The sequence below is a fragment of the Mchenga conophoros genome, linkage group LG8, assembly GCF_057382185.1.
Source record: "Mchenga conophoros isolate Kocher_MC1m ecotype Shallow Benthic linkage group LG8, M_conophoros_male_GT1.1, whole genome shotgun sequence".
Classification (NCBI taxonomy): Eukaryota; Metazoa; Chordata; class Actinopteri; order Cichliformes; family Cichlidae; genus Mchenga; species Mchenga conophoros.
In genome coordinates, this window is record NC_140533.1 from 24824880 (window position 1) to 24967864 (window position 142985).

Here is a 142985-nt window from a genome sequence, read left to right on the forward strand (position 1 = left end):
TTTCTATCTGTGGTCACCAGGGGGCGTTGTGTGCTAAGAGACTGGAGTTTAGTTAACTTCAGATAATTGTTGAGCAGCAAATATCAGCCGTCCTATTTCCAAATGGCAGTGATCACTGACTACAGACATATGTGTTCGTTTAGTTTCGTCTCTCGGCTACAGCAGCGACTGCCTTAACAACTTGCTAACGATTTGTTCCATATGTCTGATTTATAAATGACTACAAGCGTGACAAAGCTCAGTTATGCACGTTAGGAAAAATGTAGTTTAATTCTGCACTCTTTGGTTAAGCAGCAAGCTGTGTACCCCTCTTTCCTTGCTGTTTGACTGAGTTTCAGAGTTTGTTTGTTCCCTTTTATCCTCCTGTGAGCCTGCCTTTTGAATAATGATAATTAAGTTCAAATACCACGTATGGAAGAGAAGACTACTAAAGGTTTTAGCACACTTGCCTGTTAATTACCCTTCATTGTCCAACCATGGCCTTCTCCAATGTCACACCACACAATGCATTATTTAGAGTGGGTGACTTTAAATAAATGCAAAGTGTTTTTAAAACATCTTCCTATGAATATTTCATGGGTAAAGTCAACTACCCTGCCTCGGTTGCACTGGTGTGGGGTTACGAGTAGAATCAGCAGCTCTCAGAAGTGAAGAAAGTCTGCATTGCGCTGTGTCGTGGGCTGCTGCAGGACGTATTGATGGCTGAAGTGTCGCACTTTATCACAGTCACTGCAAACCCATATAAATTTCAGGTTTATGATTTAAAGGGTTAGTGGTTCAATGTGGGAATATGAAAGTGCCTGTGTGTTTTATACCAGGGCCTTTGGTGATTTGCAACCTTGAAATATACACTGAATAAATCAAGTGTCACTGTGGGAATGACACAAGTGTAAAATCAAGGACCAAAGGTGCCAAAATGGAAAAAAAACTAACTACTGAATAATTAAAAAATCCAATTTAATGCACTAGATACATAGATACAAGTTATAGAATATTTTCTTTTCTGTTATTTCGTATTTCTGTATTTTCTTTTACAGTTCCTTTATGTTTCAATATAAAACGAGCTGGCCAATACCAAAGGCAAACACGGTCCTGTGAAAACATTTTTTCACTGGACTATTATTGCAACACCTTGATTAATCTATTCAGCTGTAGATTTCCTTACATCCTTTGAGTTTGTTCCATGGCCCAATTTGGGCCAAGCTTTGGTCTCACAGATGGCCTCACATTTGATTCTAGAATACTTATAGAGGAATTCATAGTCCACTCAGTGACTACAAAGTGCCCTGTAGCTGCAAAACAAGCCTGAATCATCAACCCTCCTTTGCTGTGCTTTGACAGTTGAGCTGTTTGTGCTGATAATGCTGTGCATTGTGGCCAACATCTCCACTTTGGTCTCATCTGTCCACGGGACATTGTTCCAGAGGTCCTGTGGATTATACAGATGCAGGTTTGCACACAAAAACCAGCCATGAGAGAAGCGGCTTCTTCTCGGTGACACTTCCAAACATGTCGTGCTGTTCAGTCTTTTTCTAATTGTGCAGTCATGAACTTTAACGTTTAGCATGCTAACTGAGATCTATAGAGTCGGTGGTGTAACTCTTGTACTTTGTCTTTGTGTTAGACTGTTTGAAGCTGGAGTGAATTTGCTGGAAAGTCCACTCCTCAGGTGATTGTGGCATAAACTTGACTGATTGACTGACTGCTTTGGTCCTCCATATGTAACACCTTAGGATTATGGGAATGTTGAGGCAGCCTTTGCACTCCAGATGCATAGCTTTGCTATGACTTATGAAATATCAATCTAACCTGAATGTCATACATATGTATAACAACATGCCTACTTTGTCTTCAAAATCTTTCAAACCAAGTGCCTGAATTACTCAAAATGCAACTCAGCTGTTGAGAGTTTCCTTTTTTCTTACTAAAGTTATTTATTCCTTTAAAACCTGTACAAACTCTGGAGCAGGAAAAGGGTTTTGTACAGCTTTTTACTTTTAGTAAAAATGAGTGAAGTTGCTCTTTAGTACTTTTGTCCTGTTGTTTGCCTCGGTGTGGACTTCGCAGACACTGGGGCCTCTCTGTCTGCCTCTGATTTCTTTGCTGGCTCCATCTTTGACAGACCAGTCCAAGGGAAGCTCCTGGCACCAGACTCATCTTACACGAGGTATGTGCAGCCTCGAGCTTCTCGGATAGTTGAAACTGTAAAATATTGTTGTAAGCTGTAGGAATAATTCCTGTGTGTGTTTGATGAACCTAAATCACTGCGTATGAGACAGCAGGAGGGAGACAGGTCTTTGTATAGAAGCTCCATCATTTTGTTCTCATTTCTGCTTTTCTGACCCTTCTGTTAATGCTGAATATTTTCTGTGAATGTTTTACTGCTGTGTAAGTACACACTGCTCGCCATAATAACTCCAGGCTGTGTGCTGGATGGGTCCGTGTGTCCTTTTGACTGTGTGGGTGTGGGATATGGCCCGAGAGATCTCTGAATGGGGCTCTTTGTGTTTTAAGACATTACTGCAGCCAGATGATGGTGGCTGTGTCGCCCGCCAGCTCCTTAAAAATCACAAAAATGCACAAAAAAATACAATTGAGCTAAATGAATGCAGACACATGAATGTACAGTCATAAGCTATAGGATTACTGATCCTCTTCCAAGTAAGCTTTTAAAAATATCTAGAGTTTCATTGTTCTTTTTTCCTCTTGTAAACAGGTGGTGAAAATCCAAATTAAATACAAGAATCCCTTTGTGCAGCAGCACAGCACTCTATGTCTGATTGTTCTCTTTTGTTGTGAATGGCCTGTGCTGATCAGAGCTTTGCATGCCTATTCAAATAGTTGCCATCTGGAGAGGGGAGGAGATGAAACAACTCCAGTTATGAGGCTTTTAATCATGAAGGCAACAAACAGTGCAGGGACCAAAAGGATGTGAATTAAATGAGGCCGAGAAAAGATGTTTCAGCTGCTGATAAACCCTCTTCCTATCTTTCTAATAAAAACATCATCAGGTGTCAGAATTAAAAATGCCAGCCCACACCACAAAAACGGAACAAGAAGCTTTACATCAGTCAGGGAGAAATAAACTTGCATGCTGCTCCCTGCATGATCCGATGAATGCATGACATGCAGGCATAGCTCTCCGCCCCATTAGCTGCCCTTCATTAAACCTCAACTATTTCGACCGAGTCTGGAGGTAATTTCAGGACCTTCAATCAGAGTTAATCAGCTGGGGGCTTTGGTCCTGCGGTGAACTTGGGATCATATTCTTGAGGCTTTTCTGCTGATGTTGGCCTCCATGACAGGACTTTCACTGCAGGAAAGTCAGCCTAGAACACAATAGAGTTTGGAGGTATTTTTAGATAAATTAGGCAACAGTGCAACCACAAAAACATGTTCCTGGTTAGGTTTAAAGTATTAGTTTCATAGAGTCATGTTCCTTGTATTATCTTTGGTTCCTATTATTGTCCTCAATTTTCCTTTTTCGTGTCTCCTGTGTTCCCCTCTGTCTGTCCCCCACAGTTTGGTCTTGCTCCTTTTTTCAGTTTACTTTCTGTTTTATTTTGAAGGTCCGCATGTGGTTTTTTGTGCTTTTTCTTCTCTCTGATCTTTTTTGAGCCATCAGTGACTGATTGAGTTCACCTATCCTTGTTCTGTAATTAGTCTGTGTCTGTTACATAGGTCTTTGTCAGTTTATCATCTCTACACATTATTTTTACAGAATCTTCCCTGGTAATGGATTTTGTTGTTTTTATATCACTTAACCTGAATCATGCAGCTCGTTTTGTTTACTTTTTGTTTTACAAAAATCCGATGAATGCATTGGCGAGAACACTTGAGTCCGTATCTTGCCCAGGGATACTTTGCCACACAGACTGGAGCAGCCAGAGATCAACCCACCAACCTTCCATTTAGTCACCCCCAATCCATCTGATGGTCTCCTACTCCACTTTTCTCTCACTCATGAGGAAGATTCAACGATACATAACAATATCGCAAATAATTTACATTTAAGAGATAGACATCATCATACAGACTCTGTATCTAGAACCTAGTTATTCTTTCACTACTGTGTCCAGGGTAAAACAAACAAAAACACAACAGCTAAGCTCTTAGTTCTTAAGCCAATGTGAACGAGAAGTCCTTTTTGTAATCATAAAGACTTGAACATTTAGATTTTTATTACATCTGAGGAAACAATACAATACAATGCAATCAAAAGTTCCCAAACAAAAGCTCGGTGCAGGATTAATTTTGCATCCTTACCAGCTACCATTCACTTATACTTTACTCTATGCACTTTTAAAACATATCAAAACATTTCCTTATGCCATTTTAGTCCATAAACCCCATTAGAACCAATCGCAGGAAATATTATTTGAGCCAGACTCACAGTAGAATAGAAAGTGTAACAGAACATGCTGAGAGAACACCAAGTGCTAGAAGGGGCACACTGAGTATGTAGAGCAAGTTCAACAGTACACTGAGTCTGTGACATTACAAAGATCTGTTTTTAAAACAGTAACTTTCTCCATCCATTCAAGTGCAAAAGTGGAGGGCAGACCAGAATCACCACATTCCTGTCCTTGCATTAGAGGCACTGGCTATAAATCTTAAATGTTCATAAACAGAAACCATTCCCATTATAGCGCCATAAAGTGCATGCCTCATTTCTCTGTGGTTTTGCAGTTAGAGCGTGTTCAGGACTCATGTAGCATGCGGATGGACCAGAGGCCATTTCAGACTCACAGCTGATTCAAGATGCCCCACCACCCCCGGGTGGTGTCAGGACATGAGGGAGGTGGGGTTTACTCTGCCTCACTCACGTGCACTCAGCACGTTTGACCCACATTAGCCAACACTATGCCTGCTGTTGCTGCTGTGTATATTAATAACCAAGCTCACATTCTCCTCTCTGTACTCTCACATCATGAAGGAGCACAGTTTTCAGCCCATTATTTGAAACTTAAAATATATTTTGTATCTTTTTTATTACCAATAAAGAAGTTAATTGAATGATGAATTCATCCAGTTACAAAGGATATTCTTAGGAAGTATTTCTCTGTGAAATAAAGCTACTGAATGACAATTTTCTACATGACTATTTTGGTGTTAGTATTGTTTAATACTTAATGCACCTTTGCACATGCGTGACGTAAAGGAAATGTGGAGATTTTGAAGGTTGCAGACCTTTGTGAGGTGGAGGAAAATGCTGTCGAAGGTGAACTGGACCCTTTGGAGAATGCCTGCAGTGCTTTGCTTCTCTGTGTGTGGCAGTCAGAGCAGTTCACCTACAAAAATCTAAAGGTCAATGAGCATGTATGGCTTTTGGGTAAGTATGTCTCACATCAGGTCCTGCATTCATGCAGTTGCTATTATTAAATATTTATATTTCTTATTGATCTTGGTTCTGTATCAATTTCTCTATTCCTATTTACATTGCCTTGTGATTTTAAGTATTATTTATCAGTTTTATCCTCATTAATAGCTTAGCTATTTGTCTTCATTCTATAGCAACGTCCAAGTCATTTTTATTTATTTATTTTCCAGACCTACTTTGAATGAAAGTGTTTTGCACAATGGGGCAAAAATGAATACAGAGAAATTAACAGGGTGACAAACACAGAGAGAAAACGATACAGAAATCAATACGTCTTAAAATGAATGAATCAATACAATTTTAATTCATTCATTGATTATATTGATTCATAACATTAGTCATGCTTACTGTTATAAAGGTAAATAAACACAAAAGAAAATTATTGCATTGAGTGAATTAGTTAGGAAGCAATTTTAACACACCCTGCAGCTATGTGAAACATTACCCTCAAAAATACTACTTACTTACTGCATACTCTCATTTGCATCTCTTTTATAATACTCCATGGATAACTGCTTTATTATTTTTTTGTGTGAAATCTAGTTTAAAATGTAACCATTTAGAATATGCTCTGTTAAAAAAAGGCAGGTGTTATAAGATAAAGCTTCAGCCGACAATTTTCAGTCAAAAATTCGCTTTATTTCCTGTTATTTATTTTCTTTTATAGGCATTGTTTTGTTGTTATTTTGTTTTTGTTTTTAAAAAATAAAATTTTTTAAATATTCTTTTTAATATTTTTCAATAATGGTTTTATTAAACAATTTCTTAATTTATTTAATATTGTTTTTCTTTCTTTCTTTTTTCTTTTTCTTTCTTTCTTTTTCTTTCTTTTTTTTAAAATTTTGATGTCTGATATGCTTAACTGTCATGTAGAATTAGTCACAGACATTTAGCTGACCACCCACTTCCAGTGACAGAGCTGTACTGTAAACACCTGCCGTCTCACTGTGCTCGACTGGCTTTTAAACATGAGAGGAAAACCTTTTGAGAGTCACCAGCATGCCCTGTTCTTATGTAACACCCAGATCTGGCCAAAGAGAGTGCTGAGGGGCTTAATCTGCCCTGGCACCAAGGGTGTGGAGGCTATTCAAGAGCCCCGAGGGGATTGGGGAGGGTGCACAATCTTAGGTGGCAGTTTGGGCTCTTGTATTTGCTATAAAACTCAAAAAGGTTAAATGAGAGGGTAGGTGGGGTGACAGTAAGAGCATAATAGCAGTAATAAGAGAGGAGGTGCTGTGGTTGTGGTCAGGAATGTGGCGTCTGTGGCTAAGCGAATGGATGACGAAACTGTTAAATGGCGCTTTGAAAGGCAAGCATCTCTGATTTTAATGAGAGAAGGGCCTCATTCCTCTTCAGCAAGTGGTCAGAATTAGTGTCCTACTTCGGAGACAAGTGAGGCTCCTGGCAGAGCCCCTGCACCTCACACCAAACTTTCTTTTAATTTAGCCTGAGAGAGAGAAAGACAGAGAGAGAGAGAGAGAGAGAGAGAGAGCAAGATGGGGACAGCTCTGCTGAACAGCCAACTGGGCATACTCCACAGCCAGGCCAAAGAAAATGTCCATTCACTCTCAAATTAGCCGTCTGCATGGCCACCTTGAAAGGAGGCCCCTCTCTACCTAATCTTCTCAGACTGTGTGCACACACTGGCTGTCTGCTTCATGAGCGCCTGAGCACTGAAACCACAGCAGTTAATTGAAGCATTATCAGCATAAGCATGGTCAGTTAAGCTGATTATCTAACTGTGGACTATCCTCCTTAAAGACACATAAAAAAAACAGGGGACACATATGAATCCTGCATGTTGTCTTTAAAGGCCATCAGTTTGGCACTGTGCAGGAAAATATAGAGCAGCAACTGTGGATTGATGGATGGATAGAGAAGATTGTTTTTCATCTCTACTGAATATTCCCCCCATGCTCTCCATCAAATTATTGTACATTTTAATTAAGCTCCTCAATTACAAAAGGACAACGTTTGATAATGAGGATCAAAGTGAGTGCACTATTCAGTAAATGACAAAGCAGCTCCCTTGGCACACAGATGCTGAGATTAGTTGGCTGAGGGAGTCTGGCACCTCACAGCTCCAGCCAACAATGACAAAGGAAGCTGAATTCCTGGAGAAAATAATAATGCAAAGCTTCTATGGAACAATGCCAGAAACATTAATAATGCTATCAGGCGATGTCCTCTGACTATGCATTCGATGCTTCAGAAATACTTCACACATTGCTCGTGCATAGCATCTGTTTCTTGAAGATTAGTAAAGACAAGGAGGGACACATGCAGACTGGTTGCTTTGCTATTACAGCACATGTGGAAATATTCATAATCGACTTGTCCTTGGTTAGGACAAGCATAAGAAACATGCGCTCAACATCAACCATATGCGGGTGACTGATAAGAACAACGACAGCTTCTGTTGACATATGGTCCACTGCTTGACCTCATCTTCTGTCCATCACAATTTTCATTACATCACCTTTCTCACTCTCGGCAGTATTTTGAGAGTATAGTACTGTATTTTGGATATATTTTCTTTTTTTCCTTTTACTTAAAGACATTTGCAGTGCAGGCTTTTGTTTTTTTAGCTGTTGAAACCCATTTTAATACACTTGACATCATTTTAAGTGTAATATTTTTTTATTAATGTAGTTATTAAACAGTTATAACCTGTTACTGTAATGTAACAAAATCAATTTAGTTTTACTCTATGTCCATTTGATGCAATATTATCAAGACAACAAACATATTGAGGCCTTAATTGTGTTAAAATCACAAGTTCAAAACCCTTTGTGGCTTCACTACACCAGCTTACATTATATCCTGTTACCTGTCTGGTTGCAGTGTACATAGCTCTACCCCTTTGGCCTGGTAGGCCTTTTACTTCCTTACCACCAGACTGAGAACAAAGAACCTGTAAGTTAAGAAGACTCTGCTTAGCCTTTTAACAGATTATCATGCAATGGAACGAGATCTTTCCTCCCTTGATGTTTGGTTATGTTACACTAGATCCCTGTATTGTTAACTTTAAAGAAATGGAAATGCTAAGATGGTGGATGCATTAGTGACATAAGCCTATGTTATCCTAATTTATAGGATCATTTCAACAGCATGACAGCAGTGTGATTTGGGTTGATCCTTGATTGTATTTTTTTCTCATTTAAATGCAAAGGAAAAAAAATCATTAATTCAGTCAAGTCGTCCATTAATTTATCCATATACCCTCCATCTGTTAAATCTACCTTCCACACAGCTGTCAGGAGAAACTTAGATCTGCTGAAGTTAAACTGTCTGGTGAAACCACCACCCAGACCTTAACAGACTGATAATCTCTCTACACCTGCAATTCTCATACTGTGGTCCGACTCGTGGAGCATGGACTCAAAGGGAAAAAAAATTAAGTGTTCAGGAAACTCTTAACTATGGCTCTAATATTGTGTAACTTGAGTAATTATCACTCTTATTAGCTCTGTACACTTTTTGTGATGTCTAGTGGGTAAATAAGCCAAATAAATTCAATGTCCATAGTGTGACTCATAGTTTAGATGTCATACATCACCCTGTGCCCCTACTTTTAGTCTTTTCTTAGGTCAGTTCCTTAGTGTCTAGCCTAATTTAGCATACCAAATTTGCCTTCATTACTATTATGGTTCATGACTTCTGGTTAATCACACCAAAAGTTATTAAGGTTTTTGAAAGCTCATATAGAGGTTAAAAGTAAAATTATTTATTATCTCAAAGGTATATAGTACTCTGGGTAGCATGGTGACAGAGTGGTTAGCAGGAGGGTCCCGGATTCAAGGGGCCCCCGTTGTGAAGTTGTCCTCATGGGAAAATATGCTCAAATTTTAGAAGCCTACACATCAGTTTACATGTCAGTTTACACAGTTTACGTGCCAACCTCCAAAATTTGGCCTACCAGTGTCTGTGTATCACGTGAAGTTTGAAGTTACGATTTGGTTTAAATTAAGTAATAATTTGGCCAAGCTGCTGTTTGTTACCACCAACCCCCAAAGTGTAATGAACAAGAATACCAAGAAGCATAATTTTCCCTTAATCTGGTCAACTAAATAGCATAAATTGCTGTCAGTTGTATTACTCAGTGACATAAAAATGTCTGTTTCACATTATTCAATTTTGATTTAGCTCATTTTGCTTACAGCTTGGGGCCTTCATCTGTTGGTGTTTATATTAACAATCTTTCAGTTTACTGTTGAATCATAGGGCTGGTAAGCAGGACAAAGAGTACAAACACATGACATGTGGTTTACTTCCCCCCTCTCTACATGATATGATCGTAGCAGATGAAGATAAAACACGCACTGTGTTTAGGTTTATGCGTCAGCAGGTCATTCCCATTGCTTGTCCTACTTGTCATTCATGCATTTTGCTTTGACTAACCTATTTTCCTTATGATGAGTGCTTACAGTATTTTGGTTAGTTCATTATTTTCCTTCCTGCTGGAGATTTAGAAATGAGAGTGTTTATTTGTTTTACTGGCAGTTTACATTCTTCTATCTTTCAGTTAATCAGACTTGTTTATGTGTGCAAACACGAGCTAAAACTGACGTCAACGTAGAATAATAGCAGAGATCTTGCTGTGTATTTTGCTGCAAATACCGTACACCATGTAAGTCAAATGCAAAGTGCACAAACAGGGATATCACGCAAGTACACGAATGCTTTTATACTGCACCTGGGAAAACCTTAAAATGTTTTTCCTGGCTTTTTTGCTCATGCTTAATGTATCATAATGGAAAGCACTGCAGTTTCACATTCAGGAAATGGACTCTCAAATAGCGGAGATATAGGGGCCATTTTTGAGTGAAATGAGTTGCAGCGTCACTGACCACTTACTCTTCACCAATTACCTCCATCCGGCATGTTCATGAATAAAATGAGCTCACAGTGGGATGTGGAGGGTTCATTATCAGCCAACACAGCATAATTTGCTGATCTGAGCAATGATAGGCATCTTGGACATGCGTGCAGGAGCTGAGAGCAATGTGAACACAATGTCCTCATGCTCGAGTGGCGAAGAGCGCACTGATTTCGGGGAGTCATTATCAACAGGCATGCAGCATTCAACCCACACACAATTATCAATTACTGTAACAACTCTTCTCAGATTCTCTAGAGACCAGATAAGTGCAGGGCAGTTTCTTTTCCTCCAGTCCTATTATGTCTGATTGCTGTAGCCCCACCAGTCGAAGTCAAAAAGCTGAGTAAATGTACAATCCTGCAAAATGGAGTACAGTGGTTTAAATTTAAAGATTTGTTCTTCATATAAAAAAAGTAAATAAACCTTTCTGTGCAAACCCACAAGACATCCACATCCACAAGTGTGCATGTTTTGCAGCTGCATTTTAAAACAGTGGGACAACTCTGGAGGCTGTACTAGTGATTAGTTGGTCATAGTTAGCCCATACCATAAACTGTATTCAGGAGCTGGACATAGCTAGTTACCATCTTAAGGTTTATGCTACCATCATTACCATCTTAGTTTTATGAGGTAAGGAACTATCACAGACCTGACTCTAAAACTGAGGGACACTACACCTCCATAGAGTAGAAACTTGTCAGTCACAAACTAGACTTGCCCTAAAGTATACCCTGCTTCATTGTTCTTTTAGACAATAATGAGGACCAAACTTTGCAACATGACCATCGTGCTATATTTGATAAGTGGGAAACTAGTGATTCAGTCCATTAATCTATAAGGAAAGGTTCTACTGAAGCCACAAATCAAGGAAACTAAGTGCTCTGTTCCCATACGATTGAATTTTCTCATATGACGTCATGCACACTTTACCCAAAGTTGTCCAGCAAACTGGATGCAATACTGTTATGGGGAAAAAAATCCCCCACCTGGTTGGCAGTGCTTCCTGGAGGTTGCTCCCACTCTCTGGATGAAGTGAAGGTGCTGCACTAAAAACCTTGCTGGCAGATTGCCACAGTTGCCTGTAGTTTTTCATGTTTGTCTGCAAACCTTTGTTTGTGACAGTAAAACCTGAAAAAGTGTGATCAAAACCAGAAAAAATAAGTAAAAGTTGTACTATAGCACTGCAGTCAAGATGTTTCCAAAGATGTTTCCTTCCCACTATTTCACACTCGGCTGCGAACCGCTCCAGTGCGAGCTGGAGGCCACCACCTGATGAAGCCAACATAACCACATCATCTACAAAAAGCTGAGACAGTTTTCTGAGACCATCCAGTTGGAAGCCTTCCACCACTGGACTGTACCTAGAAATTCTGTCCATAAAAATTATGAACAGAATCGGTGATAAAGGGCAGCCCTGGCGGAGTTCAACTCCCACTGGGAATGAATCGGACTTATTGCCAGCTATGCGGACCAAGCTCCTGCAACGGTTGTATAAGGATCAAATTGTATAGCAACGTGCCAGACACCCCATAGTCCTGAGGCACCTCCCACAGTCGAATGCCTTCGAGTCCACAGAACACATGTAGACTGGTTGGTCAAACTCCTTTGCCCCCTCATGTATCCTTGAAAAGGTAAAGAGCTGGTCCAGAGTTCCACGACCTGGGACAAAACCGCATTGTTCCTCCTTTATCTGAGGTTCAACTAACGGATGGACTCTCCTTTCCAGCACACTGACATAGACTTTTCCAGCGAGGCTGAGGAGTGTGATCCCCCTATAGTTGGAACATACCCTCCGGTCCCCCTTCCTGAAGATGTGAACCACCATACCGGTCTGCCAATCCAGAGGTACCCCACCTGATCTCCACGCAAAATTGTAGAGGTGTATCAACTAAGACAACCCTACAGGATCCAGAGCCTTCAGGAACTCAGGGTGAACCTTGTCTGCCCCAGGGCTTAGAAGTTGTTTAAATGTGATTTCAAGGCATCCTTGTCTGTTACTTTCATTCAAACTACGACCACAGCACAACACACCACACAGACCAGTGACCGACAATCATTTTCACAATGACTGCCATCAAACTCCAGGAAGTACTCCCAACTGGTTGGGAAACTGATTTTTTTCTTCTTCTTTCTTTTTCAGACAGAGACCATGCCAGATGGTCTCTGGCTGGTCGCTAAACCTGTGACTGGAGTTTTATCCCTTGATCCTACATTGTCACCATGATTGTCACACATGGTTAATGGTCACATCAGAGGAGTTGGTCCCTTGTGGTCAGTGGAAAGAACACAGGTTTAATGTACATTTGCCTTGGCTTCTATTTTTAGAACTGGAAGCTATGTGCGTCTTGGTTTGAATTGCCATAAAATTGTGTACAGACAGAACTAAGATGGCTCAAAAATGTATTATTTCAAGTTATATTATAACAGTAAAACACAACAGGTTATTCCAACCATGCATTCAGACAGGACGATTTGATTATTTACAGTTTTTCTGTTCATATTTTGTGTTATTATGAGACTATCTATATGTCTATATATCACTCTCTCTGTGTGGACTTATATTTAACTTTGGACTGACATATCAGTCAACGTTCAGCTCTAAAAATAACCAAAAGAACGAGAGTTTTGATGCTGTTTTTGATCTGAACCCTCTGTGCGACTGTGCATATATAGCCTGTGCATATATGCTCCTCTGGAGCATAAAAGCTTGTCTGAGAGGGTTGAGGTTCGTTAGGTGTGACCTCGTTCTACATATTTAGAATACAGAGCAAAGAACTGGTTGTGCTGGAGCAGGCTTTGAATCTAGGGTACGTTATCTTCATCACAAAACTGTACTGTGGGACTATGATCCCTTTACAACCCAATCAGAGCGGTACCATCTGCCGATTGATAGGCTATAATTAAACAGTGTGGTGTTTTAATGTGGTAAACATGCACTGTTAAATATTTCAGACTGCTGCAAATAGCTTTTAGAGACATATTTTTCTGTATTTAGGGGCATCTGAAAGTCACACTGGGCTTGCTGGATAAAAGTGTGTGTCCGTGTACAGGTGTTGTGCAAACATACTTGTGTTTATATTACATTGTGTGGAATTACCTGGCTTATGGGGTCAATTGGGGGTCAATCTCCCATGACATAAATCGTTACTTTTTGTTGTAAAGACTTTGTTTAAGGTTTTATCAAGCTAAGCTTTGAGTAATTGTTAAGGGCTTAGTTTATCGCAGTTCATGTACCGAAAGCACCTCACAGCGGGAAGCTATCAAGTGGGCTTCAAAGTAAAAGCATGTTGTTTCTGTTATTTTGCCCCCTCTGATCATATAACATGCCTTAGTGTTTGTTTGATGTACGAAAGAAACTGTAAGCTAAGAGTGTGCGCGTTTTGGTCCTGCTATGACTTCTAAAATTAACATCCTGCTGCCACTTTATGTTTGCTTTTACAATTTCTGTGCAATATGCAGAATACTGGAGAAACCTCTTGCCCTAATGACAAACTTTTACAGATTAATGGCAAAATGATGTAGGTTATTATGATCATTATTACTATTGTTTAACCACTGTCCTCTATAAATTCTTTCCAAGAAACTTATAAAATAAGTATTTTTTAACTTACTGCTATTTTATTAAAACCACAACGGTAGGTGAATCTCGGATAACCAACTTCACTCATGCTTTTTTTTGTAATATATAAAGATAGAATTTAAATATAAACATATAATTTAAATTAGCATTAAATTAAGAAGAAAATGTAAAAAAAAAGAAATCTACTAGACCCCAAGCAATTTCTACTTAGGTTCAATGCACAAAATGATAATTTGAAATGAAAAAAAGAATAATCAGTCTCTATATTTTAAAACCTCAAGAGCTAATAGTATTGTTGCGGATCAAATATAAATAATTAAATAAATAAATAACCCCTCAAATCAAATAAACACCTCCCAGGACTATTGAAGGACTCTTTTTGAACCTTTTTGAATTAATGAAGATATATTCTTTTAATATAGTTGCACTTTGTTGTTTGTTCGCTTTTATTTATTTATTTTTTCAGTTTTATTTTAAAAATTTCTTTGCCTGAAAATGTTTGAATGAAAATCTTATGACATTTATTCCTTGTAAACAGTGTTATTTTGAAACATATTACCGGATGTAACGTCAGTTTTTCTCACCAGCTTTCCGCCTCTCTAATGAAATACGAGCAGCTCCCGTTCAGCTCCTCGCAAAGCAACAAACGCGCTTTCAGCGACAGGAAGAGTAACGAGACAGCTTGAGCAAGACTTGAACATGCAGTTTTGTCAGCTCAGCCGTGGCTAAAGTTACGAGTTTGTGGATAAGACAATTTAAAAAGAAGAAAAAAAACATTCCCGAGGCATCCTGATTTTCCTCCTCAGATTTTTCCACAACATAGCAGAGCAACTGTCCCGGACTGTCCACAGCACTCTGTATACGGTAGGCTCTAACTAACCTAACAATCAATGAAAACATGATACAATTAGTGTGCGTGGCTTTATGTCGGGGTTGAGTTGTGCCAAAGCATGTGTGTCTTATTGTTTACTTTGAACGCACAGATATCCAACTTTGTCACACCTTCTCCACACAGGTGTATGATTGGGAAATAAAGAGTAGGTTCTTTTTCTTTTGCACTTTAAAAAGTCTCACTTCCCTTTTTTTTTTTTTTTTATCGATGTGTGCATCGCTCATGACAGGTTGGGTGGGTTTAGACACAACAAAGTGCCTCCTGTAGTGTATCCAGACTCATTTCCTGTCCAGACTTCAGCTTCAGTGTAGATTATAAATCAACAATTTCATTATCGTGGACTTCCAGCATGTCCTCCTCATCGGTCTCTTCAAGACTAATCTGGTTTCTTTCTATCTTATCTGTTTAGAAATGGAGAGCTGGCTAATTGCTGTGCATTATTTTAGTCTTAGGGACATGATTGCTTTTCTACGAACTACTTAAAGTTGTCATTTCTATGAAGAATCAGTGGGTGTCTTTCACACGATCTCCTCAAAATTTGTATGTACAATAACCTAAGCATGTTGAGTGCTAAAAGTGGGCCCTCATGGCAATAAGAGCCTTTAAATTTGACCCAAAATACACCTTAGTTTTTTTGTCCCCCTAGCGAACTATAAGAAACCAATAAAACATTCACATTGGCAGCAATTCTTTCTGTTAGTCTATGTAGTATATTAAATTTGTGAGTTTTGGTTGGTTGTTACACTTTGTGTGGATGTATATTTGCTTTAGCCCTTAAATTGTAATGTGGACATCAGTAGGCTAAAGTTATATTAGTTATTAGTCAGTTATTAAGTTATTAAAGTGATTATTATAAGGAATAAAACCTTGTTATTTGTTTCCACCCACACTTTGGGTCTACATGATGTGGAATGTGTTTTTCCTTTGTGGCTTTCTGGTCTTTTCTAAAGCTAGAAATGACCAAACGTGCAGCATCACAGGAGACCTGAAAATCTAGGCCTGCTCCACAGGCGGTGAGTTTGTTTTAGGATTGGTTTGCTGCTGTCAACCAGAATGAATAACACCAGCAGGAGCTCAGAAAAAGTTTTACTTAACAACAAGCAAACATGAAGTCTTTGGGGGCAGTGGCAGATTTTATGACCCAATGACAACAGAAAGTAGGAGAGAGCAGTTAACATTCACTCAAGTACTGCCTGACCTGCCCCTGGGACAGAGCAGCAACATATGTGAATTCTTAAAATGAATGGCATTCCCCCCGTGACGCTGTCTGCAGTGGAAATTGGCTCGACTCAGACGCACATTTACAGTACTGTTGCCCGGTGTGCTGTGAGGCCACACTTTGATTAAAATTAAAATCTGTGAAACACAAAAAAGTTTACATCTATAATAAGAAGGATTTATGCTGCCGAAAAACCCTAAGTGCACTTATTTTAATAATGAGGTAAAAAACAACAACATTCCCTCTATTTTAGGTTCGCAGCTCAGTCATCTGTAAACAAAAGGCCAAATGCTTGGAACAAGATAACATAGTAAAGAGCAAACAAAGTGAACAGTAGGGCAAGCTCCGGCCTTCAAACCCCCACAACTCTGCAGGATGCTGTATTGAAATTTCTTCTGCTTAAACATACAAAGCAAGGTCAAACCCGCACCTGAGCAGCTTTGTCAGTGAGAGGCTAGACAGCCTATTTGCATTGATAATTTGTCAAGTGATTTTTCTAAGCACACGGCAAGCTTCCCTAATTTCTAGAGGAGTGCTTTGTCAGCATAAAAGAGCACTCCTGACACTAAGACATATCCCGCATTGTGTTTTTATTTTCTTCTCTTTTTGCATGACGGGTGAATCATGACTCTCGATGTTTAGGGTTGGGGTGTGATGACCAGTATTTTGCTTGGTTAACAAATCTGTGTTTGTTTTGTTTTTTTCTGTCCTGTATTGTATATGTTGAAACCTTTAAATAAAAGTGTCAGTAGGGTGCTTGAACCATCAGTCACACAGGCCTAGAGACCAGTTGGCGACCACCCCTGGGAAAATGTTACCTGACCCCGTGGTTGACGAGTGGTTGCTGGCTGTCCCTGCCAGAGAGGGTGTTACAATGAACCCTCTTTTGGTCATTTGCAGATTGCCACAGTTGCCTGTAGTTTGCATGTTGTTGAGTTTATTCATCCTAGTTAAAGGCTGCATGTGGGAAAACACCTGTTACACCTACAAAACTCCCAAAATCCAAGACTAGTCAAGCTGCAGAAAAGGTTTTGCTAATTCAGGCTTGCAAATACTTATGTGCTCATTTAATGTAATCACATTTTTCAGCTTTTTATGTGATTATTATGAAACAAACTGTGTGCATGAGACACTGGCGGCCTTGAGGCACCGTATGTGCTGCCAGTTAAAATCACCCCATGTGCTGCCAGTTAAAATCACCCCAAGCACTAGAAGAGAAAGCACTGTTTTGATAGGGAGGTTTACTTTAGTGCAGTGCGCATTTGGTCATGTAATGTGTCTTCTCGCGGCACCACACCTTGTTTGTTTCTAGTCAGACTTGTTTTAATCAGGAAGGCTGAGCTGGAGGTATGAGTGTATATTAGTATTAAAAGGCCATATTGTTTTTGTTTTCTCTGATACTTCTCAGTTGTGCTGCTGTGAACGTTGCCCTTGAGCTCTTTAAACTAAAGGTCGTGGCCCTCTATTGTTTGTTTTATGCTGCACAAACTGTCTCCTTGAAGGAATAATAATATGAGAGAAACTTTAAAAGACAAGGGAACAATGGCAAGATAGCGGGAGCTGTCAGGAACGTAAAAACATGTGTTGTATTTAGTCTTCGTGAGGGCCCATCACGCCACATGAAGTGCAGATTTAGTAATTACTGGGTTTCTTTGTTTATGCAGCGCCTCATTGTGTTGAATTTGTTCTCCTCTCAATGATTGCTTACTGTAATTAGTGTTGTTGCAAACTTTCCCACACAACAGTGTTTTAAAACTGTCTGAAATTATGATGCTGGGACTTAGTGAGGCTTTTAACACAAATAGCTGGAGAAGAAGATTGGATACAAGCTTTTATTAGTATCAACATTACAGAAGAAGGAATAGAGCTCTACTTGAAGATCAATAATTCGCTGGGAATTATGTCTTAAAGGAAGACTTGCTGTGGGCTGATATAAAATCCATGCTTTTTCGACTGTGTACAGATGAGCTGAATGGGGGTTTCAGGTAGCTGAAAGACTGCAGGTTGTTGAAGATGTTGACTAAACTAAGTGAGCTGTGACCAGGCGGCTTTAACTGTGTGCCCTCCGTTTTCCCACTGTTAGAGTTACTGATTTCAAATAGCTTATAGTGAAATTCCAAATCTCTTTTTGTTGTGATATGATTAGATAGGCAGTGTTTCCTCCTCTGACCTACAGTGCATTTATAATTACTTTCTGCTTTTGTAAACAGTCCTTGAGCCTGTGTTGCTGGGCACACGTCTGTAAATGACAAGAAAGGGCAATTCTTTGTACTCTTGTCAGTTCCTGTATTTTTATATATTAATACAATAGGATGTGATAATAGGAATTTTTTATGGAAACCAGAACACCTTGGCAGGCTAAGTACGAGGACATCAACTCTAATCCAGGGCTTTTCTTGTCTAAGAACTAGCTTTTGAGGAAAAAGTCATACTTTCTCTGATGCAATACCTTGACTTCAGTTCTCTTCTAATACTGTAAACGAAGGATGAAGCCGCGAATGATTATTTTAGCTGATGGAAAATTACTTTCAGGGGGTTCCGACAGCACGATTTGTTTAAAAAGCCTGTATTCCTGTCTTTTTTTCTTTTAAGCTTCAGTAAACAAAGGTTCTCTTACATAAAACTGATGAAAGGTTAAAGGATAAAACCTCTTTGTTGGAGGGTAAACTTCTCAATATGCAGGAAAACTTTGGTAAAGTAACACCAAGCCTGGCTTAAACATGGTTTTCCTGACTCTGTAAAATGAAAGTAATACATCTAAGCATACAAATATGCTAAATTGGTATTTATGAGTAAAAGTATACATGACAACCAAACCAAAGTAAGGACCAAAGTAGCCATAATTACTTTTTATGCCTCATTTATTTGCACTACTCTTATTTCAGCTCAGTGTCAGAGTAATTAGGTTACTGGATTAAGTTGTCATTTACACTAGTTGCTCTTCTTCCTGCTGTCACTATGAGTACTCCTCCTCACACATATCGGCATATTTTTATGCCTTTAACTTGTCAGTGTGGTTCTTCATGAAGATGGGGATATGTTACATGAGTTGACGGGGAAGGCTTTGCCTGGCTTCTTCTTCTTCTTCTTTTTTTTTTAAACCACAGTTTACAGTTGTGAATGAAACTATTATAGATACAGATATTACAGAAGCTATAGATGTAGCAGTCAAATAGTCTGACTCAAGTGTCAAGGAAGCAGACTCAGCAGACATTTCGGGTTCCCAGAGATGAGCGATATATTTACAGTGACCACCATTATATGTGAAACTGAACAAATCTCCCCAAATTAACTTAATTAACAAAAACCAAAAAGCAGATGAACTTGGTAACACAACACACCTCTATGTCAGAATCACATAAAGCTACTTTTCTGATGGCTCTGTATGGAAGGAAAATATTCAAGAAATCACTTTGTGTCCTGAAAAACAAAAGGAAACATTCCTATGAAAAAAAAACAAAAAACAGTCAGTCATGACATCATCAGTACTTTAAAAATCAGGATATGTGGAGCGGGCCTTTCCCACACCTGACATACAAGAAGACTAAGAATGAAGAACTAGTGTCAGTATGCACAAATGAGTCAATCTGCAACATAATAAACTATAAAGCAACATGGGACCAAGTATTTGCTTTAATCTGCTGAATGTTTGATTTTGACGTCAACATAATGCTTACACAAACAAACCTGGGATACTAAGTGCAGCAGTGTTACTTTGACAATAGCAAATCATAGCCAATAAACACATGTAGAGAATAATGTGCTTAATGTGCAAAAAGTCAATACTTCTGAGATGAATGGAGTATTTCAACTACTCATCCACTTTGTCACACCTCTAAACTGCTGACCCTTTGCTTTTAGCTTCCTCTACTTTTAGCTCTCCTATGAAGTGTAACGACTAAGAACCAGCATAGAATTCTGCCTAATAGATCAACCCATGTCACTTTCGGAGTCTGTGCTATAGCAAGGAGTTGTCCTCATATACTAAACTGAATCTTTTAGCTTATTGATAGTAATTTTAAGCAGTTTCCTGTTATTTCTAACTGTTGGATAAATGGTCATGTCTATTCTGCTTCAGTAACAGCAACCCAATCTAATAAAATAAAAACAGCTGGTTTTAAAAAATGACATTTGTATTGTAAAAATAGAATTGGAAAGGGTTTTTTCCCCCTTTGGGAATGGACCTAGGACCTATTTTTGGGGGCACCAGCATGGCTACATTTTGGTTCAAAATCCATGAAAAGCCTGAGAACTCTGCTTGGAAAAGGTGTTATGAATAACAGAGCCCCTATTTTGGTAGATATCCTAGATTTATTATATGAAAGATACGTGACGGGGGCCATTATGGCCATACAAATAAAAAATAATGGAGAATCTTTATATTTTTTTAAAAAATGCACCCCACAATTAAAATAACTTGCAGGTTTAATTTACTGCTGAGCATTGTGACCTGAGCTCCTGTCGAGGATTTGGTTTGGTACTCCTAGCCAGCTCTGAGCTCTTTGCACAGCTGGACTGAACAGCTGTTTGAGGGCACTGAGAGGCAGGGGCTGAGGTTTTAGAGACCTCAGATGCCTGAGCTTGGGAACCAGATAGGACATTTTGTGGCCTTCTTTTCTGCCTAATCTGTCCTGACGCGACCAGGTTGTGTCTGTGATCATTAAATTTTGAAGAATACAGATTAAGATGGGGAGTATTTGGAGGATTTAACAGCAGATGAATGTTACACTCAGGCCTCCCAGTTTCTCTCCTTTGTTAAATCTCATGTGATTTTTTTTTTTTTTTTTTTTTTGCTTTGTCCCAATTTTCAAGTGCAGCAGCCATTTATCTGTGGACATCTTTTACCTTCTAAATTGCCATTTTTTGTCCTCCTTGTCTCCTTTCCCGGTGCTTTGACTAATGGCCCCATTTCAATGCAAATGGACCATGGTGCCAAAGCACCCTCCATCCATATTTTAAAACTTTTGACTTCCAAAACTTTGGCCAAAAGTTTTTGTTTCTAGAAGATTTCCCAGGACTTTTTTATACCTCTACAAAAACCCATAGAACCACATGTAGTACAATAACTTCAATATGTTATATGTCAACATGATCAACTTATGTTTGTGTATTATACAAAGGGTGTGCAACTAGGAAATGACTTTAATGTTAACCTGTTGATTTTCTGTCTAAAAGAATTCATAGCTTGAACTTATAAAGGTGAAATTGCTTGATTTATAAAATATTCAGCAATGAAGCATTGGTGTGCATGTGACAGAAGATGGGGAACGAGAGAAGGCATCGTAAAGAGAAGACAAAAGAAAGCCACTAAAGCAAAGACAGAAGATTTTAGAGCAAATGTTGAAGATGAAGGAGAAAAATGTAACACATGTAGTTAGGCCCACAAGTGGTGTCCTTACCACAGTGTGTAAAACAAGTATAAACAGATGTTTAAGGCAGGAATTCCCACTGATTTTGAAATAAGAATCTCAAACCCTTGACTCATGCTGGTGTCATGACACTGACGTCATTGTTTTGCCAGTATGCAGCTGTCAGAAAAACATTGTCAGTCAGTTGATGAGCTTCAGGGCACGTGATTCAGAGAGACTGGAGAAGGTTCCCTTTTGTAACTGTTTTCTTGATTGATTGTTTTGCCAATAAAATATCACAAAATGTCAAAAATAATCTTAATTTTTTAGTAAATATATTGATGGTTTTTTTCCCCCAACTAACTTTCCAAAACTCAAACAGTCATTTTACCTTATATGACAAGATTTTCTGATAATAAGAGGACTCATTTGTTGCAGTAATACTTAAATTCAGTTTCACTGTCTGGCCTGACTTTGGTTTTTTTTAAATAGACTGATCAGCCAGTGCTTTAAAAAAATAAATTCAGGGTTATTTTTTATATTCAAGTGTGACGCAAAGTGGACATGACTCTACCAGTTTTTATTCTACAGACAGAACAGAGTTCATCCCCTGAATACCGATGAATGTAGAATATAAAAGCTCTCTCCTTTCAGTAAATTTCTAATGTGCTGTTTAGAGAAGCAGGCTGAACCTCTCATATTTCTCTTTACTCAATCACTGCTCCACCGCTGTAACTGCATTCGTTCTCTTAATCATCCCCAAATGTTTTTCCCCATCCCCACAGACTTGACCTGTGCCACTGCCTCCTTTCCTGCACTCACTTTCTGAATGGGTCACAGTAGTGACTACATTTACAGTTTTGTAAACAGCCCTGATAAGATACCAGAACGGCTGGGCTTAGTTTCCTTCAGAGATAAGTTGCTGTCATCAACATCACTCAGGGAAAAGTGTCCTTGGTGGGTGGAAGGTAGGAGAAGACACTATTTAAGTCTGAAGTCATTGAATGAGCTACAAAGCATACTGCCAGAGTTCTAACAGTGTATTACAAGCCCAGTGGGGATAGGTTATATATTTTATAATACAAAAGCTACAACTTGGTTTAGCTATTCTGTCTTACTACCTTCTTGGAAGTGCTGCTAGATTAAGCAGAAGTCACAATCATGATTGGTCATTTTATTTTGGTAATTGTTTGATAAATGTAATTAACTTAAGTTAATAAGATGCACAATATTAACTTATTACACAGAATTTTCTTGAGCTTCAACTTATTAAAAAAGAGGTGGAGGTGGTGGGAGACCCAGGGTCTTTAAGCCCCAGCATGGACTGATTCATAGCGCTTTTCTACTCACCCGGAGTACTCAAAGCGCTGTATACAACATACCTCGTTCACCCATTCACAACCACTCATACAAGTGCAAACTAATAAACATTCACACTCCAATGAACGCATCGGAGGGCAACTTGGGGTTAGTATCTTGCCCAAGGATATTTGGCATGCAGACTGGGAAGCCAAGGATCGAACCACCAACCTTCCAATCAGTAGCTGATCTGCTCTACCACCTGAGCCACAGCCACCCCAACAAGGTTTTGTTGTGTTTTAAATCTTCTCTTCTTCTCCTCCAACTTCATCCAGGCTTATTTTTGTTTATCTAAGAAACATCTGGAAACTCAAATCTTTACTGTCAGCCAATAAAAATTTGCTCTTTACATACATTTTCAGTCGTCCTTGGTTGCTTATAGAAAAAGCTAACCCTTGCACGCCATCCTACTTGTTAATAGTTCCTTTAATTTTCTTCCACTTAAACTTAGTATTTCATGCAAAGCCTTACGTGGACAAGCTCTTGCTCATATATTGTAGCAGATCTGCTGAGACCTTATTTGAACAGTTGGCCTTTCCCATCATCTGAACAGTCGTTTAATTGTTCCACACTTAGTTTAAATTCAGAGATCACCAGATGAGATTGTGGTGCCTCAACTTTGGAACGGCCTTCCTCTATCCACGAGACAAGCTGAACCAGTGGTTTGATTTAAACATCAGCTGGAAACGAATTTTTTGTAGGTTACCTTCTCCTTAATTATTTATCCTAGTGCAGGACTCCCATGCCTCTGGAGACCTGCACAGCAGCCACAGGGAAACCCCTGGAAAGTTCACACACAACTGCCTCACAGTGTTTAATGTGGGCCAGTTGACCCTAAGCGATCCACAGACAAATGCAGTTGCTGGCGACCATGATTAAATCTGCCTCAGGTTCATCTACATCTACCTGTTGAGTTTAACTTCCTCTTGGCAGATCTTTTATGACCGAACGCTACCTTTTAGTCATCTCGCCTCAGGCTGTCTTAAAAAGTGAATGAGTTTGAGCATTTAGGGAAGAGTACAAACACACCGTTATAAAAGAAAGGGTGTGTATATATTGTTATGAGCCAAAATCACCAGCATTGAAATTGAATTTAATATGACATTGAAGACCCAAGCAGATATTATAACTACTATTTTATAGTAGAATCATAGTAGGCTAAATAATCTTTGCCACATGAAGCGAATCAGTGGTCTCCCACTAGTTATATTTGGGTATTACGACCCCAGTGCCTCTCTTTCTCATCACTCTCGTCTGTGTGAAATACAGATGCTAACAGTGCTCCTGTGTTTTCTCTGGGCTTTGCAATCACTGTTAGAAAAGATTAGTGTAGCTATATTAAATTGTTTGCCCCTGTCAGGGCCACTGGGGTTATCAACTTCCCTGGTGGAAACCCTGTATATAGAGCCTTTATCTTTAATGTCAGAAAGACCAAAAAGTCCTGCAGCAGATTATATGGCACTGATCCCTAATCTCGATATCATTGAGTCAGTCTGAGATTACATAAAGAGCTAGAAGCACCTGAACATGCTCTGAAAATGGGGGACTACGTCTAAAAATGCTTGCAGTTTTTAAATGGTTAATGCAATACTTTTATTAAATGTTTCTGATCCCATTTGCTATGAGTCTACATACTAACCACATGAGGTTAATTTGTCCACTGTTTTGGATATGTTACAATAATGGTGACAATGTTGGATCAAGTGAAGAAGGCTCCAGTTGCAGGAAAAACCATTGTTAAAACCCAATTATTCAGGCCTACAGACCAGTCAGTGAGCCCCTGGCAACCACCTGTCACTAGGGAAAAATTATATTCCTCAACTGGAAAAAATGTCTGGTGACTACTTTGGTTGCTAGCCTATATGCTGCTGTTGTGGTTTCTTCTTGGTTTCCAGATTGGGTTGCACTCTTTCAAATTTTATTTCCACTTTGTTAGTAGTCAAAGAATATTTGTAGAAAAACGTGGAAACATTACGGGCAACTGTGACAATCTGCTATCAGCCAAAGCAATCAGCCTCTGATAGCCAGCAACCACTGCCAACGAGCCAGCAGTAACCTGATGCTAGCTTGTACATTGCACTTGTTCTAAACATGCATTGCATAACAGCATGTAGTCACTGTGAGCATGTTAACATGAGTGTTTAGCTCAAAGCACTGCTCTGCCTGAATTAATCTGCACAGAATTACAAAGATTCCTGTAAAATATTCTTCTGCTTAATCATAGGAGGGCATCTCTGCATTGTAGCTGAGCACAATTTTGTCACATGTTGTCTGTAGCCTGAATTAAAGTTTATCCCAAAATGGCCTATAAGGAGAACAGAGCATGTACACATTGTGTGTTGCATCATCTGTGGATGATTACGCAGTCTGAAAAGAGAAAAAAAAAACCTTTAAAAACAACATGCCATATTCCCGTGAGCAGATGTGATTGGCGGCGGTAGTTAGTGTGATCATGACATTCACAGCTGCTGCAGGGAGGCCCATATGTGCTGATGTACAGTAAAGCCCTGCAGCATCTCTGACTCCTGCTTCTCTTCTCATTTTTTTTCTCCTTCCCTTCCTGCTCTCACACTGTTTTTCTCCTCTTTCGCTACCCCTCATTTTGCCACTCACTTACTCCTCAGTTGTGTCAGCTGGCTGTTGTCCTTCTGTCATCCATCTTACAGCCTCTGACTGAGGTGCAGCCCACAGGCTTTCTCGACGACTGGCCAGCAACATGAGAAAACAGGAAAAAATAAATAAACAGTGCAGCAACTTAAGAAACGAATTAACGTCATTTCTGTGATCCTGAATTTTCATCAGACTGGATTCATATGTTCTTATTCAGAGCCATGTACACAAAGTGAATATTTTCCACTTTTAAGGGGCAGTTAGTCTAAACCCTACTGTTTATGGTTAGGCAATAAAAATTACTCTGCAAGGTTTAAAAAAAGATATGGTTTTTGGTTAAAATACAACAATTGCCACATTTTTGCTCATACAGTCCAAGGTCAGTCTGTCCTCGATTCACAAAAAACACATGGCACATGATCATCTAATGGGTCTTCACCAAAATTCTGGAATAACTGAATTGGTATCATGAGTTCTGAGCTAGTGAATCACTGAGTTTGATATATTTTTGGTTGATAACGTGACATGTCTCCACTGAACATACAAAATACACGCTACTGATCTCAGGTATTCTCATGATAAGGTGGGGCCAGGTTTCACAATGAACTCACCCGAAACTCTGGCTGATTGGGACCCACACCCAGTTTCACAGGCGATTAGAGGATCATCAGGGGGTCCTTTTGTCCCTCTGTGGGGGGTTACTCCCACTAGGTTTATATCTGGGACTCTCCACCATTTGACCTTAGAACTGAAGAAGCTTCTCGGATGAGAGGTGAAACGTCTTCAAGTAACTTAAAGAAGTCCAGACGCTTTTCTTTGCAAGCTCCTTTGACTACGATGACCTGGATGATTGAGAACCTTCACAGACACACGCTACAGATCTAGAGTCATGCGAAAAAGAAAGTTTTCATTGAGCTCCAAGTAGACCTGTGGAAAAATAAGTGCATCGTTGGTGCTGTTAAATACTGATCACTATAAAGTGTGACCACTTCTATAAAAGCAGATGTTTTAGGAGTTTGCTGGTCTGCTGCGTTCAGATGTGTGTTAAGACTTTGCCACAATCTTTCCTGGAGTGGATGTTCCAGCAAGTTGGACAATACAAAGATCAGAGGAAAAACTCCAAAAACTCAACCGGTCGCCCCTCCCTGAGCCTGGTTCTGCCGGAGGTTTCTTCCTGTTAAAAGGGAGTTTTTCCTTCCCACTGTCGCCAAAGTGCTTGCTCATAGGGGGTCATATGATTGTTGGGTTTTTCTCTGTATCTATGAAGCGCCTTGAGGCGACTTTTGTTGTGATTTGGCGCTATATAAATAAAATTGAATTGAATTGAATTGAATCGTAACTGACATCTCAGACTGTGCAGGCCTCAGTTACCATTTAAATATTAAAGTTCACAAAGTTACACTTACAAAAAGACTTAAAAATATTGCTTTTTTTGTAAGGGTTGCCAGGACAAAGCCTGTTCTTTCTAAAATGGACAGACCAGCAAAGCTTAGGTCTGCAAAGCTGCATCTGGCCAAACCAAAAGGCTTCTGGAACAACTTTCTTTAGTCAGATGAGACCAAAGTGGAGCTGCAATCGGAGAAAACCAAAACGAGGTATATTAGCACAAACACCTCATAACATCTGTTGAACACTGTGCCTGAGGGGTGATGATTTGGACTTGTTTTGTAGCCATAGGACCCTGGGAACCTTGCAGTCATTGGCTCAACCATGAACTCCTCTGTACACCAAAGTATTCTACAGTCAGGGGCAGCATGATCCTCAGCACAGCAGTAAATCTACAACTGAATACAGTTGTAGAAAATGCAATCAAAATCCAGACTTGAACCCAACTGAAATACTGTGGGTGGGACCTTAAAAGAGCTGTGTAGAAATAAATGCCTCCAAACCTCAATGAACTGTAGTAACGTAATAACATTGGGCCAGAATTCCTTCATAACCATATGGGAGACAAAAAAATGAGTACTTTAAGTTATTGTTACAAACTATTGAGTCATGGTGTGTAGATTTACAGAAGACTGCAAAGCCTTGTGAAAACTCTTTTATCCCCATGTGACTTTACTTCCTATTGAAACACATCAGTTTCAAAGTCATGCTGACTGTCAGGAAAAAACAGGACAATTAGTGTCCTTCAACATGAGCGAGTAGGTTGTTTTATCTTGGCTCTTTCATGCTTTTCCATGTGACTGGGAAGAATTGGGTACACCCAGCTAGAAGGAGACGTCACAGCAGACCTAGAACTCAGTGGTGGGATTCTGTGTGTCAACTATATATCTATACTGATAGATTTGATTGAATAACCTTTTTAAAATTATTTTGTTTGTTGGAGTTTGCCCTGTTTACGTCTTTAATCTTCAGCTATTACAAATCTCTGGAAATGAGAAGCAAGTTACATAAACTGGAAATATTCTTTACCTAAAAATATTGGCCAGCAGCCCACTTTTGCTTTCTTAATCTTCAGACTTAAGTTCTCCCTCAGTTTTGTTGTCATTTGCTTCATCCGCCCTCACTCAAGGTCACGCAAATCAGGCTTTTATAAATAATCAAACATAAAACTTGACTGTTTCTCTTGAGTTTGAAGAGAAACTCATAACTCAGTGTAATATTTCATCCTTTGTCTTTTGTTGTTTCTGTCAGTCTCAAGTGAGTCCTGAATGGCAGAATTGTTGCAGACATTTATCTTGGCTCTCTTGAAGCCTCCACCTTTTCCTTTTTACATCTTCATTTAGTTTCCTCACAGTAAGAGGTACTGTGTGTAACTGACTTATGTAAGTGGGACGACCCCCTCCCTGAGGTTGGTTGTTTGGATATTTTTAAATACATTTCTCCTTGCTCTCTGTGTGATTTCTGGCCTGATTATTCTCCAGCTTGGAGGCCACGAGATGGACGACACATAAATGTACTCTTTTTAAAACAGACATGCTTATGACTTATAAAAATATATCTCAAAGAGAAATCATATGCCTATGAAAGAGTCAAAAGAGGTGAAGGTTTTTGAATGGGGGGGGGGGGGCTGTGCGGTAGATGTCTGAGTGACTGAGAGGTGATGGGAATGAATGAGGGTGCAGATCAGAAGCTACGTGGGAGGTGGGATGCACGGTCAAGCAGGACCTGCGTCACAGTGTTGCATAATAGCTTATTCAGACAGAAGGGAAGTGGATCTGAAGTGAAGAACATGTGCACACTGTTTGAATACGCTCTCATCCTGTCATCGCACTGCCAGACTATCCTCGCCTAACAAAAAACTTTTCCCAGTTAATCCTTTTCCTTTCAACCCCCTTTTACACAACCCACAGTTAAATAAGACAACATATTTTGGGGTTTTTTCCACAGTGCTGTGCAGCTATGCTTATGTATCTACAGATGCAAAAAACTTTGCAACTGATTATTCTTTGGTTTTCTTACTTTTGTTGACATTTTGTACAAGAATCTCTAAACCATTGTAGAAAAGAGTCGGCACATCTTATTGGTATTGAAAATAAAGCCATTGTGTAGTTATTGTAGCTTTTGTTTTGCATTAAAACGATCTGATCATAATAATGGAACAGATGTAATGTTTTACACTTAAACATTTATTTGCATTTTTTTCATTCCAACATAAATGGCTGAGTGTTTTTATTTTGAAAGGCATTTAATGGAGAGGCAGCTGTCTGTGACCCTGATATAAACACAAAGTATATGTTTTCGCTAATTCTGAAAGACTTAATGACATAAAATTGCTTTCAACTGTATTTAAACAGATGCACAGCAATGAAAAGCAACTACTTGTCCCTGCAGTCTTAATTTTCATTTAAAGAAGGCAATAAAATATGATGCACATCCTCATTTCATTGTAACCTCATTCTCAGTCTCCACTACTCATTGCGTGGAAGAAGTAGCTAGATTTTTCTCCCAGGAGGTTTTTAAAATGCACGAGTATGTCTGAGGTTTGGCCTGGGTGAGGATCCTAAATGAGGATGTCTGAGAAAAACTCTGAGATTCTGCTGATCCACCTTCTTACTGTCCAAACAAGGCAGACATGCCATTTTTCCTCCTTGGATTCACTTCCCCCTCACTGCCTATTTTATCCACTTTAAACAAACATCTGTATGATTTCAGAATTCTGAACACAATGTTTCCAGTCTCCATTCGATGTTTCCCCCCTACATTTATACTGTTAGATAACCACACATTTACAATTTACAACAGAGGTCAAGTGAAAATCAATTACATGCTTTCAAGTTTATTATTACAGGATACTGTCAATATGACTGTTTGCATGGTGCTCCTTTATGCTACACCACTTCCCTGTTTTTTGAATGGCCTTTTGTTGAGTGTGTAAAAGTCCAACTGCCTCTAACCGAGTTTGTTAACCCGCCTGCAACCTTTGGTACATGGCTGAGCATTAGGTTTATTATTCTAAGTGCTATGGGATGGCAGTGTTTGGACAAGGAAGAAGTGGGACGCCACCCTATTTCTTAATAGGGTGTCCACTGGGCCCTGTGTTTTTTGTGTTTGCATGTGTGTGTTCACATGCTTTTGTGTGCGCATGCCTGAAAGCCTGGGAAATGCAGAACCTCATTTATCTTCATTACTTATACTCTATTACACTGTCCTTCCCAATAGGTGGCTAAATTTATTTCCTGCACCTCATCCCATTTAATCCTGACTGCTGCACAGTGTAGCTGTGAACTTACTGAATCCTGTTATTGCCAGACATGCACATATGTTCATAGTAATCCTGCATCTTTATGCATGTAATCAGGATATTAATCCCTAACTGTCAACTCTGGTTGTCTGCATTGATTATTTAAAATTAACTTGATGTACAGACAGATACCTGCTAATTAATCCTCAGTGTAGGCTAATAAAATACTAGGATTTCATTTAGTCAATGCAATTGAAGCACAAACTTTTTGGCTGGGTTTCACCACATAGCAGGACATATTATTTGTAAGATGATTTAATTAAAAACTCTCCAAAAGGCACCAGTAGCAAGAGCATGGCTCGCAGGTCCACTTCAGTGACTCAGGATTGACTTGTTTTTTGAAGCCTCAAGTGGTCACTAGAGGAACTGCAGCTTTTGATACTTCAGCACTGGCTTAGATTTTCAGCCCTTGATTTGCAGCTTCCTTTGAAACGTATGTTTGTTTGTTTGTTTGTTTTTGTTTTTTAGGGCTTGTTGGGTATATTGGTGTCTAAAATTGTATGTGTGAGTGTTTGTCTCTGGAAAGACAGGCTGTCTACATAATAGCCTTGTTTTTACTCTATGACAGTTGTGATTGGCTACAGTTCACTTTAAATTGATAAATTTTAATGATTAAAAAAAATAATGATTGTCACAGTTTATTTATATTTAGCTTTCATAAACAAATATCAAAATATCTAAACTACATTTTGCAATTTCTTTTGGGATTTTAACTTTTTTCCAGGGTATAGTGAAACTCTAATTTGAGATGGAGAGTAGATGACCTGCTCTGACTCCCAGAGTTGTGATTTTTCTTTCTTTATGTGGATGGTTGTTGGCACTCTGGCCTACAGGTTAAACCCTAATCTATCATCTGCAATCTCTTTGTTACTAGTGTGAGCTTTTTTTTTTTTTTTTCTTTTTTTTGCTGAAATACTTTAAATGTGCTCTGAATAACTTCTGCTTCAAATGCAGGTATATGGTAATAACTAAATTATTTTTTCTTGGTGTGTAAATCTACTTTCCAACGATCCCTGTTGAACAAAAAATTTTTTCTTTTCTTTACCTTACCATCTTCAAACTAAAATTAATCAATTATGTTGGAAAAATTTGTTTCAGTCATTTCTTTCCCCCAAATAACAAAAGCTACCCTTTTGGTGGAGATGAAGTAGGGCGCCCTACTGATAGCTGAGATTTATAAACACATTTTTGTTTTGTTTCCTACTATTACAATTTACTTTTTGCGCCTTTTAGCCATATTTTTGAGTTTCGTTTTCCTCAATCAAGGATAATAAGGACAAAACAAGGATGGGATCAATGATAGAACAATGCCCTCAGTCTGATTTTGAAAGTTCTGTTGCTGAAAACAGGTAACCTCAATCCTTGCCATCTCATGTTCCTACACCAGTAAACTGCTGGTGAGAGGATTCCTTGTTCTGCACCAATCCCTTGAGAGCAGATGACACTTTTAACCAGAACCTGCAGCAGGTGGAGAACTGGTTCTGTTACTGAGCTCACTGAGGCTGCAGAGCAGGACAAGAACTACACCATTGTGGTGTTTGATGTCATTCATAGGCATGTCAATGGTGCCAGCCCTGCTGCAGCTTTTATGGATTTTTGGAGGGTTGTCTAGTTTTCCTTTTAGGAAAATTGGGGTCTAGATCAGACTGCATTTTGTGTGACATAATAAGTGGTTATCAAAATACTGCCCTCTGCTTTCTTTTTATTCAGTGCAAGGATCCAAGTCCTGCGTCCTTCTTTGCACTGTTTGCTCTGTTAAGTAAACACCTGCTTATGTTCTGTAGGTCATTTGTCAGCCTTTAAAACAAACAAGCGTTAAGGCATTTCTTTGCTGGCCTTCAATTATTCTAAATGGCTTGGCCCTATCGCTGTACAGCATTTAAGAAGCTGCATTTAAGCCATCTGGATTGAGCTACATTACATGTGGGAAGCCACAGTCTCCTCAGCACTTCCATCTGTCTGTAACTTACTAATACAGTGTGTTAGGCACAGATGGAAGAGCTGATGGCTTGGCTAGTATTAAATAAAGCCCTTACAGTTGCAGTAACCCTGCAGGCAGTTTGGTAACATTAGTTTTAGCAAACACCACAAATCTTATCATCCTGCTGATGAAAGGAGATTCACATGAACCAGTTAGCTACTGCTCCTCTCTCACGGTTTCTCAGCTGAGACCACCAGTCTATTTTTAGACTTGCAGAACATATAAAGGGTTTACAGACATCTTTGTGTGTGAGTGTTTTAATAACAAATATAAACCCTAATTTCAGTTAATATAGGGTTACATTTTTTTTGGTAGTTCGAACTGTGGAGTAGACTTTCTTGTTTCAGTTTAGTCTTTGTAGTTACATTTAGTTAAATTTTAAACTCAAACAGCTAAAGGATTGAGATTGATGATCATCTATCCATCCATTCTGGATAGACGGGTGAAAGAACATATGAATGGACATATCTCTGATTCTATGGAAATTATTATTAGTTTCAAAGTGGGGGTGGAAAAGGTTGCTCTGGGTTTCTGGACTTCTACCTCCACACCTAAAATGACAACAGACCACTGCCACCATCTGGAAAGAAGTAGAGTCCATCTGCAGCTCATTAAACTGACGTATTACTAATAAAGCAATAATTTAGAGGTAAGGAGACAAGACAGCACTCATTTTGTACTAAATATTGAGCCCTGCTACTACAGTACAGTGAAATAATCCTAATTACTTGCGGCACAGTCAAGTTTCGAGAAATATTACTTCAAGTAAAATGAACTACAGAAAAAGACAAATTCTAAGTTACACTGATATAAGCCAGAAGCTTTTGCCACTAACTGCAGAAGAAAATTATAGCCGACCGGTACATGGCAAAATATTGTACATTTACAAGTTGTGCATCCCTTGTTTTGTCATTTTAGAAATATCTTATGTTTCAAGTACTGATACACATTGATGTGCTTTTCTTTGTTTAATAGTCCCAAGGCCTGCATTGTTTCTTATGTAATAATGTGGGAATGTGTAGTTTCACTCAGAGCTTTTCTTGCATACGTAGTGTTGTATTAAAAAATGTTTTTTTCTTTTAAAATTGGTGGTTAGTAAACGTTTGCATTTATCAGATAGACATAAAAGAAGAATGCAGGCATTTCTCTATAATAATACATCATAGATGTACTTTTGTTTTGTGTGGAGACCAATTGCTATTATGTGCATTGTCACACCCTCCAAAAAGGCCCATTTCGCAGTGAGAAAAACCTTTATAACTGTAATTATAGTTAATTAAATGTAAAATAAATTGTGTGATACTTGGGTTCTGTAGATATTTATAAAATTAAGAAGTGATGCATCACAACTTGAAAATTTGACCTGGAAAGAGCAAAAAATTGAAAAGTAATGTGTTTTCCTTTTTATTTTAAAAAGGGAAAATGCACATTAATTAACATGAACACTTTGTCCCATCAGTTGAATGGATAGTATTTATCCATACGGGCTAATTTTCATCGGCAGTACCTTGTAGTTTGATAGATGAAGCCTCTGGTGTATGGCATTAGATTTTGGTGCAGTTCTTTCTTTGCTACTGTCAGTATTTAATTCCCAGCACAATATTTACTGAAAACATGATTGTGCCACAATTAGGGTGATCTCACTGTAGCAGCAGGCTTGAATATTTAGTGTGAAATGAGGGCTGTCTTGTCTACTCACCTCTGGCACTTCTCACGGTCTTTTCTTGTCCTCTTCCATTACAAACTAAATTATTGCTGTACTAGCAATACATCAGTTTAATGAGCTGCAGATGGACTCTGTACTTCTTTCCAGATGGTGGCAGTGGGTTTTTGTCTTTTTAGGTGTTGAGGTAGAAGTCAATTCAGAATTTTTAGGTATAATTTCTAAACCTTGCTCAACCTTAGAAAGTGATTTCCTGTGAAAACCCGCAAACCCCACACGATTCCCTAACATGGAAAAGAATCAGCACGAGCATTTTAAAACTTGTCCCAGGGTGTAGTTGTTTTTTTTTTTGTTTTTGCTTTAAACGAGGTGCAAGTTTTTGTGTTCAGCCTTCGCTCTTGTTAACAAGGAAAAATCCCCTCACTCTCAGGCTTCTTCCACGTGAAGTCTTTTTGCCATTGTGACTCAGATTTTCCTCTTTCTTGCCGACTTCTATAAACACACTTGTCACTTTTCACGTTTTCCAGCCTCCCCACAGCAGTAGTAGTCTCGCTGCTTCTCTTCTGCTGATTCAACATTGTGCTTTTGTGTGTGTTTTATCCCCTCAGTCTGGGAGAACAGAGAGGCGACAAGAAGAATGACGAGTTCCTGAGATGCTCAACGGACTCGTACATGATTTTCTAAGGCCTCCAGAAGCTGAAGACGGGGTGTCAGTGACAGGTAAGAGGAGTTTCTTGCATGCAGTACTGCTAAAACCTCTGCATATGTTGAGGCCATTTCCTCATACCCGCATTAGGTTTTCTCTAATGGTCATTTCCTGTTTGACACTTTGACGTTGTGACTTGGCTTCAGCGTGGCCCACATGTTGCAGCGTGCATAGTGCTGGCGTGGACGTTAACACATTCTTGCTGCGTGGGAGCTTGCAACAGATCTTAATCATGGATAGGGTATTGCTGTAATTCCAGAGCGGGAGGCATAACCCTAATCTCTTTGCCACATTATACAGTAAATCAGAGTGTGGTTAAGTCGGGTCCCTGCCAGCTCAAAACAGCCCATTTGTGTGGATTTATGTATGACTGGACTTGCTCAGTAGGACTACTTATTTTAATCTACAAACGACCCTTTCTCTCACTTCTCTCTTCATACTGATGAAGCACCCTACTGCTGAAATTTTCTCAGCGGTTTTATTTGGGAGGTGTGCATGAATTGCTTTGTGCCATGGTGGATTATTTTGGAGGTAAGTGGTCCAAAGGGCTGGCTGGTCAAGGCCAGTTTTAGCTGCAGCGTCCAATGGGAGTGTGTCCCCATGCTGAGGCAGCACGGACACTGATGGATGGCCTAGCTTTCTGTTGGTTTCTGTTCCCAGACGGGAGCCGTTGTTATGAAACTATAGAAGGAAGCAGGATGACGGACCGCAGAGAGATGGCAACACAGCTTATTGTGGATGACCACCTGATGGGCATCCGCTATAGATGTAGATAAAGTAGAACTGTGGGCTCTCGGGAGCCGTTTTCAGTGTTCACTAGAAATTATGTTACTCCTGGCACTCCTAAACATTTTAAGTATCACTGTAGGATAATAAACTTTATATGACTGAGGAAGAAAAACTGGAGACCACAGACAGATGTACCCAATATTTCTGCAAAGCCACACTGGAATTATTTATTTTACTGGAATTTCCCTCTAATATTCCTCATGGTTTTAACTCTGCTGTCCTGCAGATAGAGAAGTTACAGAATTTTACTTTACTGCTGCTTCAGCCTGTAAATCAGTTCCCTCAAATAGGGGCTGAGTCATGTTGGCCATCCCATGCCAGTAAAGTGGTAGTGTTAATGGTGGCATTCACAGCGGTGATTTGCAGCCTGCGTCTTTAGTCCAGCAGTTGTGGCCTCCAGGCGGCTGATTAATGGTGTTTGCTCTCAAATGGTAGCCTCCAACAGAGAGCAGTTTCTGTTGCTTTGGCTGCAGGCTGATGAGACCTCACTTGTGGCCCATTTAGTATTCTCAAGACCTCCCATTGAGACTTGATCAAGAATGACCTTGAACTCCATCCCCAGCATCATGTCTTGTTGCCTGAAGGACAAACCTTGTGCCTACTACTGTGACCCAGTTCTATGAGCAGGGAAAGAGAGAGTTGAAAACGAAGAGGGACAAATCTGTGTTTGTATGTGTGTAAGGCGGTGGTGGCAGGGCATAGCCTACTTCTCGTACCCTACTTTAGCCCTCTCTTTATGTGGGAGCAACTGAGCTACACTGACTACACCATCTCCTGTTTCCTTTTTCCTTTTTTTCATGTTTATTGACCAGATGGTGGCTTACAGGTCAAGGCAAACGCTGAATGCTGCCAAAGCCATGTTGGAATAAACTTCAGCATGTCATATCCTCGATTAAACTGCGATTACTGTCTGATAATCCTAAATTGAAGTTCAGTTAGTAATGCTGGTGTAAGAGTAAGCCAGCATGCATGAAACTTTAATAAAATAAAATTATTACTCAACCTATACCCACACAACACGAAAAGCAGACATGCGAGATTAACAGGGCAGCATTTAGCAACTTAAGAAACAAATATTTGTCTCAAATGTTGGTGGAAACTGTATAAACCATACCTCTATTTATACAGACTATAACTATATTTGGTGATTTGTTTTAGTATTTTCTTAATTTCTGCAGTGAAGGGAATGAGGGAATTGTATAATTGATTGAATATATCAATAGAGGGCTTGCAGATGTTTGGGTTGTATTTAAGGTCTAGAACCATATATGAAACAGAGAAGATGGAGAGGGTGTACATTGTCAACATCATCTCTGCTTTTAAAATTGGGCTTCAGACTTTTGTAGTTGGGGCTAGATGAGGTGACCCCCAAGTTCTTTTTGGTTTTGCTGGAATAGGCTCAGCCTGCTGAGGAATTTCCTATGATACACTTGGCATTCATCACCACCTGTCTACTTCCCTCTTTTAATTCCTGATGCATTTATATGCTTGTCTGTAACTTTTATCTATTCTCTCCTATAGTTAATGTTTTGTCTCATTTGTTATTCGTGGTCTCTTCTGTCCTCTCACCCCAGAGTTGGTTGCACTAGATACCCGCACCTACCTGAACCTGGTTTCTTCCTCTTAAAAGGGAGTTCTCTCTTCCCACCATTGCCAAGTGCTTGCTCATATAGAATTTTATGATTGCTGGGGTTCTCTCAATAGAAAACACCTTGAGGTGACTATTGTTGTGAATTGGTGCTATATAAATAAGACTGATTTGATTAATTTGAAAGTTCAGTTCCTGCTGCCAAGCTCGCTCTAAACACTTTGTCTAGTGGATAGTTTTGTGGCCTGGTTGCCATTGTGGCCATGTGTAGTTTCTTTTATTTCATTTAGACAGCATGGTGGCTTAATTAGTTAGCAATATTGTCTTAAAGCAGGAGAGTCCTGGTTTGAATCTAGACAGTTTGCATTTTCTCCCGGTGCTTGTGTGGGTTTTCTCCAGGAGCTTTGGTTTCTCCCACCACTGGAAAAAGATGCAAAGTTAATGCTGTCTGTCTGGACAAGGGCTGACAGTGTATATTCTAAATGAGATTATATAATCAAATATTTTTTTAAAAGGAGGGGTTTTTGAGTTCTGGTAGCACTAATCCAGACAAGAGATTCTTAATCTCCTGGTTTCTGGGTTCATTAAAGGTGAATAATAATCCAGTGAAATACCATCTTGCTGTCAGATGTACTCAATGTTTGTTCCTCCTCCTGCTCTGAAAATATGCTGTAATCTGAAGGGCCGTGTTAACCAGAACCAACAGGAGGAGAACTGATTCATGTGCCACGATGCTGAACTTTCAGAGGCCATAGAGCAGAAAAACGACTACAATCGCTAGCTGCAGTCCAAGACTGAAGAATGTTTTTGTCACAAAGCGTGTGGGTGTGTGCTGTGAATGGAGGCACCAATGCTTTCACTATAAATACTTGTGTGCACACGACACGGCAGCCCCCTTGCCCACTGAATAAATAGAACCTCAATCTTTTGAAAACACTTGTAAAGCACTTTTAAAAATGAACCCTGAACCAGACAAAAGTGCTCAAGAGTCGTTGTACTTTCTTTCTTTCTTTCTTTCTTTATCATCAAAGCATGTACACTAGATTCCTGCACCAGTTAAACCAGTTGAAATGTAAACAGCTCTTCATCACTTCTGTAAAAATTTCAACAGTCCCTTTCACAGATGCTTGGAGCAAATATGCAGCTGTTTGCAAACAGATGTTATCACTTTATGTACAACCCCCAAGACATTGAAATGCTAAAATATAATGCAGGTATAAAATATATCCATATATTATATGAAACCCTTATTGTTGTTCTGCTAGCTTAGCACCATGTATTCCTACCTGTAGCCGCTTACTGCTCACTCCCCCAAAATCATTGTGTGTGGAGTACCTTAACAATTATATTGAGAGGTGATTGTGCAGGATACTGCTTTAGTTGTAGCACTACAGCTCTTATATACTGTGCTCTCGTTTGTATTTTTCACTGGCATTTGTTTTCATGAGACTTTTTAGAGCAGAGATAAGCATTACCATGTTGTTTTTAAATGTGCCTGCATGTCATACATCCAGAATTGCTTCTTAAAATATCAAAATCCTCACTTGGGTGTTTTTCCTTTAAGGTAAACCAGTTCTAATCTTTCAGTGGCAGCTTCTTCTAATTAATCATTCGTATCATAATTACCTGTTTTAATCCTTTCTGGGAGTTAATTAAACAGGCTCCTTTATCTGTAGTTCCATAAAACTACAATTTCACTCTAAATCTTAGTGTTTACACGTCTCCTTTAAAGACTCAATTTGGACAGCTAATAATGCCATCCATTCATTTATCCACTTCAGGGTTGCAGGGGGTTCTGCACCTTTACAGAGTGAGATGCATGCAGCACCACTTTATTTTTTATTTTTTACTTTGTTTAAAATGTGTGGACAGATCAGAATGATCTTTAACTGACAGCTTTTTCCCCCTTCCCTTGCATCCTCTTCTTTTAACTGCCTGACAATGGCAGTAGAGGACCTTGCAGAGTATAGTTTCTTTAGTCAAAGGAAATGGCAGAGGAGTGGAGCACGGAGAGAGGAGGTGTGCATATGTCAGAGAGGGGCTGGGTAGTGCTGAGAGGAGGAGGAGGTGGGATGCATGAAAGAGAGTGAAAAGCAGGGAAAGGGGAGGGGACTGTGCTCTCATTCACATTGGTGGCATTTGCCTTGAGAATGAGCGGTTTCTTTTTTGGGGAAGGGGGGTTTTAGAGAAGTTTTTTCCCCCTCAGGAGGGTTGGTCAGAAACAGGAACGGAGTGAGACACGAAGGGGCAGGAGGCTGGATGATCAGAAGGAGCTGGTCAGACATCAGAGCAGCTATGCAAGGAACAAACTGGGGTAAGAGACTCGCAGGAAAAAACCGTTGGAGAAACAGGAAGTTACCTTTTAATTACCTGGCCATTGAAAGTGATGGGCGGTGTTTGACATTCACAGTGGGAGTCCCACTGTGACTGAAAATTACAGAGGATTATTGTACATTAAGGTAAAAAGAGAAGAATTTTTACATTTGTGTAAAGAAATGTAAACAATTAGTTGATGAATCTCTTAGCTTATCAGCATGCACTTACTGTTTTCCTATTCAGTATGCCATCTCAATTTTTATAATCTCCTTAAAATAAGAATTAAATATCTTTAGGTTTAGACTCCCAATCAGTCTAAATAAGCAGAAATTGTTAAACATCAGTATTGTTTTTAATAACTGTAAGATTTCATAGACCGTATAGTTAACAGTAGCTGTAGGCAAAAAAAAAAGGTGGAAAGAACTGCCGTGACCTTTCACTGATTACTCTTCTGTAGCTGCTCAGTGGTGCAAGGGTGGCAAGTAGAGGTTACTGTATAGTAAAGTTTAAGCGTAAGGGCCTCTGTTTACACATTTGCCTAACAGGTGAAAGATCCCCTGTTTGATCCCAGGAGGACACAAATGCCTTTTGGGGCTATGTCAGAAAGGACAAAACCCCCCAAAAAACGCCAAATCAAACATGCAGAACTACTTGGTGTGGAGACCCTTTGGGAATAAGTGAGCATCTGAAAGTAGCTTTTAGAGCATCATGGTCATTGGAAAGTGCATTTCTATGTTTTAAATCCAGAATCCCTCTTACTTCATAGCAAAATTGCTTTGCAAATGGATCATAAATCCTGAAAAATGCCTGTTTAGTCAAATATTTTAAATATACTGGTCACCACTTCTGTATAGTGGAACTACTTATAATGCAGTATGCATGCACTTCAAAAAGGTAATATTTATGTCAAAAAGGTTCTAGAAGGGTGGCGTTAAGTCCCGACTTACAGGAAAACCACACGGTACAAAATACCACTGTAATGGCTTGTTGGTCTTTATTGTTGTATTTTCCTGCCTCAAATGTAATGACTTGTTGTTTTTCTCTTCGTCAGGTGTAAATCATATGTTTAGCATTTGAACTGCACTCTATTTGTGATTTTTCTGTCTTTTTGTTATAAAGCCTGACATTTTTATAGACAGTCTTTCAGCATCTAAACGATGATTAGTCACTGCAGAAAAGAGAAAAAGGGCTAAATTATGGTTTTATATTTTTTTGAAGGCCAGCCCTTAATGTTTTAATGGATTTGTGTTGTTTAATGATAAATGGTTTGGGGTTTGCTTACTGAATGATTCAGAAGGTGTTTTGTGGTCTAATATTTATCACAATTATATGTGGTACATATTCATAGCACCTTTCAGCTGTTAATTACAGTTTCTAAAGGCTTTTTATTCCCTTTTTTTATTCAGTTATTCTTCTTGGGGAATCTAATATCGGTTTTATTTATTTGAGTTGTCTAAAAAGTTGCAGCTTTGCTTGGGAACATTACCTTTTGGCATGATAACCGGGGTGTTTGTTGGGGCACTGAGGTGTCTGCCTGTGGAAAGGTAGGTTGTCTACAAACCAAAATAGCTTTGTCACAGTTTTCTCTCTGTGTTCCAGTTTCCAGTATGAGGGGAAAGAATAAGGAGATTGGGGGGTGTGACAGAAAGGGAGAGTTGGATTCAGAAGTTTGATGGAGAGTGGAGGAGGGGATCTCCAGACTCATTTGTTTGTTCCCTCATGTGGACCCTCCCTGGGGAAAATTGAAGCTCTCTCTTCTTTACTTCTTTCTGCCCATGTTCTTCTTTGAGTCAGAGCTGTTGCTCCTAACACCTCTGAGTCTCGGATGAGGGCTGGGATAATACAACTTTTTGCCAGTTCCAACACTTCACCTGGTGTTGGAATATTTTTAGACTCACCTCTGTGGTTGTGGATGTGTGTTTATGGTGTGGCGCTAACAAAGGAGGACTTAGAGTAGGCTCTTTCAGTTTGTCTCAAAGCAGGTTTGTGTGACGTTGCAGTTTTAAAGGGCATGGCTAATAAACTGCATATACTGTCTCTTTATAAACGGCCTCTATAAAAAGGCTTTTATACTGTTTGCGTCTCTAATTGCCAATCTCAGATGCAGTCAGACGAAAGGTTGCCACGCATGCCAGAGAATGCTGCTGAAATTTATCTACAGTTTACTGCTGTACGTGTAATAAAATATGCCGCTGTGATTGGAGCAGCCTGCCTGAGTGGAGTTTTTCAGAGCAGACTGCAGACTTTCCTTCACATTTTATGTGCAGCATATAGTCTGATCCTGTAGACTGAATCCTCAGCATTTCTTTGTGAATGTATTGATCTCTCTTTATTGATTTTTGTCATCTCTGCTTCTTATTTCGCCACAGAAATGAAGATGTGTGAAAGTCTGAGAACTTTTTCGTTTTAAGGGCAGGTTCAAAGTTGTTAAAATGATGGGGTTTTAATAATGTCCTGTCTCTTAATAAATCTCCTTTTTGCATGAATATAAGGGACAAAGCATTTAGAAGCTATTTAATGTAGTAGCAAAACTCTAGTCTGTCTTTTGTGGCAAAAAGTTGACATTGGAGGGTCATAAGCACAGACTGTATGTAAAAGATAGACATAGCCATACCATAACTCATTTGCTTCTAGAATTTAAGGCCTCACTGTCAGTGTGTTTTGACTAATGCTATGTTTTTGGATGGGCTTTTAGAGCCAGAAGTGAGCATATTTGGATGAGATTGTGGCGTTTCAAACCAACAGCTAACACTGCCATGCTTGGTTAGCAAGCTGTGTTCATAAACTGTAGGGATGCTTATTGGTGCTAAGTAACAAACTGATTAAACAGAAAACTAGAATTTCACTCACTTGAAGTAAAGCCCAAATGTCTTGGATGGTTTGTAACGCATAGCAAGGCATAATATCAGTCAGATAATTTAACTAAAAATTATGCAAAAGGCGCCAACAGCACGGACACTGCTGAGATCCAGTTCAGTGGAATGGACTGAGGTGAAGTCAAGCAAATGGCTACACCTGTAAATCAAAGTGGCCCCTTACCCATTTGTACAGTTGTTCTGAAGTGGGAAACCAGCCATAGATGTCATTACCGGGCTATAAACATATTTTTAAAGTTGGAGGTTTTAACATGGTCATTGGAAGAACTGCAGTTTTTTTGCATTTACAGATTGGCTTCACTTCTCAGCTCCAAGGTTGCTGCTCAGTGTCAGCTACTCCATGATTTATAGTACCTGGTTAAACTCTTACTACGCATTTCAACAATGCAAACTTTGTGCTAATCTGTATACTGTGGTGTACTGACTAGCACAAGCACATGGGTGTGTTGGATATAATTACAGCATATTAATATTTTGTTTAAGAGAGTTGTTATCCTTGTGCTAATCGGTATACAGTAGCCAAATATATGTCTATAAAACAAAATGTTAATACACTCGAAATACATTTATGTAAATAAATTCCACAAGTGTAGTCATGAAGATTTTCTCATTTTTGTAGCTCTAATGGTCTGTATATACATTATATATTAAGTTATAAATTAAACTTAATGCAGATCACATGGGCCGTCCAGTCTATAAAAGCTGATTGGCCAGCTTTTATAGGCGCCTGCAACCTCCACTTACAAACTTTTACTCTGTTTGCATGTTCACACTGAGGCTCCACTCAAGGAGTGGGTTGTAAAGCACCAAAGCAGGCTTACTGACTGCACTCTTTGAAAGCAGAGCACCTGTTTTGTGTCCAGTATGGAGTGAACTCTACACACTTCTAAGTTCTATGTTGTCTCCGTAGTAGACAATATTGAACTGCTCTTTATGGCTTTTAAGTCTTCATATTTCTGGTATTATTTTCTTTTTTTCTCGTTAGAAATTATAATAACAAAAAATCTACAAAACGGAAGGAGCAAAGATGTTTAGCATTTTGCAAATGCTGGTTTTAATGCCTGAAAGAAACTGAAGTAGATTGGGAGCATTTTCCAAAGGGATGGTTATGATCCAGTCTTTCCCTGAACATAGACTTTACTTGGGAGGACAGCCCAGGTATTTTAACGGCCACCCAAGTATATTTGGGAAATCATTTTAGCGTACATATTTTTATTTTTTCATCCTTCTGATGCCATTGCTGTGTTTTACTGATGGAGAGTCCCCCCCCCCCCACATTTATTTTGAAAGTGTAGTCTCTACAAATCAGCTAGCACTGGCCCTTCCCTACCGATAACAAAAACTTGCTGATTGGAAGTTCCTGTTTCCCTCGGAGAAAGGTCACGGCACCTAAAGCTCCCTATTGTATTTGCACCTTTCCCCCTTCAGCAGCTGCATGTGTGACTCCACAGAGTTAAACTTGCCACAGATTAGAAACTACCCTCTTTTGTTTGCACCTTTAACACCTTTATTCTAAAAACTTGGTGCATTTTTTTTTTAGAATAACGTGAATTCCCATTCACTGAACCAAATTCTCAGCCCTAAGCCAGTTTATTGAATCAGTCACCCCTGACAGACTTTGCAGAGCCAATTTAACCTTCTTGCGAAACTCTAAACACATTTTCACTCACTAAAGAACAATTTTGCACAGTAATTCACTTGTAAAGCTTTATGCCAACCACTGGCAGCAGAAGGTAAACACAGCTACTGCACAGGTGTCATTTATTAAACACAACAGCTCAAAATTGTTCACACTTGTTACTAATGGTGTAATTTAACCAAAAATATCCCGGTGAGAGTGCTGTACAGCCAGCTAGGATGAGTTTGAAGGTTGATGCCAGCTGTGGATGGAAGCAATCTCAGAGGGAGAGGAGGAAGACGAGGAAGGTCGAGATCAGTAATTTCAGTTGAAATTTGAGCCACTATGATTTACTCAGAAGTGTTCACTATTGCTTTTTATTTAGCCAGTATAATATTTTCTTGACATTTGCAGTCATTTGACAAGGTGTGATGAGAAAGTGACCTCTTTCAAACGAGGTATACACTCACCAGACACTTTACTAGGTACACCTTACTGGTAGTAGTTTGGATCGCCTTTTGCTTCAGAACGGCCTTAATTCTTAATGGCACAGAGTCAGCAAGGTGCTGGAAACATTCCTCAGAGATTCTTGACCATATTGACATGATAACATTGCACAGTTGCTGCAGACTTGTAAGCTACATAACCCAGTTGCGACTCTTCTGTTCCATCATATCCCAAAGGTGCTCTATTGGAATGAAATCTGTTGACTGTGGAGGTCATCTGAGTTCAGTGAACTTATTGCCATGTTCAAGAAACCACTTTAAGATGATTTGAGCTTGATGACAAGGCGTGTCATTCTGTCATCAGAACGATGCTCAGTTAGTACAAATATCCCCCGCAACATTACTGTTTGAAAATCTGGTTTTATGTTGTTAGTTAACTTAACTTTATAGTTTTTGCTAAAACACATTTCTAAAACCAACATCTAAAATTAAGTGCCTTTAAGTAACTCTCCTGCTGAGGGTCCCTACTTCCTCTGAATGAATAAAGACCAAAGGATTATTTTAAGGTGGGTCCCAGATTATGTCATTATCATCTCTTGGTAAGGGGTATCTTTTACAATTAAGAGTATATGGTCAATGTTCCTAAAATAAGTTGATCAGATATTTCTGTTGTAGTGAAAAGTGTGTACTTTATAATGCTTTGACTTTTATTTTGTAATATTTTGATCCACATAACTTTATGCTGAATTATTACATTTTAAAAAGTGCTGCAATTGCAGATTCTCTCTATGCTGCTTCTCCGGTGCTCCATCTATACAAGTAACCCTATAAAACTGTCAGCACTGAAAGCTAGAGGATAAAATCCTGATGCCTCTGTGTGACAGCAGATTTCCTAAGACTGCTACTGTTGCCTGCCGCAATGAAAAATGTCTGATGCGGAAGAAATATTACTCTACATCTCGTCTTGCAACCTGTGGCTTTTGAGTGATGAGACATCAGAAAATGGGTGGCTGCAGACTCGACACGACCCCACACTGACCACTGCTCATGTTTGGTCTCCTCCTCAGCTGGAGTGCCACACATTCCTGCTGCTGGAGGAGTGACTGGCTGACCGAGGGGCATTAAAGCCTTCAAAGCCTTTCCCAGACAAAAACAGTCTGCTCACATTCACAATCAGCTGACACAGTGGACACTGGGGGTGGTTTTAATATTACTTGCATTCCGTGCAGTGTTTTTGTGTGTGCATGTGTGTGCGCACATGGGCCTAAGTGGATGCCTTGACTGGGTGCTGGGCCTCAACAACATTGTATTAGTGATTTCTAAACAAGAGTTGCATGCATTTAATTTGCTAATGTATCATATTAGCTTGCTATTTCAATTCAGCTGTTTTTACACGTCAGAAAATGCCTCAGTACTCTATATCATCTGATATCACATGAGATATCATGTAGTAATATAAAGGTATTTGGCACATTTAATCTACAAGGAAAATGGCAAATTCTGCCCATCCACAGAATATTTGTAAACCATAATATATTAAGTATATTATGTCCATCAGCCCCTCTTTATAGTTGTCACAAACCCTTCCACTACCATTAGCTGTTATTGTCCATTTATCTTCAATTAGGGAAGTGGGAGCATGTGGAAGATTGTAAAAGCTATAGCAGGACTGGAGGCTTTAAGATGCTAAGAAGGGGTCCTGGTCTTCCTGTCAGCCCTATGACCCCCCTCCTCCCCTTTTCTTTTCTCTTCCCCCTTCTAATGTTTGAGGCCCCCAGTCACTGTGACAACAAAAGGGAAACTAGGACTGCATGAACATGACGGGGGCTTTAAAAACACTTTGAGACCCCATGTGCTTCGCCTAGAAGAGTGCCTGCATAGTTTTAGTTATCTTGAGGGATTAGAGCTCATTCTGGGGAGACTGAGGGCAACAAATGGACTCAGTGATCAGGAATAAAGACCTGTGGAAACCAAACGTAAGGAGGAGACTGAACTAGAATGTCTTGCCTAGTTGTTGCATAAATATTCAAACTTTTTATTGCAAAAGAAGTATTAAAAAAGGTTTAGGTTTAGTATATAAACAGTTTGCAGTTGGGAGATCTCAAGTATGAGCACATCATCATCAATCTGTGGCAGTTTATGTAAAAGTACCCAAGAATGTTAAAGTAAAGCTTTCCCTTGGGTATAGGTTGGACAAACAATAGATGTTGCGCAAAAAACTGGCATTATTTCTCATGACCATCAGGGGGCGACTCCTTCAGCTGCAGAAATTTGTTAGACTGTAGAAATCTGAGGAAGAATATCAAGTTTCTCGATTAATCTGTGATTTTTAGGGTTTCAATCAGTAATTTAATGTCTCATTTAATACAACATGATGTTCACTTTTAAAAAATTATGATGCCATCTACAGAAACATAAACAAACAAATAAAGTAGGGTATGGTTTAGAGTGCTGCTACCTTGTTATCAGAGCATGATAAAGGTAAATGTTAAAGCAGCACTAGAGAGAAGTATTTCTCTGCCCTGAAAGATTAATGTATTAAATGCACATTCTTCATGACTATCTTATACAAAAAGATTTATTGAACCACAAAACACTGGCAGCCTTTTTAAGTTAACGATTTTTCTCATACAACTTATTTATTATGAAAATACTAGGTATAAGATGAACAAAGATTGCTATGAATTGTGAGTCATGTAAAGCAACGAGTCAATATGGAGCTTCAAATAATCATATGTCCCCTTTTAAAGTTTTCACAGCAAAAAAGATTTTAAATTTGTGATGCAGCCGGGTGAGTTCACTAACTGGTGCTTTTTAAATCAGCCTGGAGGAATTTTCTCATTGAAATAAGCTGTAGAGTTTGCTGGAGATAATCTTCTGGGGTTTCTTTAATCTCAGTATTAAGAAAGGCAATTTTAGGTTTGAGGCTTTCTTTTTCTAATAGCAGTTACTCAGTCATTCTCATTCCATGCTATTCACATGGGATTATTTGTAATAAATATTGTCATGGATGAATTAGTTTTATCAGTGTATAGAGAAATCACATGAGATTAATCCTCCTGGCTGTGCCTCTGGGGACCGTTAAGTCTGATCCGCAACACCACATGTTGCTCCGGCTGCTATTCATTTACTTTTCCTTCATGCTGACACTGATTGAATTTTTTTTTTTGTTTAATGGAGTTTCAATTTGAAAGTCCATTAACTGACTAACCAAAGATGATCAATGGACAGATCCCAGTTGCCCATAAGCTAATGGATTTTTGACTTTCTAATAGCAGCAGTGTGATGTAATGTAATCAATACTTTTCTTGTTAAAGCTGTACCACCTCTAAAAGTTTGCTATGTGAGAGTACCAAGACACACTAAACATATTAACAGACATTGGACTAAAATGCTCTCTCATTTCTTTGCATTTTCACTGTCTACTGAACATACTAACATACAATAGCACCAGGCTTGTCCTAGTCACTTCATAATGAGCCTAAGAAGGGATCAGCCAGGTTTCCACGGTGCTGATTAACATGTGGTAATCACAGTTGAATCACAGCAAAAGCCTTAAGAAACCTGTGAACTTGGTAGGTTGGAAAATGACTTGGCACAGCTGTTTGGCTAGAAACTCTGCAAGCCTACTTCACAATAAGTGTCAACGTTAAAGGTCAAAAGGTTGGTCGAGAGGGTTATAGTTAGTTTATGCAGCCATCCAATTATCCAAAAGGGGTCGGATACAGCAGCTTATCCCAGCTGCTATGGGCTAGTGCTTCACCCATGACGGGTCACCAGTCTTATCACGGGGCTATCACAGAGAGACAGACAACTGTTCACACTCAGCCAATTTACAATCATCAGATAACTTAACATGCATGTCTGTGGACTGTGGGAGAACCAACACAGGCAGAGAGAGAACATGCTAACGCCACACAGAAACCCTTCTTGCTGTGAAGTGATGGTGCTAACCACTACTGTACTACTGTGCATTCTGTTTTAAGTTTTTTTATTTTATTTTATTATAATTTTCTTTAGCTTTTTTAATATTTATTGCTATTTTTCGCCCAGACCAAGTACAAAAACACTGACCCTCTGATGGGGGTAACCCTAACCCTATATTGTTAACCTGGAAGAACAATTTAATAAGAACAAAAATGGTTACGATCTTAGAGAGTTCATCTTATAAGAAAAAAAAATAGAAAATGCCTTGTAATAGATTTAGAACTAGCTGATTTCCATGATCACCGCCTGGGCGGGTAATAATAATTAATCAGCTATAAAATATCAAAATATTTGAGATACAAGTAGATCAATTTGATCAAATTATAAAAAAGCAAAATACTTTTTTTTTTTTGTTTTAAAACATGGCAGGTGTCATGATGTGTGGTATGGAGAGGAGCCAGATGCAGGGCTCCTCCTTTATTTGACTTCTCTGGAAACCATCAGGAAGAGCAGAAGTTAAACTAGGAAAACATGACACGCACAAGGGAGCACATCAAGGAACAAAAACAGCACAGAGCTAGACAGACAAACACTAGGGAGGAAACAGGATATATGCTACAGACTCACAGGTGGGTTTTTTTTTTATTTTTTAAACTGGGGTTTTCTACTTTTATTTTGAAATATATATATTTCTCACGAAAATGCAAAAAACTGATGTGGAAACATTGGCTATTAATAAGCTCGCAAACAATAACACAGAACCATGTTTGTGATGTCAGAAACGGAGATAAAAGTATCCTCCTTTTCCACGTAGCTACATGCAATTCAACTTCTGAACATCTCCCTATTTGGTGTTAGCTTTAAAAAAAAAAAGAAAAAAGTTTTGAGTGACTTAAAACACCGTTTACATGTGGTCGAAAGGCCTGAGGCCTTACTAGGGATTAGAAAACAGGTGGGAAAAGAGACATGGGTGCATGTAAACAACACAGGTGGAGACAGACAGGGAGGGAGGAAACACACACACACACGCTAAACCACACACAGAAACAAAGGACACTGTGAAGGTTAGAATATAAAATCATAACAAGAGTCACAGCAATATCACAGAAAACCCCATAATGGTAAATCATTACAACACCCTTGGACCGCAACGGCTGATTACCAAAAACGTGTGAGTGACGTAGTGAAAACTGAATTCCTGTCATACTTTAAATGACTTCTCTGAAACTTAAGGCGACGACACACCCACAGGTTGGATATCCTGACAGTCTGACTCACTGTGATGATGTTTTTAGTCTACAAGAGGCTCCGTTGTTGGTTTTTGTACACCATGATCTCATCATCAGGCGTCCTGTTGTCCATTGTTCTTCACGCTCGACTGCTGGGCAGCGCCGGGAATAAACTGTTGATATCATAGTCTGTTGTGCCTGCTGTTATAATGTCAACATTTACCACCAGACGTTTGAAGGAGTGAAAAAGTAAGTCTGTCACGCTTTTTAAAAATTGTTCTCTGTGTATTATTGCCTTTACTTAGTAGCTTTAAACACCCACTGCAGAAGTACCACGCCAAGTTCAACCTGTCTCCTCTTCTCAGTGTTTTACCTTTTGTGGTATTATCCACAGTTATGAACTTTTCAGTTGTTCCTAAGGCTGATAAGATGTGTGGAGACAGTAGCCTTTGTTGCTGTCAGGGAAAAATGCCAGCATGTTACAAGGCATTTTACATCTCAAATGAAGAGAGACCCCTTCCTTGTGCTGCCCCATGCCTCAAGCCCTGTTTGTGCTGCTTGGATGGATATAATGAATGGCCTGTCCCTGGCTGTCTGTGTGTGGCCCACCATGGTCTTGTGGGATATTTGTATCCTTCAGTCTACTGTATATCATCTCTGTGTTGTCTGTGTCATAGGCACTGTGAGAAAAATTCCTTGAAAGAAACCCTGTGGGGAGATTTGAATGCTGCAATCACTTCTTGTTAGGTCTTAAAGAAAAACATGCCAGTTCAGCTCATTTCTTTAGTTGCTGAATAAGATCAGTAAATATTATAGCAACAGGTTTTGACACAGCTATTTGAAAACACTATTAACGAAGCCTTTGATAGAAAAATGCTATGATTATCATGTTTTGCTAGTTTGCACTCAGACAGTGACTGATTTTTGTCTTTAAGTACTTAAGATTCGACTTGATTTTATAAGGCTTAATATAAGACCTTGCCCTTACTATGACAGTTATCACTGAAGAGTCAGTCAGTGCTTCACACCAAATAAGATGAAATGACTTTAGAGGGGAACATGCAGTTGCAGTTTTCATCTACTTGCTCAGCCTCCTGATCCTGAGACCCTCTTTGAGCAAGGGCCTACAAGGTTTTTGAGAAACTTCTTAAAGGATATGCTGAAACTTTAACCATAACATGTGAACACTTGTGTCGTTTCTCCATTTCACAGCCTTGAGCTTCAGTTGAGAGTGTGAAAAAAATCACTATATTAAAAATTGTTTTGATATAGAAGGAATTATGGTAAGAAAGTAAGTGCGCTCCAGCTTGCTTTAACCAACCACCTATATTACATGGTGGAAACTTACCCCCCAGAAAAGTACTCTTTGAAGTTTTCTTCAGTGAATGATCAAATATACATGTCTCTATTCATCTACGTCATAGACATGAAACTGGTGCAGATATGCTGTTGGTTACATAAAAATCTCACTGAACAAAAGTCTGATTTTAGCTTCAGATTGTGACACTTGGAGTCGGTGTAAAATTGATTTGGCTGCAGATTTTAAAAGGTTAAATGTGATTATCAGCTGTGAAAATTTCAAGTGGATAATTCCTGTTTTTATTAAGTAATGAGGGCAAAAATAATGTGAATTAAGAAGTGCAAAATTTAGATCCACTCCTATGTAGTTGAGTGATTGTAAATCATTAAATATTCATAGTATAAAGGTTAAATTATGCATGGCAAAAAATTAAAGCATGAAGCATCTGATGGAAATGTTTTAAGATTTAACAGATTTTTCTATAAGGAATCACCTATGAAGGGCTTTCAGAGGACTTGAGACTTACTCTTAAGCCAAAACAATGTTTTCATGGTGCAGCAAATGGATAACTGGAGCTCCACAGGATGACAGTTGTTAATTTTGATTCATTTACATATTTTATTAACCTATTTGGCATTGGTTTGTTTTTGCCCTAGCACTCATCGTTGTTTTAGTGTGGGGGGGAAAAATATTTTCTCCAGTTTTGTACTTCAGTCTTGTTCCGTTTGGACGAACTTTGGAGTGAGATGTCAACAGATAAAGTGGCCTAGCATTGCCAGTCATGTGGACTCTGTATAGATCTGTTATGAAGTGTGAGATGAATTTGAAGGTTGATGTCCTGGTAAATCTACTGTCACCTTGAAAGACAGATTGTGGATACAAGCAACTGAAATGTCCTTCCTCTGACGGGTGACTGAGGAGTTTGGTCATTTGGGAGCGGTACAGAGTAGATGATACTGTGCATTGAAAGGAGCCAGTTTGAGTGGTTTGGCCTCCTGGACACCTCATAGTGAGCTTTTCTTGGGCGGGTCTCACTGGGAGGTGACTGAGTGGATAGATTACACCTCTTGGCTACTTGGAAGAGATGGAGGAGTTGGCGAGGGAGAGCGAGGTCTTTGACTTGCGCTCATTTCTAGCTCCTGATGATTTTATCCTGAGAACAGAGTAACGATTCTTCTCTATTTGAAATCATACAGGGATTTCTTGAACATAAAGTATGCTGATGTAGTTATTTTGAAGTTTGGGACAGATTTATTATGACTGTCCCTCTTTGAAACCGTCCCCATGACAGGGGAAAAAAGGAACGCTATCAGTCTGTCACTATTTAACACATTCACATTTGTTCTTTTTCAGCACGAGTGACCTCTCTGAGCTGCCACCATGGCCCTGGTTCAGCCTCTACCTGTATCTGCTGAGCCCCACACCCCAAGCCTGAGTGGAGGAGCTCGCAGACGACACCCTTCTGCCCCTTCCCCCCCCATCAACGCGCCACTGGCCACTCTGGATCCTATGGGTTCTGTCGGTAGCCTCATCACCACCCACCCTGGTCCCTACCAGGACCATCGCCCAATTGTTGAGCTGGGAGCCAGAGTTCGACGGCCCACACCAGGAGTTTCCCGCGTGGACTCCGAGTCGCCCCAACAGGATCTGTTACTGCAAAGCATTCCCCCAGTCAAGAAACAGAACTCCACGACGTCCAGCAGAGGGCTGGAGAAGGAGACTGGGAACGGGAACTACACATATCTGAATGAGGACTACATAGGTGACTGGAATGACAGTCATGTGACACCTGGCAGCCCAGGAAGTGAAGTAGACGAGATTAAAGAAGGATTAAATGGAAATATTGGAGGACCTCCTCCTAAACTGATCCCAGTGTCAGGAAAACTTGAGAAGGTGAGTGTGTGAGGCTCCACAGTGCATACCATATATGTGGTCCATATCATTCAGTTTTGTCCGCCCTATAAAGACTCCATTTCCCAGAAGCAGGGCCTGTGTCACATAAAACATATTTTAACTACTTATTCACAGCTTTGTTTAGGCTTAATTTTGCTTTGTAAAGCTTTAGATTATATCAAATTTACTCTTTTTACTTTTTACTAGAATATGGAGAAAACAGTGCTGCGGCCCACTGCCTTCAAACCCGTCATTCCCAAGAGCCGCTCCTCGATGCAGTATCTCTCGCCTCGCCATTGTGCCAATGCGCCAGAAAGCCAAAACAACCTGAACCTGCTCAGCCCCACCCACAGAGATGTGTCGCCCTCCTGCTCTGAGAAGCGTAGCTCCTATAGTGGTGGGCGTAACGCCGCTGGTGGTAACAGCCAGTCTTGCTCATTATCAGACTCTGGACGCAATTCCCTCTCTAGCCTGCCGCCTTACAGTGCTGCCAGCTACAACCTGCCGTCGGGGGAGGCTTCCGCTGGCCACCTAGAGCCCATGAAGAGCGCCCCGCCAGTGACTGTACATGGACACTCCAACTCAGACAGCGGGCGATCCTCCTCCAGTAAGAGCACAGGCTCTGGGTCGATAAGTGGGCGGGGGCAGCCTCTGTCTGACAGCGGGTCTGGTGGGCGTTCTCCCGGCCCTGTGGAAGGCTATGAGGGGGTGGTAAGGGATCTAGAGGACAAACTGAGGGAGAGAGAGCTGGAGCTGCAGCAACTCAGAGACAATCTGGATGAGAATGAAGCTGCAATATGTCAGGTGAGACCTCCAAACAAAATATCCAAGCAGGACATTTGCTTTATCTAAACTTACACAGATCTGAACTTTGACCTCTCTGCCACTGGTTGTTCTGCTTTACAGGTTTATGAGGAGAAGCAGAAGCGCTTTGAGCTGGAACTGGAGGAGCTGAGGCAGGGCTGTGCCACCAGGATGCAGGTTGCCTCTCAGAAAGCCCAGCGTGCACAGCAGGTGCTTCAGCTGCAGGTTAGAACCTCAGACAAGAATATTCAGTGCTGGCTTTTGAAAACAAAGCATTGTTTTAAGTGTATCGCTCTCTCTCTCTCTCTTTTTTCTTTTTATGGCTGCAGGTTTTCCAGCTCCAGCAGGAGAAGAAGAAACTTCAGGAGGACTTTGCTCAGCTTCTGAAGGAGAGGGAGCAGCTTGAGGAGCGCTGCACCTCGTATGAGCATGAGAAGATCCAGCTGGGCCCTCGACTCGAGGAGACCAAGTGGGAGGTGAGCAGATGTTCTTTAAACTCTTATATAATGTAGTAATAAGTACATGAAATACATTTGAGTTTTAAAGTGTATTATTGTGCCCTTTTAGTGATTTTTTTTTTTTTTTGTGCCACGTCTCATTCTTCATTAAACTCATCACTGCTATAAGAGCTGTGCAAATCAAATCACTAATTTAATGTCTTGCTGTAATCGTGAATGAAATGAAATTAATGTCATCCAATGAATTTTAGTGATAACAAAAAAATACTTTAAAAAAAAGGCTTCTTTTAAAGAAAAATATCCAATATTTTATAAGAAAAAGTTCAGTCAGTTCAAAACGTAAAAGTAACTATTTCATGGTTTATATTAATTATTCTGACTGATTTTGTGTAAAATACAAATCCTTTCTAAAGTTCAAAGCAGTCTCCACACCTTCTTAACGATTCTGCAACATTTTAGTGTATTATTATTCTAAAAAGCGCTATATACTTAATATTTGTACTTAATTTTGGATCTAAAATAATTACCTGCACACACAAACGTTAGCCTCTCAGACTGAAAACTGTTTGGTTGTATTTTATGACATTTTCTTCAAGAGAGAGTTTCTGAAATGAACCATTTTCACTCTTTTCTGACATTTAATTACTGATCAAATCGATTGTCTGCATAAATAAATGTCAGTTTGATTGATAATGGGAATCATTGCACTTATTTGTTTAAGTAAGATTGTTTAAGAGCTTGGGTATTGTATTAAAAATTTCCATCTGGAAAACCAACTAGTGACAAGCTGCAAACCTTTAAAGTCAAACTTTTTACCTCTATGGATGAGGTCTACCTCATTAAATCTGTAAATAAGACAGTAAATAAAAACCACCAAACAGCAGGTCAGTGACACAAATGTTATTTAGCCTTCTCTAAAATCTTTCATCTATAAAGCACAACAACTCCTTTATCCATTTTAGTAGTAGTAGTAGTACCATCTAACCTTCAAAACCAACAGAGCTCTTTGTCGACACTTCATTGACTGAATTTCCCTCCTAAATGCTTCTCTCCACTCAGGTCTGTCAGAAGTCTGGGGAAATCTCGTTGCTGAAGCAGCAGTTGAAGGAAGTGCAGAGTGAGTTAGCTCAGCGTGTGGGGGAGATCGTCTCACTGCGGGGTCAACTCAGGGAGACTCGTGGCGAGCTGACCAACACCCAGGTGCTGCTCCAGGAGGCCCACGGCACCATCCGAACTCGAACACTGGAGCTGGAGGTGTGTGAAAATGAGCTTCAGCGTCGCAAGAGCGAAGCAGAGCTACTCAGAGAAAAGGTAGGACGCCTGGAGGGGGAAATGGCTCATCTCCGAGATGCTCTGGTCAATCAAGGCCCGGGAAACAGACAGTGTCAGGTGTTTCAGGAAGCCGAGGAGCAGCTGCTCGCCTACGAGAGCGACGAAGCGAAGGCTCAGCGGCAGAGCAACACCGAGGCGCTGCAGAACATGAAGGTGCAGATGGACAGGATGAGATCCGAGTTAGCTTTTGAGCGTCAAAAAGCTGAGCAGCAACTGGGAAGCTTTGAGGAGGAGCGCAAGATATGGCAGGAGGAAAAGGACAAAGTAATTCGCTACCAGAAGCAGCTGCAGCAGAACTATGTGCAGATGTATCGCAGGAACCGAGAGCTGGAGCAGCTCCTGCAGGAGCTCAGTTTAGAACTGGAAAGCAGAGATGATGATGAGGGCAGCGGCAATGAGATCAACTTTGATGAAATTGCCGCAACAGAAATTTGACCCTCGTATCTGTCCTTTGATTGTGTTTCTTTTTTTTCTTTTTTTTTAAATTTTGCACTACTGTAAGCTAATTGTCTTTCCTCCTTCATGTTCAGACAAGCATAAAAGTACTTAAAATGTAAAAAAAAAGTGGTGTTTCACACCTGCACCGCTTGATTTCTGCTTCATTGGTCTGGTCTACAAGTCTCACTTTAAAGCCACTGACCTTTAATTAGTTGTTAGCCCTCCACCTCAATCCTTTGCCCTTCTATTAATGTCTGTTAGTATTAACACCGACCAGATATAAGCATACGAGCCCTGGTCCTCTCACGCTTTTCAAAGTTCGTGGGAGATTTTGTTTGTGGGTGACTCACTTCTCTCATTCTCTCAACCTTTCGCTATCCTCCCCCTGTGTTGGTTATGACTCCACCTTCCCTGCTGGCTTTAGCACTCCCACTCTGTGTTAGTAGTCAGCTCTCATTAGTGCAGTTCATTTAGACGGAGCCCACGCTGTCGTCAGTGATTGTGGGATACCACACAATCAGGATGTCATGATAAGAGTGAGTGAATCAGAGCCTGGTGCTAATCGCTGACAGGTCTATCTTGTTGTTTTCCTCAGAACTAGTCAAGCTTTTATGCTAACTGTTCATGACCAACAAGTAAACTGTTGATCGTTCTCTACTTATTTTCACTGTAGCAACAAAAAACAAAACCCTAGTTTTTTTGTTGCCCAAATATGTTGTTTCTGGACATGTAATGATCTTGGAAAACAAACTTAAGGCTTCTTAAAAATGCACTCTGATAGTTTGGAAATACAAAGTGGACTATTAGTCTTTATTTATTTTATTTTATTTTTTCACATTTATACTATTACAAGGTGGATGCTCATATTAAAAATGGCCAATTAAAAAAAATCTAAAAAAAAAATTAGGTCAGCATTTGAGCAAGTAATCCCTGTGAGCCAAAAGCTCTGGCTTTTTAAAGTGCATGTCCTTAATATAGTCATATCTGGCACACATCAGCCCCAGCCACCTACTGTTCACACCTTCTGTTAGCGGTGGGCAGCCAATCAAAAGATCGCTTAGAGCTGCCTTAAGGCCCAGTATGAGATATTTGACAAGTATAACCCCAGGATTAACACTCGGTACAGCTGGAGCTGATTGCATCCACTTAAGGCAATGCTTGTAGTTTCACCATGCTGCGTTCTGGTGTGATTTGAAGGTTCGCAAGGAATGGCAAAAAATTGTCAGAATTGACAGAGACATTCAACCAGTGTACTCCCCAGAGCTCGTAATGTGCACAATAGGTTCCCCTTATCCCTAAATTAATGGAGAGGGTGGAAGCCGTGTCATCAACATCTGCCTAGTCTTAATTCACAGTATTTAACAATGCCTGGAACAAATATTACTTTAACACCACTACACATATCAGCTTTAAGCTCGCACAGACACAAACATCTGTGCCACAGTTATCTCAAGATTGGATTAAATAACTCTCCCGGAGAGTAGCAGCAGAACATGAGGATAAAATCTTCCAAAACCTTAACAGGACAGTAACTTCATGATATCATTGCTTTAAAGATGATATTTACCAAAAAACATTAATGTCCCAAATCACTTCCTGTTTACTGTTCGATTTATAGTTTTTCTGCACCATACAGTGGCTTTAATTTCCAGATACGGAACAAAAACGATCTCCATGTCATGTTTACCTCTTTCTGTTACCAGTGCTGTAGTACAGTCAGTCACATCTTATTCAAATCTACGCTAAAAAGTGTGCTCACTCTTAGTAAAATGCTGAGCATGTGTTTTACGGGTGAGAAATAGCCCAGGACTCTGAAACTGAAGCAGCAAAATGGAGATTAGCCATGATTTATTTACTTATGTACACCTGTGCATAATCGTCTTGCTGTTTTTGCAAAAGCTAGACTGTCTTCATTTTGTTAGTGTTTGGTGGAAACACCGTTAACTTCTCCCTTAAGTTTAGGATCAAACTATTTTGGCTTTAAAGAAATATGACATCAGGACAATATGGATGATAATTTTGTCTGGTAATAAATCAAGCGCACCCCTGTCCTTTACAGCAGTGCAACTTCACTTCTATCCTAAAACCGAAAACAAATTCACCATTCAGTTCAGCTTGAACTAAATGGAGAGAGACAAACAAGAGTCTTTGGTCAGCAAGCTCTAACTCCAGAACATGTTTGAAGTGAAAGGATCATCAGTGTTTGCCTGCAAACAGGATCTCTGAGGGTTTCTCATCTGGTCCTCTTTCAGTGATGGTTAACCGGATGTTTGCTGGTTATCTGCTACTGCTCTCCCTCTGGTCCAAAGAGGAGCAGCAGTTTTTGTAAGTTTAACTTAAAATGCACCAACTAGCCTGAAGGTCAAGGAAATCCCATGTGAAAAGCCCCCTTTTTTTTTTAGGTTTAGCAAATTCACGGTTTTAAATCATCAATAATCATGTTAAATAATCAGGATTGCAAGATTTTGTCCAAAATTATCATGATTGTGGCTTTTGCCTAAATCGAGCAGCCTTATTTTGTGGTTGTGGACCTGCTGCTGAGCATGCAGAAGTAAATAAGGGAGAGGTTGTCAGTGTTGGGAATTAGATGCAGTGTTTTGGATCTCCTCAAACATCCAGATATTAAAGGGAAATCATAATGCCTAATTTCTTATATCACACAGTATATTGTGACTGTTTTTCCCCTTTATCATTGTTTTGTTTTTTAATCATAATTGGAGAAACTACTCTCAAAGAGGTCGTCGTTTTTCTGTGTGGATAAAGTGTTATGAACGTTTCCGTATTACTCATCGCTGAAATGGCGAGCTCTTGTACCAAGTGACGTTTTCGTTTAAAGTCAAACTAATTTTCCACCGACTGCTTGAATCTGTTTATTTACGCCCCTGTACCACAGGAGGAGACGCGTCCTGTTCCTCTCTCACTGCTGAGTGAATCATTATTATCCTCCATTATTATGTAAATAAACCTCACTTGTCCATAACATGATAAAGTTTTCTTCCAGAGATGTGTTCATCTCACAATAAAAGCATAGCCACTGTGAATAGACCAAAGCAATGTCCCACGTTCTATATTTTGCTCCTACAGATATGATGCCTGTATATTACTGTTTGTGTAGATGTTTGTTTTGGTTCCTCAGTATAATTTTATAATCCACAATATTTGTATGAAAACATTAAATGTATATTTTCATGCTGTACATTTCTTGAACAAACCCACTCTGGTTTTAATAATAAAAAAAGAGACAAAAGTTTAACAGCTGTGTCAGTTTGTATTTATTACACCAGGTCTTTCCTCCATGTACAGATGTATTTTCTCCCATTTTAAATTCTTTGTTTACATTTAGTATTTTCTGGTGTAACTTTTCAGAAATCCTTCTTGCTAGCTGCTGTCCACAGGAATATTGTGAATGGTCCGTGTCTGCCCTCTTCAGGTAGAAAATTGAATTTAAAGCCACCTTAACGTGGATTCTTATTAATATTCAGTCCACTGGGGCTTTCAAAGGCACTCAAAAGTTGAAGTTTGCCATCCTGCACAGTTTAAAATTCAGGAGCATAACCTACAGTTCTCCATCTGTTATGCACTAATGGATATTGGTCAAACAAGTTAAAAATGTTCTGGACGGGCACTGGCCCCAGGGTTGTGAAAAAGTGAGAGATTTCATTTGTACACAAACACAACTTTTTGGTTTGTTCATTTTCTCTTAAATATTATCTGCAGCTTTGCTTCAGTTCAGAAAGTTTCTGTGTCCTTGTTCCCAAATTTAACTTGAATGGCAAAAAATGCATACCAGTCCTCAGCAGTGTGTGTGCTGGTAAAAGTTTACCTGTGTCCAAGTTAAATTCCGGCGGCTGCTTATCACTGGATATTTTTTCTAAATCCACAAAAGCATCTCAGTCCTTTCAAAGATCTTTGGGGACTTTGACAACAAACTCCATGGGGTCTTTGGCCTTATTGCTGAAGGCTTTTCGGATTATGTCAACGGCATGCTGATGGGTGACCCCTTGCAGTGAAACAGCATCCACAGACACCAACTCAAATCCAGCCTGGGAAACAGAGGGAGATCCAGTCAGACACTGACAGAATAAATGCACTGAACTATATACACTCATTGGCAACTTCATTAGGTACACCTATTCAATTGTTTGCTTGCAAATATCTAATCAGCTAATCACACATGGCAGCAACTCAGTGCAAACCTAGAAATGAATGGGCTTCAGCAGCAGAAACCCACACAACATGCTACTCCTGTTAGGTAAGAACAGGAAACTGAAGCTGCAATTTGCTGCAATCACTAAAATTGGACAATAGAAGATTTCTGCCTGGTCTGATAAGTCTTCTTTCTATAAGATTTCTGCTTGGTACTGTCATGTTACCTTGAGAACTTCACAGGTGGAGGCAGCTCCTCCAGGAAAGATCTTCTCAATCTTCACCACCGGCTGAACCTTTGACTCCATCCCACCAGATATACTGATACCTGCAGCATCACAGCAGCACAAGTCAGAGGCGTACTTGGAGGCATACATAAACAATGTCATATTTAATCTAAATATAGGAAGTAAATACAAAAATGTATGTCATACAGTTAGTATTTTCCAGTGTTTTCCACAGGATCAATCAATTCCATGCATACTGTTGCAACACAATGCGTTCTTGCAGCTCGGCATTATGTTTTGAGAGCCAGGGTATCGAGGGGCAGGCTACCACATGAAAATCAAGCATGTCAGCTTGTTTCCAGCCTCAGATTTTTTTAGAAACACATTTCACTGGATTATTTTTCTGATATGTGATAAACATTTGCAATTGAAATGATTTTTAATTTTCACTTTGATATGTGAGAGCAGACTGCACACATTGTTTTTCCAATTGTTTTTAAATGGCTGAAGGAGAAGGCTGTATACCAAGCATCTCTTGCTCAGAAGCATTACTAAAAATTACTTCCATTATTCTGTAATTAGTCGCATGAAAGTTTATAATGCCTCAGTTTAACTTGGTTTGGGAAACTAGGTACAAAGTTATTCTGAATGTGAGAGTGGCATCAAATAAAGTTACTTACCCAGAGACTGTTTGGTCTTGGAGATGCTGACAGTTCGGAGCTCATACTCCTGTTTGGAGTCGCTGCCATTGATCCTGTCCTCAGAAGAAGCCTGATGACCGTTCACCTGTTCACTCCCCAGTTTCTGATTTGAACCAAACACCTGCGACAATAAAGGCCGACTCCTGCGAGCAGCGCTCTGCAGCGTAAACACGGCTTCTTTACTCCTGTCCCCACTTTTCTCCTTTTTGCCTTTAGAGCGACTGTTTCTTAACGGCGGCCGTCCCTGTTCTAAGTTCGTATCTCCCTTATCTGAAGTAGAGTGCAGCGACACCTCATCAAAATGGATGGAGCGAATCGTGCCGATCTCTGTCTGGAGAGGCGGCCTGGAGTCGGTGCTGCGGGCCAGCAGCCAGTTGGGGAGCACTGGACTGGCAGCTGGAGGTCTGAGGTCTCTGGACTCTGTGTTGTATCCATCCACCGGTATGTCCAGCAGAGGTGTGAAGGACCTGGAGGTGTGGAGCCTGTCTTTGGACACACGGGGCCCAGTCAAGCTGAGCTTCTCCAGCTCCTCCAGCAGGTGGCCCTCCTTCTCCACCTCCTCAGCACTGTGGAGCTCAAAGCCTCCCCGGTAATCTAGAAGGAGAACAAATGTTGTTACAGGAACTATTTTCAAGTTCAATACACTTTCACTTCAGGCTGAGGTTTGAAAATGTTTCACAGTTGAATGGAAAGTATGGAAGCCCATTTAACCCCCCCAAAGATCTCAAACCTTTTCAATCAAACATAAATAACAATAAAAGAGGTTAAACAATAGTGCCAATAAACACTGTTTTACTTTTCCAATATAAAAATCACATTCATCAACATAGTTTTACTTCATTGGTCCTTTCATCCCTCCTTGAGTGGATTTATGTCTCACCAATATGCTTAAAGAAAAAAAAAGAATTTCATCCTTAGAAAAGCTAGACCGAGAAAAGGTCTAGCAGTGGAGGTGCTGACCTGGGATGGGAGTGATGAGGCGCCGTTTTGGTGTTCGACCAGAAATGGGAGAGCGAAGAGGAGGAGTCCGGACTACAATGGAAAGATAAGACAAATGCAACTTTACAGAAAGGTGGTAAATGGTGATAAGACAAAGAGTAAAATAATCATATTTTACAGGACAGAGAATTTCTGGGCCTACTGAGGTCCTACTAAACTGTGTTAAGTTAATGCTAATTTTTGGGCTAACTGAAAAGATACGGTTTGTAATATCAGAAAACAACTCTGACTCTGATGGTGCTCGAATATCATGATCAGATAATTCTCATACACACCTGAGCGATACTTGAGGATATCGTAGGCCTCGGCTTCAATGGCAGTCACCATGTTATTGAATACACTCAGATCAGAAGGAGGAAGCAGCATTCTGAGACACGTGGATGAACAAAAAATACGCTGAGTCATTGTTCTTACATCTTTAATTAGTCTTCAGCTCCTCAATGAGCAACATTTGGATTTCAGTTTGAGATGGTTATCCTGAAAAATCCTTCAGCCTCTCTGGAAACATTTCCAACGCCATTGTTTCCCTGTCCTTACCTCACTTCTCTAAGCAGCAGCAGCTTTTCAGGTCGGTCCAGCACAACCAGCAGTTGACGTATCAGATTTTCCACTGAACAATCTGCTACGTACTGAGAGAGTAAATACATTTAGTAAGCATTTAGCAGCTTTTATTACTTCCTTACATTTACAAGTGGACACTGAAACAAACTGTCCAAATGGGCCATTCTCACACCCAGGGCGTCAAAGCTGCTGGCTTGGGAAGGTGTCCTTTAGCATCTTTGCCCTGACACACCAACTTATGACATCAGTGAGACAGTACTTCACAGTTATCCTGTGATTTTACACCATGCATGGTTAATGTTGCAAACTGGCCTGTTTTCATGCCAATGAAAAATCCCTAAACAATAAAATGTTCTTTTCTCCTGCCTGCTAAACCTAAGACTACTGCTACAGCTACGCTAACACATCGCAAGTCTCTAAAACAGGACTGTTACCTCTCATCAATCAAAGCATAAATGCACCTTGGCTTCACTTACTAATCACTGTGTAGAAATGTTCCAATATCACAAACACAAAGTAATTGTACATACAAATTTACCACTGGATTAAAGACACCTGCACACCAGCCTATTTTGTTCTTACCAACATGCGTATGTCAGTGAATCAGAAACACAGTAAATATATGGAAAAATTAACTGAAACTATCATGTCTGAGGAGGACTGTGAAGAAGATCCAGTTTTCCTAAGTGTTTCTGTGGAATGGATGGCAGTAAAACACAGCCTGACTTTCATCATATGTGCACTCATGATCTAAGGTAGTTTGAAATTTAGTTGGAGAAAACAAACAAATTCAGCTAAGAAAATATTAATGAATCCTGGGTTTTGTTTTGTTTTTTGTTAAAACATTGTTACACATTTTTAGCGGCATCTGACAAAAAGGCATTTATTACTCCCTTGGATGAGGACACTACAGAGGTCAACACACAAACACTCAGTATGCCTACAGATTTTAACTCAGCGTCCTACCCTTCTGCACGTCTTCATTACAGCAGCCACTTCCTCCTCAGTCAGCAGCCTGCGGGCCATGTCCTCCACCACTCCAAGCATCTCTGAATTTGGCATCTCACCAGCCCGTCCTCCATCTAAAAACATTGCAGAGTGGAATCAATATTGAGTATGTGTGTCTAAATCAGGCAACCACCAAAGACTTCAATCCGGCCCACTGGATGGTACCGGGAAATGTAAAGAGGGGATTAAACTTAGTACTTCTTAACTGTATTTTCATAAGTTTTATTGCTTTTCTTGCTGATAAAGACCTCCCCCATGACAATTCACCATACACCAAAGTAATTAGCTAATAAATAAACAATTAGATGCCTGAAAAGTTCCTGTTTTTTCCACTGCCCAGTGATTGTTTCAGTTTGTCTGTTTGCTAGCAGGATTACTCAAAAAGAATAAAGTGAGGTGTGTGTGGAAATTATACTAGAGGTGGTGCTTGATCCAACAAAGTGATCTAGGAAAAAACGATTCTTTCTGTGACAAATTGGAACATATTTCACATAATTTCTTCAAAAATAAACTTAAAATAAAATAAGAAAAATTGGAAGATATCTTGATATAAAGGAAACATCACAAACAAAAAATTTGAATCTATGGACTCAAATCACATGCGATATGAAGACATTTTCAGCCTTGACAGGTATCTGCTGTCTATTTGCTTCATGTTATTTCTCGTTTGCTGTTTTAATTGCAGAAGATATTTCAGCATCTTCGCTGGCCGCACATCTCATTTTCAGTTTGATATAATGTGAATGTCACTGTAGCAATGAAAAGCAAGGCAGTTACCTTTCCCAGCCTTGTCTTTGGATGGGGACTTTGAACGCCCCCTTGAAGTGTCTCTCTTCCGTCCACCCTTGAAAAGCAAGTTAACGAAGGTCTTCGAGCGCTGCAGGGTGCTCTTCTCCTCGGGGTCCTTTCCTTTCTGCTTCTTCTCTTTTTTCTGCTTTATCTCTATGGTGGGGTAGTAACAGAAGGTTATTTACTGTACCGTTTAACCATTTCATTTTGATATATTTCACTCTGCTTCACTTTCACCTGACACAGTCACTTGGCTCTGTGACCTGGTGATGGGTCGGCTTGGCCTGCTAAGAGCCAGCAGCACGGCTGTTTTGGGAGACAATTTCTTCCCTTTGCTCTCCTCTCCACGAATCACCGTGTCTTTGAGCAGAGTGGTCCGTCCCAGGCTGCGAGTGGTGTCTGTCCCAGATCTCAGAGGTAGATCTGTCTGAATGGCAGTCTCTGTCTGCTCTGACTCAGACCTGAACATAAGAACTATCAGCATCACATGTGGTGTGGTCTGCAGAAGAACTTTAGCTTGAGTGCTTCTAAAGGGGAAACAAACCAGACACAGACCTCTGGTCCTCGGTGGAGATGCACACGTCCACCATGTCAGAACCAAATGGCAGGCTAGGCGGGAACATGACCTGCGACAGGCCGCTCAGAGAGCTCACCGGAGTCCCAGATGACAGAGAAGAGGCTGAAGAGGATTCTGAGCCCTGGGAGGAAGACTTCTGAGTACCATTGGCCACTAATAAAGAAAGATTAAAAGATTTAAAAGGATAAATTCACTCTGATATAAACAGAACAGAAGAAAACTTTAGAAGAAAAAAAAACATACATACATTTATTAAGCCATCTGTATTCTGCCACCATCTCCTTATAAGCAGGGTACCGTCCTGCTTCCTGTGAAGATAGGGTCACAGATATGCAAATAGATACAGTAGAAACAGTTAAACTTTTATGGGATCACTATATTTGACAAAGTGTAACCGGAGAACCACACGCCCAAAAACCTACATGACGAACACGTTTCCTTTCCAGACTTTCTAGTAATCTTTGATAGTTGGGATGGTTTCTAACTGTAGGATCTGTTTCAGTTACCAAAGTAAAAGATCTCCCAAACAAAAAAGTTGCACAATACACCGGCTCTATGCTTTGATCAGCACCTGATCCCAGCTGCCTGGTGAATAATGCACATGGCCTGGCTATTTTTCACAGTGCGAAACCCAAGCTCCGACAAGTTAAGTGAGTGAGGAATATTATGACTGCATGCCAGCTGTCGGCTCTGCCACACTAACTGCTGCTATATCGACCACGTAGCCATGCGACTGGAGTAGTTTGTGTTTGTGAGAGAATTCAAGATGAAAGTCAGGTAAGAGGTTAGAAAGGTGATACATGTCGGATCACCTGAAAGAGGCTTTAATGAAAGGGCTGGCATGCTTCCCATAAAAAAGACCGACTGCAGAACACAACGAGGCATCTTTAAGTTGTTAAGATTTTATTTAGCAGCAAACATCCAACTGAGACAGCTTTACTTCTACTAACACAATGTCAGGGCTGTGGATACAGCTAGGCATATGGTTTATTGACATCTTTTAATCAAAAGTATATATCTCAAACAGACCATAACATAACTTTATAGCTACTTTAAGCCTGGGCTCAAAGCAATACACTGTGCTGTAGGCACCTCTTTTCAGGTCAGCAACTTTCTGAAGCCTCAGTTTCCCAAATTAAGCCACTATGAAGCAAGATTTTCATCTTATCCTGGTAACTTCAGGGTTCACCCTGGGTTATCAGTGTCAATTTAAGACTTAGAATCACTGGCTTTGGTGTGACAGTTAGTATAATTTTATAATTATATAAAATTAGAACTATATAATTATATTAACTATAATTATGTAGTTAATCTAATTATATATTTTTAGAATTATATTAACTGTTTGTGTACCAGATTAAAAACCGAAACATTTTCTAGAGGCTATGACATTCTTTGCATTTAACAAGCAATGTATTCTGCAATTTATGTCATACATCACCACCCTCACCTTGATGGTCAGCATAACATGTGTGTGACTCTTCAGGACCTCAACAGCACTGCTGTGGCTGATGTCCTCAAAGCTCACTCCATTGGCAGCCAGAATCTGGTCCCCCATCTTAATTCCGTTTTGCTCAGCCAGACCACCAGGATCCAATCTGGGACAATGAGACAAACAAGGGCTTAAATGATGAACTGTGTCAGTATTTTGAAGCTCAAATACCAAATGCGTATCAGCTGCTGTTTGGATTTGGAGCTGTTGGTTTAACAAAAAGCAAGACTCTGAAACATTCTGAGTAGTTCTACGTCATTACTTGTACATTTTAGAAGAAAATGATCCTCAGATGAGTCAACAATAAAAACTTATTGTTTATTGCAGCGATATATTAGTGGCAGAGATTTTTTTTATTGACTAAATAAACAGAAAGAAAAACATACAAAAAAATTACGCTATGAGAGGAGTGCATGTCAAAAGTTGGGCATTCAGGCATGTTTCAAACTTCCTTCTTCCCTTTTTAATTCCATTTAAATTTTATGAACATGCTTCTTTCTTTCTTTCTCTAGCAGGTGTACGTACTTGGAGACATAGATGCCCAGACCAAACTCCTGTCCCCCACGGATGTTGAAACCCAGGCAGTAGTCATCAGAGGTGGTGTAAAGGTGGACAATCCTTTGCAGGGCGCTGCCTGAGCTGGCCTCAGAAGGCGTCCGTCCACTCTCCTCCACCACCATACGCCTGTGAATCAGGTCCACCCTAAAAAAGTAACAGCACACCTCACTGCTGATCACTACAGGGAAAAAAATCTGACAGATTTTTTAAAAATAATTTTTGGGGAATAAACATGAATAGGAATACTGCTTTATTACCAGGTAGTTTTCTCCTTGGAGTAGCGGATACCAGGGACTTTGCCAACACGTCTCACCACCATCCTTAGCCTGTTGTTGCCCGTCAGCACCTTCACAGCACTGCTCATGGTGATGCTCTCCAGGCTGATGCCATTCACCTCCACCAGTTTGTCACCTACGAGCAGGCCTGCTGCCTCTGAAAACAAGCACACAAATAAAATACTGTGAGTAACAAACACAGCAAATGTTTATTCTGTGCACTCTCACATCTCTGGCTACATCTATTTATTTCCACAGAGACTAAATTAATCTTACCTGCTGCACTGTTGTCCTCTACCTTACTGACAAAGATGCTGAGACCATGTTCTGAGCCTCCACGCACACTGAATCCAAGCTTGCCGTCCACACACTTATCCACTGTGATTGTGTGGAGGTCCTCGCTATCATCACCACCTAAAGTGTTTAAAGTCAAAAGTTGTTGGTGATTGTGGTGAATATTTCAACGGGGTCAAGTATCTACGGAGTTTGTAATTAAAAACATTTTTGGCCAGTTTTCAGAAATAAAATTTTTCATTCCAGGTCTGCTTTTATGTTTAAAAATGCTGCATTATCTCATTAAACATACTCCAATTAGCATAAATTAGCATCTTGCATTACAACATGCAGAAAAATCAAGACCTTTTTCTTTCTCTTAGTATAAAAGAAGACATGTTACAGAAGCACAATAGCCCCAAATATTAAACCTAATCTGCAGTGCCTGTGCATTTGTCCACAGAATTTAATTCTTGTGATTGTAAGCTTGAGTATAAAAGTGTTGTGGATTCATGTTGTGAGACTTATGCTTGGTTTAATGTATTGATAACAGAATGCTAAAACTATTTGTCCGCTCTCTATGACTAATAAATTAGAAGGAATCACTGTTTAGTCATCAGGAGTGTTACAAACTGCACTACACCAGCAGCCAGCTTGACTGCTCCTTACCATCCACAGGAGAGTTGATGAGGATGACCCGACCCATTGGTGAGGAGGATCGGATTCCACGCCGGCGCTGCTCCTTCTTCCGTAAGAGGTTGCGCGTAGCTGTGTGTGACCCTTGGGTCCCTGGGGTCTTCTCTCTGCGGGATGGGTCTGACGACTGAGCCATGGAGGCTGGCGGGGTCTCCTTTCACACACTCTCAGCTCCACGCAGAGGACTCTACAGGAGCACAGAGCAGACGGATTGTCTTGTATTCCCTGCATGGTGATACTGCATTATACTCACATTTAAGAGAACTTCAAATCACTCGAATGTGCAGTGGTGTAAACTGGATTTTACTCACTGAGGTTGGCTGTTTTCCCACATGATAAGTGACTCTTTTGCTTCCTGGAGTCACACTCTGGCCCATTCCTGCCCATGTTGCATTGTTCTCACCTGTCTGAGTCTCAGAACCAAATCAATATTGGATGCATGAATAAAAACTTGCACATCATATGAATACACCATAATGCATTTGGATGTAAAAGAAACAAATAAACAAAAACCTGTCGAACATATGGAGCTACCAAATTCTTTCCAAATCAGCTCAGGAAAGGTTCACTCTTAGCTATTCTTGCTGCAGAAGGTGAGGTAAGAAATAGGATTTAACTGGTTTGTTTAAGTCCTGTCTGACCCACTTAAGAGTCACGAAGTCACATGGTGCTGATGCCATGGTTACATGTCACTAAGAGTTACCATCTTGGGGTTCCCCCTGAGCGCCTCACTGAGCTTCAGGACCAAGGACAGCGACGCTAAATAACGTCAAAAGTTACGTCAAACGGCCAAATTTAAGTTTAGCATATAAATATTCAAATGAGAAAACGTGTAATAAACGTGCTCTGCGTCTTAATTTAATCCAGCTTCTATAGTATCTAAAACGTCAGTGCTAAATTTGGATATTTTTTGCAATATGGTGTCTGAGAAAATAAAGACGCGTAAATAAATACCTACCACTCATTTCGTGCTCTGAACACCGCTGACTTCTTCTAACGTTTTCTGCTTAAGTACAACCAGGCACTACGAAGCTTCCACTCTATCCTTTCTATTCACCCCATATTCTTTAAATTAAAACAACCAACTCTGCTGTTTCGTATACCTGAGTCTATGTTTGTGGGAAATGACTCAACGCACCTGGCCTGGACATTTCTGGCGTCAACAAAGCCCCGCCCCCACAATCCGTCCATTGGCTGGATTGCGTTGAATTGAGAGTGCTTTATTGGACGCATAACACGCCAATCAAATGACATTGCATAACAGCCAAACTAGCCATACCTATCAAATAAAGGTAGTAAACTGCAAGTAAATCACACAAGTAATAGTTGGATATATTAATTAAAAGGAAATTCTAATAAACTCAATATACCTAAGCACCATTTATATTTATTCTATATTTATTATATTTATTTTACTGTAACACTGTGGTTTAAGTTGGTTTTCAGGATCAGATCAACAGTAATGCAACCAGAAAAAACGAACTAAGTATGTGTGTCAAAGCTAAATTTATATTTATTATACATATATAAATTATATATTGCTTGCTTTTAATTGAGGATTTCTCCAGTACTACTCCCTGAGTAAGAATGCAGGCATTTAGAATAGAATAGAATAGAATTCAACTTTATTGTCATTGCACATGCACAGGTACAGGGCAACGAAATGCAGTTTGCATCCATCCAGAAGTGCTTTAGTGATATAGATATATTACAATATATATTAGCAATAATATAGATATGTGAGTATATTACAGAAATGGGTCTATTATGGTATGTTATAATGTACACGGTATGAAGTATGTTGTGAATATTCTATAACTATAAGTATGTACAGGCTGTAGTGAGTACAAGCTATGTACAGGCTATGAACAGGATATAAATATGAAAAACTATACAGAATATGAAATAAATAACTTTACAGAAATCTGAGATATACAGTTATACAGAAATGGGAACTATGCAAGTTGTAAACAGTTGTAGGATTAAAGATTATCGAATGTACAGAATGATTATTTACACAGAGCTATACAGTAGTGCAGTTAAGATAAGTGAGGGTGTAGATAGTTTCTACAGAGGCTATATAAAGTGCTAGTGGTTGTGAGTGGTGGTTCAGTCCGTGTTATTATTGTGTGTTTGAGGGTACAGTTGTCCATTGTGGGTGTGTGTATGTTCAGTCCATGTTTTAACGTGGGTCAGATGTCAGGAGGCAGAGTTCAGGAGTCTGACAGCTGTGGGGAAGAAGCTGTTCCGGTACCTGGTGGTCTTAGTCCGGAGGCTCCTGTGGCGCCTCCCAGAGGGCAGGAGGGTGAAGAGTCCATGTGATGGGTGACTGGGGTCTTTGATGATTTTGATTGATTGATTGATTGGTAATTTATTTCAACATGTGAACAATATACAAGTACATTTAGAAAAGAAATAAGAGAGAAAAAAATACTATACAAATTACATACAAAAAACATTCTGATTAATTTACATGTTGAAAGGGAGTGGGAAGAAGTATACACTTATTTAATCCCACCCCTGTCCCATAAATTATCAGTGAATATTTAGTCAGCTTCCTTACTGATATAATTTGTAATAAAAATAGTGAACAGATTTCTGATATACTATATACTATAATATCACATCATGAATTTTTTGTTTGTTTGTTTTTAAATAGAGACATTCACTTAATTTAAATATTTTCCTTTTCTTTATAGATCGAGAAGATCGTATTTTTATAACTCTTTTTGAACAGTTTTATGTTTGGACATTGCTTTAATTCCATATTCAGTTTGTTCCATAGTTTCACTCCTTGAACAGAAACACAAAAGCCTTTTCTTGTAGTACGTACCTTCATTGTTTTGAAGTTACAAAAACCCCTTAAATTATAACTTCCTTCTTTCAAAAAAAACATACTCTGAATATTACCTGGCAGTTCTTTATTTTTTGCTTTGAATAGAATTTGTGCTGTTTGGAATTTCACTATATCGTCAAGTTTCAATATTTCAGTATGCAAAAATAGTGAGTTTGTATGTTCCCTATAACCTGCATTGTAGATGATTCGAATTGCTTTCTTTTGAAGAGTAAAAAGTGAATGTAATGTGGTTTTATAGTTATTGCCCCAGACCTCTGCACAATAGCTTAAGTATGGTGAAACCAGTGAACAGTAGAGAATATGAAGTGATGTTCTGTCGAATACCTGTTTTGCCTTGTTTAGTACTGCAATGCTTCGTGATACTTTGGAATGAATATATCTTACGTGAGCTCTCCAGTTAAGTTTTTCATCTATTATTACCCCCAGAAATTTATTTTCACTGACTCTTTCAATATCAACACCATTTATTTGAATCTTTGCATTTGTATTTAAACTACTATTTCCAAATAACATCAGTTTAGATTTATTCATTCATTCATTTATTTTCCCAGCCCTTTTCAGACACTGCTTCCTGTAGATGTCTTTTATGGCAGGAAGTGGTGCTCCGGCGATGCACTGGGCAGTTTTCACGACCCTCTGCAACGCCTTCCGGTCCGAGGCAGAGCAGTTCCCGTACCAGACTGTTATACAGTTGGTCAGGATGCTCTCGATGGTGCAACGATAGAAGTTCACCAGGATGTCTGAGGACAGGTGGTTCTTCCTCAGAGTCCTCAAGAAGAAGAGGCGCTGGTGAGCCTTCTTGACCAGCTTGGAGCAGTTGGTCGTCCAGGTGAGATCCTCGGAGATGTGGACTCCCAGGAACTTGAAGCTGCTCACACGCTCCACAGCCGTCCCCTTAATGTGGATGGGTGGATGTGGGTCAGCATTCCTCCTGTAGTCCACTATGAGCTCCTTGGGCTTCTCGGTGTTAAGCAGCAGGTTGTTTGTGTCGCACCACTCAGCCAGACGATCCACCTCCTCCCTTTAGGCGGCCTCATCGTTGTCACTGATGAGGCCAATCACCGTGGTGTCATCTGCAAACTTAATGATGGTGTTGGAACCATCAGCAGGTCTGCAGTCGTGGGTGAAGAGGGAGTAGAGGAAAGGGCTCATCACACAGCCTTGTGGTACACCGGTGTTCATCGTGATTGTAGATGAGCAGCGGTTATCCAGCCGGACATGTTGGGGGCGGTTGGTCAGGAAGTCCAGTAACCATTTGCAGATGAGGGAACTGATGCCCAGGTCTGTCAGTTTCCTGATGAGTTGTGAGGGGTGGATTGTATTGAATGCTGAACTGAAGTCTATAAACATTTAATTGCTTTTTAAAAATGTGAAAATACAATTTCTTATTGCCAAAACTGCAAACATTTCCATGAAATTTTAAAAGCTATGAACTAGAAATAACTTTTAATAGCTTGACATGTTATGAACAGCCTGTTTTCCTACTCCATATACAGTCAAAGGAGCTTGCAAAGAAAAGCGTCTGGACTTCTTTAAGTTACTTGAAGACGTTTCACCTCCCATCCGAGAAGCTTCTTCAGTTCTAAGGTCAAATGGTGGAGAGTCCCAGATATAAACCTAGTGGGAGTATCCCCCCACAGAGGGACAAAAGGACCCCCTGATGATCCTCTGAGCCAAGGTGTGAAACTGGGTGTGGGTCCCAATCAGCCAGAGTTTCGGGTGAGTTCATTGTGAAACCTGGCCCCACCTTATCATGAGAATACCTGAGATCAGTAGCGTGTATTTTGTATGTTCAGTGGAGACATGTCATGTCAGTTGTTGTTCTACTAGTAGAAACAACAGTGACAGTTTTTTCCTGGGCCCAGTAAATTGATGCCATTCTTGCTTGACCCATGCTGTCAAAAGGTTTGGTCTTCTCTGAACCCAGGAATTCAATATTTAGCCATTCTCTCTTATTTAGGGCATAAATACTTCTTACAGTTAGCTGTGGGGGTGCACAGGGAGAAAGCTTGAGCTCTGAAATGGCAGAATCCTTTGTTCTGTGCTCAGGTTTCTCTTGCGCCATTTCACTGCAAGAGTTCAAACCAATGGAACTGGGTCCATGACTCTCATAGATCAGTTCATCATCATCGTTGCTTCTGACATTTTTTTCTGTCTGAGCCGATGGCTGCACAGATGTATATCGTTCACGAGCTTTTTCAGCTATATATGATGCAATATGTGGAAAAATATTTTCCACAGCATATGTGGGAACCACACCAAGAATAGTGTCTATGTTTGCAGAGCAAATGGGTTTAACTAAAGCCGGTGGTTGTGCAGTGGCTGAAAGGCACTTGCTCCACTCACTGTTGGAATTTCTAGTTGGACTGCTGTGAGTTCTGATTGCAATTAAAAGTATTTTTTGTCGTCCGCTGAAAAAAACTGAAACCTTCATGTTTATGAAGTAGTTACATAAGAGAGTTTGTGTTGCCAGTATTTAGGTTTGTTTTTATTTTTTTCTTATACCAGCGATGGTCTCAAAGCTTCTGGTTCTATTGTGCCATAATGGTCACTTTGAAAGTGTGCTGTCCTTTGGATGTTTGCCTTCTCTTCACCCTTCTTTTTTTTTCTCATCCATGTGCTGTACTCATCATCTCTTCTGCTCTCTCCTCCTGTGAGGAATACAGTCAGTATGTGTCAGAAAAGCCAAATCTCTAATATCTGATGTGATTATTAGGTTATTATCTCATAGATTTTCTCTGCCTATTTTATACAGTGACCCAATCAAGAAATATCAGCTATCAGAAAAGCAACATTTGAATGGACTATTTCATGCCATAGTCCTATTTGACATTGTTTTTTTTAACTGGGATGTTTTCGTCTACATTTGATTTATTACATACAATTCATTCTCTGTAGTGTCATTAAATATATATTAATACAGCTTGAGCAATTGATCAATGTTTCAGTCATTATGCAAATGTCCTGTTTATAAGGTTGAGGAAAGCTACATTGAGAGCATCTCCCAACCTTTGTCCAGTTTAACAAGATCAACTTTTTGGGATTGCCCTACGGGATGATTGTGGTGACGGACTACTAGTCTATTGTGCGCTGCACACGTGGGTTTGAATCCCATCCTTGTTGCTGTACTTGGGTCTTCAATCTGTTGGGATGTGGTGAATTACATCCTGGGTCACTTCTGTTATACTTCAAAGATCAAACACAGGAAGATATCTGTCTCTGCTGAAGAAAAACAAACAAACATGACCTCATGCACAAATGAAATCACTGCAAATTAAATGAATGAAAGGCTTGGATGTGTTTACTAGTCTCATAATATTTATAATTATACCTTAACATTTTTTTGTATAAATAAAAAATTTTTCATGTCGGCATATACTTGAAATATTATATTAAATATTTGTATTCCTTTTCTAAATAATACTGAAGTCATTGTTTCTCTTCCATAGAAGTGAGGTGTAGATGATGCTTCAGAATAGAAGCTGTCAAAGCGGTGACTGTGGTGTGAGTGCAACTGTGGTGTTTGTGCGGGTCACATGACTGAATCTTACTGGCAAACTTCTGTGAGAAAATGAACATAAAAAATGAGTTAACACAAAAGTTAGCCCAACATCATCACTTTAACAGACTAATGAAGAAGCTTCTTGAATGTCACAGATTTCAGTGGAATAAAAACTGGTCTGCTGATCTGGTAAAGCTGGGCTAAAATTTGGGTCATGGTTATGGTTGATATTCCTAATGTCACACAGTTAGTACTGCCACTGTAACTTAGTGTTCACAAACCTAAGGTCAATGCCTCAAAGAAGCTTGGTAGAAAAAGGGGAAAAGGATAAGAAAGAAAACGCTTCATAAATTACTGGATTATTTCATCTCTGAAAAGCAAAACAATCAGAAGGAAAAAAGTTTTAAACTGTTTACCACTCAAGGCCACATTAGGGACATAACATATGACCAGAGTGAGGAAACACACTATCGCCCTGTAAGGATCACAAGTTATTAATATATAATTGGTTGTTTTGTGCCTTTTTTCTCCTACTTTAACCACATTTTGGAAGCTTTTTCATAGCATTTAATGTCATCACAGGGAAACTAGTAATGATTGTGTGGACATGTCTGTGAAGGTTCTCAGTCATCCAGGTCATCGTAGTCAAAGGAGAACTGAAGAAGCTTCTTGAATGAGAGGTGAAACGTCTTCAAGCAACTTAAAGAAGTCCAGACGCTTTTCTTTGTAAGCTCCTTTGATTGTGTGGACATGTTTTTGAGAAATCCTTAATCAATTGTCCTCAACCACTGTGAATCTCTGGTGAACAACTTTTCTTTTTCTCTTGCTTTATCAAAATGTCAAATGTAAGATAAAAATTCTACTTTTAGCAAAGCTCAGACCTGCTCTGTCATTTTTTTTAAAAATGTTTTGTCTTTGCATTCTTACAGCTGTGTTTTTATGTATCATCTTATACTGCAATGATCGTACCGTATGTATATCTGTATGTTTATTCCTGAACTCCTGCCAGACGACTGGTTCAATCTTCATGAAACTTACCCCATAAACTGGTTTCAAATTGTTAGTTAATATGTTTTCCTTCAAACTCTCAACTGTAACGGTCCAAAGTTACCAACGGTTTGGCAGAAACAGTCTGTAGGGGAAGTTTTTGTTTGATGTGTGGAATAATGTAAAGTAAGTGAAAATTGTAGAAAACTTTTACAAAACAGACAAATGATCGTTTTATATAATAAAAATCAAAAGACAAGCATATTCTCTGATGACAAGAGAGATAAAAGTCAAGTGTAAAACCAAAATCCATTACTAAACATCTGACTAGACCTAGTGATACACCCATGACTAGCCCTCCATGCAAAAACACAAATAGGCTGCTTCAGTACAATTTGGTTGTGTTGGGAGGCAAACAGTCCTGACCTTGAAATATCCAATATTAAAGGTTTTCAACACAACTCCCACAAACAATACTGAATAGATCTAAAAATGTGAATTATATCTCTAAACTGAAATGTAGTCATGTAATTTTCCTCTCTGCACAGGGCTAAACCAAGTTTCCTCGCTACCAGAGCCACAGCTCCACTCCTCAAAGCATATACAATGCATTTTATTTAGATTTTGGGTAATGTTTGGTTTTTAAATAGACAGTAGACCCCTAACTTACTTTATCTTTTTTTCCAAACATTTCTCCCCTTAAGTTCTTCAGACAAGAACAGGGGGGTGAACATCTGTGTGAATATTAGGGTAACCAGTTCCTCCAGTGAGAGGGTTCTGACTTTATCAAGAATAAGCTAAAGTTGCTACAGGTAAAGAGACACATTAAACACATCCCCTTTCAGGATTTAAGAAAGCTGAATGGGAACAGAGTCAGTCATCTCAAGATGGGTAAAAGACTTCTTTTGAGAAACAAAATACTAAAAGGCAAGCCTAATCCAACAATACAGCACATCAAAATACTAATTAAATACCAAATCCAGAATCCCTGCATAATTAAAACAGACCTAAGCAAAACTCCAGTTTCCAAAGAGCAAATTTAACATTTCATGTCTGAAGACAATATTTTTGCATTTTATTCTGGCAATGTAGCTCTCCATGGTGTTTTTCAAAAGGTACAGATGCCTACACCCAAAACTAAATTTGTAAGACTAGAACACTGTGTGGCAAGGCTTTATCTAACCAATGCTTTTCAATGTTTGAGTTTCATAAGTTTGATTTTTAAACCCCCCCCCCCAAATCTCCTGAGCTTATCCAGCAGATCAGGTTGTGTAACCTGCTTTGTAATTGGTTTCTAAAACCAACACAAGTAGATTACAAAACATGTTTTAAAAGGACCACAGCCGTCAAGTCAAGCTCATGTCCCTCTAGGCAGATGAATATCTGCAGTAAAATAGAATGCTCATATTTTATAATCTTAATGAAAATGTTAAAGGAAAAAAATAAATAGAGCAACATCCAGGAGAAAATGAAGTCTTTCTAAACACAAGACTCAAAGATGTTTTCTGAACTGTGCTTAGTACAAAGTGACTTTGATAGTTCTCATAACTTAATAAGAGCACTCACCAGACTTAACCTAGATGATGATCTTTGCTCTGAAAACTGTTCCACCCTCCACCCACCCTGGTATCAGTCCAGCTACTCAATAACTTCAATGCATAGAGAAAAAACAAAAAGAATACAAATCTGCCGAGCACCGAAATGTATTTTATTGCTCAAAAGACTAGCCTCATTACTTCCAGGACAGCATAGTGGTATCAGAGTTTTAAGAAAATGAGCATTAAGCATCAGGTCTGCTTCTTCTATAGAGTTTAAAGACAGGCCATCATTAACACACTCAGACTCTTAAAAACAGTCATACTGCAAAATGCATCCTTATCTTAAAGAGACAGGCAAACTATCAAATGTACAAATTTCCTAATTTGAAAGAAATTTTGTCTATACCATATATTTAGACAATGCTGTAGATTTTATGTTATCTGAAAGGTGTTTGTTAATTTTATGAGATGTTCAAAAACACACGAGTAATACAAAGAATTATTTCTTCTCCAAAGACTGTAGTTCCTGTGGCATTTTTCTGACAGCTTGGAGGACATCTTCAATGTTGACTTTATCTCCAAACTCAATCTCTCTGTGTTCCAAAAGTATTCCCTGCAGGACAAACAGACAAGAGATACTAAACATTTTCTAGTATGATGGCTTCACTCTTAAGAAATTTGTATTGCAATATATTAGAACCATTCCAATGACATTGGATTAATGTGAAATTTTTTACCTGCTGTCTTTGCCCAATGACAAAGACCCCACCAAGGACAAAACCCTCTCCGAGAACATTTCCCACGAACCCATTCCTGAAAGCCCTTACGCCATTCATCCACACTCCAACACGCAGGAATGCCAGGAGACCCAGCTTCCGCTCACGAGGCCCATAAAAACGTCTCTGCAAGCATATGGAATGCTTGGTTAATTCATGCAGAGCTAAAGGGATTTTTCACACACCCTAAATGGGTCCAAGTGTATTTGGAAGCAGTTCTGCTTAAAAACAGGCCAAATGTAGTTTGCAGATAACATTTGACCATGGTAGAACAGTTCATTAGAGGAAAATAATAAAGTTTACCTTTTCATCCAAGAAGACTTCCCCCTGAAAGTATGGCCTGAAGTTCTTGACCTCTGTGCCGACATCTTCCTTTACAACAGCATACAGAGGAATCCCGAGTTCATCCAGCTGAGGTTTCAGAGAGGACAGCTCTGCAGCTTCCTGCAGCCAAAGAACATTAAGAATCTTAACAGCTAGCAACTGCGGTTACAAACGGAAAGGTACAATTGAGGGGTCATGTTGTATTCATTATATGCACACTGCCCATATTTTGTGTGGTAAGCAGGGATTGTGGAACAGTACTTGATTGTATTATTACAGGAGGATGACTTTCTGTTAATTCAACAATCTAAATACTTATTTGACCACACTTAATTTTCAGGCCAATTTCATGTAATAGAGCCAAGTCCGGTGGATGCACTGCAATTATGTGCCCTCTCTGACGGGGGGGAAATAAAATATACTGAGACACTTCTGGGGGCGAGGTGAGCTACTGATTTACATACATCCTTGTGCCTTTCATAGCTTAGATTTAGAGGATTATAACCACACCAGGTTAAAATACTCCAGAACTACCTCAAATTTATGCTATGCAAACCCACACTCAAAGGTTCAAGTTACAAGAGGCAGACATAGTTGTAGAGTATGTAGGTACTTTATATGAAGAAAGACTGAACTTCACAGCATTTGAGAGCCACTTTGCACCTCCAGTGCAGACATTTTCATAGTTTGTATCATTTTAATCACCATACCTGAACTGACACCGAATGTTTGATGTTGTATAAGTTATCCATTCCCTTATTCATTCCCCTATGTTGCCTTTTGGCTACAATTGACAAGAAATGGAAAATATGTGTATGGCAAACTTTCTCTTTTGTGTAGCAGGCAAAACCAAAGGGCTTAAAGTAAGAAGCCAATAGTTTATGATAGCCAACTGTCACTGGAACAATACCTCTCTGCACAAAAATCATCCAGGACGCCGGACTGCCATGATAACTGCTCCAGACTTTTCCCACAGAGACTTGGCTTTGAACGTCTTTATTTCTAAGGAAAGAGATTAGGTGAAAGGGTAAAAGTTTAGCCACAGGCTAAATGCGTAACAAATCCCAGTTGGGAGGGGAAAACGATTTTAAAACAAACTATTTTTATAATTGCATGGTTTATTTCGGTAAACACAGATATGACTCGCCTCCCTTCGTGGTCTTGAGTTCAGCCTCCTCTAAATATTTGAGAGTTGCTTCCAGCGGCGGTGTGAGAAATCTGTCAGTGATGAAATTCATTACACCGGTAACGAGGCCACCGACCGTGGCCACAACATTGGTTACGAGTTCCATTACAGCCTCTTTTTGCAGCCCGTTCTTGATTAAAGCATCTCAGCTCCGCTGTTGTTGCGCACTCTCGACCGCACCGCGTTCAAACGCGCATTTAAATTCCAACTCCAGCTGATCTGCCAGCGTTTCCCAAACCCAGCCTCTCTTGGGTGCAGATACTGATCAGATTGAATACAGCTGTATTTCATCAGCGACGAGAAGGTGAACGCAGATGCGGAAACATTCAATACAAACCAGTCATATGCACCAAACTTTGCCCCTCCTCCAGGCTAAAGGTCACTCAACAGCCTGGAAACTGCAGCGTCATCCAGTCGAAATGCCAGCCATGACGAGAATTACTTTGCACGCTTACACAATCAAGCATTTCTATAACAGGATCAATAAAAGCTCATGCAAACTTATATTATCATTACTACTAAATAAGCTAGTTACAGTTTCAGCTATTGTCTGCTCTAATATGGGTTGAAGCAGACTATCACATTAAAGGTTTTCTTTATTCGCTTGTATGTCACTCCACATTCCGTTAGCTCTGCACAAAGTTTGAGTCAAGGCTGATTTTAAATTCACCTGCTAAAAGGGGGGACAGTTTATGTGGAATCACTTAATCTCAGTTTAACATGTGGATGTGCCATTGGGATTTCTGACACTGCAACGTGACTGGAAGCCAACTGTGCTACTTACACAAGTGTGATGTGGAAACAAGCACGTGGACTGGGTTGTTTTCATAACTTTTAAAAATGAGGGGATCTTTAACGCTATGCAAAAACAAAAAGGACAAATGAATAAACAATAATAAATTATGTTGGCTCACTATTTATTGTGTATTTTCTTATTCACATATTAGTAACCATTTATGATTTCAGCTTCGGTAAAAGCTCGGACATGTGATGTGATCAAGCTTGGTCTTCTTCCTCTTCTTGGTCCTGAAAAGCAAACAAAGCTGAGTTACAAATGAATCAGTTTTAAGAAAAAAAAAATAGATATCACACTTGTCAGAATATAGATGTAGACACTGATTCTCAAACACAGAGACACTGGAAATGGTCCCTAAATGACCAGAGAGTGGGAATGATATTCCAATGATTTAGAAAAAAATTATATGATCATGCTATATTTTATTTCACTAAAATTGAAACTGGATATTTTGTAATTGCTAAAAACCAAACATATTTGCTGGGTGCTCTCAAGAAAAAGTTTGAGAACCAATAGATGAGTAACGCATTCACTCAGGTCAACCTTCTCCTGGGAGTCTTCCTCGTTAGACGGAGACTTTTCAGGTTCCTCTTGTGAACTCTCAGGTTCCCCGCGCTGCATCATTTCTTCTGCTGTTACCTCAACCTCAGCTGGAGGTGAGGAATCAGTGCTTTTGCTCTTCGGTTCTTCATCACCTGCCTGAGGGCAGAAAAGTTCTGGTTAAGCCTTGTTTTATTATTTCCAGCTTTTGAACAGACCTTTGACTCTGAAACCCAAAAGTGCTGCTTCCCCTGGGCAATTTTTCTACTTCAATGTTTAAAAAATGAGCAAAGTATTAAAGGGAAACATTGTGGATTCAAAAGAAGGTCATGCCACCTTTTCTTGGTCCAGGAGAATTCCTGATTCCTGTGCCTCCTGTTCAGATTCAGATGTCTTCACAGGTTCAATGTTCTCACTCTGTGGAGCTGAAGCTGGCTCCACTTGGATGGCATCTTCAGGTTTGCCAGTTTCTTCTTCATGGGCCTTATGGTAAAGGAAAAGTAAAGCAGATTAGATTATGGAGAACATAATAATTCTGTGTTTCTACCTGTGCTCAGTCTGACTGTGTTGTCTCAGAAAACTCTTGCTCTTCTCATCTTTATTTGTGTTCCTTGTCTCCTCTGTCCTCCCCTGGCCTGAACTTTAACTCATCTTCAAATCTACCTCACCACTCTGCTGATCTTTCCTTCATCTTTTCTTGTACTTGAGCCTGCACCTCTTGCCTCTTCGATCTGAATAAGTGCCAAACTGAATCCTCAACGCGCAGTCTGCATTTCACCCGCTTCACCTTTTCTGTGTTGTGAGAGTCAAGGTCAGGAGGACTTTGCTTGCTGTATTGATCTTCTGTTTCATTTGATTTTGAATCACTGCCATCTTGTGTGAGAGTTGACTGTAGTGGGCCAGTCTTCTCAGCTTCAGCAGTTTCAGAGTGATCAACCTCCTGCAAAGCAGATAAGAGCCACAATTACTAACTAAACTATTTTAGCACCACAAACAAAATCAAGTTGTGCCATTTCTTTCTTGACAGTGTTTGACCCCTGTTTAATGATATTTCTTACATTATCCAGGCAAATACGATAAAATTTCTCCTGACCTTATCCTCATCTTGGTCACCTTCCTTCTGTTCCTTTTGGCTGGTAAATCCTTCCTCCTCCTCCTCGATAGTTTTTTTCTTAACACTATTCGTACTTGGCTCTATTTCTGTTTTTTCTTCTATTTGCTCCATCCTTGTCTCCACTTCAGTTTTTTCATCAGGCTTCTCTTCAAACTCCTCTTTGACCTCTGTGCCCTGCCCCTCAGATAGGTAAGAATGACCGGCCTCTGCAGGTTTTCCTTCAGGTGGCTCTGGACTGGTTGCTGCTTTATCTGTGATGTCCACCTGGCAGATCTCAAACCATTTATAGTCAGTGATTTGTAGTTTCTTTCAAAAACCATACGATGCAAGTCATGCAGTTTAGAGTGAGCTTGGTAGACTGACCCATCACCAAAGAAAAAAAACCCCAGAAGCACTAAAGGCTCAAAACCAAAAACCACAGAAATGAAAGGGACAATCAGAAAATATCACAGAGATTGCCACCACCTCCAGAGGCACTCATAAATTCTTATCACCTCCTTTTCAGTGACATTTTCCTGCACTTCAGTTTGGCGATCTTCTGCGCCTTTCTGGTTTTCCAGATTGGGTGTGTTTAATTTCTCATCTTGTATGGGTTTGCTGTCCTCCACTTCTCCTGTTGTGGCTGCGGTGGGTGCTTCAGAATCTGTGGGCTTGTTCTCAGAGAGCTGTCGATGTGTTTATGTTATATGTTTTTAAACGATTTGCTTAAAAGTATTTTGGAGTAATTGGAAGCAAGTGGAGAGGATTGAAATGAAAATAAGCAACTGGTCATTTTAAAGGATAACAGGAGAAATAAGAAAACATCTCAATACATACTAATTTTTTAAAATTTGATGTAAGAAACACAAACAAATGTTTGGTTAGATTAAAAGTTTTGTGTTTTACAAGTAGTTTGCGACTCCTCCCAGGTCTCACTGACCTTTCGCTCCTCCTCCCTTAGCTTCGCCTGGTGTAACTCCTCCTCTCTGGCTTTTGCCTGCTCTTTCTCCAGGAGTGCCAGTTTGGCCTTTTTCTACAAATGAAATTGTGGTTACAACAAAGATCCTTCTAACTATGCTTACATAGCTTACAAAAGCTTACACCTAGACCTTTTAATCCTTGTAATCCTAAAGTGGCTGTAGATCTCTATAGGCATGCAGGGATCTGTTGATACTTTCTGAGTCAAGGTAAAAAGGTGACTGGGTTTTTGTTACCTTGGCTTTTAATTTTTCAGCCTGATAAGCTTAGACTGTCTAAGCCTCTTTTATCCTTTATATCAGCCCTTAAAACCTATGTAAGGACAGAGGCTTTAAGGCACTAGTAGTGTGAGCAGAAATAGTTTCACTGCTCACACTTTAACAGCCAGTGGAAGCTTCCAAGAGCTAATCATCTGTTTCACTGTCAGCTGTTGTTTACTACAGCACTTTTGTAGTTATTATGGTGCTAATTTAACTATTTGGATTCTGTTTAATACTGTATACTGTCACATAAGGCTGATGAATGCTAATAGTGCGACACTGTAAAATACTCCAAGTGTTTACTCCACTGAAAATAATTTAGATTTAAGCACTTGTAGCTTCTTAAACCAATGACACGAATGCTTATTTATGTTAGTTACATAACACAAAGACATATTTGGCTTTAAATTGTGACACCTGGAGTGGGAATAAAATTGACTCAAAATACTTTGAGGGCTTCAAAGTTGGACAGTTTTCAGATTATAAAGGTCAAATTTAAGTTACAAAGTACAAAAAAAGAGAAAAGAACCCCCACCCCAGTTTTAAATTTCTAGTTTTAAAAATTGTGGAGATGTCACCAAGCCAAACATCCATATCAAAACAGACAGCAGAACTGCATTAACTCAGTACTTTTATTTCAAAATAGTATTGCTTCTGATGATCACACCAAGCATTATATTTTGTAAGTTAATGGTGTTGCACCTGTTATTATGCAGCACATGGCTAGTCTCCTAAACACGATATGGACAGAACCACAGCAGCTCAGCCACAGAGCAAGAGTCACCAACACTATGGGTTAGTAACTGCAGAGGTCTACGCTAGACCTTTGGCGTTAACAACACTAAAACTACAATTTAATTCCCAAACTTACAAGGTTGTCATTTACGTTCGCTGCACTGTGACAAAGGCTGCGCCTCATATTAGACAATAAGTTGTGCATGCTACCCCCTACTGACAGGACAACAAAACAGCGACTATTATCAGGGAATTTTTTTTCTTCCACGATGCCGATTCTCAATTTTTTTAATTGTTTCTTAGTGGCATTGACAATAATCTTGAGTCTCCAACACTTATAAAAAATAACCAGAAATATATGCAAAAATTAGATCTGTCTGGCTCCCCCCCCTATTAATGCCCCGATTTACTAATCTTTTGATTCAGGTATTTTTTCTGACTGTGTTGTCATAAAATAGCATGACTTGTAAACTGTAACAGGTGCAGTAATGAATAAAAGAAGAGCTCGCCTCTGTTTGGTATTCACGGTTTGAGCTGTACTTGTAAAGCCAGTGAGCCAGATACAGGATCGGGTTCACAGGTCGCTGCTCGGCCACTTCAGCCAGCCCGTCCGCCAGGCACTGACCCAGGTTTCTTTTTAAATACTCCGAGTCCATCCGTATGTTTTCCTGTCTGAATAGCGAAAAACATCATTATATTAACAACTAAAGTGAAAAACGCATGTATCACTTTTAATAAACAGCAAGTAGCGTCGGAACAGGAAGTTTCCCAGCAAATAAAACATTTCGGTCGTTTTTGTTTTTGTTTTTTTCTGTTAGCGGTTAGACTAAGCGTTTTTCTCTTCTGTTTTATAAATGTTAGTTTCACACAGTAACTAAAAAACGACAGGAAGACAAACAAACCTGCTTCTTCCTGAAAGTCCGTGTGTAGTGGTTAGGGCTCCATGGTAACGGTGTCACATTATTAATCTCCCCCTCAGTGTTTTGAATTAGCCAACTTCTGACTGCTACTGCTCTATACACCACAAGTGTATTCTCCCAGTACCTATAACTGCAGCTTATGCAGTGGAGAACGGTGTGTTATGATTTATGAGTTAATCATCATTTGAACATTTAACACATTTTAACAGCCGCTAAATGACTGTGATTTTTTACTTAATAATAAATAGTTTACACAACAAACCACGTCACGAAACGTGTATCTGGAATTGTAGGAAATCTGTAAATGTACCTGTCTCTAAGGTACCACGAGCCAACTTCTGTAGTTTAAATGTGTTATAGGCTATAAATAAAAATATGTATGTGACAGTCAACACAAAATGCTTTAGACATTTTTCATAGTGCTTGTTTGAGGTGTTTTTTTTTCTTTTCTTTTTAATTTTCTAAAAATAATTTATTTAATACAGTGGGCTGACCTCAGAAACTGAGTATCGATCTTACACGAGTATGGATCTGATAACAATACCAGAACTGGCATCAATATAATCGATATCAATACTCTGTTTCTTTCATCGTTTCTTTTATTTGCTGTAAAAGAATTAAGTAAATATCTGCAGCTACAGTTTTACTTCATAAAGAAAATGTATAATACATAAGGATAGGTACAAAAATAGAGAAACATAGAGTTGTGTGAAAAAGTATTTGCCTGCCTTCTTTTCTTTTCTTGTACATTTGCCACATTTACATGTTTCAGATCCTTAAATGATTAAACGAAAATATATTGAAGAGTTATGACTTTCCTGTCACTGTTCACTGTAATCCTGTAATTTGCAATTAGAAAACACTTTGGTGACTAAACTCAATTATTCATAAATAACAATTCAAAAGAAAAAAAATTAAATATCAAGATGAAGCCATATACATCAAGAAACATGAAATGTCCTGAAAACATTATATATAACTGTGACATTAACGAGCATTTAATAAGTACATTATATTTCTGATAATGTGCAGCAAACTAAAACTTAGCTACTTAGATGTATATCTGCACATTTCAGACATTGAAATTTGAGCTGCAGTTGCAGTTGCAATGCATAGATAAATGCAATTGCATTTATCTATGCATTTCACTCAGACAAAATACAGACAAACATTTTGAATTCTGTATGGTGATCTAAGAATGTGACTCAGGTACCTTTATGATAATTCAAATGGCTTCTCAGACCAGTAACATGAAGTAACATTGCAAGAAGAGAGAAGTCAGACCTCTCTCTCTTGGCTGAAGAGCTCCCTCTGAACACCAGACCCAGTGCAGAGGACTGAACATGAGAGGCTTTTTTTTTAAACATATAATGCTATATATGTAAAGGTTTCCAGGAGTTTAATTTAGTGAATGCTTTATTTAAAAGCATTCTTGTTTTAGTGACTCTGATCATAATGTTTCATGGAATAACCCTGCTGGTTCCTATTTTGGTACAAACAGCTTTGCCTTTAATAATTATTTAAATAAAGACACTTCCCATTTTGCAACCATAATAAAACGCTTTTGTCTGCAACGCACAGCTGTGCAAGGCAGCAAAGCCACTTTGTGAGTTTCGAGAAATGAAATCTGCAGAGAAATGAAACTATAGCTGTTGTGGTATGTGGGCTTTGTTTTTTTTTTTGGTTTTTTTTGCTTCCTTAGTTTATAGAGTTTAGGTTTATCCTAAAAGAATAATGGTTGTGTTTTTGTGATTTTTTTGTTTTTTTTGTTTCTGCATTACTTTTCTTATTGCTCCTGTTATTGCTGATTTGGTCACTTCCAAACTAAACAAAATTAAAATACTAAATTTCAGGGTTCTAAGTAAAGTGTTTGTAAAGTAACACACAGGGGCAGTGTTACCTCACAGCAGAAAGGTTGGATCTGTATGTGAACTGAATGGTTGCAGCGATAGAAATCATGTTCAGTTATGCTTCTCAGTCAAACGGCCATGGTTTTAATTTGTATAGAATATAAAGGATTTCTGTCCTTTAAATTTCCCTTCTGTTTGTTTTAGTTTTATTTTGCAAAATGGGTTTGTGTATTTCAGTTTCATTGTTAAAAATGTTAGCTTTTCTTATAGGAAACCCACTATAGTGGGTTTTTGGTACCATGCAGTGGTTGTCAGGAGGAAAGTATTAAGAAAATCAAAGGAGATATTATAAATCCAAACCACCACAATTTGAAGTTCACTGTTGCTCAGTGTTTGAGAAAGTTCAGTTCACTCTAAGTTTTAGGATCTTTTATTGCATGGGGGGAAATAGATGGTAATTTTGCAGCACACACAGGGGGTGCAATGCTGCCTGAAGATGACTCCATCATTAACTGGATCTACCAATCTCATACCCAAGGTGTCAATTAATACTAAGTTATGTTTAGTATGTAACCCAGACAAAACCGTTTTATCATCTAAACTTAGCCAGGTAATTGTTATAGACTAAACCTTACTAGTGAGTGGAAGTAAAACTTAAATGGAAAGGGGAAAAAATGAGTACAAAACATAAAACTCCCAACAGGACATGACGCAGGGCCACCTAGCTGTTCACTCTGGAAAGTGTCCCCTTTAGACTCAGTTTTAATGAACATGCCATAAAATTGCTGGACTGTCTCCATTCAACCTCAAGTCCAAGTCATGCTGGCCAGACATGAGATATGAGATGTTTTGTCACATTTGGAATATGAGGTGTTGTTATCTGGGTCATAAAGTATCCTGCTCATTTCACCACAAACCAAAAATAATACTGTGAAATATTCATGGTAATTATTCTTTTTTAAAATGTGTACTTCTTCATTTTTTCATTTATTAGTAGTCAAGGATTCAAGGCCTTAAGTTGTATAATTGACAAACAAAATACTACCTGAATCACTGATCAAACTTTTAAGCCAGATCTATTTAATCATTTAGGATTATTTTATTTTATATGCTGCTCACTGTGTTCTGAAACTGAGACAGTAAGCTGGCCTGAGGGAGAGGAGAAGGTGGGAAATTTGTAGCAGGCTCCATTTCCAAGAAACCAATGACACCCAGTTAACATTTGTAATCGCAGGTATCATTTTCCTTGTATAATCATACTACACACCTTTCAGCCAAATATAGCCTTCACATCGACATGAGGGACTTTCACAATCAGGCCCTCTGACTGCATATGCGGATGATTTTTAAACCAAGTGTGTTGTTTGTATAATGTGACCCTCCATAAATTTGATAAGAGGTGACATCCTCGTATTAATATTATTGTCATTAAACTGCAGATGCAGGTTTAATTTGAGTCATAGATGTGGGGGAAGCACATTTAGTAAACATTTGATACTTTTCATACATAAATTTTTAACATCAGCATAATACACATTTTAATTTTTTTTAAAAAGAAAAACACTAAAATCGGTGGTAGTCCGTAGTAAGTCTTTTACTTCTTTCCTGTCTTTTATTGGGGTGCAAAGACATGTGTTTTAGATACTTAGGTGGGAACCTTAAATCTATAAGTATGTTTTATTCGTTCAAATATTCTTTCAAACATTAAATTGGGGCCATCGAGTGGGTCCATTCACTGAATGTCTTTAAAAAGTGTGTTTTGGAGAGAAGTTGGACATACAGAATGGTAAACCAAACTGCCAATTTACTCAGAGCAGCAGTTTGATTTATAACCCTCGTGCTTCTTTGTAATGGCAGTAAATTATCAAAAGTGGTCAAAACTGATGCACATTGTTAAATACCGAACTGTTGACATCAGAATGGCCTGATAACAAGGGGAAGGTGTCCCACTATGAGTTCACACAGGAGTTTCATCCATTATCCTCACATCCCACTTATTGATGCAATATATTTCTATTGGCTCCAGTCTGTAAGGATGGTATCAGCCACACAGCTGACATAATAGCTCACAGTGGAAACAGTTATTGTAAGAGAAAGTTTTAATATAGATGTTTATTATTTAGGCTCATAAACATCTGGAAAAAAAAATTAATCCAGATTTTCAAACTGTACATTTGTTTTTCTCGTGTACGAACCTGCAAAGTATGCTCAAGTTTATTTCTGAAATCAGATAAATGGATTACAAACACACAAGAATACTGAAATACAATAAGTTTAACACCTCTGATTTAAATATTTTATTGGTGAACAGAGCTGAGATTTTAAGGTTTTTTTTTCTTTTCTTTTCTTTTCTTTTCATTAAATTCAACCAAACACCTGCAGTCCTGTTTTCAGGCTATGTTTAACTCCTCTGTGTTTATATCAGCACTCTCTGAAGTGCTGATGCAAACGTATTATGTCACCAGAAGGTCTTAATGTGCAGATTTTTCACATTCTGGCAAAACCCAAAACTACTTCAGCTCTCAGTTCCTTATTTTTATAATGCTCAACAGATTATGCTCCAAAACTTTTAAGTGAGAGGAATCATGCGCTCATGGGTCCGTGCTGGGGAGAAGAAACCGTCGTGCGCTCCGTTCATCAGCGCTGCCGCGGTTCTTTTCTTCTCTCTGCCACAAAATAATAGTAATCGAGTCTCACTCTGGGAAATGCGCTCAGGAGCGACCAGCGGTGTGGGAACGGGACGTGAATCCGGTACCTAAGTGTCAAAGGTCTGATTTTACCTGCAGCGACTCCTCCGGTTTCACTGCAGGACGCCACACTGCGCCAGCAACAGCCGCCTTGCAGCCCCGCGCTGGAAGGAGAAGAATTGCGTTCTCAGTGTAAGACTTGAAAGAAGACACTGTTTTATTTTTCTATTTTCTTGGATTCTGTGGAAATATTTCTGTTCCCGTGCAAGGTAACGCACCACCTGTATTCTGTTGCCTTCCATGAGCCTGGAGGTGGCTCCTGCATTAAGTTAAGACTCGGAAAAAGTTGCCTGTCTGGCTGCAGTTTCGGGAGGGGTTTGATGATTATTTGGCGCTGTTTGGTGTCTTCATTGGTTGTGAGTTTGCTATATTTGCTCCCTTACTTGAAATTAAACGGACAAGTTTGGTATCTTCCAGATTTTAAGATGAGGGCAGTTAAGCTATTCTTTAGAATCACTTGATTTTATGCTCTTCTTATTTGGACTGGGGTGAAACCTTCACAGTTTTCTGTGGCTGGGTACTGCGTACTTCCGCGCCAATCAAAAAAATAAATAAATGAAAAGCTTTTTGATAAGAGAGGCTTTGGATTTGTTCCAGAAATACACTGTAATTGAGCCAGACAGATTTATGGCTTCACAAAAGCTTATTAAATATGTTTATGAGGAAGCATGTGGTTGTTTGTGTGCATACATAAGCTGTGACAAATTATTTCATTGCAAATGTTATGCAATAGTAACGCAGGGAAAGCGTATGTGAACATCACAACAGGGCCGTTTCTACACCTGCGAGGTGAAACTCCCATGTGGCACGTAGCTGTAATGTCCAGTGTGGACACTGCAACCTTCTCAAAACCCCCACTACGCTTCCTCTTGCAGAGACAGAGTTGTATTTTTAGCTCATGTCTTCATAGCAGATGGGCAAGATCCTGTGATGCTGTGGATGCTCCTACCCAGCCGTTTCCATTAATCCATGCTGCCAAAATCAGAGGTCCAGGACTATGCATACAGCCTGGCTCCATGCAGGCAAAGCGGCGTCAAAAACCCGGAGGCTGGTGTTCCTGTTAGAGGCTGCCAACAATGCACCTGCAGATCTTATGTAACAGCTGGACTTACACAGTGGAGGCCAAGCAGTAGGATCAGTGCAACTTCCAACATGGGTTGGGACCTCAGGGGGCATTTTTAAACATTTTTAAATTTTATTTTCACAATTTTAGTTCATATTTAAATTTAAAAATACAAAGTTGTAGTTTCTGTTCTGCATTCTTCCCTAACCTTCTTACTTGTGACCTGACATATCTGGTGTAAATACATATGTGTGTTTTTTCATATGCACAAAATGGAAATTTTATGGAGAGATCTGTTGGCTTCTTCTCCAGGAGTGTGTTTGTGTGTCTTGTATCAGATGTTCTTGGATGCAGAAGGTGTCGGTTTTGAGTTACTTTCACCAAGTAAGACCATGTGACTGCCTGGCCGGGGCTCTGTATTTTCCACAGTATTCAAAAGGTGAAATAAGGTTAAAGATAAGTAAAGATTTTTTCTAAAAAACATGATCTAATTTATTCAGCTACCTGATGCAGTGTATTTGTCTTTAAAATATTGTTTGTCTTTGAAATATTATTTAGTGAGATGGTTCAAACATTGGCAGCCCCTCATATAGATGTCTGTTTTTTAAGGTCTCTGTTGGTGTTATGGTTATGATAATAGCTCCCCCTGGTCCCACACAAGCTGGATGGAATATTCTCCATATCACTTCCACATGTAATCTACTCAGATTTCCGCTCACTGAGTGCAAAGGCCAAATGGGTCAGTTTGAGACCACAGAAATCTGTTTAGAAAGTTGTATCAGACCAGAGGACAATTTTACAGGAAGAGAGCTTTCATACCACCACCAATGCTGAGAATTCCCTCTTCACAATGCATGAATTGCGCCTCTATCTCTGGATTTTTTGTGATATTTCCTTTGTGGCGTCAAAATGATGTCTCACAGTTTTTCTTATTTCATTTTCATGTGTTGCTGTAAGGTGAGGTGATATGAAATGTCTAAATTTGCCTTATCACCTTATGATAAAAAAAAAAAATCCATCAGAAAGTTTCTATATCCACAATCAGATAGAATCATGCAGTGCCATCAATAAGATTTTGAGTAATCCTGCGTGACAAAAATAAATAAATTAATACATACAAAAATAAAATACACAAACGAATCATCCGTAATGATGGAAATAACTGTAACTCTTTTTAAAACAAGCTTGCTTCAGTGGTGATCTCCTGCTGTCACAGCTGCGATGGCAGGCTGTGTGGAGTGTGGAAATTAGGACCCAAGATGCAGGCACAGCCTCTGATGTGAGTGAGCATTATTTTGACAGTGACGGTACAAATAGCAGTGATGATGGCAAGTGCAGAACCTAAACTGGAAAAAACTAACAAAAGCAAACTTGAACCCTTTAAATGGCAACACATGGAGACAGGGCAAAACACAAACAAACCAGCAAAAAGCAGGTAAAAACACAGGGCTTATATACACACAGAAACAATCAGGGAATGAGAAAAAGGAGGGAGAAACAGCTGGGGTAATTAGACAAGAGCACAGAGAACACTAGACACTGGGAATAATCACAAACAACCCAAAATAAACAAAACCACAGAATATTAATCAACTTAAAACATAAACACGGAATCCACAGACTCCAGACCGTGACATCTGCGTTAGCTCTAAGGCTGACTTTCCCCACTTGAAATCTCATATTCTATTAGTATCATGATGTTTTGAAGTCGTCACCCTCCAGGAGCTCAAACATTTATGTAAGCAGTCGCTGTAGTCAGCCAGAAGCACATTATTAGGCAGTTTTCTTTAATGAAAGTCTGGATTAAAAATCTATAGCTATTCAAGATCTCTGTCTAAATAAATAAATGAATCTGGGTAAATTCCCAGATGATTAAATATGCAACTATTTTGCTGGTAATAACTGAAATGAGTAAAGAAAATGAACAGCCTATTTATGCAAAATAATTCATAACTTTATTGGGGGGTTATATTGGTTGGGTCTGATTATTTTTTTTTTGGGGGGGGGGGGGTGTCCATAACCCCCCTACACCCCCTGGAAATTACGCCCCTGCTATGATTTGTCTGTTGGTATCCATGCACTTTGGTTTGGTTTGAGCATTGCGAGAGCCACTTTAGATGTGGTATTTGGGCCAATTTGCACTTGTTTCTGCCTTTTCTACATCAACTTGTATTGGAAATAACTTCTTGTAAAGGAAAAGTAAAAATCTTGGTACCGGTTGATGATTACAAATATAAACTTATTTAATGCTACAGTCACACAAGGGAAAATAGACTGTAGACCTTAGCATGGCTAAAAGTACTGTGACCATGTGCATTGAACTTGTGATCTAATTTCATCTGAAAGAGTTACTTTGTAGACAGGGACCAGATTTGATACCACTCTCGTCTATGTAGCCAGTGCATTAACCAGGTGGCAATCAGTTAAGTCTACCATTGCAAAGAGATGCAGTGCAGACAAGTTGTGCTCATTGGCACAGACTGACTAAGATTCATTGAGCTATATGTTGGCAAGCTGTCTTTACAAATTAGATGGCAGTTATTTACCAATCTGCCCAGAGTGATTGCATTTAGTCCAAGTCGGGTTGTGATTGTTTGGAAACAGGCTGGCTTCCAGTAAGCAACCTGTGATTGAAAGAAGTCACCTAGAGGTTGAGGGTGTAGCATGCTTAGACCCATTACTGAAGAATAAAGACTGAACAATATAGGAGGCATTTATCTCTGAGTAATGCTGTTGCACTTTTCCCCCTTTGTAGTGCTTCTTAAACATTTCTATACCTTGCATCCCCCCTGAAATCTATGCCTATGGTAGTAGCATACAGTAACACCACAGGGAGAAGCAACAGGTGCAGTTTCTGTTAGTGTGGCTTCCTGTGAGAGTATGAAATATATGGGTAATTGGTGGATGACAATGTGAGAGCAAACTACAGTGTTGTAAGTTGACCCCGTGAGAAAAAAGGGAACAGGAGGATGGCAAATGCCAAAGGATGTGTGAATAAAGGTCCTTGTTTGCTCTGTGGTGCTGTCATTTATAATTACACAGCACTCAATTATGTGCATTGAAGGGACTGAGATGTCTGCTGTGTGACCACAAGATTTGTCTTTGAACTCCAAGCTGCTGTCATGCTTGTTTGATGTGACATTTTTTTCCCCTCAAGATCTCATTGCTCTTCTGATTATGTTAGCAACTTGAGGATTTGGTGTTTGATTAACCCTCTCAAGGCAGGCATTGCCGATTTGGAAGTTAAAAACTAACAACCTGATTACCCCACATACATATTTTATGAGTTTTTTTTACTCAGAAGTACCACTGCAGGACTTGGTTGTGCATTAGCAACAAAAGGTTTAATTTGAGCCTGAGAGGGTTAATGGTGGTTAAATGAAATGTATTTACTGTCTCTGAGTATACAGCACACTCTGTATCACCATCTGAACTCAACCTGCCCTTGTGATAAAAGCCAAAAGCCAGCTGAGTTGGTTTCCAGAGGCGAATATTGGCAATTGCATTCCCCAGCCATATAATGTAACGAAGAGGTATCTACATTACCCCGTCTATATCCTCAGCTGGAATGTCTCAGGTCACACGGTGTCCACTGACATGCAAGGTGATATATATATTACTGTCGGGGAAGGCTTCTGAAATCCGACATTCCCTCCTCTGTTTCCAACTGTGTCTGACAGCATGGAGGCATGGCCGTGATGATGTGTCTTAAGTTTTACTCTCAAGATAAAACCAGTGGAGGAAAGGACCTTTCAAGAACTATACTTAATGAAATAATAAAGAACTTATAAAGTATGATAAATATTAATGCAACTATATTTTAAAGGCGAGATTGTACTTTATATTCTATTGGATTAATTTTATTTCTTTCTTCTTCTTCTTCCTTTTTTTTTATTTTTATTTTTTACAAATACCATACTAGGTTTTTACTCTGGTCAATTTTAATAGCTAATACTTTCAAGAATGCATTTCAATAAATCCCCTTTTACTCTCCACTCTTTTTTTTTTTTTTTTTTTTTTGCCTGTCCCGTTTGGCTCTTTTGCCATCAGAATTGTTGTCTAAAGGCAAAGAAAGATGCCCAACGGATTTACTTTACCAAATTGACCATCCCAGCCTTGCCGTAATGGTCCATTTGATTCACCTTTTATTGTTTATTTTATTTTCACTTACTGAATACGGGACAGACTTGACTGGGGGAAAGAAGGGGAGAAAGAAAGAGGGAAAGAGAAACAGCTGAGAAGAGGGACGGGGGAGAAGGGCAAAAGACAAAAACCAACAGAATGAGCAGAAAAAAAAGAAGGAGAAAAAATGCATATATCAATCACCTGGGTCACCTGCTGAGAAAGAAAAAAGAAAACAAGCAGAAGAGAACAAGAGTAATAGAATAAACAACATCACAATGATATATGGGAATATGACAGTAAATACTAAATATTAAACATTGTGCAGCACATAAGATCAACAGAACACAGTGTGCTTTGAGGTAGGAGCCAAAAAGGGTGTAGTTTGTGGGTGTGATCACCCGTGTGTACACCTGTGAGCATGGACACGCTTGTTTTTTTAAAAGGTTCCTTCATGTAATGATCTAAGATAAGATAAGATAAGATAAGATAGAACTTTATTAATCCCTCGGGTGGGTTCCTCTGGGAAATTCGACTTCCAAAAAAAGCACAGCAACGACCAAAGTTACAGTTACAGAACTGTTATATATACACACACACACACACACACACACACACACACACACACACACACACACACATATATAAATACAGAGACAAATATAAATAAAATATACAAAGGGGATAAATAGAATAAATAGGAATAAAAAATAAAAATACAAGTGAATTGCACATTTCAAGTATTGAGTCTATTGCACTGTTGACTATTTACAAAAAGTATTGCACAAGGTATTGTACAGTGAGGTGCAGAGGCACTACAGCTTAGTTGTTCCCCCCTCCTTTGTCCTCCTGTTTCCCCTCCCTCTCCCCTCCCTCTCCCCTCCTGCTAGAGGGTGTGGGGGGGCCACAGCCCCGTCCTCCAGGGCATGAAGCAGGTATGGAGGAGATCAAAACTCCAGACATCCAGAGGCCCCCAGAACACAAGAGACCAAGGAAGACCAACAGAGGGGCAGCCGCGCCACTGTCCCAGAAAGAGCTGAGGAGAGTCCCAGATGAGGGCTCACTCAGCAGCCGCGGAGCAGAAGCCAGGGGGAGTTGCAGTGACGCGCCCGTGAGCTCCGCCGGCAGCCAGCCGTGCCTGAGTGACCGAGCCCCAGGCCGAGAGGCCGGGGGCACCCCACCTCCGAAGTGGCCCGAGCGAGCCCCAGGCTCCAGGCCCCGATAAGCGGCCGTCAAGGAGTGAGCCGGTGTGTACCTGGACGCCCACCCCCAGACACAAAGAACCACCAACGCACCGATGTCTGAGGGAGTCCGCCACTGGCAGGGGAAGTGGTGGTAGGGGGAGATAGGCCTCCAAACCTTGGAGGGCCTGAGATGTCCCCAGAGAGGTGGCGCCTGACACCCAACCTGACATATAGACACAGAAATACAGGCACACACATATACAAACATCCATTCCCACCCTCATGCTCTCATATGCACTTACTCCACACTCAACCAACGTGGAGACAGACATAAAGAGACGCTGTACACATGATCACACTCCCCAAGCGTACTCTACAAACCGGGTCTAGGTACCCTTGCCCCTGGAGGGGGAACTGCACCCAGACCCAGGTGGTATTACCCTTTTCCCTGCGGTGGGGGGAGGCAGACCACCCCGACTCCGCAGCAGCAGGGAGGCCCCACACTCCAGACCGCAGTCGGACGGCCAACTCCTCCTCCTAGCCCCCCCGCTCCAGCAGGTCGCAGAGAACGGGGGTTCACGCCCATCCCGAACCCACCCAGGGGCAGCCAGGCTACCAGGTCAGTAACCCACGTCCGTCAGCACAGACCCTCCCCTAGCCCCGCTGCACGCAGCCGCGAGGAAACAGTCACCTGAGAGCCAACAGAGCCCCTAACCGGACATGACCGCTACCCGGGTCTTTTTTTTTTTTTCAATTAAACCAAAACCTCACAAAACATGTCAATAGTCCAACAACACCAGTTCCCAAAATGTAAGATAAGATAACCTTTATTAGTCCCACACGTGGGAAATTTGTTGTGTCACAGCAGGAAGTGGACAGTGCAAAAGTTATGTAGCAAAAATTAGAATATAATAAGAATAAATACAGTACATAACTGTACAGAATAAAATAAAATACTATATACAGTAGAATAAAATAGAATAAAATACACAATAGGATAAAAATAGAATACAAATTCTATATACAACTGAGTAAAAATACAACCATGTTAGAAAAGAGTATTGCACTTAGTGTTATTGCATCTGTGTGGATGTGTGTGTTTGGAGTCTTTGTTGTACAGTCTGACAGCAGTGGGGAGGAAAGACCTGCGAAATCTCTCCGTCCCACACCATGGGTGCTGCAGCCACTGAAGGAGCTGCTCAGTGCTGTCAGAGTTTCCTGCATGGGGTGGGAGATGTTGTCCAACAGGGATGACAGCTTAGCCACCATTCTCCTGTCACTCACCACCTCCACTGGGTCCAGAGGGCATCCTAGAACAGAGCTGGCCCTTCTGATCAGCCTGTTCAGTCTCTTCCTGTCCCCAGCAGAGATGCTGCCACCCCAGCAGACCAAACCGTAAAAGATAGCTGAGGCCACCACAGAGTCATAGAAGGTCTTCAGGAGTGGGCCCTCCACTCCAAACGACCTGAGTCTCCACAGCAGGTACAGCCTGCTCTGCCCTTTTCTGTAGAGGGCTTCTGAATTATGAGTCCATGTGAGGAGCCTTTGTAAAATGTAATGATTTGCAAATCTCAGGAACCAATATTCACAATAGAACATAGGATAAATGTCTCAAATGTTTATATTGAGACATTTTTCTGTTTCATGAAAACAAATTTAATGACAGCAACACATCTCAAAAAAGTTGCAATGGGGGCAACAAAAGACAGGAAAAACAAGTGGTGGTAAAAAGAAGCTGCTGGAGGAACATTTGGCAACTAATTAGGTTAACTGGCAATGGGTCAGTAACATGACTGAGTATAAAATATAGAGAGACTGTTTTTCAGAAGTGAAAATAGACGATGGTCAAGGGTTTTGACAAATCAAAACTTGAAATTCTTTTTGGAAAACATGGATACCATGTCCTCTGGACTAAAGAGCAGAGGAAACATTCGGCTTCTTATCAGCTCTGTATCCTAAAGCCTGCATCTCTGACAGTATGGGGGTGTTTGTGGAACTGGCAGCTTGCACATCTGGAAAGGCACCATCAATTCTGAAAGATATTTTAGAGCAACATACGCAGTCTTCTTCAGGGAAGGCCTTGCATATTTCAGCAAAATAATGTTAAACTCTGTACTGTACCTATTCAAACAGAACAGCTTCCTTGTAGAAAAGTCCAACTACATGTGTATTTTTTAAAGATGTCGTGTTTTCAATTTGCTACACTGAATAAAATGTGAAAAAATTACATTTTACACACTGTCCCAACCATTTCAATATTTGTTTGACTCAAAATGTCTCCAGTATTTTTCAAAACAAAAAAGAAAAAAAGTGTTTCAAATGTCTGTATGGCTTCTGTCTCTAATTAATCATCTCAAGACCTCTTTTACTTATCAGGTTGCCCTCAGAAGGTAACCAAACCTTCTATTAGTAACCACCAATTAAAACATTTGGACAGTTATCAAGACGGCTCCTCGTTCTGGGGCTTATTTTACTGCAGCAACTTTGATGTTAAAGACCTACTGAAAACTAAGTGATTTTAGATTATTACTTTTACTTAAGTACAGGACCTGATTATTTAAAACAGTGAACCAAATGCTTTCTTGGTGCTTATACTCAAAATTAGACAGGATTTTATTTACGGTTTGTAAATGGTTTATTGAGGAGTAAGATATCAAGAATCTCCTTTGGCTGACACAGAATATCGCAGGCTCTTTCAGTGCTGGCTCTTTCCTGTGGGGAAACACACACTGATATTTGCAGTTTAAAAAAATGGTGACGAAACGTATTACTTACCTAACTTATGAGGGAACAACCAACTCATGAAGACTTTTTTTTTGATACTGAAGGACCTAGCTCTTTTTTTTTTTTCTTTAAAGGACATTTGCTGGCTTCAGCAGTTATGGAGTGATGTAACGCCATCAGGAAATTTCCCCCATAAGCCACGTAGAAACACATCCAATCTCACGATGTGTATTTTAGGGTCGCGAGCAGCGAGGCCCTCGGGGTCCAAAATGGGGGTTTTGAAACGGGATGATGAGAGAGGAAACTGGCGCTAAGAAGGGGGTATGAAGGGATTACTGGGTAGGTGCAGATCTGCCCAACTGAAATAGCCTGGTTTTATAGGTGAATGGTCATAAATAAAGGACATGCAGACCAATTTATTGGTATTATTTCAGGGGACCACAGAGTTAGTCTGGTTTGTGTTTTGTTGTGATTAGGAGCAAAGATGGTGATAGGGTAATGAGTTTGATGAGTGATAGGGTAAAGATGGTAATGACTGAATGAAAGAACGAGAGTCTCAAATGCCATGTGGCGGAATAGTGGGTGGGTTTGGTAAGGGTGCAGACGTGGAAGCTTACTGTATATTTGGGGGCCTTGGGTTTAATAGAAGGTAAAGAGAAGAAGCGTGGTAAGATAAGTTGGCATGCTGTCCTGTTTATCGGAGGGATGTAAGGCACAGGGCAAAGACTCAGCCAGGAAGGAATGAGCAGAGTCATCGGGCTTCTGTAACACGACGCTCCGTCTTGATTGCCTGTAGCAGCTGGGCAGCCACCGTATCTGTGCGAGCGTGTGCGTGTCTTCACATGTGTGTGAATGCAGAATTTTATGTTCGAGTGAAGTGGTTCGAGCAAGTATAACTGCACGTTCACGTCTTTGATCAGTGCATCAGTCTGTTTATGCCATCATGTTGACTTATGTGTGTGAACTCAAGAACCTTTTTCTTTGTACAGTCTTCGTTGCCTGTTTTGGTGATTTGGTGTTATGTAATTCCTTCTTGTGCAGCCTTATTTAAGAAAATCCAAACTTTTGGTACTTGACTTGTAGACAGTGTGTTTCTTAGATTGTATTAATTATTCTTTTCAGTTTAAGGCTCCAGTTATGCTTTGTTTTCCTCCTTGAAATTAGCATATAACTGTATATTAATATTGTTGTTCTTGGGCAAATTCCTAAGGGGAAATGTTTATTTATTCTGTAGGATGCTGATGTTATTCGTCTTATTCATTAGTCATATAGAGACATATATTTGATTTAATAAATGATCATGTCCAGCACAGTGGGAGCTAACTTTAGCTCCTGCAGACAAAAGTGATCTCCTCTGGCTGCTAAACACATCAAAGGATGTAAGAAAATGCTGCTTGGACCTGATGTGAAGCGCCTGCTAAGGTAATAAGTAATCCGATGTAGACAACTAATGTCACGGTATCTTTAGAGTGGTGGGAAAGTCCAGGACCCTGTCCTAAGTCTGTCTAATCATTTTGCTACCATATGGTCACTTTTAACTGCTTGTGGTGCAGTGGTGGGCGAGGAGGGTGAGGTGAGGGGGCAGTGCTGGGCTGAAGATGTAAAGCAGAAGGTAGAAGGCAGAAATGAGAGATGGTGAGGTGTTTGGACACACATTAGAGCAACTAAGACCTATAATTAAGTCTTTGTATTTAGGACATATGTAGAGAAATGCAGGGTGTGTTTACATTTGGCTTCAGATCATCATAGGTTTATGTGCTTTTGCAAAGGTACAGCCATTTCCTATCTTTGTCAGTAAAATGTACACAGCCTAGATATACCTTTGCTAGTTCTGGGTTGAATCCTCTTTTTGCCTTCAGAACCACCTCAGTTCTTTATGCCATGGATCCAAAGGCATGCTGAAAACCTTTCTCAGTGATTGTGGTCCAAATTGAGGCAACCACATCACACAGTTGTTGCAGATTTGTTGGCTGCTCATGCATGAATGAATCTCCTGTTTCACCATATCCCAAAGGTGCTCTGTTGGATTGAGATCTAGAGACTGAGGACGCTTTTTAGAACTCATTGTCATGTTCAAGAAACTAGTTTGAAATGATTTGAGCTCTGTGACATGGCACACTCTCCTGCTGTAAGTAGGCATCAGAGGGTGGGCAAACAGCTGGGGCAACTGTGGCTAGGGCTCAGGTGGAAGAGTTGTTTATCTACCAATTAGAAGGTTGGTGGATTGATCCCCTCTGATCCCTGAGTTGCATCCATTGGCTTGTGAGTGAGTGAATGTTAGGTAAAAGTGCTTAGGTGTAGATAAAAGCACTGTGTACTAATGGGTGAATGAGGCACGTAATACAAAACTCCTTGAGGTCTTATTCTGAGAAGAAAGCTGCTATATAAGTACCAGTCCATCCATTTACTGTTGCTGTAAAAGATTGGACTTAGACAGCAACAATACTTTAAACAATGCTTTCCTGCCATTGAAGGGCCCAAAGTGGACCAAGAAAATATCCCCCACACTATTACACCACCACCACCACCACCACCAGCCTGAATCATTGATACAAGCCAGGATGGATCCATGCTTTCATGTCCATTGCAGCACAAATCAAGAATGCTTAGACCAGGCATCATATTTCCAGTCTTTTATTATGCAGTTTTTTTGTGTGTGAATTATAGCCTTAAGTTTTCTGTTCTTAGCTGACAGGAGTGCCACCACTGTAGCCCATCTGCTTGAAGGTTTGATATGCTATGTGTTTGGAGGTGGTGTTCTGCATGCCTTGGTTATAATGAGTTATTTGAGTTACATTTGGCACTGAGTGTATCAGCAAATGTACAACAACTCCTAATGTTTACTGGTGTATTTGGTCCATAATTGGTTTGTAAACCATCATTTTGAAGGTTATCGTAAAGTTGCAACAAGTGTTCATAAATCTTTTTTTTTAAGGTTATTACATTTATAACATGTATAACATGTTTGTAAAGTAGCAGGCAGAGAAGCAGTTTTATAAATCACAAGACTGTTAAACTACACACTGAGGTTTCAGTCAACCTTTAACCTTTAGTTATTGTTTACATCTGCATCACATTGTGGATCTGATGAGGCTGCTTGAGCTGATTGCAACCATTCAAAACTGCTTTTTAAGTTCCACCTGAATGAGTTTTAGAAGCATCCTTAAAGTGGCTCTCTGCTCAGTGACACTTAAAATAGCACTGCACAAGCTGCACAGAGCAGCCGAGGAGGACAAGAAGTCAGACCCAAGAACCCAAGATGCACAACAGTCAAGACAAACAAGAGTTCACCTGGGCATCTGATGCATATTGTTAGTTAGAAAAGGCAATGTTATACGGGTTATGTAAATTTGTAAAGCTCATGTTTTGATTTGCTTTGTGTTGAAGGTTTTTGTATGTCCTATCTGCATGTGACACCTGGACCTATTTAAAAATCTATGGTTGTTTTATATTCTCTCTGTTCATTCACTGTCCTCCCACCAGCTCCTTCTAGGGAAACCCCGGCAAGGCGGTATCCCTTCGCAATGCAAAGATGGTGCTGCTGCTTCCTCCCCCAGGCACCGATGCGTTTCGCCCCTTTACTCTGGAATCACTGGCGAAGATCAAGAGGCTCGAGGAGGAAAGGAAAAAGGCAGCAGAAGTAAAGGCTGATGACGAGGAACCAGCAACCCCGAATGCTGATCTGGAGGCAGGCAAGGGTCTGCCCATGATCTTTGGGGACCCTCCACCAGAGCTGCTCAACACACCCCTGGAGGACATAGACCCCTTCTATGAAACACAGAAAGTCAGTATGAGCACACATGGAAGAAAAAGCTCTGCTGAAGCACACAAACACATTGCACACTCAGGCTCTAATAAACTCGACTGTATCTTAAAATGTGTCATTGCAGCTCCATGCAGGGTCTCTTAGAGAATTAATTGAAATGTTGTTTTTTGTGCAAAAAATTACAAACTTCATAGATAATTTTGTGTTTTTCAGACATTCATTGTGATCACCAAAGGAAACACGATCTTCAGGTTCAACGCAGAACCGGCGTGCAACATTCTGAGCCCCTTTAGTTTGGTTAGGAGAGGAGCCATCAAAATTCTCATACATTCATATCCTTTTGATTTATTGAGTGTATTTTAGTTTGAATGGTGTGACAGTATTCTTGTACGCTTCCTTAATCCTGACTTAAATTATTTAGCATGTTCATCATGATTACAATTCTATCGAATTGCGTGTTCATGACAATGAGCAACCCACCAGCATGGAGTAAAACTGTTGAGTAAGTAGCTCATCACTGATTATTCACACGTCACACCTCACACAGTAGTTTGGATAATTAATTCTGATTATTTTCTTTGTAGGTATGTCTTTACTGGTATTTATACCTTTGAGGCAACAGTTAAAGTGTTGTCTCGAGGTTTCTGTGTTGGATCTTTTACATTCCTTCGAGATCCATGGAATTGGCTGGATTTCATGGTGATCAGCATGGCGTAAGTATCTGCTTGTGTGTTTATTTAAACTATGTAGATGCATTTGGTAAATAGTTGTTAGTACTTAAATGACAGTAGGAACTCCACCCTTTTTGCTGGTGCAATATAACCACTGAAGGTTATCCAACAAAGACATTTGGTTTTAGTAAAAGATTGACTAAAACCAAATGTTTTTCCATTTGCTTCATTACATCAGAACAGTGTACCTGTCTTATTAGCTGCTAGTGTGGTTCCCTTTTTACACCTTGGCTGTAAAATTCTGATGGGGTATTGTCGTCACCTTGCCGGGAGGGTGGGCAACATAGACACCCAAGTTTGTGAATGTGATAATTCAAGAAGGAAGTCACCTAGGATTTTCAAATTACCACAGGTGTATCTATTAAAAATCGGAAACACACAAACACAGAGTACCGCTGGCCGCTGCCAATGTTTTTGTTTTATTTTTATGTTTTATGATGAGGCCTCTGCTTACATCGGGTGGCACGGAAACCATTTCCTTGATATGTTTGTGCCTTTTCCCAGTTACGTCACTGAATTCGTTGACCTCGGCAATGTGTCTGCTCTGAGGACATTTCGTGTGCTTCGAGCCCTTAAAACAATTACTGTGATTCCTGGTATGCGTTCTGTTTTAATATAACACTAATAGTTTAACTCCACTCAGTACACATTATTTTTACTGGTTTTTGAGACTTCCAAATATAGACCACTCATGTATCAATTGTGTTTTGTCAGGTTTGAAAACAATTGTGGCTGCTTTGATCCAGTCAGTGAAGAAAATGGGGGACGTGATGATTCTGACAGTCTTTGCCCTTGCGGTTTTTGCACTCGTTGGTCTTCAGCTTTTTATGGGAAACCTGCGACAGAAATGTGTGCGATGGCCCATCCAAACAAATGACACCATGTTTGAAATCTTTAACGGCACCTCTTCATCCAATAACACAGTGGACTTCAACGACACCATTGGCTTAAATGATACATATACCAACAGCACCTTCAATTTCACTGAATATATTGAAAACTCAGGTATTTTTCATCTAATCTCTAAGTTTTTCATCTGTAATTTTAAATCAATATTGTCCACAGTGGTGTAAAGGTGTAGCTTTTCCAATTTCTTTTTTTGGTTGATTATAGAGAATCAATACTTTCTGGAAGGCAGCCAAGATGCTCTGATTTGTGGAAACAGCTCCGATGCTGGGTGCGTATCACCACAAAGATGCTACAGTGCTAATTTTGTCTTTTATTTGGGGTACTGGAGTTTCAGTCCAGACATGAGCCTTAACTGAAGTTTTAGAAAGGTTGCAAGTGTGATTTGGAGGCTGGGAGTCCAGATGTAGTTGGATAACTTTTCTTCTCTGCTGACAGGAAGTGCCCCGAAGGATACACATGCATGAAGGCTGGGAGGAACCCAAACTTTGGCTACACCAGCTTTGATTCTTTTGGCTGGGCCTTCCTTGCCCTCTTCAGGCTCATGACCCAGGACTACTGGGAGAACCTTTTCCAGCTGGTTGGCTCTTCTTTCATTTGCTTCATTACAGTTTATGCTTTAATTTTAAAAATGTATTGTGAAGAAATTTGTCCTTAGTCCTCGTAGCTTCTTTTCTGTTCTTAAAACAGATCATGAGGGCAGCTGGTAGGACATACATGATGTTCTTTGTAGTCGTTATCTTTCTGGGCTCCTTCTACCTCATCAATCTTATCCTGGCTGTGGTAGCCATGGCTTATGACGAACAGAATCAGGCAACTCGGCAAGAGGCCATCGAAAAAGAGGAGGAGTTCCAGCGACTACTAGAGCAAGTCAAGAATCAAGAGCAGGTAACTTGCACCGGCCTGTTACACTGAAATCAGAATTAGTTCAAAAACTGATTAAAACAAATGGCAAACAAATTTGTGTTCCATTTGCTTGATTTATTATTTTTTCCAAAAACAATCAAAAGCATTTTTGATGCAAGTTTCAAAGACTATTATTGGCAAATAAATCAAACTTATACACAGAGACAGTATTTACAGTGTTGAACCTCCTTCTTTATATGCAGTTCTTTCTGGCACCGGATGCTTTTCAAGGGATGTGATCTAGGGAGACTCTTGGTCATAGATTCAAACTATTATTTACTTTGCCTTGTGACGTGGTGCTTTTTCCTTCCTGAAAAATGCACTGATTAACACTAAATTCCTCCTGGATGACTGGAAGAGATTGGTCTTTGCCTGGATCAAATTCAAAATAAAACTGAATATGCAAAGTGTATAAGACACAAATATGTGCCACAACAACCACTTTTAACCACAACTATTTGGATTTAGTGTCCCAGCAATCCCTGACTCATTGCCAAATTTATATTACTTTACAATAACTTCTCATGCTGTCCACGTGTTCAAACGTTTAGAGTATTATTACAGGTCAAAACTAGTCTCACCTTCAAGCCTTTTAGCCAAAATCCCAGTACTGGTTTTTGCCATCCTATGGCTCATAGTAAAAACTTTGTTTTCTTCTTTTTATTCAGTATTATCCATCCATCCTTCCACCTTCTTCTGGGTTGCGGGGGCAGCAGCCTAAGCAGAGAAGCCCAGACCTCCCTCTCCCCAGCCACCTCCTCCAGCTTGTCCGGGGGAACACCAAGGCGTTCCCAGGCCAGCCGAGAGATATAATCTCTCCAGTGTTTCCTGGGTCTGCCCCAGGGCCTCCTCCCTGTGGGACATGCCTGGAACTCCTCAACCAGGAGGGCCCAGTAGGCATCCTTGTCAGATGCCCGAACCACCTCAGCTGGCTCCTTTCGATGTGGAAGAGCAGCGGCTCTACTCTGATCTCCTCCCTGAACTTCTCACCTTGAACTTCTCACCCTATTTCAAAGGGAGATGCCATCCACCCTTCGGAGGAAGCCCATTTCTGCCACCTGTATCCGCGATCTTGTTCTTTCGGTCACTACCCACAGTAGTGTAGCTTTTCCAATTTCTTTTTTTGGTTGACCATAGGTGAGAGTAGGGAATCGCTACCTTATCATGGTGTAGGGAGTTTTGTGTCCCAGGGCTCCCAGTGGCTATGTTGTCCAGGGGCTTCTGCCCCCTGGTAGGGTCTCTTATAGCAAATTGGTCCTGGGTGAGGGACCAGACAAAGAGCAATTCAGAAGACCCCTATGAGAAGAACACCTAGGGAACAGTTCACCCTGCTCAGGATAGGGTTACGAGGGCCCCACTCTAGAGCCAGGTCCGGAGAGTTTGCCCGAGGGCAAGCGTCTGGTGGCCATCTTCCTAACCCATCCTGCAGGAAGACCCATCTTTCTGCAGGACCATCTCCTGCAGGAGGCACCGTTGGGGTCGGGTGCATTGTGAGCCGGATGGTGGCCAGGAGCGGTGTCCCTGATGGACCGATCCCTGGCTACCAAGACTAGCAGATGCAGATAGGACATGGAATGTCACCTATTCAGTACTAAATTATAATAAAGTAATATTTTATACTGTAAAATTACAGCCGAGCCATCTTTTAAAGGGTTTTATAAACTGTCCAATGCAATAACAAAGACTTCTTACTGAATGACTTATCTTCTGCCAATCAGGCTAAGATGCTTGGTAGCCAAGGCACTCTAACCAGCAAGAACTCGCTCAGCCATCACACTGGGTCTGATTTGGCAGATGACGAACAGAGCCTTGACCGTGATGAAATTGTCAAAGATTGCAATGGGAGAATTATTCCACGTCTAATGATCAGAGCGCCTACCATGAACGAGGTAAGTTATAGTTAGTGCTGCCTGTATGAGTGTTTTTAAAAACCTTTGCCTTGTCCATCTGCAATTACATACCTTGACTTATGTGTTTTGAGAAATTCTCAAACTATATTTGTAGCACTTTGGTCAACATTGTTGGATATAAAGTGCGTTTAAATAAAGACTCTATGCTATGCTATGCTATTTTACAGTCTGCCATGGATTATGAATGCAGAGAGAAGTCACTGGGCTCCGTTCACAGCATGCTTCAACTGGATGAACCATGCATGGCAGAGAGAACTGCTAGTGCTCTGACTGTGCTCACTGCAGCTGCCATGGAAGGTACAGCACCAAACACACACAATATTGATATCACACTAACAAAATTAGGATATGTTGTTTAGCTTTGATTAATGTAAGCTGAGGGCACAACAACATAACCTCTATTTCGGGGTAATGTTTTTTTTTTATACTGCGTGGAGAAATCTGGCATCTGGAAGTGTCGGGTGCCACTGGGGGTGAAGAAGAAATACACAAGGCTTAGCATTAGGTGCTCTGGTGTGAGCAATAATTCCTAAGATTATCAAGCAGTTGTTAACATTGTTCATTAATTTATCCAAGGCCGATACAGTGGAGTTGTCTTGAGCTTATCATAACGAGGCTAAATATATTGTGTGTAGCAGAGATTCCTGTCAAACATGGTGTTAAGCTAGATCTATTTCAGCACAGCTATAACCTGAAGCAACAAGACTTGGACTTTAGGTTGAAAGTTTAGGTTTAAGTGAGGTTTAATATTACCTTTTGTTTTCTGCCTCTTTCTCTAGAGTTGGAGGAGACTCAGAGGCCATGCCCACCTGGCTGGTACAAATTTGCTGACCTTTTCCTGAAGTGGGACTGCTGTACCCCCTGGGTGGTCTTTAAAAAGCGAGTATACTTTGTTGTGATGGACCCTTTTGTTGACCTGGCTATCACTATCTGCATTGTGCTCAACACCCTCTTCATGGCCATGGAGCACTACCCCATGACCCCGGAGTTTGACTATATGCTGTCAGTGGGGAATCTGGTATGTGCTGCCTAACATTTTAAAATACTTTAAAGACATTGCTCAGATTTAAGGGGTGAAAAAAACATTTATCTTTTTAAAAAAGGTTTTTACAGGTATTTTCACAGCAGAAATGGTCTTCAAGCTTATTGCTATGGATCCCTACTACTACTTTCAAGTTGGCTGGAACATATTCGACAGCATCATTGTTACACTCAGTCTGGTGGAGTTGGGGCTGGCAAATGTTCAGGGTCTGTCAGTCCTCAGATCATTCCGTCTGGTGAGACACACTGATTAAATTTCTTTGCATCAGTTTAACACAGTGGAATTACCTGCTCTGCTATTACTAAATGTTTTTATTTATTTTTGTCCCATGTTTGGTGACAGCTTCGAGTTTTCAAACTGGCAAAGTCCTGGCCCACTCTCAACATGCTCATCAAGATCATCGGTAACTCAGTAGGGGCTTTAGGAAACCTGACTTTGGTGCTGGCCATCATCGTCTTCATTTTTGCCGTCGTGGGCATGCAGCTCTTTGGCAAGAACTACAACGACTGCGTGTGCAAGATCTCCTTGGACTGTGAATTGCCGCGCTGGCACATGAACGACTTCTTCCACTCATTTCTTATCGTGTTTCGCATCCTGTGTGGGGAGTGGATCGAGACTATGTGGGACTGCATGGAGGTTGCCGGAACTGGGATGTGTTTAGTTGTCTTCATGTTGGTCATGGTCATTGGAAACCTAGTGGTGAGTCCAACAACTGCATGCTATCTTCAGACTGAAGATTGAAGAAAGAAAGTCTTAGTTATTTCAGTGATCCATCTAGGAGATTGTGAAGTAAATATTTGAGTATGTTAAGGAAAAACTTGTGAAACTTTTTTTTGTTGGAGCTGGAGGAAAGAACTGTTTATGCGGATCAGCCAAAAGATTAAAACAACCTCTCTTATACCGTGCATGCCCCAGTCGTGCAGCCAAGAAAATTTTGACCCATCAGTGCAGGATCACCTGACCTCCTCACCCCTGTGGTTCGAGACTTCAGATCCTCTGTGTTCTGTGGGTTGTTGCATAGTATCCATGGATCAGGCTTGTTATGGCACCTCTCACGGGTATTTTGAGATTTTTCATGTTCCTCAAGCTGCTCCTGAGCAGTTTTTGTTGTTTGATTGGACTCATTGCCCAACTGGGGATCTAGATGAATGACATGTGTCAGAGTGACATTTATTTCCCAGGAGATTGTTTCAGTCCAACATATACAATTTAACAGAACAGCCTTTGAACTGATTGAGAGTGATGAGGCTTCAGGGTTTGTAATGCTTTCTGAAGAATTCTGAGTGTCTGTAGCATGAAAACGCTGCCCCCTGACCTTTTTATCTTGGCCTCACGAAACAAGGCCATACAGACCATCACTGTCAGACATCATTTCAGCATCATATTTAATGACTAGAGCCAAATCCATTTCCTATCAGGTTATTCATAGAAATGAAAAGGAAATGGCTCATCATCAAGGTTTGAAGTATTGTGTTAGGCACGCTGTGCCAAAATTGTTGAGGCTTCTTGGATCTTAAAGTTACTTACCCACTGTTAAACCTGAGCATGCTTACTTAACACATGAATGTACACTTTTTTCTCTAATAATGAGGCAAATAATATACTTACAAGGTTCATGGGAGGGGGTTTCTATTTAAATCTAATGACTTAAGCTACCAAACAGTGGTTTTGACCTTGAGTATGCGCTAAGATCCGGCTCAAGTAAGCATGCTGCCACTGATGGAACAAACGCGGACAGCTGAGCGAGCACAGCTCAGGTGGCAGTGCGTCTGGGTGTAAAAGAGAAGTCATTTGATAGCAGATTGAACTCTAATCGATGTAGAGGTAATCATATTGAGCCATCAACACCACAGCATATGGAGCAGAGAAGATTTAAAGGGGACTTATTATGTTTTTATTTATTTTATGTCATACATTACTGTTAGAATGGTGGATGATCATTCTGTGTGAGATGGGCAGCCAATTAGAATAAACTTGGCTCAGAGGGAGGGGCTTATTTTGAACTGAGAATCACGCAGAGTATTTTCTTTAGTTGAATGAGCATGAAATCACCACTAGCTTTTATGCATAGTTTTTATTAAACAAATGATAATATAACATCAGCTCAAGCTGCTGGCTGTGCCTTCAGATAAAACCAAAAGTAATGAGTTTTAAATGTTTAGATTTTTTTTTAAAATTTTAATCTATTTTGCAGCAAGAAATTGACTGGGTACATTTCCTATAGGCCACACTGTTCCTCTAAGACAAGGAAGAAATGTCTCACTTCATCAGGTTACCGGAACTGTACAAAGCTAATGGAATTAGCTGACAAATCACCTGAATTATATTCCAGGAGACTAGGAACATGACCCTGAAAAACACTATAACCTCTACCACAGTTATTTTTTCCACTCATCAAAGATCATCAAATCCATTTCCGATCTTTCATTGTCGCGTTTGGTTTTTGTGCAGCTCATATTGTCCATCAGCTTTATTTTCTTATTGACATCTCTGACACTGGAATAAACGAGATGAGCATTCCCACTAGTCCATGTAACCATGATCTCCTGCTAAACCTGGGAAATAGAAGCCGCGAAATCAAATAACATGTTTGAGTAACTAAAGATAGCTGCATCTGAGACAGGAGGCAGACAACATAATATTTACTGATGTGACGTCACAGGAACAATATGGTATATGATGTCTGCTTGAGCTATTCCAAACTTGTGTTTGGTTCAGCAAAGTTAGTACAGTTTTACTCACTAATCACTGGATATAAACTTGATCACTGTTTTGCAGTCGAGTAATGATTCCTAATTCTCACTTCTTTAGGCATCACTTTGACTGTCAAATATTTATTTTCACTAAACAAAATGAACAATAAGAAGCTGTTAATTACCTTCATTACTCTTTGAACTCAGGTGCTGAACCTCTTTTTGGCCTTACTGCTCAGCTCGTTCAGTGGAGACAACCTTTCTGCAGGAGAAGATGACGGAGAGATGAACAATCTCCAGATTGCCATCGGCAGGATCACACGGTTCATCGACTGGTTTAAAGCGTTCATCATTCAAACTATCTTGCGGACTCTTGGCAGAAAGCCCAAGGAGCCTGACGAGGGCCCTGCTGATGACGTCGACCCTAAAACGGAAGGAATTGAAATGAACCATTTGGACACCAGTCAGACTTTCAAACTGGCAGATGGGATATCAGATTGCCTAGTTGAAGGCCGGCCTTCTGGATTTATTGTGGATGGAGAGTTTAGTCTTAGTGTGCCAATTGCCCAGGGAGAGTCAGACTTTGAAAATCTGGGAGAGGACGATGAGGATGATGAAGATGAAACCAGTGATTCCAATGATGATAATCACTCTGAGAGTTTAGATGAGGGACATAGCCAGCAGAATACCGTAAGAAAACTTCTTATCCAAAGTCTTATACAGTTTATTTCAAATAATTGCCATCTTGTGATCTATTATTCATCTCAAAATAAGATTTTAACAGCTCTTGACCACCAACGATAAATTGTATTGGTTAATTCATTCATTCATTCATTCATTCACGAGTCCAACTTGACTTTTTTGTTTTCAAATTTGCAGCTAAAATTCAATTAATCAGGAAATATATATCCAGCATAAGTAAAATTCGACTTTGGTTAACAAACTGGCAACATAGCTTAAACATGTATTGGAACTGTGTATTAGGAAATTTACCAAACATTAAAATAAATCCTAACTATCATCAGAATATATATATTTTTGTAACTGTTGGAAATAAGGCAGCAAAGAAAATAATTATTCTCAAAATAAATAATACCGGATGTTGTTCCTGACGTAACCTCAAAGGGATTTGTCTGTGCTCCCAGGATCCCCATAATGTATTTTTGGGACAATAAACTTGTGTGCTGGATGTTTCTCAAACTCCTATGAACGCTTAATAAAGTTTGTTTTCTGTTCGTCTGCTGTTTCAGGAAAATGTGAAAGATCAAATTAGTATCCCAGGAAATATCAAAGTGAGTTAACAGTATTTTCATCTGTGTGATTGTATAAGGCATTTGCATCTGAACTTTAACTGTGATTCTTGTCTAGCTGATGGGTGCTCGGAATAGTGAAGATTCTTCAGTATGCAGCACAGCAGACTATCGACCACCTGAGCCTGAACCGGAAATAGAAGAGCCAGAGCCACTGGAGCCAGAGGCGTGCTTCACTGACAGTATGAACAACAATTTTATTAAATAAGCAAAACTAAAAAGTCACAGAAGTCTTTTTCAGTAGCCATTCTGTAATCTGACATTATGAGGTAATCGCAAACCTTTCCACTTTTCTCAGACTGTGTGAGGCGCTGGCCATGTCTGATGGTGGACATCACCCAAGACAAAGGCAAAAAATGGTGGAACCTCCGCAAGACCTGCTTTACTATTGTGGAGCATGATTGGTTTGAAACCTTCATAATCTTTATGATCCTCCTCAGCAGTGGAGCTCTTGTGAGTGTTGTCATAACGGCAACAAATTTAGAAACGATGACCTTTTTATGATAGCGTTAAGACACTGATCCTGTCATGACACATATCTAGGTAGATAATGTTTTCTTTTGGCAGGCTTTTGAAGATATATACATAGAAAAGCGCCGAACGATCAAGATAATTCTGGAGTATGCTGACAAGATTTTCACCTACATATTTGTCATCGAGATGCTCCTTAAATGGGTTGCATATGGCTTCAAGACCTATTTCACCAATGCCTGGTGTTGGCTAGACTTTTTCATTGTAGATGTAAGTTTCACTGCTTGCCTGTATGTGATAATACATCTCCTATGCCAGAAAGGTTTTGTGATAGCACTTGAATGGGAAATGTTTTGATTCTGCTACAGATTTCCCTGATTAGTTTAGTTGCCAACTGGATGGGCTACTCTGACCTTGGGCCAATCAAATCCCTCAGAACCCTCAGAGCACTAAGGCCTCTTCGCGCACTATCAAGATTTGAAGGGATGAGGGTAAGTTATTGGCTGCTAATGCTTGTTTCATATGGAATTTGTAATACTTAATGTTAACATTATAATATTTTGAATGGTTAACACTGATTTAGAAGATGCAAACCTGTCATGTTTGATGCACTCTTGTACTAATTTGCCTGGCTTTGTCCAACTGTGTTTGTTGAATGCATGCTTAAACCACAGCTGCTGTAACAGAGGTGACTGAGGTGAGTTTCCCGGAGTCAGTTGACTAACTAATCAATGCATTCACTTAAGTAAGATTATTGTTGTAGCCCTGTGCAAAAGTCTTGAACCACCACTCATTTCTTTCTTTTCTTTTTTCCTTTCCAAGGAGTCAGACATTCTTGTTATTTTAAAGTGTTTTTGAGCAAGTTTTCCTTTGTTTCTGAAGATCTTTCAAAGCTTTTCTTTGGACATTAGCTGCTTTTTCACTCATTTTCAGTCAGGTTCTTGTACCCGACCTTATCTTTCCTTTTATTTTTGTTTATTTGTTTGTTAAGTCACCTAAGATTGACCTATAAATCATTCAAGTATAAAAGATGTATCCAACTCAAAGGATCAGTATTGTGTGTCAGCAAATAACAGTTTAGCCAAGAACCAATTTGAATTGTATCTTTAAGCACTTTGTTTCTAGCAGCCTGTTGCAAAAGCACATAATGTTCTCTTTTCTTTAGCTGAGTCTATAAAACATGACATGCAGTCTGGGATCATTTTGGTAGAGAACGAAACAAAAGTCAAGAAGCCTGGAGAACTAGACCAGAGGACTCCTTTTAGGAAACAGAATAAAACTTGCCTAAGAAAGCTCAGACTACAATATAGAAAATAGGTGGCAATGCCAAATATTGACTTGAAATCTTGTTAGGGTTCTAAAAACTCTGTTTGTGACTTACATACTGTGCTCTCATGAATATTTGCACCTTTCAATAAATTGCTCCACCTATTTCCCATCTTGCTAACAAATTATAGAGAAATGTGGGGTGCTTTTGCACAGTACTTCAGGTCTTACAGCTGAATAAATTACTGAATAAATCTGAATATCTATTGCAAAGTTCTAAACAGAGTCTTGTCTTGTGGGGCAGGTGGTGGTAAACGCTCTCGTTGGAGCAATTCCCTCCATCTTCAACGTGCTACTGGTGTGTCTGATTTTTTGGCTCATCTTCAGCATCATGGGAGTTAATTTGTTTGCTGGGAAGTTCTACCGCTGCATCAACACCACATCGGAGGAGCTTTTCCCCATCACTGAAGTCAATAACCGGAGCGACTGCATGGCCATCAAAGAAGCGACACAGGAGGCCCGCTGGGTCAACATGAAAGTCAACTATGACAATGTTGGACAAGGCTACCTGTCCCTACTTCAAGTGGTGAGGTGTTTTGTTTGAGTTAAAGAAAATTAGTAGTCATATTTACTGATACATATTTTAAATAAATGTTTTCACTGACTGCAGGCAACTTTTAAAGGTTGGATGGACATCATGTATGCTGCTGTCGACTCAAGAGAGGTAATGATTTTGTGTCTTTGAAGTTCTGGTGAGCTGCATAAAGGAATCCTCATCTGGGGCAATAAATTGCGACTATGAGTCCAATTACAATTATTTCCTTAGAAGAGCATGTATGCATTGCAATCCGACATTATAAAATATCCGATGAATCAAATGAAGAAAATCTTCCAACCTGTAACTGAGCAAATGATGATGATTAGGCATTTATTCACCTGTATTTTTTCTACTTAGGTGGAAGAGCAACCATCCTACGAAATCAACCTCTACATGTACATGTACTTTGTCATATTCATTATCTTTGGCTCTTTCTTCACACTTAACCTCTTCATTGGGGTCATTATTGATAACTTTAGTCAGCAAAAGAAAAAGATAAGTATAAGACTTTGTTCATCTGAAATAGTGCCTGTGCAAAAGCATTGAGTGTTTTCTTTCCTATTTTCAAGTGTACAATTTTATAACTTTAAACCACATAGACTTGTGACATTATTTAAATTCCTATAATTACGTTTGAATTCTGCTTTTTCCGCACTTTGGAGATGAAGACATCTTTATGACTGATGAACAGAAAAAGTACTATGAAGCCATGAAGAAACTTGGTTCCAAGAAGCCACAGAAGCCAATTCCTCGTCCAACGGTAAGACATTGTGATTATTTTAGTTTTCTGTATTAGCAATGCTTTATGTTGATCAGTCCAAGACTGGAAAACTTGCATGTATGAATGACATCATCAGAAGTAATGATGCTTCACGTTGGCATGCATAACGTGGCTATGTTCACCTTTTCTGCACACTACTTGTGTTAACAGGCCAAATGACTTTCCTGGATTTGTATTTCTGTTCCTCACTGCTCTCGATTTGCTTCCTCTCCTTTACAGAACCTAATCCAGGGCATAGTGTTTGACTTCATCAGTCAGCAATTCTTTGACATCTTCATTATGGTCCTCATTTGCCTCAATATGGTGTCCATGATGGTGGAAACAGATGACCAAAGTGCAGAGAAAGAGGATTTCCTCTTTAAGTTAAACGTGGCTTTCATTGTGGTCTTCACTGGAGAGTGTGTGTTGAAGGTCTTTGCCCTGCGGCAGTACTACTTCACCAATGGATGGAACATTTTTGATTTTGTCGTGGTCATCTTGTCAATAGCTGGTGGGTAATTAATGAATTAAAAGTACAGCTGTGAATTGCTAATTTGGTCCAGCAGATATATTGATACATTGTTGCTTTTCTGTGTGTTTTCTTTCAGGTACAATGCTCTCAGACCTAATTGAGAAGTACTTTGTGTCACCAACTCTTTTCAGGGTGATCAGACTGGCCAGGATAGGCAGGATTCTACGTCTTATTAAAGGAGCTAAGGGCATTCGGACGCTTCTATTTGCCCTGATGATGTCCCTACCTGCTCTATTCAATATTGGTCTCCTGCTCTTCCTCAATATGTTCATCTTCTCTATATTTGGGATGTCAAATTTTGCCTATGTCAAAAAGGAGGCTGGGATTGATGATATATTTAATTTTGAAACATTTGGAGGAAGCATTATCTGCTTGTTCCAGATTACAACATCTGCAGGCTGGGATGGACTTCTACTTCCAATGCTGAACCGGGAGCCTCCAGACTGTGATCCAGACTTTGAGCATCCTGGCACGAATGTAAAGGGCAACTGTGGAAGCCCTGGCATGGGCATGGTGTTCTTCTGCAGTTACATCATCATCTCATTCTTGGTGGTGGTCAACATGTATATTGCGATCATCTTAGAGAACTTCAATGTGGCTCAGGAGGAAAGCAGCGATCCACTCAGTGAGGACGACTTTGAGATGTTCAATGAGACATGGGAGAAATTTGACGTTGATGGAACTCAGTTTATTGAGTATAGCCAGCTCTCAGATTTTTGTGATACCTTGCAGGAGCCACTGAAGGTTGCCAAACCCAACCTGTTCCAGCTGATCGAAATGGATCTCCCCTTGGTTGCTGGAGATAAGATCCACTACTTGGATGTGTTGATGGCTGTCACTCAGTTGATCTTGGGAAACACAGTGGAGATGGAAGCAATACGGAATAGCACTGAGGAAAAATTTAAGGATAGCAAAGACACCTTTGCACCAGTTATCACAACGGTGCGCCACAAAGAAGAGCAGAGGGCCGCTGTGGTTATTCAGAGGGCTTACCGCAGCCATCTTCTGAGGCGCTGCTTATGCCATGCAGCTTTTATGCATCGATCTAAGAAGATGGGGAGAAAGAAAGAAGGTGACGATCCACCAGAAAAAAAAGGGTTGATTGCACGAAGGTTAGGGGTTCTCTATGGGAGTAATGCAGAGCTTGCTGAGGAAATGGAGCAAGCAGCTTTAGAAACTTTGGCAAGACAACAGCCCTCTAATCCTGAGGCAATGTCACATTACAGAGAGGCACGGTGCTGTCCAGAAACCCCCGTGCAAAATATTGTCGTTGTTCCTGTAGAAGTCACTAATGAGGTTTTATTGCATTCTGCCCCCAACCAACACCTCTTGACTCTACAAGAAAACCTGACAGAGTCAGTTGTATAGTAAACTGCACAATATAATTATTTGTCTCTTCCCTCTATTCTTTTTTTTTTTTTTTTAACAGTGATGGAAACTGTTCTTGTTAATGTATAAGTGTCGCTGATATGCTTTTTAACTCTAGATACAGAAGAGTCTAACTGATGTTTCGAATGCAGTTTTTATCCCTAAATTTAAGAATCTATTCCTCTTTTTTTTCATGCTGCATTTAATTTTCTTGGGTATTGAAAGTGAAACTGAAGTGTGTACTGCCAAGCAGGTTCAAAATAACAGGGTTTTTGTGTGCAAAAGTGCGCGTTAACTGCCTTGACAAAACCTACAGGTTCAGTTTTAAGGTTCAGTTCAGTTTTAATGAGTTCAGTTGGTGGTGGTGGTTCACAAGTTAACAGAGAAAGTTGGTAACCAACTTTCTCTGTTAACCCCAGTTTTCTGTTTCAGGCTCAGGGAAATTTGATGCTTTCTTCTACACAAAATAAACAAATTGCCTTGCATCAGTAGGGAGGAAAAGGAGGCAAAATCAAACAAAAATAAAAAAAATATGATGAGAAGAACACACCAGAAAACTGCTAATGTTGTAAATCCACATGAATATATGTGTTTTACCATTCTCGTCAGTTACACATAGGAGGTCTGAAACTTCAAACTATATTTCATCATGATATTGATGAACGATAATGATGGAATAAACATGAAATCGTACATATACATTTCATGCATCATCAAATTAACGTGTGCTAATTCTCGTGGCAATGCGAAGCTTGGAGTTTGCGCTGTTGCAATTAGACTGGGGTATTACACTAATAATAGTCTGTGGCTCAGCTGGTATTAAAATAATATTCTCTCAGCTCAGAATCATATTTCATTAAAAGAACTTTTGAAAACACAACACTTACAGCTAATTATACCTAACCTATCCGGGTTAAAAGAGGTTTTAGTGACACTAAAATCTCTGGTTTAAGTCTGAACATACCTTGTCGTACACCCCTCAATGTTTCCTTCATAGAAACATAAAACTTAACAAAATTGGTCAAGGAAAATTGTGATTTAATGCACAATTCAAAAATAATGAAACAGTAAGATATAATTTCTTTCAGTTTAACAGAAATACAAGATCTAATATTTATTTTAACCTTTTTTATCCAATAAAAATATGCTAGACTTTACTGTAGGCTGAAACATTATTGTGGACTAGAATCTGTTTTATGGTAAATTTCTAGTGGGAAGAAAACAAACAAACAAACAAACAAAAAAACCAGAAAGAAAAACAAAGGCAAAACCTAAATTGAGATAAGCTAACAATAGCTGATTCACATGAACGTGAATCAGAACAGATGGATTGCAAAAACTATGATGAAAAACATGAACATAAACCAAAGCTTGAAAATAATCCTGTGACTTGAAGTCCATGATGCTAGACAAACAGATAACCCGACACTGAACAGAGAACGACAGAGGACCTAAATACACAGGATAATGATAATGAGGGAAGTGAAAACACCTGGGGATAATGAGCTGACACAATTGAATCTGAATGCAACAGGGGAAGTACAACTAAACACACTGAACATGGAACACCAGACCCTTCAAAGTAAAACAGGAAACAACAGAACGTAGACAAGACAAGACAAGCTTGACAACGTGAACACAAAGACATTACAAATGACAGACTTCACAGGGGACAGGAAAAGACTCATATCAGGAGACATAGACGAAACATAAACTAAAACTCAACTAAGACAAATTAATAATACTGGAACAAGTATTATCTCAATATATAAGAAGCAAAGAAAATACAAAATAAAACAAAAAAATCATAATTCATGTTATCAAAAGGTAAAGAGTATAAAAGACTAATATTAGTGTTTTATTATTAATTAGGTACCAGATGACTTTCTATGGGGAATCTGTTTTGTACACAGGTAAATAAATTGCTATAAAATAGAGTCTCTGGATCTCATTGTCCCTCTCTTTCTGTGAAACTACTTATTAGTTAACAATGGGGTTAACTAAACCCACATGGTGTGGCTAATATAGTTAGCATCTGTTCCTAACAGGCTCATTCAGGCAGGCCCAGTTTATATTGCACTATTTATGTCCCTCCAAGTCAAATAAGAGCAGTTCACTGCACTCCACTGAATGATTTCAAAGGTTATTTCCCACTTACATACTGTATGCATGTTTATATTTATATTTTTTGGTCCCTTCAGATATCAGATGTTCTCAAAACCTAAATCAGCCATGTTTGGCCATTTCATAGCTGGATTTCCCTTTCAGCATTCAGGTTTGAACGCTGTCTGTAAACTTACAATGTGATGTTTTTATGTTAATGTGGCTGTATTAGAGAACTGCTAAGCACATACCTACTCACTGTGCATTAAAAGGAAGTTTCGTCTCAGGTTAGATCACAAGATGCAAGGCACACACATTGAATGGTTGAATAAAAAAAAAAAACATGTGCCACTTTCCAAAATGTAGTTAATCAGATCTTTTTACAAATTTACAAGAAAACCTGCAGTGGATCTAGTCATATAAACATGTTAATTCTCTTGCTTTTGTCTAAGTCTTAATAGAAATTATGATGTCTTACTTTAAATATATGGTACTGTGTAAAACTTGCAGGCAGTTTTAAAAGTAATTTCATATAAACATATATTTTTTAAATTTAGCAATAAACTTCATTTAAAGTGCAGTAAACACAGAAAGAAATCAAATAAAATCACTCTTTGTGAATATAATTTATTTCGAGAACGGTACCACTCCTCTTTGGTACTTCGTCATGCAGTATTATTATTATTATTATTATTTTATTTTTTCATTTTAATTTGCACAGGTAGGTTGTCCCAAGCATCCTAAAGACTTTCCTTGACTGTTTTGTGGATTTATTTTTTCTCTTCATGCAGTTCTCGACTCACAAAATGATGTTGATATCTGATCAGATGCCCCTTTACATTCTGCACAGTACTGTATATACATGAATAACATATGCACTTTTACAGTTTTCTAGCTTGTTTTTTTTAACAATAAGCAATAACATGTCTATTTTCATTGAGTTTGACACTGTTCCAATTTCATCTTTGGAGAAGGTACATAAATTATGAATGTTTCCTCCACAAGGGGTCTCTCTTGTCATATCCTGCTGCTACAGCATGGCAGTTTTTCCTGTCAGGAGACTGTAACGTGACCATCCGAACTCCTATGTGAGACTGAGACACCGCTGCACCACTCAGCTATAGTGTCCTCTCATGGGACAGTCATATTCACAAGACAGTGTCCTCTTTTTGTTTACATTTCTACTGGAGGAAAAGACACATGGGGAGCTTTGCTGGTACAACCTACAATCACCTACAATGTTGCTTGTACATACTTTTTTCTTTTTTTCTTCTGAAATGTACATTTATATCATTTTGTTATTTTAAAACTATGTTGTTAGAATAAAACAGTTATTGTAAAGAAAAGTAGGCTGTGCGATCACTTGTCAGTTACTACTTTGTCTTGTCTGTGAAATTGCATTGATGCACTGTAGCCCTCTGCTGGTGGAGAGGTTGACAGCAACACTAAAAACTGAAGATGGAAAACAACCAAGAGAACATAATGTAGTGACTTTTTACTCTTTAAAAAAGCCACTATAGTCAGACTTTTTAATGAACTATGCTTTACATTAATCTCTATGTCTATGAGTGTCCATCTTTTTGCATAATTATAAGAAATGTAGGTTAATGAGTAAGAAAAAGCACATTAAAAAAGCCTCATCCCTAAGGAGCAACACTTCGAGAGCTCTACTTTAACCTCCTCAAAAACAACTTACAACTGTTAAACATGTGCAGTGTGGTTTTTTTGTTTTTTTTTTTACAGTCAAACCATTTTTATTAACAGGGGATTAATTGAGGCCTTAACTTAATAGCAGGTTCTATGTTGAAAAATATGCATTCACTGACTTTTTCAAGCATGAGTGTCAGTAGATTAAAAAGCACCCTGTTTCTGTCATGGAGTGGGACGATGGGATTTTTGATTTATTTGCATTTTATGTCATTTCATTCTGCATCACCCAGCTAGAGATCACCTCTGCAAATGCATGTTTCTAGTGACTGTTTTCTTGCCACCTGGTTTTCAATGCTACTCTTTTTTTGGTTGTTTTTTTCTTCAGGCCCTAATGTCTAGTAAACCAAATTGGTTGAGGTTGGCAACATTTTTTTAACAAGTAGGATTAATCCAGAATTTTTACGTCAAATAATTAGAAAACTGTAAATAGATCTGTCACAATTAAGAGCCAAACACCAAATGACATTTAATTTTGTAGATTTTGTGCTTGCATTTTACTTTTGATTGATTAAATAAATCAGCTTTGCAAACAATTGCAGCCACCATTTCTTATAAAAATGTAAAGGTTCGACATCCTAAACATTGCAAATCTTTTTGGAAATATTTCTTTTCTTTTAGGAGAGGTACAGCATTTCTAGTTATTACATATTTCTTGAAAGAAGCTTTTTATCTCTTCCTTACAGACTGTGATAGGTGATAAAAATCCACACTGTACGCAAAAATCGAGGACTCTGCTGTGCGGAGTTTATCAGCTTTAAAAATTAGGGAAATGAGATCAGCTTGACTGACCTGAAAACTTCACTCTTGACTGCAGCTTTATGTTGCATAACAAGATTGAGAGTCCACAGCAAAGCTAAAAGCTCTTTGGGGGATGTACCGAGCCACATAATGGCATTGTATGTTGTGTTCGTACAATTCTCATTCTCAAATATATTTATTATTTATAGGTTTATATTTTTCTTAGTTTGTTTATTTATTTTACTGTATATTCCATTTTTTATTTTCAGTTCACTTTAGTTTCAGTTAGTTTCCAGAGCTGATTTGGTCGTTTCAGTTTAGTTTTTTATTAGTTTCAGTCTTAGTTTTAGTTTTATACCATTATAACATGGGTGGCATTCAGAAGTTTAGAACATTTATTGCTATGCACATCATTTTAATATCATTTAGCCAAGCACTCATTTAGCCAAGCACTCCCAAAACACGCCTGTGTTAAAGCTTCCTGATGCTTGTCGGGTTGACAAATTTGTGTGTAGTAAGAAGGACTAAAATGAACAAAGACTGAGATGATCAGGTGTTTTGAGCTGAGTTTAATTCAACAGTACCTTTATTTTTTTGTTCTTTTTCATAAGTTCATAACTTATAAAAGAGTAAACAATCCTCCAACTCTTACCCATTAGTTGAGCTTGTGTGACTCGAGGCACAGAGAGGGGACTGGCATGGCCTTTATTGGCAGAAGACTAAAGAAGTTTGTGTGTCTTTGCAATTCAATCCCCCCAAAACAACAACATTGTGTTTTTTAAAATCTCCATCTAGTTTTAAGAACCACCACTGCATGTATTAGTGCAACTAACCAAACCATCCTGTAACAAATGACAGTCACACAGACGGTTTTCTGTCTAACACCACTGGGTATTTATGCCCAAAAGGAGGCTTTGGTTTACAATTAGACTTTAGGCTAACTAAAGTCTAAAAAAGCCTGCTATTTTCACTTGAACTCACAAAATTTGGCAAGTTAGATGTGAGTCAACGTTCATTCATAATTAAAAATTCAGACATTAGACAAACTACTTATAAAATACCTGATTTTTGCAAGACAGACAGCAGAAACAGATTAAACATGAGGAGAATGCTATAATACTACAAGCCTGGTTAGAATGATGAGCATATAAAAGTTCCCTGTAATCGGTTAAATATAAATGATTACAGGTAGTTAGTTACTGATACCTGATAGTCATTTCTTCACACTTTTCTGCTATACAAAACTATGAACTACTATCTTATGGCAGCTATTTCAAATAAATGTAATGAAGGCTAAATGAGCATATCATAGCTACCATGCTTTTGTAATGTGTCACTAATTTCTCTGGTCATATATACTTTTATTTCTCTGGTGCTAATTTATTATACAAAATAACTACCAAAAGGCAATGATAGCTACTTTAATAGCCATTATTTCCCTTTCGGACAAATTTGGATTTGTTACTTGATTTGTCACCTCTTGCCACTGATTTTCAGAGCATTTCTGAGGAAGCTTTGGCAAATTGTGTATATATGGATCAACTTAAGGGCCAGGTTTATCTCTCAGGCCCTGTTTCAGGTAATTGGTAGGGTTTTTTTCTGTTATTTTTCATACATAACTTTCAGTTACTGCTAATTTACCACAGATATATATTGCTATATTATCGCCACTTCTTCTTCTGTCCTTCACTTTTCCAGTTACCTCATTTCTTTAAGGATACACTGCACACCATGCCAAAATATGCTAGCTTTCTGGTAAAAGCTCTCTATAAATTGGGGTTTTCGTTCTGAAGAGACCATTTAAAATTGGTTCTTTGCCAATTTGCTTGTGAACTAGTTCATCAATTTCAATAGGTGCCATTTTTATGCTGGAATGATTCATAGTTGAGTGTTGAGTGGTTTAAAAACTGTAGAAACTTTAGTCCAAGCCTGGAGAATTGTTGCTAAAGACCACTGCTAAAGACATATTTGACTCATTGGAAACAAAACAAACAAACAAATAAAAAGGGTTGAAAAGTCTCAACGACTTTTGCAGAGTATAGTATCTTCTTTTGCATACTGTGTCTTGTAAATGGTCTTTTTAAAAAGGAATTACATGTTTAAAAACGATCTGCTTTGGTTTCTTGACCATAAAAGCTTTCTATAGAAATCTAAGTTATCTAAAACCATCATCTTGGCATCAATATTGAAACTATGATATTATATTGGCTGTAGTATCACTAATCATAACCTTAATGTTTAGGTTAATAATGCTGTTTCATCTGTCCCTAAAAATGGAACATTTAATCACACGGGTTACCGACAGTAAAAGTGTGGGCTGTTATTTTGGTTCAACGATAGAGCCCTCTTCCTCTTATTTGCCTGCCTGCATGGTGACAGAAGACAGACTGCACACCCACTGATGCAGACACTTCATCTTCGTTCACAACACTTTTAGACCTGCAGAGAAACTCAGATACAGCCGTGGAGTCAGCATCTGAAGCGTATTTCTCTTCTTTTTGAGGACATCATGCGCTGGATGTTAGCTGGATGGTGGGGGCTTGTTTTAATCAGTCTGTCAGGTAAATGGAAACTTTTGGAATATAATCAACACGATTTTGTGACTGAAAAATGAAACCAATACAGGAAAAATACCAGTTTGAGTGCTACATATATTAACTCACAGTGCCAGTACACCAAAATAATTCAGTAAAGTACAGTACTGGTAATTTATAACACCTCACGCAGTCTTTTTAATTGTATTTTTTATAACTGTTAAACCACAACTACACTGCGTACTAGTGTTTTGCATGTTATTTTTGACTCTGCAGCACCATTACTTCCTGCCCATCTGGGGAAAAGAGGAAGTTTTCTTCTGAAACAAAGACTATAAGATTATTGTCATGTTGATGAATTGAAGTCCTTTATAATTTTATAGTAAATAAATATCACACCTGCACCTCCAAGTTATTCAGTTCCTAGTTTCCATTGCTTTATTTTACATATAACTTGTAATCTAATTTAAAGAATGAATATAGAAATAGCAAATAAAAGAAAAAAGCATCTGATATTTATGTGTTGTAAACATTAAAAACAAACAAATATGATATCCTCATACATGCATGTATACATGTCTTGGGCCATAAATAAGAATTATTTTCAATGTCAGTGGATGATAAGGCTTTTATTTACATTAATTGATTTATCATTACTCCATAGTATTAGAGAAAATAGTGCAATTTATCATTTCATTGGCATTACCATTTCAAAAAGGAAATTCATTATTCACTTTGTTTTCTAAACTTTGTGGATTACTATAGGTTATCAATTAAACTTTAGCTTATCTGCAATGATTGCTTTTGTAGCAACATTCATAAAATCTTCCTATTTTTGATGCTTGTGGTTTGTGTAATTTATACTGTAGGTTAGATGAAACCTGGAAATCTGGCAACATCTTTTTATTATGTTTTTTAGACTGAATAAACTGAATAATGGAGACAAAGAATAATGTCTCTTACAACAATGGCACTTTTCTCCACCATGTGTACCATTTGGTTCCATCATCATCTTGAAGTTTGTCTCTTTTTATGTAGTAATTTTTCATAATTAGTGTTACAGGGCATTTATCTTTTGTTTCCACATGCATTAGCCTCTTGTATGGAAGCCCGTTTCCGCCACTAAATAAAAACAAAACAGCTAGTATCCATAACTCAAAATTTCGAGTTATTTTCTCGAAATTTCGACTTATTAACTCGAAATTTCGAGAAAAGTAACTCGAAATTTCAAGAAATATAACTCACATTTTTGAGTTACTTTTCTCAAAATTTTGAGTTAGCTCTGCCAATAAAAAATATACGTGAATGAGGTCGCTTTCTTGTTACCCGGAAGCATATGGCGCAGAGGAACGCGCACTCAAAAACGGATCCCAACAAATTGGCGCTTTCGCGAGTACGTTTGCTGATAGTAACACCATGTGATTCAGCTAATAACACAGGGATTTCATCATTTGTGAAGCCAGGCTGAAAACACTCAGCAATCTGTGCATTCACGACTGGATGTAATACCGGTAGCTTAGCTATAGCATTTGTAGCCTAGGGCTTCAGCTTTCGGGTAACATGGAAATGACGTCATTCACGTAGATTACTGATTGGCAGCGCTAACTTGAAATTTCGAGTTGCTTTTCTCAAAATTTTGAGTTAATAAATCGAAATTTCGAGTTATTGTGTCGAAATTTCGAGAAACTAACTTGAAATTTCGAGAAAATAACTCGAAATTTTGAGAAAATAACTCGAAATTTTGAGAAAATAACTCGAAATTTTGAGTTATGGATCCTTTTTTTTTTTAGTGGCGGAAACGGGCTTCCATACTCTTGAGACCTGAGCTCTTGTTTAGTACGCATTTTTAACTTCTCCTAGCTAGCTCCTTCGTGATACAAACTAAGCTTCCTCTTTCAACAGGAAGCCCTTATGATTTCACAGAAAAACATGTCCTCATCTGGGGACAATGGGTTTATTTCACAGGATAAAACAAGAAAGTTAACATTATTTGAAAAAGTACAAAATCTCAGCCCCCCCAGGTGTGGGTTAGGGTTAGGGGTTACCCTGCTGGTGGCTGATGCCCGCAGACGTCAGTGCATTGGTGGTTCTCGGTGTCCGGGGCTGCACTCAGGTATGCACCGACTCAATCTTGGTGGGGCATGGCACCTGTGGCTCAGTTGGGCCCCTTCTGGGGGGGTGGGGGGACCTCGGCCCTCTGGGCCTGGGGCTCGTCCCGCGGCTGGCTGCCGACAGGGCCTGTGGGCATGTCACCGCAGTCTCCTGTAGCTTCTTCACCGTGGCTGCTGGGTGACCCTCAGTCTGGGGCTCTCCTCAGCTCTTTCCAGGAGGATGGCACTGCTGCCCCTCCGGTGGTCCTCCTTGGGCTATCGCGCTCTGGAGGGCCTCTAGATGTTTGGGACCTGGATCTCCTCCATGTCTGCTTCATGCCCTGGGGGACAAGGCTATGGCTCCCCACACCCTCTATCAGATAGTTAAATGGAGAAACCTTTTACATACAAGCGCGCTCACGCAGACAAGTCTGCACACAGGTGTACACATGGGTGCTCATAGACACACTCTATATCTTCCTTTGTTGCTGCCTCAAAGCATACTGTGCATTGACGGTCTTGTGTTCTGCTTGGTAACATTCAACATTTATTATTTACTGTTATTTATAGTTACCAAGGTTGTTGCTGTGGTCTCCCTACTGTGTTGTTCTCTTTTTTTTCTTCCAGCAGGTGAACCAGTGGACTTTTTAAGGTCTTTTCTCACTGTCCTTCTGCCTGTTTTTCTTTCCCCTCTCCTTTTCTTGAACTCTTGTCTTTGTCTTCCCCTTTCCTATCCCCCAGTCATATCTGTTCTGTTTGTAATAACTTAAAAGTTAAAAATAAATGAAAAAATAATACCAATCAATCTAGTGGGCCAATAATGATCTACTTGATTAAAAAAAAATCTGTTGGGTTTTTGGCCTTCAGACAATAATTCTGATTGCTACAGTGCCGAACGGGACAGGCACAAAAAACCACAAACAAACAAACAAACAAACAAACAAACAAACAAACAAACAAACAAACAAACAAACAAACAAACAAACAAACAAACAAACAAACAAAAAACTAAGAAACATGATTCATTAGAATGAAATATATATGGTGAAGAAAAGTCTTAATGCAATGTCCCTGTATGAGAACACGGGGTCCCAGGAGGTTACGTACATCACTGTTCTCTGTAAAGCAAGCATCTCATAAGTGGCATACACATTATTTATCCTCAACCACAATGACAAAATCCTTTTAATGTATATTTTGTCCATTTGAAATGTGTGATAATTGCTGGTATAACTGTGTCACAGTCTCTTTCAACCTTTCTTTGTCTGCTTAGTTGCTGATAACAAGATACTGCAGATCAAACAGAAACCCCGCTTCTATGGTGTGGCAGTTAAAAGCAGTGTGCCCATTTACTGTTCATCCTCACGACAACATAATTCTACTGTGAAGTGGTTCAAGGCCAACAAGATCGGAGACGAGCAAACACCGCTATCGACATTGATAGATGACAACATTCGTTTCCAAATGGCCTATCTTCACATCAACAACATACAAATGAGGCACAGTGGCGTGTACTACTGCAAGATAAATGAAACACAGGGACCCGGAACCGAAGTAAAAGTTTTCAGTAAGTAGCTGGAACAGCATGTCATCAGCAGATCTTTAAAAATACAGTGAACTTTTACCATATTTTTTATTTTTTAAGTATGTACCAACTCACTCATGAAAATGCGCAGCTGACATACATCTTTTCACTGTGCAGGACCCGTTGTGATGGAAAAGGCACTCTACAGGAGCAATCTGAAGGACGGTCTTATTGTGTTCCAGGGTTTTCTTTTAGCTGTGTTCATTGCTGCTCTGTTGCTACGTAAACAAAAACTGGTAAGGCACACGATGAACAAAACTCGAGGCAAATGTGTGCTCCAAAAAAGGATTTTGTGCAGAACTTGCATAACAAATCTTCAGCAAAAAGCAGGGTTTTTTGGATCAAGAATTTTTTTAAAATATGGTTTATTTCAGGAAAACTTAGAGGTTTTTCTTTAGAAGCAGGGAAATGAAATGACAAGGCTGTGGAGAAAAATATATGCATTTACTATGATTAAACTCACAACAGAAAGGCTTTCTAACTGATCATTTCGCATTGCTTAATGTGTATGCAACGTGGTGCACTGAGTAAAATGCTTTGTATCCCAGTGGCGAAGGCAAAAGCTTTACATTGACTTTTCTGTAAACATACTAACAGTCCAAAGTAAAGCAAAAGAAAGGCAGAAAATCATCTAATTAAGAAGACAGTCGATCAACAGTAGCTCAAATATCATAGCTGCTGCCTGATCATTTTCTAAATTGTATCATATTTATAGAACATGCTTTGTTATCTCATCTTGTGATTTGCTCAATAAAATGCACATATAAATGTTGCTGTTGCAAAACAGAAGCTGGCTTTTTGTCAAGATGCTAGCTTAGTTTTTACTTAAAAAGAAGCTAGCTGTTAAGATTTCTGACATGTTGAAATGACAAGTACCCGATTACTAAGGCGCCAGCCAGATACCAATCAGTGCCAATCTAGGTTAGGCATTCCCACTATACTGTAAATGGCTGCATTTCATCCAGGTGCTCATGAGATAGCTATTGAGCTACACAGCTAAAATAACTATTTACACCTGCTTCATATATGTCTGAAATTAAATTAAAACAATACCTATGTCCTTAAATTTTTCTGAAAAGTAAGCCAGTTTTACCTATACAACACTTTTTCAGAATCTGAATTGCCTGAAATCAAAGTTGTCAATGCCATAAAGTGTCTTAGAATGTTTCGACATCCTTAATACACACATGAATCCATTTTACTTTAAATAAAACCTGTAATAAATCTAAAAAAAGATGATCAGTATTGCCAGAGGGAACATGTGCACCCCAAGATATAACTGTTTTTGAGCTACAGCTCCGTAGGCCTTCATTCATTCTATGTTGTAACCAGCACCTACGAAACTGGAAGTGGAGATAATAGCAGGTTTCAAATAGACGTATTAGATAAGAGGTTCTCTAACATACCAAAAATTACCAAAGGTGTGTTGATATTAATAACTGACAGTGATTTCCACCGATAGTTAAAAAAGAAAATCCATACATTTTATTAAAATAGTTCTTACTCGGTTTAATTCTATATATGAAGTTAAATCTAGTTTTTGAGTTATCACAGTGTTAGCTACAATTATGTTGCCATTTAATAGGTTAATCATTTTCTACAAACATTTATTTAGCTTTTGTCTTTATAACACAGGAAAGCAACTGCAACTGTTTTTTTTTTTAATATAACCTACAACAAAACTCGCTTTAGTGATTTTCACTACAGTTATTTGAGTTGACCGATGCTTACAACACCTACTTCCACATTACTGCAAAAAGACAAATTTTGAAAAAAAAGAAAACAAAACTTTAAATATCATTTTAATTTATTTTATTGTGTTTTATGTGCGATGTGTCTCTAAATAAGATGGTACCCGCTCTTTAACTGCATTCATTCTCCCCACCCACACCCCCATTTCCTTTTTTAACAGTGGGAACGAAGGGACAGCGAATACGAGGAGCCGGAAACAGATCACATCTATGAGGTTTGTCAGCTCTTTGTTTTACAATAAAAAGTGAAAAAAAGAAAGACACTGGCTTTCTTTAAGAAAAAAAATATTACAGTGATGCTTCACTGTGTGGTCTCATTTGTGTAAACATGTCACAGTGAATACACACCACAGCTGTGTGACTTTACATAAAAATGCAGGCGCACAATAGACAGCGAAAAAACAGGAATCGCAATCTCCGTGCACCACTGCGCTCCTAACCACAAATTTACCGTCAGGTTTATTGTTGAATGTATGAATACACATCCTATATTTGAGTTAATAAATAAAGTACATCTAGCTGGCTGAATTTGTATTTCATTTGTTTATTGCATTAATAATAACACATTTGAAGGATTTTTATAGATCTTGTTGCTGCTGTTCTCTTGCACAACAAACAGAACTGTTTGTAAATCAATTATACCAAAAGTGTAGATAGTAGTCTTACTGTGATTGCTTGACTTTTCAAATAGTGAAGAGTCATTTAAAGCAACATAGCAAAAACATAGTCATAAATTATAATCTTACTAAGGCTCCAGAATAGTGTACATAAGTGTAAGTTAATAAATAATAATAATAACAATAGCAAGATCAACTTCAATTATCGTACTCAATGCATGAGTCTTTGTGTTTTTTCTTGAGACTTTTTCATCATCAGTGTGAGTTTTCCCCTGAAAATCCTTTTTAAAAAAGTAAATATATTTTACACAAAAATTGCCAAAAAAAGAGAAAGAAAATAACATAAAATGCTGGATGCAGCATATGTGATACAAATTAAAGCTCATATATGCAAAATAATATTTAAGGTCCATTTAAAAAAAGGTTATTTCATTATTTCATATTTCAGGCTTTACAGGGTTAAGTGGGAGAAATGATAACTTTTATTTTGAGCATGCACGTCTCATGTAAATCAGTCAAACCCACAAATTAACCAAATGAACATGGCTGTAATTCAGAATTTCTAAGTTTTACTAATATCAACACTTTGAGTCACCCTTTTAGGAACTACTAGGAAGGTAAGACTGCACCTTTTAAAAGTCAGTGAGCTCACTTTTTCTTGCAGTCCTGTGACTCATACATCACTTAGTTACAATATATTTTATTAAGATTTGAACAACCCTGAATATGTACACTGCACTATAGGACTGTCAGTCGCAATGGCTAAACCTAATAACCTAAACACTGCCAAACTAAGGATTTGAAGTTAAATATGAACAACTATTGGTACAAATTATTAAGTAAAACTAATAAAAAATAAAAGAACACCCAATTACACTTCTTAGTATGCAGACAGCAATTACAGATACATTAATAATATAATTAAGTAAAATTCAAAAATAAATACAAACGAAGTAAAATCCATGAACTCAAATGAAGTAAGGATGTTGGGCTGAGCTCCAATTTGCATTATGAATGAAGAACAGTAGCGTTTGAGGTTCATGCAAACATTGTTATGTTTTGTTACTTTTTCAGTTAATGTCATTCTGCAGTGACATTAAGCAGGAGCCCATTTTTAACTCTGAGTCATGTCTGAAACACCAACTATGCAAATAAAAACTGTAGCTGCCAGTATGCCCAGACATATACAGTAACTATGTAATGGATTTTCAGAATTTTTTTAATCAATCTAGACACATGTATAAGTAAAACAAATTAAGTTAGTAAAACTGACTTATTTCCGTCTTTTAGGGCTTGGCAATCGAGACATGTGGTGGAGGTCTGTATGAGGAACTCTCCGTGTATGCTCAGGCTGAGGGAGCTGAGGCCCCGTGGGAGTGAGACTCACACAAGTACTTTTCACCTGCTAAAGCCTCTGAATGAGGACAGATTATATGTTCTTAATTGCAAGTTGTAAAGTAAGTCCTTAAATAGTTTACTGAGAATGGAGACGTGCATTTTTCTCACAACACAATACATGGTTTGTTTGTAGATGTGCAGCAGCATGCTTGCCCCCCCCCCCCTTTTTTTAATGTGATGTTTAGTAACACTGTTTTGAATTAATCTGTTGTCATAAAGTGTAAATAAGCCCTTCTGCAATTTAGACCCAAAAGCTGATATTTCAGCGGATCTTTTTGGTGCTTCTGGTGATGTTTATTTAAACTGTATTGTGTATCAGTTGGTCCTATAAATGTCCAGTCTATCAGTCTCACAGGCTCTGGGTTGTACCCCTGCTCTTGATCAGTGTGAGCTGGGACAGAATTCACGCCCCTTATGACTCCTAACAAAATAAGTCTTAAGTAAGTAGATGGATAATGTCATACTGACTGTGCTAACATGAAATTTTGAAGCCTGAGGGTGGTGCAAAAACAAAGACTAACTTGTGTCAAAGAACAAAAACAACATCTACTTGTTTTTTTATTTTTCAGTTGTTTGTTAAGATTAAGTGTATACATATGTATTTGGTTTGTTTGACATGAATAAAAACAATAAATACATCTTTCTTTGCTGAAGAAATTTATTTTTTTCCATAACTAAGGAAAACATTTTTCTTTTTTTTAAAATCACCAACATGTTTGATTAAAAAGACAATGGTAAATAGAAATACTGTAAATTAATAAGTAAATAGATAAATAAATAAAAAGAAGCAAATAAATTAACACATCCTTCCTGTAACAGACATGTTTTAGTTGGCAGTGTGCAGAGATGAAACCAGCTGTTCTGCTCTCATGAGATGGGCTTTGGTTTCCTTCCTGATCACCTCCCAGGCTTCAGCACTGTGACCCTACAGACACAACAATATTATCATTAGTAAAATATTCCAGAGGTGTTTAATAAAAGAATTGGTTAAAAAATAAATAAAGACCTACCTTTTTCTTTAGGATATCATCTGAAAGTCTTTTGAAATACATTTTTGTCTTGAAATACAGCTGTGAGTTCTTCTTCTTGTGACTGTGGCTCCCAATCTAAATCAGGAAAAATAGTCATTTAAATATATGTTTTAGCAGTATAATTGATCTCAGTTATCTCAATAGTGGTGTTACTGAAAGTGAACTTACACAGGTGTGAAGCTCTTCAGCCTGTTTGTTGACAATATTGAGCAAGTTCCTCACTGTGCTGTCCTCCCATGATGCAGAGCTGTGATCCTCCTCAAACAGGGCAGCCACCTCCTCCAGAACCTGAACTGTGAAAGCCAGTTTATCCTCAGCCTGGAAGAAGAAGAAGAATCATAGGTTTTTGTAATTCAAAAAACTTGAAAAATAAGAACAAATATCAGAACACTCAGACCTGGGTTTGCATAATCGGAACTTAAAGTTATGACGGTTATGAATTTTAGTTTTTGATTGTATGTCATACCCATGGTAAAATTTGAAAACCTTTACATTATTTTACTTTAAGGAGAAATTAGTCTGGGATTTTATGCGATACAATGAGAAAAGCTGAGGTTGACTTACTGATGCTTTTGATGCCTGGTGGTACAGATGATTAGGGAAGGCCACGGTGTCCTCCACCTCAGTGGTGTTAGTTGAGTTGTTACCCTGGATCACACACAGAACCAGACTTAGAGTTGAAGTGCAGACACTAAGTCTGAATAATTTAATTTAATAAAAATTTGACAAAATTTTAAGCCTATTAAAAGAAACACACTCACCATGGTTTCAAGTAGATTCAGAGTCTCTTCGTTGTGCTGTTTGAATTTATGATCCATCCATTTGCAGCTCAGCGAGGAGCCTGCAGTGAACAGACCAAGAAACAGGCAAGCAAAGAGAATCCTGCTGATCATTTTTTAAGGATGACAATTGTCGTTGTATGAAGCAGACTCAGATATCTCCTGTTCTGATGGAGCTGACATGCCCAGCAGCACTTATAGCAGAGCACACCTGTTTCATTTTCCATATTCACCTCTGTGGCTTTCACCTCAACAAAGGTGGGTTCTGATGTCACACATTTCAGACTTGGTTTCTATGGGAGCAAAAAATCCCACATTAATTTTTTTTGTCCGGTTCAGCTGTTGTATAAAGCAGAATAATGGTCTGCTTTGTTGTGCCACATATATTTGCTTTCTAAAGAGGAGCACTTGACCAGGTCATTTTCAAGTGTCTTTCATGACAAAAGTGCATACACAGACACTCACACTCACAGACACACACTGGTTTTCATATTTTAGTGAGGACACCTAATTGTGACATAATGCTTTCCCCAGCTGCTTACCCTAACCCTAACAAACAAAAATGAATGCTTAACTGCAACCCTTAGCCTAAACTTAGCCATAACCTAATTGCAACCCTGACACTAAAACCACATTTTAAACCTCAAAAATGCCTTCAAACTGGTGGGGACGGGCACTTTGTCCCTACAAGTGACTGTTGGTCCCCACAAGTATAGCAGCATGCTAATTTTCTGTCCTTACAAAGATATCTGAACGTACAAGAACACACACTGCAAAGTCGTATATTTGTTTGTGATCCAGCATGTCTGTTTGCTTTATCGTCGACTTTTCCTCCTACCCCCTTCTTTTCTCTCTTTTTCTGTTGTTTTCTTCTTATATTCCTCCGTTTTCTTCTATCTTTCTCCAGTTTGGCCTTCACCCCCGTCTGCTCAAGCATAATATCCATAACAATATGGATAATGAAATACTAACAGTATAATCCACAATGTGCAAAATATCCCCATAAATGCACAAATATAGAATAGTAAAGTGTAAAAGAAAAACATTTAAAAAGTATAGAAACGTTAGTGTTATAGGTATTTTACTGTGAGTATACATATAAATGTTTTTAAAGCCTAAACATTTTACTTATATGTCCTTACTTAAATGCACGTTGCATGGATGAAATTTCCGCAATTCATGATGATTAAAAAACAAACAAACAAACAAAAAATGTTTACATTTACGCACTCTCTCCAGTGTGGTGGTTGTAAGTGTATATTAAAGCTTTTGAATGGAGTCACATTTCACAGTTACTTCTAGTTGTGATTGTGCCATAAAAGGGAAGTTCTTACACGGAGAAAAAAAAAGTGGCTTCGTGACTCTTTGGCCTACAGTGACGCTCATTCATACGAACCAGTCAGCGAAATTTCACCTTGTTTTATCGAGAATATCTGCTTCACCGTGGGAACCAGGTGAAGGGGATTGTCCTTCACGATCAGTGGGGAAATTAGAGCATATTTTCAGCCTTATATAAATCAAAAATGTGCCAATATGTGCTTTTGCTAATGCTTTTGTTATATTCTTCTTCCCTTATTTTGGTCTAACTTGTTTTACAACTTTTTGTTTTATTGCATTTGTCTGTTTTGCCAAAGGACAAGACATGTGAAACAAATTATTAGTGCATGTCTAATCACTAAAAATTCCAACGCAGCGCGGTACTGAATTATAATATGATATCCCCGATGCAACAAGTGTATTTGTAAAATGTATTTCCTCCTATTCCACAATCATCCGTAAGTGGTATTATTGTAACTTGAAATGAAGGGGAAGAGCGCGTAAAGTTACGGGGTTGCCAAATGGTCAGGCGCAAAGTGCGCACAAGTCTTCAACGCTTCGCTGTCTCAGTAACTACAGATACATAAACCTCCTCTGGCATTAACATCAGTATCAATCACATTACGACCCTCCTCATATGCTGGCACTGATACAAGTGTTTGGTGCTGAATTATCGTCACGTTAATTCACATCGTTTGAATGTGTGGTGAGAGGTGAGTCCAGAAGAAGGGGGATGAGGCGGTACTGACCCCCACTGAAATATGACTTGCCCTCCACGAATGCCATAGGGTAAATTAGTGGCATCAAGGAAAATAATCCAAAGGTGTACACGCCAGCGAACTCAATATGTGGGTATAAATGGGGAGAGTTGCTTCATGAAGGGAATATAACATGATTTGCTGCTAAATCTTTGTGCGAATCAGAACAATTTCATACTACATTGGTTACTCGGATGGAAGTAGGTGTTGAACTTGGCCCGCTTAAAGTCAGCAGCCAAAAGAAGAAGTTGAACTCAAATACTTTACTGGAGTACTGTTTTAATGTACGTGTACTTTAAGTACATTTTTATTATTTTTACTTCTTCTCCACTATAAATCATCTTACCTTACCTTATTTTACCTATTGGGGACAATATTTTGCACTATACTATTCGTGTTAAGGCTTTATTTACTGTTTACTAGTATTCAGAAATATTGATATCCAACCCAAGGAATTAAAATCTCCAGCAACAAAAGTGAACAGGTGAATGAAGCACGCATCATCAGATCGTGCTTTTGCTGTAGCAGCTCCAAAACTGTGAAACGATCTGCCTTTAGAGATTAGACAGGCCTATTCTCTGCCTGTGTTTAAATCACTTCTGAAAACCCATCTCATGGCCTTTGACACCTCGGTTTTTTGTTTTAGTTGATTCTATGATGTTTTATCTTGTTTTTTAAATATAAGGCTGTTTTCATTTTTATGTATTATGTGTTTTATTTTCTCTGTTTTGTTTTATTGTATTGTTCTTAACTGAATTACTGCACAGCACTTTGGTCCTGTGGTGGGTATTTTAAAGTGCTTTGTTGCAAAAAGTTGGATTGAATTTTAAACTATTACTAAGGTATGATTATGCTGTTTTGTTAAGGAAAAGGTCTAACTGTTTCTTTTGTCACATTTTTCAGTTTAAGAATGTGTTTATGTACGTGACCATGCAGATAGACAGTAAGATAGTTAGATAGACAGATCAAGCACTCTTGCGCCCCCTGCTGAAAAGGAAGAACGGGCCTCACACAGTATTATACCGCATTAAAATGATTGATCGTGTTTATTGTTTGTTGCTTAATTTGAAATCAAGTCTAAATTTCACTTATTTCTCATGCTATACTGTACTTTGTGTCTGTGAGGTATAACTGTACTTAATACATAAACTGACTCAAATTAAAATAGATAACTACATTCTTCCTCAATTTTAATTTTAGAAATAATAATAACAGCAATAAATACCTTTCTGATTCCAAGAGGAGGTGATCCTTTTATGCTATAAAATAATGCAAAAATATCTAATTTTGCTCAATGAACATTTTAAAGAATACAGAACAGACATAACATTTCATTTTCATTTAGATTTATATAAGATATATATATATAATTATTATTATTATTTTAAAAATAATATATATGTATGTATCTCTGGTATTTCACAATTATATAGTTACTTAATTTATTTCATTTCCACGGATATTTGTCATGGTTTTGTTTCCCCAGTCGTTCTTTCCATGTAGGCACAGTGTTTTCGGCCTGTTTTTTTTTTTCTGTTGTTCAAATTACCTAATTGCGCCTGTTTGAATAATAACCCTTTATGCAATACGTAAAACTGCAGATCTGCTTGTTCAGTATCCAGTGTGCCGTAAAAGGGAAGAAACTGTGTCGAGAAAGTGAAAGCGTCCTGGTGACTGGGCGCCTGAGCTGTGACGCTCATTCTTACGAATCGGTCAGTGATATTTCGCCTTGTTTTATCAGCGTGTGAACCAGATAACCTGGAGAAGGGGACTGTCCTTCACATTTTTATTAGGAAGATTAGAGTGGACTTTCATCCTAGTAGAAAAACGAAAGTCATGCAATATTATATTCAGCCTAAGACTGATAAGAGAGGGTGTCTTCGCTTAGACTTTTATTGTTCCTCTGCCAAAAATAATATTTAAATAAATAAAAAAAATAAATCTTATAGGCAATGATGGGTGATCATGGCTTGGTGTTTGCAACCTACTTGTATTAGCAGCTAAAATCCCAATAGTCATTATTACCATTTATAGTTTTCAATATCAAATATCAAAGATCAAACATTTCAAATTGCCGCATCGGTCGTGAGCTGTGTCTGTTTTCACTTGCTCCGTGTTATGGCCGGTGTTTGTAGGCTGCTGTTTTACCAGGAGCCCTTTTATTTTATTATATAACTTATTCCTACTTGAGCCGATATTCTTACTTTTTGTACCCCAGTCATTGTTTCACACGATTTGGGATCTAATTAAATATGTTCGACTCTACCTGAATGCTGCGGTGAAAGCCACAGTTTACGTTCAGGTCCCGCAGGTAGAAAACGAAATATGTTGCTCTACCATAAATGCGGCGTTACAGGTCTGCTCCATCAGAACACCAGGAGACATCCGAGTTTGCTTCATAGAAGAGCAGTTAATACGTTTTGAAAATGATGATGAGCAGGATTCTCTTTGCTTGCCTGTTTCTCGGTCTGGTCACTGCAGGCTCCTCGCTGAGCTGCAAATGGATGGATCAAAAAATTCAGACAGCACAACGAAGAAACTCTGAATCTACTTGATACCATGGTGAGTGCGCTCTTTTTAAGAAAACTGTAACAACATTTAGTGGTTTGAACTTGATGTTTGATTATTTTAACACACAAGCTGTGTGTTTCTGGTTGTTATACAGGTTTATAACTCCACCAACACCACTGAAGATGCTGAAGGGGAGGTCACTCTGGCTTTCCCTAATCATCTGTACCGCCAAGCGTCCAAAGCATCAGTAAGTTAATCTTGGCGTTTATTTATAAACTAATTATCTCTTAGTTCACAATGAGAGCACAGAACAATATCTCCTTATACATAAAACAGTCCAAATGGGCCACATGGCGCATATTTCTATGTGTTTTTCTTTAAACGTTAGCCCATAGTATCAATAATCTACAATGTTATGTAAATATTATATTGGTAATTTATGTGAGCCAAACAATATATTTCTGGCTACTGAATGTCTCTCTAATAGAGGAGGGAATTATGGTAATCTGTTCTTCTTCTTCCAGGCTGAGGATAAACTGGCTTTCACAGTTCAGATTCTGGAGGAGGTGGCTGCCCTGTTTGAGGAGGATCACAGCGCTGCATCATGGGAGGACAGCACAGTGAGGAACTTGCTCAATATTGTCAGCAAACAGGCTGAAGAGCTTCACTCCTGTGTAAGTTCACTTTCAGTTAGGTTTTTATTACATTCGAATATGATACTTTACATGACATGACATATTCTTAATTGTCATTTTGCTTGTAATTAAATTAGATTGGGAGCCACAGTCACAAGAAGAAGAACTCACAGCTGTATTTCAGGACAAAAATGTATTTCAAAAGACTTTCAGATGATGTCCTAAAGAAAAAGGTAGGTCTTTATTATTTTTTAAAAACCAATTCTTTAATTAAACACCTCTGGCATATTTTACTAATGTTAATGTTGTTGTGTCTGTAGGATCACAGCGCTGAAGCCTGGGAGGTGATCAGGAAGGAAACCAAAGCCCATCTAATGAGAGCAGAACAGCTGGCTTCATCTCTGCACACTGCCAACTAAAACCTGTCTGTTACATGAAAATGTATTCATTTATCTGCTTGCCTGTTACTTTTTGTATTTATTTATTTATCTATCTATTGACTTCTATTTATCGGTTGACTGCATCAGTATTTTCAGTGCTTACAAACTAAATCTAATATTTTCTATAACTTTTTTTGTCTTGACGTAATAAAAAGAACACTTATTGCAAATGGATATTGTCAATCTTTTGATTCATAGGAAACAAAATAAGAAACAGAAAAATAAGAAATTTAAACTTGTTTGTAATTATTACAAATAAGCAGTTTGGTCAGTTCAGTAAGGTTCAGTAAACAGGAGCATGAAAGTCTTACCTTTAGTCTGGAGCAGTTTATTTGTAGCTATAAATGCTTCACACTGGTTTAAGTCTTCTCTAACTGACTGATCTGTTTCTATTAACACTGATGGTCATTTTGCGTTGTTAGCCCCTCACACCTGTAGTGTTCAGATTTACCTCTTGGTTATATTTTAATGAATTTTATGATGATGATCAGTAGATAATGAAAGCTGACAATTATTTGTCTGTCATTTCTTTACAAAGTTAATCTTATGTTAAATCTCAGGTCTCTCTGTCTCTCTACACTTTGCCATTTTAAATGAAAGTTTATTGATTAATCCTTCTCTCCTGCCAGAGGTGTCACAGACCTTGCTTCAATGCCTCCCTTATGTAATAGGCTCATCCTTGTACAACATTCATCAATCCATCATGGAGCCTATGTCAGCTCTCATAAGGCTAAAGGAGGGACGTACTCTGAACAGGTCGCACAATGACACTCACAATACGACCAACTTTGAATCGCCTGTTGACTTAACCCATGTATACTTGTCTGTTCTGTGGGAAGATGCCACAAGAACAGAAAGAGCATCCAAACCCCACAACAATAAAGGACCCCTGTGACTACGGATTAAAACCTGTGACTGTGTCACTGCAGTCAACAAAACTAAACACATCACAGCACTGTTCTGTTTTATTTGAGTCTTCTGTTTAATTAGACATTTCAAATTTGTTCTTAAAGTTGTATCCTTCCCATTATGCCCTCGTTTAAATTGAACTATCGCGCTTTTCTTAGTTCTGCATTTATATATAAATTTACTATTGCAATGGTCGATGGCTTATTAAATATGTCCAAAGTTTCAGGTATTGTCAGAGTATGTACTTTGAAACAAACATGCATCTTAGGTTTTTCACCTGTCTTGGCTATATATGATGTCAGTGAGATGGGATATATTTAATATGGTCATTTCAGCAAGACAGATAGGAGATTTATGTAGAAGGCTGAGTATCCAATCAGAGGAAAGCTGGCTTCAAAAAGTGGAAAGGGCAAAAATGATTTGGTGCAAATAACATTTTCTTTTCTTCTTAAGAATCAAGAAATGTAAACAAAGCATAGTTTACTATACTCCAGGTCTACTGAGAACATAAACTCTGGTTCTTTAGAAAGACTCCAACAGCTGATATTTTTAAAATGAAACAAAACATTATAAGTAGTAGTAGTTATAATGACTTCTCCAAAAGATTCTTGGATTATACGTGCTTTGCTTTGAAACTTGCTTATCTTGTTTAATGATTTTTATTAATGTTTTCATTTGTAGTTTTCAGTAATCCATCACAGTGACACCACACAATGTCAGCAGCATAGTGTATGAAGAAATTTGAATCAGGTTTTTTTTCGTCCCCTTTAGCTAAATGTTGTGATATCTTATGATATCAATCTTATGATAAAGTGAGAGGGAAAAAATAGACTAATCTGTTTTTGTAATTTCTATGTTATACGTGCAGATCTGTCTTTGTGAACGATCAAAGAGATTTTTCTTTGGCTCGGCAGGTTTCTGATATTTGATTCTACCTATTAAAAAGCATCATCTGTGAAAATGCAACATCTGTTTACTTCGTTTTGCAGGAAAAAAACATGTCCACTTTCTTTTTTAAATGGGAAATATTTATTGATTTCAACATATAAAATGATACAGAAAATGTTCTGTTTAATTTAAAGTAAATTCACAAATAAATAAAGACATGCTGTTTAACACTTAGAAATATTCACTTATACAAGCAATGTAAAAATCAGTAAATAAATTAGTAGATAAATAAGTTAAAAAATGACTAAATTAATAAATCCTTCCTGTAACAGACAGATTTTAGTTGGCAGTGTGCAGAGATGAAGCCAGCTGTTCTGCTCTCATTAGATGGGCTTTGGCTTCTTTCCTGATCACCTCCCAGGCTTCAGCACTGTGACCCTACAGAAATACCAATATTAATATTCTTATTGTTATTGAAACAAGTTATTATATCTATTTATCTTAAGGTTGATCTAAAACCCAAATTAATGAGAATGATGTGATCTTACCATTTCCTTTAGGATATGATGTGAGAGTCTCTTAAAGTACATGCGCAGCTTTGTGGTTTTCTTCTTGTGACTGTGGCTCCCAATCTAATTTAATTACAAGCAAAATGACAATTAAGAATATGTCATGTCATATAAAGTATTTGAATGTAATAAAAACCTAACTGAAAGTGAACTTACACAGGAGTGAAGCTCTTCAGCCTGTTTGTTGACAATATTGAGAAAGTTCCTCACTGTGCTGTCCTCCCATGATGCAGCGCTGTGATCCTCCTCAAACAGGGCAGCCACCTCCTCCAGAATCTGAACTGTGAAAGCCAGTTTATCCTCAACCTAGCAGGAGAGTAATCAAATATAATTTACTCACAGGACTGTCTCTGAAAAGAAAATTACGTTTCTAAGTTAAAACTGAAGTTGGCTTACTTTAAAGAGTTGTCTGGGATATTACGGGATTAAATCAGAAAAACAGAGATTTACTTACTGATGATTTGGACACCTGGTGGTACAGGTGATTAGGGAAGGCCACGGTGACCTCCACTTCAGTGATGTTAGTGGAATTATTAGCCTGCATCACACACAGAAGCACATGGAGTGTTTCAGTAAACAGGCACTAAATTTACGCACATTTAAATTTTTTTTAGCATAAATATTAAAAGACGTGCACTCACCATGGTATCAAGTAGATTCAGAGTCTCTTCGTTGTGCTGTTTGAATTTATGATCCATCCATCTGCAGCTCAACGAGGAGCCTGCAGTGACCAGACCGAGAAACAGGCAAGCAAAGAAAACCCTGCTGATCATTTTCCAAAAGGTATTAACTGCTCTTGTATGAAGCAAACTCAAATGTCTCCTGGTGTTCTGATGTAGACCAGTAACGCCGGATTTATAGCAGAAAAAACGGAAAAAGGAAAACACCTGTGGCTTTCATTACATCATGCAGGTAAGTGACACATTTCAGAATTTGTATTTATATTGTAATTTATACATTTCAAACATCCTAAACTATTAATAAAGATTCATTTACTTATAATTACTATTAATTTAGTTATAACGCCTACTGTTAAGAAATGCATTTTATTTATAATCACTGAAATGCTTTACCTTCTCTCTGTTTATATCGAGACCTAACATGTAACAAATCAAATTTTTAAACTTATTGTTGGATACTTGACTTACATATATTTAACACAAAATATATTAAGCATTTAAGCTCATTTATATTTTACTCTATTTATTTAATATTTACTCTGTTTATTTAATAATAAATTATTTCATTGACTTTTATGTAATGATTTTTTCCCCCAAGGAATTCTTTCCATACAGACACGATGTTTTCGGTAGTAATGCGGATTTTCTTCATTTTCGAATTATCTAATTAACTACCTAAACACGTAAAACTGTTAATTACGCAGTACGTGAAGCTGTAGATCTAATTGCACCATATCCACAGTGCCACAAAGTTCCTGTATAAAGAAACTGAAAGTGATTTCGTGACCCAGCGCCTGCGCTATGTCGCGCATTCTGAGTAATATTTAACCTTCTGGGAATTTAGAGTGAGAAGCAGGTAACCTGGAGAAGAGGATTCACCCTTACATTTTAATGTGGCAACCTGAGCAGATTTGAATCCTGATTTTTTTTTTTTAAATCACTGTTTAAACTATGAAGGAATGCGACTTTTTTTTAGATTTTTATTCTTCCAAGCCAAAACCCTATACGTCATCACTGCTTGGTGTTGTAATTGACTGTATCTAATTTTACAGAAATAATCTTTTTAGCTTTGTATTGGCAGCTAATTTCCCAATAATACATGTGAGAGTTTAAACAATTCAAATTATGCCATCATGCATGAGTTGTGTTTGTCGTCATGCTTTTTTAAGGTATTTGGTTACCTGTGTTCCTGCTTGAAGCCATTATAATGATGTAAAATAATCTTTATCAATGTTTTTTTTTTTTTTTTAGCAAATTCTAAATATTTTTAGATCATTTTATTAAATCACTAGGAGACGTTCAGTTTACTTATATAAAGGCAATTTATACATTTTCAAAAATTCATAAACAGGATTTTCTTTGTTTGTCTGTTTCTCAGTCTCTTTACTGGGGCCTACATGAGCTCTCATAGAGCCACAGACAGGGTATAGGTAGCAAATCTATCACAGGGCAGACAACCATTAACACATGCATTCACAACTATAGCCAATAATTGGCAGTCAGCCTAAAGAATGCATTTCTTTGTGGAAGGAAACCTCAAGCATTGGAAGAACAGAAAAACCCAACACAGAAAGCCCCCAGCCTTTTTGCTGTGACTCAGTAACAATAACCACAACACCACCACGCTGCCCTTTTTAATTTGCTTCTCTTTTTTCATATTTAAATGCAAATTTCTGTCAGATAAAATCACTTCAATAAACCTGGATACAGAATGGTAGGTGTGTGGCAAGAAAAGCCCCCTGCTGCAGAGGGATGCAGGTTTAAAGACTTTCGTTTTGGAGCTTTTATAAACAGGTGCACACTTAAGTGCATCAAATGGACCTCGGAAAATTCTCCAAAAACAAGGCACTGAAGTGTCTTGTATCGCCTTGCAAACTT

At 39.1% G+C, this 142985-nt stretch overlaps 7 protein-coding genes and 2 pseudogenes across 11 annotated transcripts; 4 read left to right on the top strand and 5 right to left on the bottom strand.

Annotated features, from left to right (window-relative positions):
- The first annotated feature begins 14441 nt into the window (after positions 1–14441).
- Positions 14442–58568, top strand: LOC146568843 (leucine zipper putative tumor suppressor 2 homolog). Its single transcript, XM_085285174.1, has 7 exons — positions 14442–14706; positions 34210–34321; positions 51750–52289; positions 52497–53093; positions 53196–53318; positions 53423–53569; positions 54611–58568. Exons 3-7 carry the CDS (start codon positions 51777–51779, stop codon positions 55316–55318), a joined length of 2088 nt encoding a protein of 695 aa, XP_085141300.1. The 5' UTR covers positions 14442–14706; positions 34210–34321; positions 51750–51776; the 3' UTR covers positions 55319–58568.
- Position 58569: 1 nt separating this feature from the next.
- On the bottom strand, positions 58570–68790 carry LOC146568844 (PDZ domain-containing protein 7-like). Of its 3 annotated transcripts, XM_085285173.1 has the most exons (18): positions 68582–68790; positions 67935–68036; positions 67597–67810; positions 66931–67068; positions 66637–66811; positions 66347–66523; positions 65780–65927; positions 64577–64637; positions 64308–64482; positions 63990–64213; positions 63741–63905; positions 62922–63037; positions 61932–62023; positions 61670–61761; positions 61356–61427; positions 60375–60989; positions 59695–59795; positions 58570–59364 (listed from the first exon to the last, which is right to left on the bottom strand). In XM_085285173.1, exons 3-18 carry the CDS (start codon positions 67757–67759, stop codon positions 59221–59223), a joined length of 2658 nt encoding a protein of 885 aa, XP_085141299.1. In that variant the 5' UTR covers positions 67760–67810; positions 67935–68036; positions 68582–68790; the 3' UTR covers positions 58570–59220. The 3 variants fall into 3 exon arrangements, with proteins under 3 accessions (XP_085141299.1, XP_085141296.1, XP_085141298.1); XM_085285170.1 differs by having other exon boundaries at positions 67935–68790; XM_085285172.1 differs by having other exon boundaries at positions 67597–68790.
- A 7854-nt stretch (positions 68791–76644) lies between these two features.
- Positions 76645–79130, bottom strand: LOC146568845 (peroxiredoxin-like 2A; annotated as a pseudogene). The gene is made up of 5 exons (XR_014893662.1): positions 78755–79130; positions 78518–78609; positions 77587–77727; positions 77245–77409; positions 76645–77120 (listed from the first exon to the last, which is right to left on the bottom strand). The product of XR_014893662.1 is annotated as a peroxiredoxin-like 2A (transcript).
- A 563-nt stretch (positions 79131–79693) lies between these two features.
- Positions 79694–84262, bottom strand: dydc2 (DPY30 domain containing 2). Of its 2 annotated transcripts, XM_085285176.1 has the most exons (9): positions 84098–84262; positions 83705–83867; positions 82163–82255; positions 81738–81908; positions 81223–81507; positions 80917–81069; positions 80466–80612; positions 80133–80288; positions 79694–79819 (listed from the first exon to the last, which is right to left on the bottom strand). In XM_085285176.1, exons 2-9 carry the CDS (start codon positions 83849–83851, stop codon positions 79790–79792), a joined length of 1182 nt encoding a protein of 393 aa, XP_085141302.1. In that variant the 5' UTR covers positions 83852–83867; positions 84098–84262; the 3' UTR covers positions 79694–79789. The 2 variants fall into 2 exon arrangements, with proteins under 2 accessions (XP_085141302.1, XP_085141301.1); XM_085285175.1 differs by lacking the exon at positions 81738–81908 and having other exon boundaries at positions 84098–84255.
- Positions 84263–88785: 4523 nt separating this feature from the next.
- On the top strand, positions 88786–117404 carry scn4aa (sodium channel, voltage-gated, type IV, alpha, a). Its single transcript, XM_085285177.1, has 27 exons — positions 88786–88844; positions 101289–101589; positions 101785–101903; positions 101984–102073; positions 102156–102284; positions 102807–102898; positions 103017–103307; positions 103416–103479; positions 103647–103788; positions 103899–104096; positions 105833–106003; positions 106192–106321; positions 106804–107042; positions 107128–107301; positions 107409–107765; positions 109967–110449; positions 111010–111051; positions 111128–111251; positions 111368–111522; positions 111637–111810; positions 111909–112031; positions 113111–113392; positions 113477–113530; positions 113762–113899; positions 114060–114164; positions 114405–114675; positions 114773–117404. The coding sequence occupies exons 2-27, from the start codon at positions 101338–101340 to the stop codon at positions 116062–116064; spliced, it is 5691 nt and encodes a 1896-aa protein (XP_085141303.1). The 5' UTR covers positions 88786–88844; positions 101289–101337; the 3' UTR covers positions 116065–117404.
- Positions 117405–123013: 5609 nt separating this feature from the next.
- Positions 123014–131221, top strand: cd79b (CD79b molecule, immunoglobulin-associated beta). Its single transcript, XM_085283436.1, has 5 exons — positions 123014–123176; positions 126513–126806; positions 126942–127060; positions 128737–128790; positions 130483–131221. Exons 1-5 carry the CDS (start codon positions 123125–123127, stop codon positions 130570–130572), a joined length of 609 nt encoding a protein of 202 aa, XP_085139562.1. The 5' UTR covers positions 123014–123124; the 3' UTR covers positions 130573–131221.
- Positions 131222–131416: 195 nt separating this feature from the next.
- Positions 131417–132514, bottom strand: LOC146568849 (interferon a3-like). The gene is made up of 5 exons (XM_085285181.1): positions 132383–132514; positions 132186–132269; positions 131790–131939; positions 131601–131696; positions 131417–131515 (listed from the first exon to the last, which is right to left on the bottom strand). Exons 1-5 carry the CDS (start codon positions 132512–132514, stop codon positions 131417–131419), a joined length of 561 nt encoding a protein of 186 aa, XP_085141307.1.
- A 4390-nt stretch (positions 132515–136904) lies between these two features.
- On the top strand, positions 136905–138040 carry LOC146568850 (interferon a3-like; annotated as a pseudogene).
- Positions 138041–140197: 2157 nt separating this feature from the next.
- Positions 140198–141200, bottom strand: LOC146568851 (interferon a3-like). The gene is made up of 5 exons (XM_085285180.1): positions 141069–141200; positions 140882–140965; positions 140584–140733; positions 140407–140490; positions 140198–140296 (listed from the first exon to the last, which is right to left on the bottom strand). The coding sequence occupies exons 1-5, from the start codon at positions 141198–141200 to the stop codon at positions 140198–140200; spliced, it is 549 nt and encodes a 182-aa protein (XP_085141306.1).
- Between the last annotated feature and the right edge of the window lie 1785 nt (positions 141201–142985).

What these genes read in the sequence shown, in the direction of transcription:
- LOC146568843 (XM_085285174.1), top strand. Translation starts at nt 51,777, where the DNA reads ATGGCCCTGGTTCAGCCTCTACCTGTATCTGCTGAGCCCCACACCCCA. An exon ending in TGTCAGGAAAACTTGAGAAG is followed by an intron (nt 52,290 to 52,496) that starts GTGAGTGTGTGA and finishes ACTTTTTACTAG; the next exon opens with AATATGGAGAAAACAGTGCT. An exon ending in TCGAGGAGACCAAGTGGGAG is followed by an intron (nt 53,570 to 54,610) that starts GTGAGCAGATGT and finishes CTCTCCACTCAG; the next exon opens with GTCTGTCAGAAGTCTGGGGA.
- LOC146568844 (XM_085285173.1), bottom strand. Translation starts at nt 67,759, where the DNA reads ATGGCTCAGTCGTCAGACCCATCCCGCAGAGAGAAGACCCCAGGGACC. An exon ending in CTGCTGCTTAGAGAAGTGAG is followed by an intron (nt 61,762 to 61,931) that starts GTAAGGACAGGG and finishes CACGTGTCTCAG; the next exon opens with AATGCTGCTTCCTCCTTCTG. An exon ending in CAAGACCAAACAGTCTCTGG is followed by an intron (nt 59,796 to 60,374) that starts GTAAGTAACTTT and finishes GTGATGCTGCAG; the next exon opens with GTATCAGTATATCTGGTGGG.
- dydc2 (XM_085285176.1), bottom strand. Translation starts at nt 83,851, where the DNA reads ATGGACTCGGAGTATTTAAAAAGAAACCTGGGTCAGTGCCTGGCGGAC. An exon ending in ACTCTCACAACACAGAAAAG is followed by an intron (nt 80,613 to 80,916) that starts GTGAAGCGGGTG and finishes CTTTACCATAAG; the next exon opens with GCCCATGAAGAAGAAACTGG. An exon ending in AGGAAGACTCCCAGGAGAAG is followed by an intron (nt 79,820 to 80,132) that starts GTTGACCTGAGT and finishes TTTGCTTTTCAG; the next exon opens with GACCAAGAAGAGGAAGAAGA.
- scn4aa (XM_085285177.1), top strand. Translation starts at nt 101,338, where the DNA reads ATGGTGCTGCTGCTTCCTCCCCCAGGCACCGATGCGTTTCGCCCCTTT. An exon ending in GGAAACAGCTCCGATGCTGG is followed by an intron (nt 103,480 to 103,646) that starts GTGCGTATCACC and finishes CTCTGCTGACAG; the next exon opens with GAAGTGCCCCGAAGGATACA. An exon ending in GTATCCCAGGAAATATCAAA is followed by an intron (nt 111,052 to 111,127) that starts GTGAGTTAACAG and finishes ATTCTTGTCTAG; the next exon opens with CTGATGGGTGCTCGGAATAG.
- cd79b (XM_085283436.1), top strand. Translation starts at nt 123,125, where the DNA reads ATGCGCTGGATGTTAGCTGGATGGTGGGGGCTTGTTTTAATCAGTCTG. An exon ending in AACCGAAGTAAAAGTTTTCA is followed by an intron (nt 126,807 to 126,941) that starts GTAAGTAGCTGG and finishes TTCACTGTGCAG; the next exon opens with GACCCGTTGTGATGGAAAAG. An exon ending in AAACAGATCACATCTATGAG is followed by an intron (nt 128,791 to 130,482) that starts GTTTGTCAGCTC and finishes TCCGTCTTTTAG; the next exon opens with GGCTTGGCAATCGAGACATG.
- LOC146568849 (XM_085285181.1), bottom strand. Translation starts at nt 132,514, where the DNA reads ATGATCAGCAGGATTCTCTTTGCTTGCCTGTTTCTTGGTCTGTTCACT. An exon ending in TGAATCTACTTGAAACCATG is followed by an intron (nt 132,270 to 132,382) that starts GTGAGTGTGTTT and finishes TGTGTGATCCAG; the next exon opens with GGTAACAACTCAACTAACAC. An exon ending in ATGATATCCTAAAGAAAAAG is followed by an intron (nt 131,516 to 131,600) that starts GTAGGTCTTTAT and finishes TTGTGTCTGTAG; the next exon opens with GGTCACAGTGCTGAAGCCTG.
- LOC146568851 (XM_085285180.1), bottom strand. Translation starts at nt 141,200, where the DNA reads ATGATCAGCAGGGTTTTCTTTGCTTGCCTGTTTCTCGGTCTGGTCACT. An exon ending in ACCAGGTGTCCAAATCATCA is followed by an intron (nt 140,734 to 140,881) that starts GTAAGTAAATCT and finishes CTCTCCTGCTAG; the next exon opens with GTTGAGGATAAACTGGCTTT. An exon ending in ATCATATCCTAAAGGAAATG is followed by an intron (nt 140,297 to 140,406) that starts GTAAGATCACAT and finishes GTATTTCTGTAG; the next exon opens with GGTCACAGTGCTGAAGCCTG.